The sequence below is a fragment of the Saccostrea cucullata genome, unplaced genomic scaffold (genome assembly GCF_032062105.1).
Source record: "Saccostrea cucullata isolate Sc308-1 unplaced genomic scaffold, CSIRO_AGI_Scuc_v1 ctg660, whole genome shotgun sequence".
NCBI classification, from domain to species: domain Eukaryota; kingdom Metazoa; phylum Mollusca; class Bivalvia; order Ostreida; family Ostreidae; genus Saccostrea; species Saccostrea cuccullata.
Genome location: NW_026927717.1, coordinates 78206 through 200483, shown reverse-complemented (window position 1 = coordinate 200483; position 122278 = coordinate 78206). Strand labels below are relative to the sequence as shown.

The window sequence follows — 122278 nt, the reverse complement described above, 5'->3', positions numbered from 1 at the left end:
ATTTTTCATTGTTAGAAATATTCTTATTACTTACAGTGATATATCTTAGAATAGACATTTTAAAGCATTGCCTTACTATTCACGACTGGGTTTTTCTTTATAAAGGAGGGAAACAAAGCACACAGAATACTACTAACTGAACACAGTTCACTGTACATTTACTTACCTGTTCACCTTATAAGCAAAGAGTGATAACTATATTGCAAAAACAAAACTGTATCAAATTTACGCTAATGTATTTTCCGCGATACGGAAATCGTCGCAAACAAAGCGGAAATTGGATACACGGGGAAAAAAATCTGATATACGGTATATGACAAAATTCATTCCTGCCACACTTACCCCTTCGAAGGATATAAATGATTATGTCATTTATTCAAAAATAATTTATGTATAAAATGTAATATGGCAGAAATTAAAATTCAATTAAGCAACAAAGGTTAAAAAACATCAGAAACATGAATACTACAATGTTTATATTTTCTTAATAGTCTTGCGGCTCGTTGGTCCCCACAGGCGACTAGTTATCACGAAGCAATCCTCTTCTTGGGTTACTACTTCTTGGTCTCTTGCATTCGTCTCACCACACACAAGGGTGCTTCCTACGGAGAATCCTGTGCCTGCTCTCCGGAGTCTCTTGCTTCTTCATCTCTAAAGCGCTTCCTAGTGTCTGATATTTGGGCCAGGGGCATGGTCCCCTGCCCCGGATCTTGATATTTCAGATTACGGACATTCTGTCCAAGAGGACTGACGTCTCCTCCATGTCTTTGTCTTCCATGACTACGAACTCGAATCTGCCTGTTGCTCGCATACCTACAATTTTCCACACTGCAGTGAAATATCTGAATGTGTGGTTAATGAATATCCCTCAAATGTCTCTTGCGTGCTCTTTTATTGGTCAACCAGACGGCACAGACCATCCCCCCTTCCTGCCACACAGGTCGGATGTCGTGATCTAACGCATCCATCTCTTCTTGCGTAACTAAAATATCCATAAGGTACGTCTGAGGAGCAAATATCTGAAAAACAGTCGTACAAAAAATATTAGATATTATTTCAAAACTTATCAATTATGACAAAGTAATACCAGAGTATAGACATAAGGCACTAACAGTCCAGCTCTTTCAATTAATATTTTAACTCTTTTATATTTCCATGGATAGATAAAAACAAATTTCCAAATGTTAATTACACAAATTTGAAATTTTGAATTGAGAATTGCCGATGAATGTCATATTCTAATTCGAATAGGGTGAATTATTTACTGGTGAGTTGTCTTAAGGACGAACTCCTCAGCATTCTCACGCATGAGTATCCTGACGTATGCCCATTGCATCCGGTTTAACCTCGCTTATATATTTTCTGCGTAGACCTTAGGGTCCGCGCAATTAGGTGAGTTTACTATGGAAATGTTGCCAACCTTGGTATAAGGTGACGACGAACACTTAGGTCTACATGTTTGGTAAACACAGGTACAAACAACAAATATAGGTAAAGCTGGTAACACACGTGTTGAATAGTTTGACTGGTAGGACTCAACTAACATGGATAACGTGCTGGCTCGGGTGGATGGCTAAGAAGTCAGGGTGAAAGGTCATAGTGGACATATTTACATATGAAATTTCAATGCAATCTGCATGAACACTGTACGTACAAATATTATTATTTTCGTCAAATTGATTTTATTGATACCTTGCTGCTTCTTTTTTCCTTCAAACACCTTAATTTCTTAAAAGCGTATATATGGAAGTGTTACTTAGTAATCTCTTGGACTTCGTTCTATAGATACATGTTTACATTAACGACAATATCCGACTTTATACAAGAATCAAACACTGCGAAAAATGTAGTGTAACTCTTTTGTAATAAGGTAAGAACATTTGTTTTGGGTATGAATCGTTTAACTCTGTTAACTTACTTCAGTTGGACTTAATAGTTTGAAAGGTCATGTGAAACAATTAGTTACATACGGAAATGAGTTCGTGTAGGGTACTTGAACATAAAATAACAATTTTTTGTACATATAAGTGGCAGCAGAGTAGAGTCAAAAAATTACTCGACTGCAAGAAAGAACTTCAACTAGAGCGGCTTATCTCCCTTTCGTGATTAAATCAGTAAAACACAGTCGCTACATGACATTATCCGTAAGTTATTTACGGTTGCTGGGAATTGAATTCACGAACTTTGAGGTGAAAAATATGTGCAATGTCTGACCTAGAAAATTTCAAGATGGCAGAGATGTGTACATTGTGAATTACTTGGTGTTGGTTATATTTTTTATCGGCGTATTGATTAGGTATTGATTATTATTTTTCTACCCGACTTGTACTGTGACATAAGACTTCCATCTCCCGCGTTGAGATTCTAATCTGTGACGTTATTAGTCCCCTACCGATGAAACCGGAGGGGACTATAGGTTTCCTCTGCGTCTGTCCGTCCATCCATCCGTCTGACAGTGTCTGTCCCCTTCTGTCTGTTAGTCAGTCCTACTTGGTTTTCAGCACTTTTTTTAAACGTTTGTAGGTATTGAGTTGAATTTTAGTATGTGAGTGGATCTTCATGAGTTACATATCAAGTTTGAATTTCGTTTCGCTTCACGGATTTTTAACAGATTTATGGCATTTAAAAATTTTCAAAAAGATTTAATATCATGTTCGTGCTTCGCGATTCCGATGGTCAACATGGTAAATACGAAGACAGCGAGAAAAAGACGTTGAAAAAATGAATTGAATCTTTCGTCTTTATGTGGATTTTACTAGAATAACCTTGGTCATAACTTTTACACATTTTAAAATGACATCCTGAGGAAAAAGGTGAACCCGGCAGGGGACATGTATTGCTTATGTTATACTGTCAGAATGCTTGTTAGGATTAACTTTACCTGTAGGAAGGTAGGAATTTTGCAAGTGTAGGAAGTGTAGGAGGCAGCTTTTAACTTTTAAATTAGCTATCAGACCTGAAGAGGCGGTGATTATACAGTAATGTATATAATTTTAAAGTGCGTTAACAATTCGTTATGGATCATAAATCCGGTATACAGAAGCACGCGTGTATCAATAGGGTAACCATTTTAGAAGTGTCTAAGTCTGTTGTATGGACCATATTGTAACAAGGTGTATAGTTATGATGCAGAAGGGAGCTATTAGTTGGCCAAGTGTTATTGCTGTTTAGTCATGGCAGGGCTCTTATGATCATGTAGTAAAATGCATAATTGCTTAAAAATTTATACTCACACGAAAAATCGAACTTATTGCATATTACATTTGTATAAGTTATGATTTGCAAAGTTTAAAATTCTTCGCAATAATGTTAAGGCTTCCAACAGGTTTTAATGCGTTTTAAATGTAATACTGCATTGCTAGGTCAATTTTGAGTTTTATTTATAACTATGTACATGTATTTCAATACGGCAAAGAACTACGGACGGAAACTCCCGATTCCTGCTTACATTTTAATTCAATATTTATGACAATTTGACCTTAGAATCTTTGTTTAATGCAAAGAAAAAAACCCAGTTCAATGGTAATTGATTAATTATTTTATTCCTAGTGCTAAATAGTAAATCATCCCTATTCCAGCTCTTGAAATCAGTTTCAAACTAGAATTTCACTCCAATGTTTTCTCGGCCGTCCGCGTCGAATTGCACCCGCCCATTAAATTGTCTATCATTACATGTTTTGATTGTAACAGATAGAAATGACGTGAACTGTATATTCCCAATCTTGCCAGTTAATGTTCCACGGTCTTATGGTTTATATAATTTGTTTTTGGCCATAAATTATGGTCAAAGACAAATATATAAATTGTGGTCAAAGACAAATATATAAAACCATAACGCTACAGATCTGCAGCTATCGGATGGGACGTTAAACGATGCCTCTTGGATTGTAATCCCCTTGGCACACTAATGGTCCTTTTTGTCTGGTTTGTCGAAAAAGAGTGGGCTCATTTGGGGCCACCAGAGACACCAAATAACTTTCAAGCCGTATAAACAGTACTCAAGTTCATACCACCGAAATATGGCTGAAATATTTCCGACTCGGCGTTAAACCCCAATGATCGTAAACCATTTCCAGATTCAAACTTATGCTTTTCTATCATGGCCATAATTGGCAATCCTCGGCTGACGCCGCTACGCACCATTCAGTGACAATCGCATCATTTCGGGCTTTTCCATTAGAGGTCGGAAAAACAATCTTGAATGTATTAACATCACCGAATGTTATTTTCAATATAAAGAAAAGACGGAGTAAAATGTCCCTTTTAATGTGTATCTTACGTAATGTCTCTACATTCAATTAAGTTTAAATCAGTCTTATACTCGATAGACAAGTCTTTCAACTTTTATTTTTCAAGTTTGTAGAAAGGGGGGTTGTCATGGCATCCACGTAATACATTTTTCCCCGCTAGTCGCCCTAGTCGGTAAGGCACAGGCACCCGAAGAACCCCAAGTGTACTTCAAGAGTTATTTGCTCAAAATTTAAATCCGGGATTGAGAACTTGTGAAAATCTATTTACAATACGCAAAGTTTATAATTTTTTTGTGACAGTTGTATGTATTTATATTGAAATTGTTTATTTATTTAAACCGTTTTTCTCGTAAAATCAAACATATTTTTAAAAAAGAATTTTCATGTCCTTGTGCTTCACAGCTTTGCATTTTCTGTCTGATTTGTTTTGGAACTTTTGGCCCTCCGTCCATTATAAATATTGATATCTCTTTCTTTCAACTGAACTCCATATTAATATTCTTATGGAAATTGTTGGTAATTTCTTCCTGCTTCTTTCCATATTTATTTGTTTGGTCGATAACCTTTTGCATGTCTCATCACTTCCCTTTTCAGTCTTGCTCATAAAATGGCTCAGACTGCATGTAGTAATATGGGAAAACATCCAAGGCTGAGTGGCACTTATAATAGTAGTCTTCCACAAATCTTTCTCCTCATATTTTTTAAAAGATCCTTTTTGAAATCACTCTTCGGTATGTTGTTTGTACTGTTATTACTAATAAGTTTTGAGATATTATTGAATAACACAGCAATAATAGGTCAAGACTGCTTATAAATGCATTATTGGTGTCATTTTAAGCACCATAAATTACGGGGGATCAAATCAATGTGAAACACTTGATTAGATTATCCTTTACAGACTTTCAGTCCTAAAGATATTTCCTTTTTAAAAAAAATTAAAAATACGATGAATAATTTGACAAACAAGATGTACAATATGCATCATTAGCTGTACTGGTTAGAGACCAGAGGAGCTTATGCAATAGTAATGCGTCCGGCGTCCGTCCGTCTGTGTGTCTGTCTGTAAACAATTTTTCAAAATGCTACTCCTCCTACAGTTTTGGTCTGATTTCAATATAACTTGGCACACAAGTAGACTGTACTAAGATACATAATTCTTTGTATCGGTTTTTGATTTCGATGAACGGTGTTGCCATGGTTACTAAAAATAGAAATTTCTCTGAAATTCTTTCAAAATGCTACTCCTCCTACAGTTTTGGTCTGATTTCAATATAACTTTGCAGACAAGTAGACTACACTAAGATAGATAATTCTGTGTATCAGTTTTTAATTTCATTGTATAATGTTGTCATGGTTACTAAAAATAGAAATTCCTGTGAAGTTCTTTCAAAATGCTACTCCTCCCACAGTTTTGTTCTGATTTCAGTATAACTTGGCACACAAGTAGACTACACTAAGATACAAAATTCTGTTTATCGGTTTTTGATTACAATAAATGGTGTTGCTGTGGTTGCTAAAAATAGAAATTTCTGTCAAATTCTTTCAAAATGCTTCTCCTCCTACAGTTTTTGTCTGATTTCAATTTAACTTGGCACACAAGTACATGTAGACTACACTAAGATACAAAATTCAGTATATCGGTTTTTGATTACAATAAATGGTGTTGCCGTGGTTACTAAAAATAGAAATTTCTGTGAAATTCTTTCAAAATGCTTCTCCTCCTACAGTTTTTGTCTGATTTCAATATAACTTGGCACACAAGTAGACTACACTAAGATACATTATTTTGTGTATTGGTTTTTAATTTCATTGAACGGTGTTGCCGTGGTTACTCAAAATAGAAATTTCTGTGAAATTCTTTCAAAATGCTACTCCTCCTACAGTTTTGTTCTGATTTCAATATAACTTTGCAGACAAATAGACTACACTAAGATACAAAATTCTGTATATCAGTTTTTGATTACAATAAATGGTGTTGCCATGGTTACTAAAAATAGAAATTTCATTGAAATTTCTTTCAAAATGCTTCTCCTCCTACAGTTTTGGTCTGATTTCAGTATAACATGGCACACAAGTAGACTACACAAAGAACATAGAGAGACTTTATCAAGGATCATTATTTTATTTATTGCTGTTGTGAAGTTTCAATTCATAACTGCTTAAGGCCACACCAATTTAATTTCTTGTTCGTCGGACATTTGATGAAAAAAGTACGAGCGGGCTAGCGGTAAAATAATATTATTACTTTATTGTAGGCAAATTTTTAGGCGGGGCGTGAAAAAAAATGAGCGGAGAATTATATTTTTTTCTGATTTGCTGAATAAGTAGATAAAAAGTACGATAAATAGAGTGGAAATGGAACAGAAAACGGCACAGAATTCCCATGATGCGGGGATTTTGAATTAATATTATTTGAATGGTTTTGATTAAATACGAGCGCGCAGGTCCGACGAACAAAAAAATTTATTGGTGAGGCCTAATACTTTTCTCTTTCTTTGCTATAAGTACAAACCAGTAGAGCTTCAGTCTCGACAGAGACTTCTGGTTTTACATTAATTTTAAAAATTACCAATTCATTGTCTGTATTGATTCCGTAACGATTTTTAAGTCGTATCTATCGATGGGCTCTTCATTGACCTAAAATGACTTTTTTTTCTTCTTTAGAAAACAAAACCAACTTACAGCATTTTCATTTTCTACAATATATTTGTGACTGATGATACGATTTTTAATAAAAAATTAAAAAAAAGTAAAAATTGATTTTTATTCGAGGTTTTACAAAACTTGGATTTGTAGTGACAAATTTTTGTATAGGTTTATAATGATGGTTGCAGAAATGAGGAATTCTGAACATAACAGATTTCAATAATTTATTATCTCTTGATAGAGAAAAAACTAGAGGTACTGTGAGCAATGCATGACCTAGCTAAATTGTACCCCCAGCGCCACCCATATGAATATAATGGCATTGTCCATGTTTTGCTATGGGAAATCTAAAATATATGCTGGTTCAAAACGTTAAATAGGAGGTGTACAATGGCATTATGCAAAAAAGATTCTCTGAAAGTCTCATCAAATTTTATTCAGTGGTATACATGTAAGAGGAGTTGCGGATAAGAGATGGGTAACCTGGAGCACAACAGAAGGACGGACTCGGACAAACGGACGGACGGACATCCCGACTACTATAAACCCTCCTGCTTTTCAAGCAGGGGGTATAAAAAGGTACTCATAATTATTATGTAGAAACATCCCACAGTTATCTGGAGGAAATCTAAAGCCTTTAATAGTCGAAGTGCGTTTATTTTTTCAGCTTTTCTGGTCATTTATAACGTTAACTAACGCTTTATTAACCGTGAAGCGGTTTTTATGGAAAACTGCTCCAACCCAGGTAATACCAGTATAGCTTGGTTTGTTATTATATTCCTTATTTGTTTTTAAATTTTCAATCATTAAGTATAGAAGACAAGACAATTTCTACCTAAAAACGTTCTCACATATATCATATTTTAAACGTAATGTCATGCGAATTGATACGTTTTAATATCCCCCGCTTGAAAGTGGGAAAGTATATTGTAATTAGGGTGTCCGTCTGTCTGTTACGCTTAGGGGTACCTACAACTTATCTCCTCTTTTACCACTGAATGAAATTTAATGAGACGTTCACATTATATTTGTTTTATAGTGCCATTATGCACTTCCTATTTTAATTTTTGACAGGACACATTTTTTGTTTTACAGAGCTAAACATTGACACTGCCATTTTTCTATTATATTGAAGAATGCCTATCTCTTATCTTCATCTCCTTCTTATACCACTTAATGATATTAAATGAGCTCACAAACTGATACACCCCGCCTTTCATAAGAATATAATGGCATTGTCCATGTTTTGCTATGGGAAACCCAAAATATATGTCGGATAAAAAAGTAAAATAGGAGGTGCACAATGGCAATAAGTGATAAATATTCTGTGAAAATCGTAAAATACGATGAGTACCCCAATGCGTAAAAGACGGACGGACGTAACCCCCCCCCCCTGCTTTTCAATAAAGGGATATTCCATCTTGCGATTTGATAGAGCATAATATATATATATATATATATATATATATATATATATATATATATATATAGATCTATCTGTACCAAAGGCGGCAAACGATTGCGTCAGTGTGTACCAATAGCGGCAAACGAAACATAGCGGCAAAATTTCGTTTGCCGCTATTGGTCCACCTGGTTTTTAAATCTCCAATACTCCTTTATTTTGACGCGTAGCAACCTGATTTTTATATCAAATGAAAGAATTATCTTTTGTTGTTTCAATGAGTATCATTAAAGTTTTATATTTTAACGATAACATATTATTTGAACGATGTTTATGAGGGTACCCTTTTTTGTCGTATATATCGAAGTCGTCTGCCGTGGGCCAATGGAGGCAAACTGCTGTTTTTCGTCGTTTTCTTTCTTAAACTTGATATATATGTTAGAGATCTTCTAAGTGTTAATGTAGAAACGTATTATCTATCAACAATAAAATTATCAGCACCATATATATCTAGAAATCGAAAGAAATCATTGTTTTTATAAATACTTGTGCTCAATTTTCTTCGTCAATTGTATATATGGGATGTACGCATGCCCGACCTACTTGAGAGGAAAACAGTAATGGCGATTGTGAATAAACTTCGTGTAGCTTCGTTTCTAATGATCACTATTTACAAAGAGTGGCGTTTGTATTTTGCCTGCATACTTATGGAAATATTACATGAAGTAGTATTATTAATGAGTTTTCGATTCAATGGATTTTTTTTATCTCTGGAAGGCGAGGAATTCATTTTCTTTTGTTTGCTGGGTGAATTTTCAATCTGTTTACTTTGTGTAAGAGTGATTCACAAATTGGAAGCATGAAGCAAATTTAACGGCATTCAGTGTTTAAACAAGTGTTTGTTTTAGCGATCTCTGTGTATTTTCATGGCGTTCGCCTTTAACGAAAACAGATGTGAAAAATGTGGAGGATAAAAGTTATCCGAGACAAGCATGCTGTTCTCTATAATCACGGTAATATCAAAACTTTTCTGTCATTCTTAAAGTTGAAACTATAAATAATCAAAATACGATGCTACATCTGAATCTGAACTTATATTTTGAAGGGGAAAAACAGACCCCCTCCAAAAAAAAAAAAATCCTGAATGCTCATCAAAGTTTATTGATTAAGATAAAATATTATGAAATTAAAACAAAGTCAATGAGAAAAAAAGACAATACATTTCTTATTTCTAACAGATGTTCCACATTATATACTTGCATTTCTTTTACAGTAGATTTAAAGAGTTACCTGGCCCAATATTTATTTGATTTGATACATGTACTTTTAATTCAGCTTACTTTAAACACTGTCATAATTGTAAATTGCACTGAAAATATTGTTTTAAAAATCATATTTTGAATTAAAATAGTTACAAAATGCTAAAACATTCCTGTAACATTATTATTAGTTATAACATAGATTTCAATTAATTTTGCTTATTCTTGATAGTTTTTACTGTAATAAATATTTACATAGACAAAAAAACATCAATTAATATTATTTTGAAGTAAGAAAACCTTTTTTTCTGATATTAAATATAAATCAAAAATTATTTCATGAGCAGAATGATTTCTTATAAAAAAAAAATCCAGATAGCTTAACTGGTAAAGCAGCCATTTGTCACTAATGGAATATCCAGGTTCAAGTCCTGGTCTGGATCTAATTTTTACCTGCTCTAGAACTGACATCAAATTATTTGGTAGTGAAAAACTAGTAGTAAACTACATTGAGGTCACTTTGTTAGTTACTAGAATTTTTCATTAACTATACAAGAAGGGGAAAAAATTAATTCCTGGTACATTATATCATTTTATATAATGCATTCATTTCTACAATAAAAGAATAGATATTGTCTAAATTATAATAAAATCTCCAACTTATAAAAAGAATAATAAGATTTGTACAAATATTCTTTTTTTGATTTATTATCATTCTTAATTTATTTTTGTATGTGTGTGTGTTTTATTTTATTTATGTAATCAAAAAATTATGAAACAAATTAATCGTGCAAAACATGTTACATTCATATATGTTTTTAGTCTTTATTATACTTTAATTGCTTAATACATGCATATTATCACAATTGTCTAACAACATATACAGAAAAATTAGATTGGTGTGGTATTGTGATTCTATGTAAGATCAAAGAAATCGATGTTATAGTTGTGAACGTTCTATTGAGATACAAAACAAATCCAATTTTGAACTTTGACCTACCAAACGCTATGTATCTGATTACCTCTCTTTGACTGAGCATTCTGCATGGTTTTGTTTACATTGCATTCCAGAACACGAACTGAATTACCTCTGCAGATTTACTTCCTCTTTGACCGCATGCAAATCAGATAAAATGCAGGAATGCTTGCTATACTTTTTAACATTATTTAAATCATGAAAATTGTCAAATTTTGATTAAATCATTCTTGTATTTTGGAAGTAAAGAAATGTTTATATGTTTATATTATTTCAAACGCAGAAACATGAGAATTGAAAAGTATAATTTAGTAGCTACTTATGCAAGGTTCTGATACATGTTGTTACTGCGGCCGAGTTCGAGGACAACATGCGTTTTATCGGACCCCCCAAAACTATAAACTGTTTGCCTGATGCCGAAAACCGAACACAGACAGTTTGGACAAAAGGAAGGCAGGGGACTTACTTGGAATGAAGTATTAATTACCTCTACATGACCTTAACTATATATTACATTTTACTATATATTTAAAGGAAATGCTATGAAAAGAAGATGTTCAATAAATCATTTCCATAAACTAATGCTTAATGTGCGGGAACATTGTTGAGAAACAGGTATTTGGAACGGATTCGTCTTTGGATGCAACCTTCCAAGAGAACTTAGTATATATAATTCTTGACAATTTAGAAGCCATAATTTTTATCATGCAATTCTGTAAAATGTTTTAATTCAGATAAGATCAGTTTGAATAGATCTTCTCTTTCCTTTGTAAATTTGCTACAGTGAATAAGGAAATAATCTTCATCTTCAGTTTGATTAAGAGTTCAATTTTACATATTCTTTCTAATCTGGGTGTGTTATTAGTAGAATATCTTCCCAATTCTATGGATAGTATGTGTGCAGATACACATAATCTGCAAATTGGCTTTCTGTATTCAGGTTATAATAAAATAAGATATTTTTCTAGTCTAAAATTGTTCTTTAGAAATAATCTCTAAAATCTTTTAGAGTTTCATTTTGCCAATTTAGTGAGTATTTTTTATTCATGCATTGTTTTAATGAATTCATAAAATTACTCTTAAGACATTATGTTTGGGATATCAAGAAATTTTATCAAGAAATTTTATTAATTTTTTTCTTTTGAGGAGTACCAAGTTTTTTTAGGCTAAATAAAATATCTTACTACATATAAATGTAATTTTAAGTAAAGGGAAATCTGGTTTAAATTTTTATAATCTGTAGTAACATTTAAGTAACATGTTGATAATATCATAATGTTACATGTAGGGATATGTAGACCTACTTCTGAAAGAGAGGCATGGTTCGCACTTCTCTATTCAAACACAGTATAGTTTACAGAAATTGATATGTAAATTTTCACCTGTAAAGTTTTTGTAGCAAAGTTGCATCAATACTTGATTAAATTGCTTTATTTTTAGAATTATTAACATCAAATATTACCAATATTTCTGAGCGTAAATTAATATAGGCTTAATTTTGTGATCAAAGACTATGAGGCAAGTAGATAGTTTAGGATTTAAGTCAAGGAAATCTTTTCGCAACTTTAAGAAATTTAAGTTCCTTTTTGTTTAACTCATTTATGGGGATTGAGAAAGTCCCCGAGGCTGTGAAATAGATGCCTAGGTATTTATAACTAGAAACACATTCAATATTGAAATTTTTGCAATGAAATTTATGCTTAAATTTTTTGCCATCTTTATTAGATATGATGATTTTCGTTTTATTCTAATTTACTTTCATAACCCATTAATCAAAATGCTTTTCTAAAGAATTTAGCTTTTGCTGTTGTTCTTCAGGTGTTGATGAAAAAATTACTATATCACCTGCATATATGTACATCAAACAGTCTTTACTGTTTAAGTATATGAAGGATATGGAGAAAACGAACAGTATTCAATTTCAAAGTCCAGAAAACAATACAAAATGAGAGCAGAGCAAACACGGACCTCCGAAACATCAGAGGTGGGATCAGGTGCCATGGAGGAGTAAGCATCCCCTGCTGACCAGTCACAACCACCGTGTGCTACTTGTCATGATCTAGGAAATAACGGGAAAATCCGTTGTCAATTCAGTGTATCAATAATAGGCTAGCAATTAGTATGAAAAAACGTTAGTCAGCATTTGAGTAAATGATAAATTGTATTTGCTGACAAGGTCATTGTATCGACCATAGAACTTATGAAACGATGACCTTAAACGATCATTAACTTGTTTGTCAATGGTTTAATTCGGTTTAGATATTGTTCATACGTAGAGCAGGCTCTTGCGTATCGAATCAATTATGATATATACACTCCGTATGCACGTGACGAAGGTATATTACTGCATAAGTAAGGGAAGTTGAATATAGAAAAGTTAAAGTCATCACGTTTATCATATATCTTGGTTGTTAGATTACCATTAATGTCTTTTTGAAGTAAAATATCCAAGTATAAAACATACTAGTATGTGTCAGATTCTGTGGTATTTTTTTTTATCTCAAGCTCACCTACATATATATATATTTATATATATATTGTATCGAAATAGTTATACCTGGGAGCTGAAAGGCCTTGTTCCAATGGATACAAATGTGAAGGATAAAAGCCTAGGCTACAACTGTTCAAAAGCCATGGCCAAGGTTAAAGTGTTTTTTGTAAAGGTAGGTGAACTCTATGGTCAAGGTAAAGAGGTCAAATTTGATCGTACATATGGAAACTCTTGTCACAAGGAATACATCTGTGAAATATGAACGCCATGCATATCCCCTCCCACTCCATAGTTATGGGCTGGATTAAAATTGACAACTGACAGACAGAGAGACAAACAGACTGACAAACAAAGAGATAGGACAAAAACACTATACTCCCGGGATCTTTCGATGTAAAAAGTGATGATAAAGGAAATACAATTTCGTTTTTTTTATCACATGTTGTACACAATATCACATAGGGTCCATTTACTAAGCTTTTTTTCTCAATTGAAATATGGTTTCACAATAATATATTATATTTCTTCAGTAACGGCATCAATAAAAGAATTTAGTTAAAAAACTTTTTGAATGATAATTGTTTTGGCAGCTAATATAAAAACAATTTATAAATAACTTCGTTCTTTACCAAATATACTTATTCTATGATTGTGTAAATGTGACTGGATTTTCAAATCGTGGAGTGGGTTAATGTAATTCAAATAACTTTAAAATACTATATATAGTGTTTTAAAGTTATTTGAATTACATTAAACCACTCCACGAATTGAAAATCCAGTCACATTTACACAATCATAGAATAAGTGACGTATTGTCTCGAGGGAGGGGGGAGGTGTCACTGAAAAAAACTAAATGAAGTACTTAGAAGACTATAAATTTACTGTCCATACAATCACTATACCTTGAGAGTATTTTTACTAGGTTTGGGGTAGATTTACTATAGGTAAGATTAGTAAATTTATCTAGAATTGATAAGTAACTTTCACTAGGTATTAAAATATCTGTACAACCCCCGCTCCACTTCTAACTATTTTAGCCAGTAAACAGAAAGATTACTACGAGGCAGACTAGTTAAAATCACTATGTATTTCTTTCAGTGGTGAGGTCAACTGTTTTCAATGGCAACTTTTTTCAGTACCAATTTTTAGCATTCAATGCCGCATTTTTCTTATATCAATTACAAGTAGTATATAGCTGGAATATATAACTATATATAGTATACGTATATAGCTGCATTTTTCTTATATCAATTACAAGTAGTATATAGCTGGGGGCAGCCTTTCAATGGATTTAAAATGGTAAAAGTAATGTTAGTACGTGCCTGATCATTGAACAAAAATATTTCAAAAATGAAAATCCATGCAGTCACATTTACAAAATCTTAGAATAAGTGTCGTATATTGTCTCTGTGTCACGACTACAGAATGTAAATGAATTATTTTATGACAGCTTAATTTTATGAAGAAAGGAGTTGGTAGCAATATAATTTACAAGTAGAACAGGTGATTGTGAACAGGAACCCCAAACCCCAATATACAACCTCGTTCCATAGATAATTTATTAACCTTTTTCATAAAAATATCTTTTAGTACACATTTACATGAAATATTTATAATACCGCGGGCTTGATTTTTAAGCAGTATATATATTGGGGGTGGGGAGGGAGGATAACAAGCACGCGATACAAGTAGTTGATTTTGAAAGTAAATTATTTCATAATCATTTGTGCATTAATATGCATTTACAAAATTGAATTTCCATTAGTATATACTATACAGCAGGAAATTTACTCGCGTAGTTAATAATCGCTATATTCACGGAAAAATAAATTCTGCGAAATCAACATACAGTGAATAATTCTTTAAATTAAAGATTTATGAGAAAAAAATAAAATTGTAAATAATTATCTGTGATTAGAATCTTAAAATTTATTTCAAATTGTCTTTCCCTACAAACACAAAGGCAGTTTATATACTAAGTATCCGAGATGTAGACTGTCTTTATAATTATGCGAGTAATTGCTAACTCACAATCTGAATTTGTAAGAATCCTTGGATTGACTGTGTAAATCGTATTTTTGACTCATGTGGACTTTCTTATATTTGGAATGTACAATTTTATTGTAATCCTAATCAAGACTGTGTTACATGTACTTCTGTTAAATAAAGATTACAAAATCAATTTATACAAAAGTGGCATTCTGATTTTAAGAGTTCTTCTAAAGGCATTTTGTATAAAAATTTTAAAACAAATTTTGAGTGTGAAAAGTATTTAAGTATACCGGTATTCTGCCATTAAAATTTAAAAAAAAAATACAAATTGTCAAATTTCGTACTACTATCACCATAAATCAGTTGGGCTGGGAAGATGGGCATCTATATCATTAAAACTCCAGTCACATTTCCAAAAACGACCATAGGCCGAGGGGTTTTGAAGCAAAAATGGGATTCTTCGGGTGACAGTCGTCAGTTCATCGGCCGTTGTCTTGGTCGATTTTGACTTCTTTTTTTGTCGGCCGACCAATTTTGTGTCCATCGGTCCAAGTTATAATTTTTCATGCGTCGGTGGCCGATTTCTTCAAGTGCAGTTATCAGCTGTCGACCAACCTTCGATCATCGTCCGACCATCGGTTGTCAGTTTATTAAGTAGGTCGTCCGTCGTTGGACAATAAGGGGGTTGAAAATTTCGGCCGACGGTTAAAATCAAACTGTAGCTCATAGCTCGATGATCGGGCGACGATTGGGCAACTTGTTGTGAATATTTAACCTATTAAGAATGAATAACACAAACAAAATTTTGATGCATGGATTGATATAAATTTTTGTAACGGAGATATTATGTAAATATCTAATCCGTAAGATTTAAAGAAATTTTAAGTCTTCTTTGCTGCTTAGATATTCACCATTGTCGTTTTTATGCAAGTCCATACAAATTTTACACACATTTTCAACATTGAGTCACAATTTTATAAGACTCTACCACTTTGCCTTGCAAACATTACTCACGTCACCCATCTGAATATAGATCTATAAAAAATATTGCTGATTTCGAAAGAAAAACGATTTTTTGTGTTATTTTGTCTAAGTAATCGATGTCTCTTAGAAATAATGTGACTGCTCCGTGTAGCCCGATACTGTGTCGGCTGATCCTGTTCTTTCAGCCCACAAGACCAGTAAAATTAAGTCGCCCAACCATAGGCTTCAATATGACTTGAATGTACTGCACTGTCAAAAATCAGGAAAAAAGAATATTAATGAATATTACTTTACTGTAGACCAAATGTTCTTAAATTTTCTCAACTGATGACAAAACAAGATGCTATGTATGTTTATATTAAAAATATATGATTTAGTCTGTCCTCCATAATTGCTTTCCTCACATAGCATTATTAGTGTTTGTCCTCCCTTTTTCCATTTTTTTTCATTTATTCTCTTCATTTTCTTTTTCTCCAATTTCATTGTCTTATTATGCATATCATATACTTATACCTCTGACCTGAATGTATATTTGTTGTATATATTTTTCATTTTCCTCAAGTACCATGTATTTTAAATGGTTTAGAATGAATAAATGAACTTGTTTTACAGCTCATAAGTTGTTAAATTAATTTTTAAAGCTAACGATTAATTTTGCCATATAGTAGACGAGCGAAGTAATTATTTATTAAAACATGCTTGTTTAATTTCACCCGTGCGTATCACTCAGTCATAATTAAATCATATATAGATAGATAGAACTGTACAGACTTTTTCCTATCTCCTCTCTACAATGTATGTTTGTACATTTATGAGAATAAATCATTGTCATTGTCATTGTCATAAGATGAAAATTGAATAAATAGAGATATTTTGCAACCTGTCATACAGCACTAGGTATACGACGACACGAGAGTCATTTCTACAAACCCACCCCATAAATTTTTTTTCTTGTTCGGACAAGATTTTTATGTTTACTTGACAAAGAGCAATAAGTGATAAGTGTCTCAAATGGAACCTTAAAATGAATATTTTTATTTTTTACTTTATATGTAGCTTTAATTTGATGTACAGCTATACATGTGATCTTTATTGCTCATTTTCAATTTGATCAAAATGCTGTTATTTTAAAAATGTGACATAAAGTTTACGTTTTCCCGCCATTTTAGCATATTTTGTATAAAATTGCTTTTTCCGAGCAGTTTTTCTTCCAGAAATATAATTAATGACAGAAAAATTATATATGTTCTACACTGCGCTCATCAAGAAAAAGGCATATTTTGGGAGTTTTTGTTAGATAGCAAAAATAGCATTACTTCTCATGTCATTTACAGCCAGTGAGTGCATATAAACGTGAAAAATAAATTAGGAATATTTCTATTATTATTTCTTCTACCAAAAAAAAATCAATTAAACATATCTGAATATCGTTCTGAAATGTTGATTTTTAGGGGGCCTAAATTGGTTTATATTTTGTAGTCCTTTAATTGATAAAATTTTGAGATGGGTTTTTAATAGGTACCGGGTATATGCCTCCCACTTAGAAAAATTCCCGATCCCTCCCCTGATGTTTTGGAAGTCCTAGCTGCAGATCTGTAGCTATCCGGAAAAATATATATTAATAGACCGGATCAGAACTTTTTAAAATCTTCCCTATCTTGCAATTGAGGTAAGAATTAGGAAGAAATAATCAAGAACCGAACGCACTTTTTTGTGCGCAATAAATATACAGTTTTTTCAATGGGTGGCACTGTAGCTATCCGGTCTATCAATATATATTTTTCCGGATAGCTACAGATCTGCAGCTATGGAGGTCCGTGTTTGCATTTTGTATTGTTTTATGTTATAAAATGCATGGGTAACATGACAACCAAATTTTTTTTTATATCACTGCAAAAACTATAAGGTGTGTTAACAATTCTAATTATGTATGGAGTACACATAACAACATGAAATCATTTATTTCGATATGACCTCTGCTTTCGAATCAATGATGTCGATCCAGATGATGTAAATAAAAAATTACAGTATTTATATAGAATTTATTGTGTGTTATTATGTTGTCATCTAGTACAATAACAATGTTGGTCATGCTGGAGAGGAAATCTGCTCAAAATTCATTTCCTTGTGATCAAGACTCTTTAAAGATACTCAAAAACTATCTAGCCAGGCGATGATCCGGATTGATGACAAGGACAGAAGAGAGTGGTCCACTTGTCAAATCATGTTCACATAAAAAGATTAAAGATAGACAAACCTCTATACCGACAGATTTCACATAAATTCTTACAGTAAATATGAAAGATTTTCAAAAGAGATAAAGCATAAACCCAGACAACAACATTCCGTAAAGAAATATCATAACAATTTATAATATACATTACATTCTCCGTGTTATTGCTAGGCAGGTCAAGGATCTTTGGCCTTATTGATTATCAAATATTTCCATGTCTAATTTTTTTCTCATTGATAACTTTTTGAAAGTTGGATGAGTCTATTTCTTGATAACTCTGCCGGAATGCAAATTAGGCAGGTCGATATGTCAGTAGCTAAGGAGGCATGCAAATCTCGTGCGCACCCGTCTCTGTATCTGACGCTAAGGAGGCCAAATATTATGTAAATCTCGTGCGACTGCCTTTTGGTTTGACCTCAGTGTGCGAGGACTATTGAAATTGGCATGGAAGTCCTCGTGTATTTTATATTTATTAGTCTACATTTTTAAAGTCTTAATGTACATTTTTTTCACATTGAAATGGAATTATAAGGAATCACTTTCTAGTTAGGAGAGTATGCCAGGGACATCAACAATAGTGGGAAACATGGAATAATTTTAGCAAAACGGGCTTCGCCCGATATGCAAATTATCCCATGTTTCCCACTATTATTGATGCCCTGGCATACTCTCCAAACTAGACAGTGGTTCTTTAAATGGAACTAAAACAAATCCAAAGTACAGTGTATTAAGCAGGGCGTCATATTTTAAAGACTGGCTTTTCACTCAATAAGTGAATTTGGTTTAGGATGAGAAAGTCTTAGTATTGAAGTTTATCGTCCCGAGACAGCAAATTATTTACCGAAAATAGAAAATTTTTATTATGATTTTATATATATTATACATACTGCATTTAGATAACATTCATGCTATAAGCGATACATTTAGCTAAACTGTTTATACTCCAATGACGCAGATTTTTTTCCAAAAACTTTTACATGAAATGAGGAAAACATGAACATATTGTTATCGACATTTTAATGCATCGACGATGTTCACAATAACAGTTATTTTCATTAATATGTAGACTCGATATATCCCAGTGAACTTTAAAGAAAAGACACATCTGTTTCATATTTGGATGGATATGGAAATAACGAACAGTATTCAATCTCAACGATATTTTATTGAATATAGACTAAAAACTGAATTCGATGACAAAAAAGATGATCCCAACTTTTCCTTCGTCGATTTTCCTCAATTTATAGTAATATTCCACTGACACCTGCATAAACAAGTGTTTATGTCGCTTAACTTTTACAACATAGAAGAGTTTTCTTTGAAAGCGATCCAATTTTTAAGGCGAAGCAGGCTACTCATTGATAAGTTTATAATACATGTAAAAAGGTTTCAACAGTAGTAGCAGAATAGGGCTCCTGGCGAAAATTGTGCCAAAGTTTAATTAGGTTTCCGAAAAAAATATACAATTATATGCTAGTAGCTTTTATTTTACCTCTGTGAATTTTTCTGTTCACAAATAAGACGAATGGGCATGTTTTTTTCTTAACAGCCCCTACCATTAAAAAGTTTTTTGTGCAATTTGCAAATGGTGAAATGATCATCAAACTATTAACCGGGAATATTCTTCTTCTGATCTTATCCGCGGATTGTGAAGTACAGATTTTGACGAAACTCAGGACAGCGAGGATGTGCCTCGAGGAAATTAAACAAATGCTGTCTTGGAGGACGATAAACTTGCTATTGTCCTCAACACCAGTAGATGGGTGTATAGTATATATGTGCAGTGAAACCTGTCTAACCTGACATGCACCGGCAGACGAATAGACAGTCTGTCGGACGACATAGTGTATCACTGAAAAATAAAATGAAATAGAAATTTTACGTCGGAATATGACATTGTGTTGTATATTTAAGAAATAACTGTCTTATTTTTCGAATTCATGAAGTGATCAATAGATTGGCTTGTGCGATAATTTGCATAAACGCCTAATTTGCTTGTCAAGAAATTTCTGGGTTTGTTTTTTTTTTGGTGGGAGGGGGGGGGGGCTGGGGTAGAACCCCCCCCCCCTGGAAAAAAATTCTGGATCCGCTCATGGAATACCCTTTTTTAAGATTTGTAAATAATTAAAATACGATTGAAACTGTGTATATGCCCCTATAAATTGCAAATAGGGGACAAAGACATTTCACCAATATAAACTTCATTTTTGTTTCAAATAATCTGTTAGAAAGGATGATTTTTTACCATGCTTGTACTAGCATCTCTTTTATATAATCTATTAGAAATGTTTACATACAAGATAATTCCAAAAGAGTATAAACTTTATATCAATAGTATTTTCTCCATAATTATTAAAAGAAATCCGGAACGGTGTACATAAAGAAAGCGAATGAAAATAATGCAAATTAAATTGCTTTCACAATACAGCTAAGACGAATTAAACTAATCTACAGTAAATCAATTTGAATTAAAGTAATTTGTTCTCAGTGTGAACAGGGTATTAAGATTCGATGTTGTTTTACTTTTGAAGGATGCAATCAATCGTACACGATTATTTAATGCCTGAGCAGTCAATAGACCAGAATTTTTTTCCCTCGGTGCAGGGAACAGCTCAGTGTGTTCTATTGCTCTTATACCTAGATATGATACATTTGTAATTTTAATTAAAGATTGATTGTATAGATATTGTTTACATTTCTCTCGAAAATTGTTCACTCTTATGGAGTCGCCACCACATCCCGGTGGAGAGGGGCCTTTTTCCTGTCAGAAGAGCACCTACTGCTACAAAGACCTAAGTTGACAGGTCTCACCCGAAGGACCAGTCTCCACATCCCACTGTGTATTAATTAAAAGTAACTCTCATGAAATAAAATATCCGACCATTGAAATCACACAAATTTTAAAACCAATGCAGAAAGATCGAATAAGATAATTGTTTACCATGTCTATGCAGTGTTACAAACAACTTAATTCGAAGCCCGGATCGTTTTTGACAAAATACGTCACCGGTCAATGGAACGCACATTCTATTGACCGGTCAATAGAACGCGCATTCTATTAACCGGTCAATAGATCGGTTTGAAAAGTTAAGAAAAACTGAAAGCATATCCAGAATAGATGAAAATATTAAATCTCTAATAAAACAACAAAATTCACTTGATTAGGTAATAATGCTATATGCTATAATCTGAATCTTGGATATTTGACTGGCTCCGTGGCAAAGCAAATGGAAGGTGAGAGAGGACGGGATTGTGGAGAGGTTGGGTTTCAAACAAATGAATTTATTTTACCAAAGACCAAATAATTTGAAAAGCAAAATCGGGGTAGGGGTGTCATTCACGCCGGGGAAATATGACTTCTAGTGCAGCGAGGAGGTTTTTGAAAACTGAGAGAAATATGTCACTTCATAAACAGGAGATAAACACCTGTTAGGAACATAGGTACTTCTTGAACAAAAAATTAGTGGAAAAAATACAAACAAGGAAACATGGTCTCCGTTTCAAAGGTTGTCCTTTAATTTATACATGAATGTTTGGTCAGTCTGTAAATATTGTAGTCATAATTGACAAAAGTTAATTCATGTTGATTGAAATGCTTTTCTGTACAGTCCAAAATGTTGCATATTAAAACAGCTAGAAGCTTTTTGGGGGGGAAATCGGCCTTTTCATTATAACTTTTACACCATAGATTATATCTGTAGCCGACATCGACGACTTTTTCATCTTTGCTTAAGGTTTCGTCGAAGGTCAACATGTCTTAAGAATTAATTTTACAATTGCTCCAAAATTATGTGTGGTATGAAGTCAAAACTTTTACATTTTGTAAATATATCACTGATTAATAGAAAGAAAGTATTACATGATAACAAATATTTTTACAAAGATATTTTGTGAGAAAAATTGTATCAGAAAATGTGCATATTTTAAAAAAAATGCACCTGCTTTATTCTGTCCTTTTTGTGAAAACCAACATTGTAGATATAATTTATGTTTATCATTGAAGGGCAAGTTGGGCATGAATGGTCTCTGAAAGCCTGTTATTGAAAGCATGACATGTATAAAGACAAGACCCCTATAAAATCCGCCATTTGCAGTGTACTTTCACTTTCAAGTCTTAACATTTGGACAAAATAAACAAGGAAAACAACTTTCCAGAGGCTATCCAAGTCCTACTTGCCCTTCATTGATAAACATATTTTGTTTCTGCAATTATGGTTTTCACTAAAAGCATAGAATTAATTAGGTGTATTTTTTTTTTTGAAATTATAGGCATTTTTAAGAAGATTTTTTCTCAATTAATATTATTCCAAGTATTATTTTTATCAACTGATACTTTCTATCTGTTAAACAATAAATAATTTATAAACTGTAAAAGTTTTAACTTTATACCTTACATACTTGTGTGGCTATTGTAAAAATAAAATTTTGGACATGATGCCCTTTGACGAGACCTTAATTAAAAAAGTATATTATTGTACGTTTTAATTAAGCAGATATTATCATATGTTTTATAATCATTTTATCTAAAGAGTTTTAAACAAGAGTTTCTGAGCCGACTGCATCACATTTTTTTCGTGACCTTTTCACGGGATTTTCCAACGCCTTGAAAAAAAAAGCGCGTGCGTCCTCTTTTCGCTTTGCGAAGTCAGCAACAAACCACGCTCACTAGAGAGTTGATCTTGAGATTTGGAATATTAATATTTTTCTGTTTTATTTCGAATTTAATAAGTTCATATTTTGTTTAATTTCTTTTTAAATTGTGTTTTCTTTTTTAGCTTTGCTGTTTGATGTAAATTTGCGCTTTATATACCGATATAAATATATATTGTGTTTTTCTTCTTCTAAATTTGGATTTTACAGTGCTTATTCATTCCGGGGACGGATCAAGAAGGTAATCTCTCTATTTCTATCATTCTGTCTATAACTCTTTTTTTCTTTCTCACTCTCTTACCCGTCTCTCTAGTTTAATTGATCTAGATATATTAACTCGATCATGGTTTTAATTCTGCAGTGTTTTATTAAGAATGGATGTTTAATCGCAAATATACTGTTAATGTCCAAATACTGACTAAACAATAAAGTTCTAGAAAGCGTTTTGTTCCACTGTCCATTTGCATGTACACGTCCTCTTAGCATGACTCATGACATACACGTTCAGATAAGACGCCGATGTAATGTTTTACTTTGAAAAGAAAAATTACAGCTAGCCGTTCATTCCACAAACTAAAGAGTTCTTAAAATCAATTAAGCATTCTAACCAATATTGAGTAGCAAAATCTTTTACAAAACATTTTTTTATGATGAATAATTTTTCTTTAAAGAAAATAGTAAATTGAGGTTTATAAACAAAAAATTTAGAAATCATGGATTGGCATTTTTCTGAAATATTACAGTGTAAGTTACTGTTACGTGTATATATACAGTAATCTTTTCCGTGCATATCAATACTATCTTTTATTTCCAATTTCAGCAATTAGTTATGAGGAACAGAGAAGAAAAAAAGTTGTATTTACTAGTATTTGTCTTTATTTTTGTTTAAAATTCATATTTTTGTAATTATTTTTTGTAATTTTTTTTTTTAATTTTGAAGTAGAAAAAGACAACCAAAGTCTTAAGAAATGATAGGTTTTTGGAACCTATGAAAAGCAGCATCTAAGACCATATTTTAGTCTATTTTTCCTGTTTGTGCAAGTAAAAATAGTTCTGTGCCCCATGACATTCAATGGCTTTCATATTTTATACCCCCGCTTGAAAAGCTGGAGGGTATATTGTTATATCCGTCCGTCTGTACTTCCGTCCGTCTGTTACGCTTTGAGGTACCAATCTCTTATCCGCATTTCCTCTCATATACCACCAAATGGAATTTAATGAAACTTTCACAGAATCTTCATCACATATTGTGCAACTCCTAATCTTGATCTGACACTTATTTTGGTTTTACCATAGCAAAACATTGACACTGCCATTTTATACATCTGGGAGGCGGGGGGGGGGGTAGTGAACTAATTCCTCACAATACCTCTACTTGGCTTCGTTTTTACATATTGATTACCTATGAATAACTATAAAACAGTCAAATACCCTCCAATATAATTCAAAATTTCGCCAAGTGACGTTTCATGAATATCAAAATTCTTAATGCGCTTCAACTCTGTTATATATATAATTTTATTTAAATGTGGATGTAAAGTAAACGTGCTAAATGTAGCATGCTCCGTGGAGCATGTTTTATCAAAGTATAGCTGTTTATTTTTAAAGGGTCATCGGGAAACACCAAATCTTTGTATATTTGTTGGAAAATAGGTGAAGTTTTTATCTGGAGAGTTTTTACCGGTTTCATTGCAATAGCGCGCCCACAAAAGAACTTGACCGCCAACTTTTCTAACAACCATCGTTTAATTTTCTTGGGGGGGGGGGGGGGGGGAAGAGCAGTAGACCTATATATTTGTTTATACCTTAAAAAAATAGATATACCAAAAGTGGGATCAGTAATCTATGTATATAATTCCGGGAAGGTATTGCACTATGACTTAGAATTCATAAAACAGTTTGGGAAAAAAAGTTGGAATGTGAAAAATGCGAGTATGCTTCACAACTTTACCACGGAATATAGAAATATCTTTTCAAAGTATAGAACAAATAACCATCGTCTGCATAAATTGAATATGTGGAAAGAGACGAAACAGTGTGCTTTTTATGTAAATGGATAAGAATCAAATTGGTTTTACAGTAATGTTCTCGTGTTTATATTATGTAATATTCGAAAAGATTTTCTATTAAAGAAATACTATGTACATCCAATTATAAAATTCTGCAATACTAGCATTCTTAAGAAAATGGTTTATTATGTATCACCATATAATTTCTTATACTGTCGGTCGCCCTGTTAACTTTGCTCGTCCATAATTATTGTAAATATGTATATGTATGGCACGCCAAATTCACAAAAAAGAGATAAACCTAGTTTCACAATTGATAAACTAGGTTTATCGACTGTAAACTATAGTTTACAAACCGTAAACTATAGTTAACGATTCGTTAAGTATAGTTTTCATCTGTAAAACTATATTTAACGGTTGTTAACTATAGTTTACGAATGATAATCTATGTTTATCTGTCTGTAATAAAGCGTTAACAAGAGATTTTGTTGATAAACATAGATTCACATTTGTAAACTATAATTCACAATCGTAAACTATAGTTAAGAGTTGTTAATCATAGTTTCACAAATCGGAACTATATTTATCAGTTAACAGTTAACTATAGTTAAGAGTTGTTAACCATAGTTTCACAAATCGAAACTATATTTATCAGTTAACAGTTAACTATAGTTAAGAGTAGTAAACTATAGTTTACAAATCGTAAAACTGTATTTATCAGATTATCTATGTTTTGCAATCGCAAATGATTGTTTTCAGTGTTAAGTATAGTTTACGGTTGTGAAACATAGATTATCGCGTTAACTATGGTTTACGGATGTAAAATATAGATTAACGTTGTTAACTATAGTTTACAGACTGTAAACTATAGTTTACAACCGATAAACCTAGTTTATCGACTGTGAAACTATGTTTAGCTCATTTTTGTGAATTTGGCGTGCCATATATATGTTATGAGTAATTTCCAACTACAATATATTGCTTAATGGTATTGTAACCTCTCAACCAGTAGTGATGTTGCTTGTAATTCATAAATGCTAACTTTTTTTTAGATGGCAGGAACCAGAGAACTCAGAAGCAGTCGGGCGAAGGAATGTGTGCGTACCTTTGGAATATACTAGTATATCAAATGACTTTGGTTTTGCTTCAAAAATGAGGAATTAACGTGAAACGTTTTACTCCAGGCAATACCCTTTGATGTCGCTAAGGAGGAGGCCCTGAGGTACATCATCCTAGGAGAAGATAAGCCAGGTTGCTCTGTAAAAGAAGTGGATCCGTTTATAGGTGAGGACACGCACACCCTCACCCACCCTTACAAACATCCTCCCTTATACACACATACCTTCCCTAACACCCTATCCCTCACACACACACACACACACACACAGAGAGAGAGAGAGAGAGAGAGAGAGAGAGAGAGAGAGAGAGAGAGAGAGAGAGAGAGAGAGAGAGTTAGTTAAATTTAACCAATGGTATTTGAAATTTTATTACGACTATATAAGATATTTCCTATTCCTCTATTGCAAGTTCGATTTTCAGAAGTCATATTGCCATATACATGCAAGCTTTTGACAGCTGAACATCGAATTCTGACAAAATAAGACGAACAAATACAAGTATGCTAGCATTTTTAAATAAATATGCACACCACTAAACTTATTCTCTATTGAGAAGTTGACTCCTCGAGGGGGGTATTAAAACGAACCATCAACTTGTCAATAGAGAATAGACTAAAATAAGCAGGCTCTTGGATTTGATGCCCTGTCATGAAAGGCATATATAGAAATTTAAAAGAGCCATGCAGCTGCGGCTGACCTGCAACTAATTGACTAATTTGTAAACTATACAATGTACGCACTAAAGACAGAGCATGTACATAAATTGATGTAAAATGATAATCAAATAATACTTCAAAAACTCAAAACAAGCTTTATTTTATCATGCAGATGACATTTATAATTAAGGAGTATTATTTTTCTTTCTTTTAAAGCATCGTTCCGAAAATCTCTTATGAGTTTTTCATTTTTCTTCATTTTGTTTTAAAAAGAAAACTTTGAACTTTTTATAGTACCTGGGTGATTTAACAAAGACAAAAGGTAAAAAAAAATGGCGCCAGCGCTTGATCCGCCTTTGGAAATGAAAAAAAGACAGAACACTTTGGTTTAAGCTGAAAAATTTAGCGAATCATTTTGAAACCCGATCCTTCGCTAACGAAAAGTAGAATTCACCAAGCACACGTTTTACACTCTTAAATCTAACCTGTCAACTTCAGCGACGACTGGGGGCCTATCTACGGGGATAAAATTGAAAATCATTATCACATCCAAGAATAGTCGCGTCTCTGTGTAATGTCAGTGGATCAGCCAAGAAATATATTTATGTGTACGTGAACAAACATTCATCTGATCGAAGCTTAGACTGAAAAATATGCATGTACATGTAATAATTATATACACAAAACATGTAAAGACCCAAATATGAATAAGTTTAGTTTATACTACAGTAGCTGTAAATCAGTTGTTGTTAATTTTTTTCTCCACGAAAATTTACGTATTAAATAATATGTATTCTATACATTTATAAAGATAAATAATAAATTTACAAAATATATTTATCTTTATATAAGTGACCGTGCTTTCACTTAATCAATTTCATTTACAATGACGGTTGTACATAATAATTTACAAACTTAAAAATAATGCAGTTTTAAACACTCACAATAAAAGGATCACTTCAATAACAATTTAATATTGTCATTTTCGATCCCCTGACAAAAATTACATAATCTATACTTGCAACCAAACTGCATTAAAAAAAAAAATCTTTATTCTGAGTATAGTTATACATGATAACGATAAGAGATAAAAAACATATATAGCATATGGAAGGTGACTGTACATGTTTTTTTTTTGATAAAATGAAGCCGAATTTTTTAATTCGATAATGCTATTTATACAGTGCGTTCCAAATGCAATTTTTGTATCATGGGTGGATACAGGATTTCTGATAGCGAGCTAGGGCGTGGATAACTTCGTTCAGACAGTACAAGTGGGTCCAGGGATTACATGTGTTTTTAGAGTAAAACCAGACACAAAACTAACGTATCAAAGTATGACATTAATACTAGTCGTATCATACTTTGAGAGGGGGGGGGGGGACTCCTTGGTTTTCGTGTATTTTAAGGGTAAAAATCAGGCACAAAATAGTGGTGTTGATATATTGTATATGGTGTATAAGAAACGCAGAATTATACCGTCTAATTTCCATAATGGACATCGTTACAAAATGTCAAGAGTTGTGAAATTTTCCAATTTTATGGAGCACTACAAAATATGACAGATCTTTATATATTTAAGATTTTTGCAAAAACATAACAAAAAATATAAATAATTATATCAGTGCTTTTCTCAGATTTTTATGTTTACTTTTCAAAATTTTATATTTCATCTCTTTTTCTTTTTATAACATTTTTATGACCCCCTCTGAAAGAAATTCGAAAAACGTCAATAAAAAACACTTTAAATATTACAACTTCAATCAACCCAGGCGTGGATTCTAGAAATTTTTTAAAGGGGAGGGGTAACCCAGTTCAAGGATTTTTCAAAGGGGGTTGAAGGGGAAAAGAGTTATCATATAACGTACGTTTTACACATACATGTACACGTAAAAAAAATTCAATAGAATACCAGTCGGAGTATAATGGTTTTAAACGTAAGAAGTTGATCAACCTGGGAAAGAGTACTTGTATGGATAACCCGATTACCTGAAAATTTTTTGAAACGAAAAGCAAATATTTTTCCGAACCCGAAAATCCTATTTTGTAAAGAGGTGGGGTTTCATTTTGTATTCACAACCGAATTCTTTATACATGATAAGGCAACATTCGTCTTTCACTGAACATTTTCTATTGTAAAAAACGAACAAATAGTTGGAACTTTCTTCTTTTTCTTTTTTTTTTTTAATTTGCAAATCCAAACGGGGGGGGGGGGGGGGGGGGGGGGGGGGGGGGGGGGGGAGGTGCAACCCCCCGTAATTCCCCCGAACCCTCTGGATCCGCCACTGCTACCTATATCGATTGCCGAATTGTGAAAAAATCAGTCACATAACATTGTTATAAGATTTCTAAAATAAAACTTTTTTTTACGTCTAATTACAGTGTATAAAAAATGTACGAAAAATCAGTATGTTATACTTTATTTATTTATTTTTTTTTTTATGCAATACATGCATTTGCTTTAGGAATTTACATCGGGATCGAAATGCTATTTTTACTGGGCCACAATGGCGCCGAATGCGAAAAAGTGATGAATTTTCATTATTTTGGGATCTGTTTATTAAAGTGCTCTGTTTCGTGCCATTAAGCGAAAACTGAAAAACGGAACAATGTGCTTAAAATACGTGAAGTGGGCATGTGGAGCTTACCTTTAGTTAGGCTGCCACGCAGTGGACGCTAAGAACATGGCCTTCTGTATCATGGTATGTTGTGTGTTTCTAAAACGCTGAACGGAAAACGGAACGGAACGGTATCTATAATTTTAGACTAAAATAAAGTTCTAAAATTATGCAAAATTTATCACAATCGATAACTCTTGATAGATTAAATCCCCCATTGTTAGATACAATCTGATTTAGTCATTTTCAGTCTCTTATTCGCGAAAATCTCAGACATAAAAGTATAGATAGAATCACGGGAGTCGGCAGTTTTATCAATAAAGCAATGTAAACTAACCTATGAGCTTCACGAGCGTAGCGAGCTAAGCGACAGGAATGCAACGCGATTTTGGAGATTTTTGCTCTGCCGCTTTATTTGGTCAAAATAACAAACGTGTGCAACTCAATTCATATCAGTTGATGTATCCCACCTGATTTCTGGTGCATTCCCCTTCTTAATCGACATTATTGACCCTAAAATCTGACATAAACAATATTTTAACAACAAAAGAATCAGCCGCCACAAGGGTTTTCCCGTGACGTCACAGTTCTATGTTGAACTGAGTTTGAATTCTCCTATGCAACTAAAAATTTAAATAATTGAAAAAAGTCTTAAATCATTAATTTATTTGTGTTTTTTTTTTTTTTTTTTTTTTTTTTTATATTTTTGAAGCAATAATATACCAAAAAATGTTTTTAAAATGAAGTAAAACTTACCAAAGTCAATGCACACAATTTGAATATATCGTGACGTCACATGAAAACCCTCATGGCGGCTGATTCTTTTTGAAATGTTGTTTATGTCAGATTTTAGGGTCAATATCAACCATTAAGAGGGGGACTAAACCAGAAATCAGGTGGGACACATCAACTGACATGAATTGATGTCGCGTTTGTTATTTTGACCAAATAAAGCTGCAGAGCATATAGTCTAAGCATTATGACTTTTCAATGTAACCTTGTTTTCAATCATTTTGTAATATTAATATTCACAGTTTTGATAAAGAATTTTAAAATAAGACAATGAACATTAACTTGTACTGTATCACGATACATACATGGCGATATGATATGCGTATCCTGAGACCTTGAGATAATACGTATCGATGTATTGCTGTATTGTTACACCTCTTATATATACAGACTTGTCGAAATTTTTTAATTGCTGTCAGACATTTCGTCTGACACGGTCGAATGTTTTGTCGGACCAGTCAAACTTTTGTCAGACCAGATACTTGTACGTTATTTTGATGCTGGTAAAATCATATGAATAACAGCACAAAAATGTCCTTTATTATTTTCAATAGCCTTCAATCTAACAAGTTTCCTTTCTTGGGATAAGAGCGTCATGAACATAGACATAAATGACAAGTTTTATGACTTCGCTATAACAAATTTACTTAGATAGCGTCAACATGCTGTGTTATTAAATTTGCAATTACGCTCATTTTTTTCAAACAGTCATCTGGACTGGCGTTTTCTGAAATGCTCTCGGTCCAGACAAATTTTTACCGGCCTTGCTGACAGGACCAACGGATTTCCACAAGTCTGTATATATGAATAAAAAACAATAGGCTTTGCAAGTATATGAGTAGGCATTATTACATCTTCATTAGTTCCTTACCCATTAAACAGGAGGGGACCTCTGCGTCTGTCTGTCCATTTGTCTGCCTGTCTGTCATCGATCCATCCGTCTGTCTGTCTGTCCCCGTCTGTCTTTCAGTCTGTCCCACTTGGTTCTCTTGGCTTCGCCTCGCCCAATACAGATTTCCATTTCAAACCCTGTATGAATCTGTATTAGGACACTAACTGACTGTGTAACTAATAGTATATGTCATGTAAGGGGTTAAACAGAACATATTGAAAATGCATGCCAAATTTTTAAGTCCCGGCAAAATTCTTAACATTTCTTTACACATAAACTCTTGTAAAACCAGCCACCCCTGAAACCGGACACCGGCCAATTTTCCAAGAACAAAAGTTGAGAAACATAGGAAATTTCCCCTCATCATACCGGCCACTTTTTGATTGCATGAAATCTTATTGTCATTGGCCAGAGGGATAAATGACGGGCTGGAGGTGTGAAAAATAGCCTACCCACGAGAAGTAAGAGGTGTGAAAAACTGAATATGGCCTCATAAGGTTTTCTCTTGTTTAGCTGTCGAAGGGGTAGTCATTGTACCAGACTACGTAAATGGCCGGTCTAAGCTGTGTACATATGATTAACATCAATTAAACTTTGATAAATAAAATATCAAGCAACTAATTGCCTAAATTTAAATCACATTACGAATCAACAAAATAGTGAACGACATATTGCATCATCGTTTTAAAAACACATAAGAGTCCTTAAAATTGGAAACTGATAAAAAATGCTCAGAAAAACAAGATGTGTTTCTGAAACACTGATGCCCCCGTATGTCAACGTAGCGAAGGCTAAGCTTTCTCAAATGCAGCTAAAGTAAGGCCTTTTCACAAGAAATACAAATGTGAAATATAAAACACTAGCACCATCTGTTCAAGGGTTATTAGCATGGTTAACATTTTTAAAGGTAGGACAAACTCTGGGGTCAAGGTCAAAGGGTTAAGGTTGTTGGTTTCTAAAGAAAGACCTTGTCTTACAGATGACATATGGGAAGTATGAAAGCACTGGCCCTCACTATGAAAAAGTTATGATCAATGTTAAAGTTTGTAAAAAGAAGGTAAAATTTCAAGGTCAAAGGTTCTTGATATCCAATGAAAGGTCTTGTCATATGGATTACACAAGCCCTAGCCATTAACATTCAAAAGTAATGACCAAGGTTAAAGTTCTTTTGTAAGTACAAAAATCTCCAAAGTCAAGGTCAAAATTGATGGTTTCAAATGAAAGGTCTTACCAATAAGAATTGATATTTTAAATGTTGAATTCCTAGTATCTACCATTTAAAAATTAGGGTCAAAGTAAAAGTTTGGAATTCTTGTGTAAAAGGGGGTCAAACTCAAAGGTCAAGGTCAAAGGGTCAAGATTCTTGGTATAGAATGAAAGGTCTTGTTACAAGAAATGCATATATGAAGTATGAAAGCCCTACTCCTAACCTTTCCAAAATTATGGTCAAGGTTGTATATTTTTAAAGTAGGTAAAACTCCAAGGTCAAGGTCAAAGGGTCAAGGTTTTTGGTATCCTATAAAGCGTCTTTCCACAAGGAATACATATGTGAAGTATGTAAGCCCTGGCAATTTCTGTTCAAAAGTTATAGCCAAGGTTAAAGTTTTTTCGTAAGTACAAAAACCCCCAAGGTCAAGGTCAAAAGGTCAAGGTTGTTGATATCAAATGAAAGTTCTTTTACACAAACAATACATATGTCAAGTATTAATGTCCTGGTATATACTGTTCAAAAGATATGGCCAAAGTACAAGTTCAAAATTTTTGTGTAAAAGTTGGTCAAACTCCAAGGTCAAGGTCGAAAGGTCAAATTTGGTGGTACCCCAAAAAGGTTTTGTCACAAGAAATTCACATGTGAAATATGAGGGTCATAGCTCCACTAAATCAAAAGTTATGGGCTAGGTTAAAGTAAAGACAAACAGACAAACTGAAAGACAGAGAGACAGACAGACAGATAGCTAGACAGACAGAAGGACATGACAAAAACTGTATACCCCCGAAACTTTGTTTACCAGGGGTACATAAAAAAAGAAAATGTTTACCAAAATACACATTTCATAATTAAAATAACAGAAGTTTTGCACAGAAATGTTTTGATTATTTACTTTTAACTGAAGTACAAACAATTTTTTTAATGACGTAAGCGTTAAACAGATACACATGCAGTATTCTGTATTGAGTTCAGTTAAAGGTAAAGGGTTTGCTCTATTTCTTCGCATATGGTTATTAAAGTTACTTTCCATATTTTTTCTGTTCTAATTTATAAAAAATCAACATGTATGTCGAATTTAGCATCACTTACAATAAATTGTTTTTTTTAGACCTTACATTACAACTCTCTACCGATAATTAATATCATTTAGACAAATAGTTTAAAAGACACCAATTATATTTTTCCTGGCATCTGTCATACAGTTGTGCACTTTTTAGCTCACCTGAGCCGAAGGCTCAAATGAGCTTTTCTGATCACATTTTGTCCGGCGTCCGTCTGTCCGTCTGTCTGTCTGTCTGTCTGTAAACTTTTCACATTTTTGACTTCTTCTCAAGAACCGCTGGGCCAATTTCAACCAAACTTGCCACAAAGTATCCTTGGGTGAAGGGGATTCAAGTTTGTTCAAATGAAGGGCCACGCCCTTATTCAAGGGGAGATAATTGGGAATTAATGAAAATTTAGTGGTATATTTTAAAAATCTTCTTCTCAAGAACCACTGCGCCAGGAAAGATGAAACTTATGGGGAAACATCCTCAGGTAGTGTAGATTCAAGTTTGTTCAAATCATGACCCCCCGGGGTAGGGCCGAGCCAAAATGGCCGACCAAAGTTTTACATAGTAATATATAGGAAAATTCTTTAAAAATCTTTTTCTCAAGAATGACTAAGCCATAATTCATCATATTTATATTGAAGCATGCTCAGGTAGTGTAGATTCAAGTTTGTTCAAATCATGACCCTCAGGGGTAGGGTGGGGCCAAAATGGCCGACCAAAGTTTTACGTAGAAATATATAGGAAAATTCTTTAAAAATCTTCTTCTCAAGAATGACAAAGCCATAATTCATCATATTTATATTGAAGCATGCTCAGGTAGTGTAGATTCAATTTTGTTCAAATCATGACCCCCGGGGGTAGGGCGGGGCCAAAATGGCCGACCAAAGTTTTACATAGAAATATATAGGAAAATTCTTTAAAAATCTTCTTCTCAAGAATGACTAAGCCATAATTCATCATATTTATATTGAAGCATGCTCAGGTAGTGTAGATTCAAGTTTGTTCAAATCATGACCCCCGGGGGTAGGGCGGGGCCAAAATGGCCGACCAAAGTTTTACATAGAAATATATAGGAAAATTCTTTAAAAATCTTCTTCTCAAGAATGACAAAGCCATAATTCATCATATTTATACGGAAACATGCTCAGGTAGTGTAGATTCAAGTTTGTTCAAATCATGACCCCCGTGGGTAGGGCGGGGCCAAAATGGCCAACCAAAGTTTTACATAAAGATATATAGGAAAATTCTTTAAAAATCTTCTTCTCAAGAATGACTAAGCCATTATTCATCATTTTTTTTTATGGAAGCATGCTCAGGTAGTGTAGATTGAAGTTTTTTTTAAATCATGATCCCTGGGGGTAGGGAGGGGCCAAAATGGCCGATTAAAGTTTTACATAGAAATATATAGGAAAATTCTTCAAAAATCTTCTTCTCAATCATTTTCTAAAAAATAGCAAATCCATGATTGGTCATGGGACTACGTTTGGAGTTAAACTTTACAATAAAAAGCCATTTTATAATAGTCCTACCCTTGATACTCAGGTGAGCGATGTGGCCCATGGGCCTCTTGTTCAGTATACAAAGATTCTTGGGAAACCTACCACCCTAGCTGCAATAATATAGCCCTCTCTGATTTTTTTATCTGATATTTTCTGGAGAGGGCTACAATTCCATCGCATCTCCGTAATGGTGCAAATATATATTTTTGATACGGGCAATTGAAGGCAAAATAAATTATTTTTACATAAACCTACTTTTTTTAAGACGGAATTTTTATTCACTGTCAACAACATAGCCTGTTAATGAACTTGAAAACCATCATGTAAAATAAATCAGTGTCTTTCCCAGCTGCAATATTTTCAGCAGCCATGACAGTTAACGCGTGATGTAGTAAGACTTTCGCTTGAAATTTGGAACAACTAAATGAAGCAAATGTGGATGTTTATAAACGATTGTGCTATAATATATCACAAAAACATCGATAAATAAAACAATTTCAAGCGTTATTTTTGTGCAAGTAGCGATACGTATGCTTAAAATAAGGGAATTCCTAGTAGATCCGCTCCTATAGAACCTAAATTCTCATTGGCTGTCCCAAAATACAATCCATCAAGGTCAGTAAACATGGCGGATAAATTCAAGTTAACCTGTTGACACACACGAAAAATAACAGATATATGGATCGTTGTGAATATTTTTGTATTGATCTATGTTTTGCATAATTACATTTTTGGATTCCAGGTAAGAGATGATAATAAAATAGCCGTTTACTGATAATTTGAGCTGAAATCCGTGCGGGAGTGATCCACTGCCGCATCTGCGCTATTATAGAGATCCTAAGGAGTTGAAGCCCTCCCCCCCCCCCCCCCCCCCCCCAAAAAAAAAAGAAAATCGAAGAGGGCTACATTATTGCAGCTACTACTGCCCCCTCTTGTCTGACCATTCAATTCAGTCCTGCAGCTGGCCGGTTAGAGAAGTTTTACTGTATGAAGAAAATATGTTGTGAGATTTGCATTACTTACACTGATAACATTCGATGAGGTGATCTTCATAAACTTTGATTATCTATGTTTAGGAAAAGGGTTGTATGCAGAAAAGGAGTATCGCAAAGGTGAATTTATCGTGGAATATTCCGGAAAACTTTTAATCAGGAGCGACGGACTGGAGCGAGAGAAATCCTACCCATTAAAGAAAGGAAGCTACATTTACTTCTTTGCTTGGGACAGTAAGAAGTACTGGTATGTAATCTTTATATTTGTGACATACCGTATAACGGGTATTTTCTGCGGTTGTCCAATTTTTGCGGAATTTTGCGGATAGGACAAATCCGCAAAAAATACAATTGCAAAATATTTAAAATATACCTTCAGGTATTCTATACATGCATGTATGATAAGTGGTGCGTCTGCAGACTCCCTGTCTTTGTTCGCGAGAAAATTTGGGTGACATCGAAACTCTGATAGGTGCAAACAAAATATGACAGCTTTTCTTTTCTTTCTTATTTTCCACTTTTCATTTTTTTTTGTTTTGTCTTGAGACCGTGATTAATATTTAATACCGCTTGTGTACACAACATGGTTTAATGGTCTCCTGAATTTTATTCAAATCAGACGACTGACAGTATTAGTTACACCTCAATGCGTGTGACACGTGCGATTACGGGGTGATTGATTATGCAACTGTTTGTTATACCCCCCGCAAACGAAGTTTAGGGGGGGTATATTGGAATCACCATGTCCGTCTGTCCGTCTGTCCGTCTGTCTGTAGACGAGACTTTGTCCGGACCATTACTCAGAAACTATTGGAAGGATTTGTCTGAAAATTTGTACACATATTATTCACCATATGAAGTTGTGCACCTGATATTTTTCATCTTGATTGGATTATTATTTTGAATTTTACAGGTGTTTTTTCATTTTTATTTTGGAGTTTTGTTTGGACCGTTTCTCAGAAACTATTGCAAGGATTAATCTGAAAATTTGTACAATTATTATTCACCATATGAATTTTGCACCTGGAATTTTCAACTCTTTTTGTTCATTTTTCTGCATTTTACAGGTTTTTAGGTCACCTGAGTAAACTCAGGTGACCTATTGCTATCCGTTTTCGTCCGTCGTCGTCCGTCGTGCGTCGTGCGTTAACATTTAAACATTTTCAGCTTCTTCTCTGAAACCACTGAACCAATTTCAACCAAATTTGGCATATAGCATCTATGGGTGAAGGGGAACAAAAATTGTGAATTTCCTGGTCCCCGCCCCCCTGGGGCCTGTGGGGTGGGGCAAAAACCACTAAAAATAGTGCAATCTTTAAAAATCTTCTTCTTTACTCCCTGACATCAAGCAGTCAAACTGTTGGTATGATTGTAATCAGCATTGAGTCCTCTACCAAAATTGTGAAATTCATGGCCCCAGGGTCAGGGGTTCTGGTGTTAGGGCGGGGCTCTATTGATTATATAGTTAAAATGCAGTAAGTCTTTAAAAATCTTCTTCTCTGCTCCTGGGTATTAAATAAACAAATTAAGTTCATAGTTATGATGAGCAAGAGTGGCTCTACCAAATTTTTGAATTTTATAACCCCAGGGTCAGGGGTTCTGGTGTTAGGGTGGGGTTCTATTAATAATATAGTGAAAATGCATTATTTCTTTGAAAATCTTCTTCTCTGTTCCTGAGTATTAAATGAACTAATTAAGCACATAGTTATGATGAGCAAGAGTGTCTCTTAATAAATTGTGAATTTTATGGCCCCAGGGTCAGGGGTTCTGGTGTTAGGGCGGGGCTCTATATTGATTATATAATGAAAATGCATTAAATCTTTGAAAATCTTCTTCTCTGCTCCTAGGTATAAAAAACACTAATTCAGTAAATAATTATGATGAGCAAGAGTGCCTCTACCAAAATTGTGAAATTCATGGCCCCAGGGTCAGGGGTTCTGGTGTTAGGGCGGGGCTCTATATTGATTAGGGTGAGTTCACCATGCATTGGACACATACCTTGCTTCGGACAACTTTAGGCAATAAACTCTCTTTCAACTTAAGAGTTCTGTGTATTTATTTGTTTCTGTCAAAAAGATGAAGATTTAAATTTTTTAATGATACCGATTGTGTTTATCATATTGTGATAAAAATACCCCGCAAATGGCCTTGAAGTTACGTCATATTTTACATCATCAAAGGGGAATAACCCGAAATTTATGATTTTGCGATTTTTAGAGTTATCGTTCTTTTAAATTCGACTTCAACGGAACGAGTCGTACTTTGGTGAATTTTGTCAAGGATTGGTAATTTTACAAAAATTAAAAAGAAATTTCACTTCAATGTTTGTTTAATTCTTATTAGAGCTGATTTTTACTAGTATGCTAATTTCACCGTACATTGGACAAAAATTGACCATGCATCGGACACTTTTCGATGCAAAGGTAAGCACTACCATATTCATACAGAACCCAGCTGACAGCTGTTTTTTGCCGAAAAAGAAAATAAAAACTCTATATTTTCAGTCAAAATACAAGTTATCGATATATGACGTCTGGAATTTAACTCAATTTATTTTTACAAACCAGAGTATGATAAACCATGAGAAAAAGGCGCGAATTACCGCATTGTAAACATTTTAAAGCATTTCTATGGCAGACATAGGGGCTTGTCTTCCGGATTGATAAGTGTAAAATAATTTTTCAAAAAAAGATTTCGATGAACAGTGTTGCTGTGGTTACTAAAAATAGAAATATCTGTAAAATTGTTTCAAAATGCTACTCCTCCTTGGTCTGATTTCAATATATCTTGGCACACAAGTAGACAACACTAAGAACTTAAAGAGACTTTATCGACGATCATTATTCTATTTATTGCTGTTGTAAAGTTTCAAATCCCAGCTGCTTATGGACTTTCTCTTCCTTTGCTATATGTTGAAAACCAGTAGAGCTTTAGTCTCGACAGAGACTTCTGGTTATTCCCAAGTAACTATAAGACCTACCCGAACCAAACTTGCATGGATGATGCATCTAGGGATGTACACTACCAGACTTGCTTCGTATGCTGGTTCTGACCTTCTTTTTTACTCCCAAGTAACTATAAGACATACCTGAACCAAACATGCATGGATGATGCATCTAGGGATGGACACTACCAGACTTGCTTCGTATGCTGGATCTGACCTACATTTTCATTCCCAAGTAACTACAAGACCTACCCGAACCAAACTTGCATGGATGATGCATCTAGGGATGTACACTACCAGACTTGCTTCGGATGCTGGATCTGACCTGTTTCGTCCTGTGCCAGTTGACTTAGTTCTTCTTGGAAGGATGTATCGTCCTGCGCCAGTTGACTTAGTTCTTCTTGGAAGGATGTTTCGTCCTGTGCCAGTTGACTTAGTTCTTCTTGGAAGGATGTTTCGTCCTGCGCCAGTTGACTTAGTTCTTCTTGGAAGGATGTTTCGTCCTGTGCCAGTTGACTTAGTTCTTCTTGGAAGGATGTTTCGTCCTGCGCCAGTTGACTTAGTTCTTCTTGGAAGGATGTTTCGTCCTGTGCCAGTTGACTTAGTTCTTCTTGGAAGGATGTTTCGTCCTGCGCCAGTTGACTTAGTTCTTCTTGGAAGGATGTTTCGTCCTGCGCCAGTTGACTTAGTTCTTCTTGGAAGGATGTATCGTCCTGCGCCAGTTGATTTAGTTCTTCTTGGAAGGATGTATCGTCCTGCGCCAGTTGACTTAGTTCTTCTTGGAAGGATGTTTCGTCCTGCGCCAGTTGACTTAGTTCTTCTGGGAAGGATGTTTCGTCCTGTGCCAGTTGACTTAGTTCTTCTGGGAAGGATGTTTCGTCTTACTAATCAATGAACCTAAGGGTCTAGCATATATGGTATAAATTTGCAGATTTCCACCAGCAAGTGGTGGTCTCCATATGAGTAAAAAATTTTCAAGAGTTGCTGTAAATGTTAAACAATTAACGAACAAAATAATAATCTATTTCAAAATATTGTATCTATATTTCTACAATTGTGTACCCCATTCAAAAATTAGCTTTTCAATCACGTAATCATATTATGCATTTTTGAAATATTTGCTCCAATATTGAAGGACACTTGTCATTTTTAGCTGGGCCAATTGCTCGTAGAGCAATACCTGGCTTTTGTGATGGCATTCAACAGAAAATGCTGCTTCGATCATTACTGCTAAATCAAATTTATGTGTAAGAATATAGTATGTTTCTGCAATCTGCTTTGAGGCAATACAAGAATAATATTGAGATATTAACCAACAGTATTCAATCTCAAAGTCCATTAAACAATATACAAATAAAAGCAGAGCAAACATGGACATCCGAAACATCAGAGGTGGGATCAGGTGCAATGGAGGAGTGAGCATCCCCTGCCGACTGGTCACACCCGCCATTTGCTCGTTGTCATGATTAGGAAATAACTGAAAAAATCTGTCGTCAATTCAGTGTATAAATAATGGACTAACAATTGGTATGAAAAACGTCAGTCAGCATTTGACTCAATGATAAATTGTATTTGCTGACAAGGTCATTTTATCGACAATAGAATTTATGAAATGATGACTTTTATCGAGAATGTTGATATTTGTTGTGGAAAGAATAGAAATGCGTCTTGATCGTATAGTGGTTTATTTAAGACTCTGTTATTAACTATAGAAACATAACGTACAGTATTGTGACGTAATAATAACGTTAACGTACGTGACATAAACCCATGGATAATCCGTGACACTCCGGGCACCGAAATGAATTATAATAGAATATTAAAAAGTTCAAATCAAATTAACAGTTCATTGAAATTAAACAAGTTCATAATCACTTAATTAAGAGGTCCATTCACGGATTCTTTCTCTAGCTTTAGTTTTTGTCACTCAATCCTTTTCTGTTCAGACACATTTATCAGCTTTTTTATCAGTCTCAATTCTGGGATGTTTGTGAAGACGTACTTCTGTGTTAGTTTTATCCAGCTCCATGTTTTGAGTCCGTAGATTGGCATTTTGTTTATTATCTCTGCCATGTCCCTGAGATTCTTTTCCTGTGATTTTTCTTTCTCCTTCTCCTCGGCCTCTGTATGGTTTTCTGTCATCTGAGTTCCTGCCCTTAGTGCGTCATCATGGATCCTTGTGGCGAACGTGTAATCCTTCTCTCTACTTTCCACGGGGCCCTTCGAGGTTTGTAGCTGATTTTCAAGTGTCTGTACTTTGATATTTAGCCCCCTTATTTGCCTTTGAGCGTAATCATGTTGTGACTGAATACTAGCATTAGGATGCTCCAAGTGTGTGCTGTAGGTTTTGATATTTACAACTTGATCCTTTAATTCCCAAACCTCGTTATGCAGACGTCCGTTTTCGTACGCTAGTTTATTTATTTGTTCCATCATATCCTTCATCCCATTCTCCACACGAGTCTGAAAATTTCTTTGTTGGTCAAATTGCAACAATTTCTCTAGCATGGTAGCATTTTCTTGTTCCAACGCGTTCATCCTTTCTGTTTTAGTCTTCAACTCTGACTTAAGTTGTTGTATCTTGTTAGTCAGCTTACTACGTTCTTGAATGGAATCCACAGTCCGACTTATCGGAGTGGAAGCTGATTTCCATAAAACACTTTTATGTCGTCGTTCATCGTTCATTTCTGTGGTTTTTGGTTTGCTCGTTCCTACAATGTTGACAATTGTTGATTGGGTGGGCTTGTATATGTCCTTTGTTAGTTTCATGTCGCAAATACTTGTGTGGTGTTTCTTCTGGCACTTTTTACATCTGTTGCGGGATTTACAATCTGCGGCGCGGTGGTTTCCTAAGCAGTTGAAACAAAATTTCTTCCGTTTTAAGATTTCTAATCTTTCGCTTACTTCTGTAACTTTCTTACAATCCCCTGGAAAGTGATTATCTGTGCAACAATAAATGCATGGGCGGCTCTTTATCCCTGTTGTTTCGATATAAGGAGTTGACTCTTTTGTTTTCTGGTTTTGTCCATAATGAGCATGGCGTTGTTTCTTTGAGGCTCCAGTAAGAAACATTGCTGTTGCGTGGAATCCATAGCTGTTTTCAATCTGGCCTGATTCAAGGATTTTGACTTCTTTGCTGATAGCTTTACGAAGATCATGTAGTGAAATGTTGTCACCATCGTACTCACGTGCAATTTTTTTCCTGATTTCAGCTGGTAGCTTGTTCATTATGACTGGAATAAGTAAAGCTCCGTACATCTCTTGTTTTAGTCCTAGACACTCTAAACTCCTGACATGAGATTATAAGCAGTCTCCATAATTTCTTAAACTGATGGCGTCGTTTCTCGGGGCTTGCAGTTCCATAAGTGCTCTCATGTGACCATTGATGATTTTTTGCGGTTGACCAAATCGTTCCTTGAGCAGGTCTATGGCAGTTTCGTAATTTGCGTTTGTGAGAGTAAATCCTGCAATGGTTTGTGCTGCTGTGTCGCGTAATTGAGCCTTGAGATACGAAAACTTTTGAATTGGTGTTAAAGTTTGGTTGCGGAGAATTGTTGATTCAAATGAATCACAAAACGTATTCCATTGTAATATATCCCCATCAAAATCTGGAAGATTTAGCTTCGGTAATCTATGATTATTCGTAGCATGGTTGGATGGTAATGACAAAACATTTTTCTGCCAATCTAGGTTACTTTGTTCATTGAGATCAGAGGCAGGAAAATTGTTTAAAATATTCTCACAAGCTGTTTCACTTGAGTTAATTGCAGCTGACGTGTTTACGTTACTATCATGAATTTCTAAGGCGGGTATAAAACACTCAGCACTGGCGTTCAAAGTTTTGCATGAAACTTTTTCCGTAAATTTTCTGTTTTCTTAATTTTGCAATCTAATTCGTACATATACTCCACAGGCACCTGACGTTACTTATTTTTCTTTTAATAAAAAAAAATATACACATACCTAATAATGAACAAGGTACCCATCGAAAGCCGCCATCTTGGATTTTTGAAGTAGGTCATCACTTGTATTTTCGTCTGAAACTCCGTCAAATAAATTCCCTGCAGCCATATTCTTTCTGTGGCCAGTCTTTCGATGTCTAAACTTACGGACACTGCAACCAGAAAGGCGCATCACACTTGCAAATATTGAAAATCCCTCGTCAAACTCGACCTACTGCTTCAACATTCCGAGAAATCGCCAAAAGGGGGCCGGAAGTTTACATCAATATGCTAATGGGAATTCCGTATTTGTCAGTTTTGTGGCGGATCTAAAACGGCATGTTATAATTACTTTGAAATTTTAATAACTATTTCGATAATAGAAATGAAAAAAAAGCAAAATGGGTAAATAAAAAACTTATTATAAATATTCCTATAAAATATACTGTATTAATCTATACAGGTCGTTGCGTTCGAAACAATCTTCAATAAAAGAGGGGGGGGGGTGCTTGAATAAAAAAAAAAAAATCAACAACAAATCATCTAGAGTTAATTAAATCGTTTTCAAGAAACAATAGACTGCAAACCATCCAGTTATATATATATTATATACATATATACCTGGCATATGCTTAATTGAAAAAGGAGAGGGATCACACGTACTGATTTATAAAAGGATTTGTAATGAAATCAAATATAAGCCTATGCAACATGTATATGTATAAATCTGTCACCAAGAAAAAAATAAAAATGTCGCCATGCCACTACTTTATTGCAATACATAAAATTGCAAATATAAACACTCCCTGGGATAATTTTATTATGGACCCCCCCCCCCCCCCCCCCCCCCTTCTCACACACGCGCGTGTACATACTTTAAATAAATAAAGTCAATCTTCTCCACGGATAGCGCTCAATCAGGGCATCAATAATGATTGTGTTATTGATAATATTTAGTGCATGTAAGTAGGGACTTATAACCGACTCAATTTGTCTCGAAAATGTTGATCAGCTAGCATGACCAGGGCGATCTTCGACATTTAAAAAATAAAATCGCTTTGATCAAGCTATATCGAAATTATTTGAGAGAAATAAAATGATATTCAATGTTCTTACATGTAAATTACGTTGTATTTTATTGTCTGAATTATTGTATTTGGAATAAGAACTAACTTTCGCCGGTTAATTTTAAAAATAAATCGTACAAATATATTGACCAATCAAAAAAGGGCTTTCCCTAAGAATTTCAAGTCGTATGTAAACTTCCGGCCCCCTTTTGGCGATTTCTCGGAATGTTGAAGCAGTAGGTCGAGTTTGACGAGGGATTTTCAATATTTGCAAGTGTGATGCGCCTTTCTGGTTGCAGTGTCCGTAAGTTTAGACATCGAAAGACTGGCCACAGAAAGAATATGGCTGCAGGGAATTTATTTGACGGAGTTTCAGACGAAAATACAAGTGATGACCTACTTCAAAAATCCAAGATGGCGGCTTTCGATGGGTACCTTGTTCATTATTAGGTATGTGTATATTTTTTTTTATTAAAAGAAAAATAAGTAACGTCAGGTGCCTGTGATATACTCATCTTTTTCGTGATTTCCTCTTCTATGTCCTCTTCAGATAAGGCGTCTAATATTCGTTCATCTAGTTCTTGTAGAGTTTGCCTTTTCTGTGTTAGGGACTTCCTAATTATTTTGATTTCCTCCGTTACTTCATTGGCTGTATTTTCTTTCAAGTCCAAAAATCGTCCGAAAAGTTTCGTTACCGCTGATCTGTAACCGGCCCGTATGGCTTTCAGTCTTCCTTCCATTGTGCGTATATTATGTAAACATTCCGTCAATCACAGCACCAAAATGTTGTGGAAAGAATAGAAATGCGTCTTGATCGTATAGTGGTTTATTTAAGACTCTGTTATTAACTATAGAAACATAACATACAGTATTGTGACGTAACAATAACGTTAACGTGCGTTACATAAACCCGCGGATAATCCGTGACAATATTCTTGTTTTATCAACTTGCTTGTCCATAATTTATCTCGTTTAAGAAATTCTTCTTACATAGAGCACTGATGTTTTGGACATATGTTGGAGGTCCATGTTTGCACTGCTCCTGTTTTGTATTGATTTATGGACTTTGAGATTGAATACTGTTCGTTATCTCCATAGTATGATATTATCTTTCTTGATGTATGCTTTGATGCAAAACTCCCTGCTGAGGACACATCTGTTCATAATCATTTGACCTTAGTCAATCTTGCTGCATCAGTGTTTATTGTTTACTTCTGTTGGAATATAAAACCCCCAAAAAATACATGTGGTAAACATTTTATGCTGTTAAATTTCAGCTACATTTTATTTAATTTTTAAAATTTTTATGCTCCGCCATAAATATGGCCGGGTCATATAGTGTTAGTCATGTCAGTCTTCCATCCTTCTGTCACACTGCATTTAGCCGAGACTGTTCAAAGTTCAGTTTCAAAGAAGCTATCCAAGATATTTTCATCAAACTTCATATGCTGGTAGATATTGATGAGAGTTTTTTTTTACTTTGACCTTGACCTTTTATTAAATAAATGTTAGGTCAGTATTTGACATACCATTCAAAATGATGTTATCAAACTTCACATGTTGATACATTCTGATGAGAGCTTTTCAACTGCATCACTATTTTGACTTTGACCTTTCCTTTGACCTTGACCTCAGATATCGTTAATTTATTGTTTAGCTCAATTTTAAAGATACCATTCTAGATATTTTTATCAAACTTCGTATGTATGAATAAGTATTAATGAGAGATATGCAACTGCATCAACAATTTTGACTTTGACCTTTCCTTTGACATTGACCTAACTTTTCTTGAATCAGTGTCAAACCTCGTATGCTGATACATACTGATGTAAGCAATTCAATCACATCAACATTTTTCCTTGACATTTTATTTGACCTTGACTTTTCCTTTGATGTTGATCTCACTTATCTTTAATTAGATTTTAGCTCATTTTTAAAGATACCATTCAAGATATTTTATCAAACTTCATATGATGTTAAATACTGATGAGAGCAATTCAACTGCATCAGCATTGTCTGGCTCACCTGAGCCAAAGGCTCAAGTGAGCTTTTCTGATCACATTTTGTCCGGTGTCCGTCTGTCTGTCTGTAAATTTTTCACATTTTCATCTTCTTCTCAAGAACCACTAGGCCAATCTCAACCAGGTAGTGTAAATTCAAGTTTGGTCAAATCATGACCCCCGGGGGTAGTGCAGAGCCACAATGGCTGACCAAATTTTTTCATAGACATATATAGGAAAATTCTTTAAAAATCAACTTCTTAAGAATAGCAAAGCCATTATTGGCATGGGATTACTTTTGGATTTAAACTTTTCAATAATAAACCAATTTCTACTTTTTCCTAGCCACACAGCTCAGGTGAGCGATGTGGTCCATGGGCCTCTTGTTACCTTGGCTTTTTATTAGTTCACCTGAGTAAACTCAGGTGACCTATTGCTATCACTTTTCGTCCGTCGTCGTTCGTCGTGCGTCGTGCGTTAACATTTAAACATTTTCAGCTTCTTCTCTGAAACCACTGAACCAATTTCAACCAAATTTGGCATATAGCATCTATGGGTAAAGGGGAACAAAAATTGTGAATTTCATGGGCCCTGCCCCCCTGGGGCCTGAGGGGTGGGGCAAAAACCACTAAAATTAGTGCAATCTTTAAAAATCTTCTTCTTTACTCCTGGACATCAAGCAGTCAAACTGTTTGCATGATTGTAATCAGCATTGAGTCCTCTACCAAAATTGTGAAATTCATGGCCCTGGGGTCAGGGGTTCTGGTGTTAGGGTGGGGCTAAATAAGTATATAGTGAAATTACATGAATTCTTTGAAAATCTTCTTCTCTGCTCCTGGGTATTAGATAAACTAACTAAGTGCATAGTTATGATGAACAAGAGTGCCTCTACCAAAATTGTGAATTTTATGGCTCAAGGGTCAGGGGTTCTGGTGTTAGGGTGGGGCTCTATGGATTATATAGTGAAAATACATAAATTCTTTGAAAATCTTCTTCTCTGCTCCTGGATATTAAATAAACCAACTAAGTGCATAATTATGATGAGCAAGAGTGCCTCTACCAAAATTGTGAATTTTATGGCCCCAGGGTCAGGGGTTCTGGTGTTAGGGTGGGACTCTATAGATTATATAGTGAAATGTCATGAATTCTTTGAAAATCTTCTTCTCTGTTCCTGGGTATTAAATAAACTAACTAAGTGCATAGTTGTGATGAGTAAGAGTGCCTCTACCAAAATTGTGAATTTTATGGCCCCAGGGTCAGGGGTTCTGGTGTAAGGGGGGGGGGGGGCATCATAGATTACATAGTGAAAATACTTGAATTCTTTGGAAATCTTCTTCTCTGCTCCTGGGTAATGAAGAAACTAAATAAGTGCATAGTTATGATGAGCAAGAGTGTCTCTACCAAAATTGTGAATTCTATGGCCCCAGGGTCAGGGGTTCTGGTGTAAGGGGGGGGGGCTCTATAGATTATATAGTGAAATGTCATGAATTCTTTGAAAATCGTCTCTGCACCTGGGTATTAAATAATCTAAAGGTATTATGATGAGCAAGAGTGCCTCTACCAAAATTGTTAATTTTATGGCCCCAGGATCAGGGGTTCTGGTGTAAGGGGGGGGGGGGCTCTATAGATTATATAGTGAAAATACTTGAATTCTTTGAAAATCTTCTTCTCTGCTCCTGGGTATTGAATTAACTAACTAAGTGCTTTGTTATGATAAGCAAAAGTGCTACTACCAAAATTATAAATTCGATGGCCCCAGGGTCAGGGGTTCTGGTGTAGGGAGGGGGGGGGCTCTTTAGATTATATAGTGAAAATACATGAATTCTTTGAAAATCTTCTTCTCTGCGTCTGGGTATTAAATAAACTAAATAAGTGCATAGTTATGATGGGCAAGAGTGCTTCTTCCAAAATTGTGAATTTTTTGGCCCCAGGGTCAGGGATTCTAGTGATAGGGTGGGGCTTTATTGATTATACAATGAAAATACACTAAATCTTTGAAAGTTTTCTTCTCTGCTCCTTGGTATTAAGCAGATGAACTACCTATGTAGTTATGATGAGTAAGGGTCCTAATCTTCAAGAATTGTAAATTTCAAGGCCCCAGGGTCAAGGGTACCATAAAGGAGGGGGGGGGGCTGTACTTATATACTGAAACTGGATGAATTGTTTGAAATCTGCTCCTTGGTATTTATCAAATATTTTTGAAAAGCAAGGATGCCTTTTCAAAAATTGTGCAATGTGTGGATCCAGGCCTAAGGGTCAGGGGTTCATGTGTGATAGGGGCATTACTGATCATGCTGAATATTACTGATTACTTGAAATGCAGCTTTTGTTCCCCTACCCTGCCTATGGGTATTAAGTAAACAAACTAAGCAACTGCTAAGTGTATTGTTATGATGATCAATGGTGCCTATTTCAAAATTGTGAATGCCATAGCATCTGGATTAAAACATGAATCAAATTCAATCACTGGAAAGTTGTTGCATAATGTTCAGGTGACCTATAAGGCCCATGGGCCTCTTGTTTGACCTTGACCTCACTTTTCCTAAATCTGTGTCAAACTTCATTTGCTGATAGAGCTTTTCAACTGCATCAACAGTTTTTGATCTTGGCATTTCTTTTGACCTTGACCTCATTTTAATGAAATTAATGTGAAACTTCATACGTTGATACATACTGATGCAAGCAATCAACTGAATCATTATTCAAGATATTCTGATCAATTTTCATACACTAATACAAATTCTGAATTCATGTTGCATTACTAATATACCCTCGGTGGAGCATTCATGTACTACGGACATATTTCTAGTCAGACATTTTTTCATCTAAACAAAATTTTTAAAAATAATTTTGTCTTGATTAACTGGTTATTCAGGTATTGGGATGCTTCATATATCTGGACAAATTTACTAGGAACCAAAATGTCCGGAAACATTAGGTTCCACTGTACCTTGTACTGCGTTTGGTTCTTTGTTGTTTTTTTTTATTAATTTTTAAAATCTGCTTGAAAATAAAAAAAATACTATTTTGTAATTTTATTTTTCAGTTTAGATGCTACAAATTCAAAACGTCAAGGAAGATATGCCAATGATGCAGCTTCTGGAGATGTTCTGCGGAATGCAGTAATGAAATGTGTACCAAACAACAGATTGCCTTATTTGGCTCTTTTTGCTTCAAGGAATATAGGTGTAGGAGAAGAAGTTAGATATGATTATGGAGTTAAAGACCTTCCCTGGAGGAAACAGGTACTGAATAAATTTCTTACTATTGAATACTTAGTAATGAATACAGGATTTTTGCTTATGCAATATGCCTGAAGTCACACATATCAGCCCTGCAGGTCTGATATGGATCCATGAGGCTGATTCGGATCAATATCACACCCTTAGTAAACCAAACCTAAAAAAACAGTACTTGTGATAGTACACATATTCTTTTGGGCTACATATACTTTTTATTTTAACTTTTTGATTGTAAGGATGATTGATTTGACAAAAGATTATATTATTTCTGTTTCAAACTTTGGAGCAGGCACATTTGAGATAGAAGTAGAAACATACCCAAACAGTGTTAGACAATAATTAAGCTATTTACATGTCAGAAGGCTGTTTATAGTTATTATTTATTTATTTTTTTCTCTTTAATTCTCTATTGATAAAATATATATGACATGTCATGAACTTTAAAAGTTTGCTATATATTTACTTTGTCTGTATGGTTGTTAATATTCAGTTTGCTTTTAAGGTCACCTGAGTATACTCAGGTGATCTATTGCTATCCGTTTTCTCTGTCATTCTTCGTTGTGCATTAGCATTTGAACATTGTCAGCTTCTTCTCTGAAACCCCTTAATCAATTTCAACCAATTTTTGCATATAGCATCTATAAGTAAAGGAAAGGAGAACAAAAAATGTGAATTTCAAGGTCCCCCCTGAAGCCTGAGGGTTGGGACCAAACCCTCTCAAATTAGTGCAATCTTAAAAAATCTTCTTTACTCCTGGAAATCAAGCAGACAAACTGTTGATACGATTACAATTGTTACCGAGTCCTCTGCAAAAATTGCAATTGAATAGTTAAGTTGAATAAGGCTGCCTCTTCCAAAATTGTGAATTTCATGGCCCCAGGGTCAGGGGTTCTATAGTGCTACAGCGAGGCTACATGTATATAGATTATATAGTAAAAATGCATATATTCTTGAAATTCTTCTTCTCTGCTCATGGGCATTAAATCAACTAACCAAGTGCAAAGTGATGTTGACTAAGACTGCCTCTTCCAGATTGTGAATTTCATGGCCCCAGGGTCAGGGGTGTTAGTACTAGGTTGGGGCTATCAAGATTATATAGCCTAAGGGAAAATGATTTTTAAAAATCTTCTTTTCTGCTCTTGGGTATTAAACCAATGAACTGTGTACAAAGTTGTGAGAAGGAAGGATGTGTCTTTGAGATTTGTAAATTTCATGGCCCTTGGGTCAGCCAGGCTTCTTGTGTTGGGGCGGGGATCTAATGTTTATATAATTAAAACTCGTGAATTTCTTGAAAATCATTTTCTTTGCTCCTGGATATTAGGCCAATGATACATATTAAATATTTTTGATGAAGGAAGCTGCCTTTTCCAAAATGGTTAATTTCTGGGCCTATGTGACTCAAATGACTAAAAAATACATATAAATCATATTTAGATTCATTGAAATTAAATAACTAAGGTGTCCTTGGGGTCTCCTTTTGGTTCCTTTTGGTGTCCTTGTGGTTCATTGTGGTTAAAAGACATACCCAAATAGCCCTTATAAACTGGAAGTGTAATAAGATGCTGAATCTGACCTACATTTTCTAGGTGAGTAGACAGGTTAAGTTTTTTGAGCAGATTTTTATACCCCTGCAAACAAAGTTTAGGGAGGGTATACTGGAATGCCTGTCTAGCTGTTCGTAGATCTATCTGTAGACAAGATTTTGTATAGACCATTTCTCACAAACTTTTGGAAGGATTCTCTGAAAATTTATACACTTATTATTCACCATATGAAGGTGTGCACCTGGTATTTCCATCATGATTGGATGATTTTTCTGCCTTTTCCAGGACTATTTTTTTTCTATTTTTAGCTCTTCTGAGCCAAAGGCTCAAAGAGCTAATGCTATGGCCATTTGTGCTGTGTGCGTCGTTCAGTCTGCGGTGTGCATTAACTTTTTAGAATATAGGCCATAACTCATGCCCTTGGCCAATCAGTGTCAAATTTGTCACAGGGTATCCTTGGCCCAAGGGCTACCATTTATACTAAAATAAGGGCTGGGACCCTGAACCAAGGGGAGATAATCAGGAAAACAAACAAAAAGTACTGGTTGCTAAAAAATCTTCTACAGAACCACGAGGCAGATTTTCACCAAACTTACATACAAAAATCAGGATGTGTTGAAGATTTAGAATTGTTCAAGGCATGACCCTGGGGCAAAGGGCGTGGTCTCAAGGTCACTTTGAAATTGACTTAAATTTATAATTAATAAAAATGTTCATATTTTGCTTACTATAAGGACTAGGATCATCAAATCTTGTAAGTTGATGCATCTTAGGACTTCACATCATATTAACTCAAAAGTAGGTCACGGTGACCTATTTTTAAAATTTTGCTGGCATTCGTTTTCAAATTGATTTAAAGGCATATTTTGGATACTTTAAGGCCTATGATCATCAAACTTAGTCAGTTGATGCATCTTGGGTCCTTGAACAATGTAAACTTAAAAGTAGGTCACCATGACATACTTTTTGAACTTTATGACTTATCCTTTTCAAAACATTTAATCCCATTATTTCAGGCACTGAAAGGGTTAAAATCATCAAATCTTGTAAGTAGCTGCATCATGGGACCTTAAAACATATCTAAGATATGTAGGTCACTGTGACCTACGTTTAGAATTTTGCAGGCATTTGTTTTCAAATTGTTCAAAATGCATATTTTGATTACCTTCAAACCTATGATCATCAAACTTGGTCAGGAGATGCATCTTGGGACTCTGAAAAATGTCGACCAAAATGTAGGTCACGGTGACCTACTTTCGACATTTTATTTCTATATTTAAGAATCTTAGGTATTTATTGGCTTAAAATCATCAAACTTTGTGAGTTGATGCATCTTGGGTTTTAGGATAGTGACCTACTTTCGACATTTTGGCTTAGAATCATCAAACTTTGTCAGTTGATGCATCTTAGGTTTTTGGAGAATGTCGACCTAAACCTACTTTTGAATATCTCAGGTATTTATTGGCTTAGAATTATCAAAGTTGGTCAGCAGATGCATCTTGAGACTCTGAGAAATGTCAACCAAAATGTAGGTCACGATGATCGGTTTTTGACATTTTATGGCTGTATTTAAGTATCTCCTGTACTTATTGGTTAAGAATCATCATACTTTTTCAGTTGATGCATCTTTGGTTTTTTGAGAATGTTGACCAAAGAGTAGGTCATAGTGACCTACTTTTGAATATCTTGGGTACTTATTGGCTTAGAATCACCAAACTTTGTCAGTTGATGCGTCTTGGGTTTTCTGAGAATGTCGACCAAAAAGTAGGTCACGGTGACCTACTTTTTAATATTTTATGGCTATATTTAAGTATCTCTAGTACTTATCGGTTAAGAATCATCATGCTTTGTCAGTTAATGCATCTTGGATTTTCTGAGAATGTCGACCTAAATGTGGTCATGGTGACCTACTTTTGAATATCTTAGGTATTTATTGGCTTAGAATTATCAAAATTTGTCAGCAGATGCATCTCTGGACTCTAGAAAATGTCAACCAAAATGTAGGTTACAATGACCTACTTTCGACATTTTTTGGCTTTATTTAAGTATCACTTGTACTTATTGGTAAAGAATCATCATACTTTGTCAGTTGATGCATCTTTGGTTTTCTGAGAATGTTGACCAAAGAGTAGGTCGAAGTGACCTACTTTTGAATATCTCGGGTATTTATTGGCTTAGAATCATCAATCTGTGTCACTTGATGCATTTTGTGATTTCCAAAATGTAGTTCTAATTTATTTATCAGAAGAGCGATTCAAGGCCCTTGGGCCTCTTGTATTTTGTGCTTTCATTCGGCTCATAACTAGAAAACTATTAGACATACAATCATCAAGCTTGGCCAATTTATGCATCATGGATAGAAGGTGTGTGGCGACATATTTTAAGGTCACCATGAGGGGGGGCCTATGTCTGAAAAGTCTTTCTGTGAAATTTTCAAAACTTTGATGTTTTTTTCCTGGGCACTTGCTTTAAATTTTAAGGCATTCAAAATAATACCTTTGTATGCTAATTTTTACACAGGGGCACCTGCAAAAACTGTGAAATGCTAAAAATAATTTTTTTACAGACATTATTTTTCTAAAGAACCAAAAATGTCAAATCACATTCAAAATTAACATGTATTTAGTATATTTGACTTGTATCTTCAAAATGAAAGCAAATTCATTGCAATTCATATTGCATGATAAATTATGATGGAACACAGTATAAGTATTACCCCAATTTTTCTGTCGTAAGTTATGAAGAAATGAATTATCTTTTTAATTCAGTAAAGAAAAAAGTATACCTTATTGATAAAATAAACGAGATATATGATGTTTTCTTTAATTTTCAAACTCTTTTGTCATAAATATCGACCTTTCTACACTAAGACAAAGGTAAGTAAGCACTGACACACATCTGAATATAAAACTATATGCCATAAAACAAGTACTGGGTGTATTCTACTGATATAATCTTTTCTTCTTGATTCCGATCGTTCTGTACACACACCTCCTTTCCTTGTTCCAATACTTACACTACATTTAAAATTACTGATCAATATTAAAGCAATATAGGTACATTTTATAAATCTTGTTAAAATTTTTATAGAGGAAAAACAGTTCATGTAATGTTGAAAGTACGGGTTACTATATTTTTCTTGATTTATGCCGCTTTCTTTGCTGAATTTTATCTATTCTCTTTGCACTTATATCAGCATAATATTGACGTATCATTCACAACTGAAATTGTAATGACCTATTAACCAACAGAAGAGAATTCTAATATCATAAACAAACTCTATAAATTGACAAAAAACTATAACAATTATTGATACTGAATAAATTTTCTTTTTGAAACTGATGTATGGTATTGACTATCTACAACGTTAATCGTAAATTACAGAACTTAGCGAGAGACAACATGTATAAAAAAAATTCTATATTGTGACGTATGTCAAATAACAATGTTATGACGTAGAACAACAATTAATATATATATATAGGTCCCCTTTCAAGTGAAATTTAAAAAAAAAACTGTCTTTGACTATTGAATTATATAATCCCAAAAAAGGTAAGAGTGTTGCAGTGTCCCTATTTAAAAAAAATTTAAATTAAGAAAATGTTTTTTTCATTACAGCAATACTCAGTTATAACGAAGTCACATTGACCTATGAAATTACTTCGCTATATCCATGATTCAGTATAACTGAATAAGAAATTCATTAAATTTACATAGTTGGGGATTGGAGATGACTTTTGCTATATCCATAAATTTGCATTATCCGTGTTCGTACTAAACAAGTTTTGCTGTATACACTTTACAGCAGTTCATAACTAATGTAATTTTATAAGTCTTAGAGGAAATCTATCACGAGATCTCCCATGGGTATTATTATCAAGCACTGGTCAAGGAGAATTTTGATAACAGACAATTGCATGTCAAATTAGAGAGAAATTAATTATTTAGTTTAGTGTAAGGAGCTAACTGGTAGAACATCTCTGATCAAGCAGATGTTATCTATATCTCTTGGGAAATGGGCTAAGGAATCAATGAAAAATTCAAGGAAAATCATCTCGCAGGGGTAGAAATGGCTAACCCTGCTGACAACTATGATTTTAAAGTTAGTATCAGTCCTTGAAAGTAGTTATTTTAACCCCTGTGTTAAGCAAACTTTTATTTGATGATGCATTTAAGGGAGCACACTTAATGTGACCCTGAAGGGGATGTTGTTAGAAGTTTGAGAAGTGGTAGAGGATTCAGAACATCTAATTTTAAATAGATTGAATATTTTTGTACAAGGTACAAGGGGTGTTCAAAAATTATTGAGACATTGTGTATATTTTGCTTTCTAATGAACATCTTACGGTGAAAATTTGTATATATGTTTGACATGCACTAAGAATTAATAAAAGCAAGAAATATTTCACAAATTCTAAATATTGATCAGTTGTAAGTTGTGCCATTTTAGTGCCTCATCAAATACTTTTTTGATAATGTTAAAATGTCAATTAAAAGTTTTTGTTATATTTCCAACAGATTGAGAAACCCCCAGTGGTTTTTGTTGAGAAAATTGAAAAGAGTTTAGTTTGGCAGCAGACTTCATGTTCATCTCCTCCCTCTGGGGATTCTAGGGAAATACAAAGGACTGAAGGAGGTAAAAAAATTCCAGTTGTGCCACCCCCCCTTCCCAACCACCCAAACTGAAATTGCTTCCTATGGACCTGATATGCCATTAAAAGTCAAGATAAAACAATGATTTATAGTGCCCCCCTCCCAACTGAAAATGCTTCAAATATGCCTGAGATACCAATAAACAGGTTGGAGAGAATACTCGAAATCCGGTATTATCCGTGTAATCACGTATAATACCAAATATTAGGGTATCGTTGAATCTGCGAAATCGGGTAAAGGCCTTGTAATCACCTACTAAAACCTAAACAATGGGATTGTGCATGTATCCGAGTTTACTTTCATCTTGATACAAATTTTTTCTAAAGATATCACGAGCAATCAGGATTATTGTGCCCAGGACAACAAATGCCATGGAGCTTATAGCATTTCATGATCTTAACCCAAAAAGACGTTCATTTTGCTTCATATTTTTCATAATGTTGAAAGTATTTGCATCTTATTCTTGTTCTTTAAATATCAGAATTGGATAATTTGTAATAAATCCACATCAACACGACAAACATGAACAATTTGTAAATAAATCAAATTATATGAAAACACACTTCACACACAAGGTAAACAGGAGAATGTCTATCATTAATGCATCATTAATTGCTTTCACATTCCTCTTTTGCATAAAATCAAATTCATTAAAGAATGTATAAATCATGTAATGGTATAAATGTTAAAAAATTTGGCATAAATCTTTTTTTCTTAATTTTTATTTTATCATTCATACATTTTTTCAAAATAATATATTGTCTCCAACATTTAGCAGAGACAATGATAATTTCAGGAATACAGCTTTTTAGAGAAGTTTAATTATGCTTAGTCATCAATAATTTATTTCACCATTCGTTGGCGACTTCAAAAGGAGGGGGGGGGGGGGGGTTAGGGGTGATAAGCTGTAACTTATGAGCTAAATGTCATTGAATTTCATAATTATATATTCTTATTTGCAGGGAAGATTTATTCATCAACTAAAAATTATATTTCCAACATTGCCCTCTTAGGTGAATAGAATTCATCAATTTCTAAAACAATTTAAATTATGTAGAAGCAAGTTGACGAAACAAAAATATCAGCCGTCTCCTTTAAAGTCATCATTTCAGAAGTTCTATATGGTTGATACAATGACCTTGTTAGCATATATACAATTTTTCATTGAGTCAAATGCTGACTGACATTTTTCATACTAATTGTTAGTCCATTATTTATACTCTGAATTGAAGACAGATTTTTCCATTATTTTCTGATCTTGACAAGGAGCACATGGCAGGTGTGACTGGTTGGCAGGGGATGCTCACGCCTCCATGGCACTTGATTCCTCTAATGTTTTGGCGGTCTGATGTTTCGGGGGTCCGTGTTTGCTCTGCTCCTGCTTTGTATTGTTTATGGACTTTGAGATTGAAAACTGTTTGTTATCTCCATATCCATCTTCAAATTATTTATGCTTTTATTGTTTATATACCCAAACAATCAACGTAAACAAAAAGATATCTGTATGACAATTGTAACACAATATGATACTACAAGTATTAAAAAAAGCTAAATTCCTTTATTTTTTAACACAATTTTTCATCAAAGATGAGTATTAGAAGTTAATGAACTGAGTACTAAGTATTACAGATAAAAAACTAAAAGAAAAGAAAAAAGACAGACGGTTAAGTTCTTCCAATAGTAGGAGTGGCTGCAATTTTTATGAAATTTTACTGTCTGATGAGGAATTATATTCCAAGACAAGACATTATATGTTTTTATACGAACGTCATGAGACGGGACGTATTATGTTAGGCTTTATGTCTGTTTGTCTGTCAATCTGTCCATTCGTGTCCGGCTCATAACTTCAATACTATTTGGCCTAGGATTGTCAAACTTTGTCATGTTTTGATGACCGTAGTATACACTACGGTCAGCCGCTTTCCTACAGTGGATATGAGAGCACCAAGTCTCTACTGTAAATCACTTTTTCTTTGTGAGAACTTTATTTTCACGTAATTACGCGAGACAGTGTGCTCGCGAAAATTAAATTCTCACATATACATGTAATAGTATTCCTTAAAGCCGCTTGGTCCGATTCTAATTAATCGCTAAAAAATTGATCTCGCTAATCAAGAGTGAATGACTATCTCGCGAAAATAAGGTGTCACGAAAATTAAATGATCTTTGAGTCGGGATTAAGATTTCAAATTTACGTTAGATGAACATGGCGGGTAATGAAGGTTAATTTGCAAAGTTCATATAGCAGTGCTCACTAAAGCTTTGTTTAATGTTAATATTTATTGATAGGAGTGCTATTCAAACGTTTCACAAGTTCAGAGGACAAATGAAATACTGACGACTTTATTGCACAATGACATGCTGGTGAGATAATTTTGTTTCCATATTCAAAAGTATTTGTCTGTAAATTATTTCCCTCCCACAGGATTAAAACTGTGCATGGTAGCTTTTGTCAGAGACATTGTTTAAGCTTCTGTTATAGCTTAGTCTTATTTAAGCATCATTCTTCAGAGAAAAGGGTGGCTTATGCATCACCTGCAATGAATAAAACTATGGGAGATTAGTTAAGTCCATTTGAGGAAGAAATAAACAATAGCCTAAAGAAATAAAATATTTCAACTGTTAAAAACAAGTTTTATATACAAATATATATTACAGGTATGTAGTATCGTTTGTGGAAGCCAGAAAAATTATTTTACACTTAATTAAAAAAATTTCACCCTACTCCCTTATACTCCCTGTCTGTTTTATGAAAGGAATTATTATACCCCTTTATTTTTTTGTTTTTATAGAAAGTTGCACAGAATACCCATTTTGAGGATTCAACGATACCCTTATATCGGGTATTATATGCAATTTTACGGATAATACCCAATTTCGAGTATTCTGAAATCTCTCCAACCATTTAAAAGATTAAAAAAATAATTTATTATTATACAGATAGTAATGAATTGATATTCATTTTTTGAAAAATCTTTCAGTTGATGAGAAATGTGAAAGTGGCAAGCATAGCGTATCATCTGCCCCTTTTCCTGTTGTTCTGCCTAAGGTAATGTTTTTAGACTTACAACCAATGTGAAAAAATGTCTAGATTCTCATCACAAAATGTCAATGCAGTAAAGCCCTGCAATTGTAGCACGAATGATGTTAATCCCTGTAGACATGGCACTGGTCTTACCAATAATTATTAAAGAATAAAAGATGCAGAAATGCCAATACATCAACTGTCTAAAAATTGCAAGTGATCACCTGAATTGAAAGCCCAAATGAGCATTTCTGATCACCTTTATTCTGTCCTCTGTCCATCTGTAATCTTTTCACATTTTTATGCTCCCATTCAAAGAGGGAGGGCGTATTGCTTTGCTGCTGTCTGTTGGTTTACTTAGTTTCCGTTAATTTTCATCAAAACCATTTAGTATATAAATTTAGTGTATAGATTTATAAGATGAAAATCTAGGTCAAGTTCTGTTTTCAACAGAGTTACATGTATGTCCCTTGGACTTGGAATAATTCCAATTGTTTGCAGTTTCCGTTCATTTTCCTCACAGAAGTTGCACATACTGAATTGAAATTTAGTATACACATTTATCAGATGAATACCTGGGTATCTAGGTCAAGTTCTGTTTTGGGTACGATCACGCCATTTTTGACTCACGAAGACTCAAGTGAGCTTTTCTGATCACATTTTGTCTAGCGTCCGTCTGTCCGTCAGTCTGTCTGTCTGTAAACTGTTCACATTTTCAACTTTTCAAAAACCGCTGGGCCAATTTCAACCAAACTTGCCATAAAGGTATCTTTTGGAAAAGGGGATTCAAGTTTGTTCAAATGAAGGGCCACTCCCTCATTCAAGGGGAGATAATTGGGAATTTAAGAAAATTTGGTGGCATATTTTAATTTTAAAAATCTTCTTCTCAAGAACCACTGTGATAGGAAAGATGAAATTATGGGAAAACATCCTCATGTAGTGTATATTCAAGTTTGTTCAAATCATGACCCCCGGAGGTAGGATGGGGCCAAAATGGCCGACCTAAGTTTTACATAGAAATATATAGGAAAATTTTTTTAAAATCTTCTTGTCAAGAATAACAAAGCCATAATTCATCATATGATGTGACATATCTTTACGTTATGTCAATTTTTTACGGGATGATGTAAAAATATCTTTACATCATGTCAATGCTGCATTACATGAAGTAAACACATTCTTCCATTATGTCAGCACTTTATTACTTGGAAGTCCAAAGTTCATTATGTGAAGTGAAAATATGTTTACATTATGTTTAAACTTGATTACGTGAAACGAATATTTCTTTATATTATTTCATTTCTTTAATATGTGATGAGGTCGAAATTGCATTACATCAACTTAATTTATTATTGTAATACCAAAACTTTGTTACATTATGTCAAGACTCCATTCCATGATGTGTATATATAATTACGTTATGTCAACTCTTTCTTATGTGATTTAAAACTATCTTTACATGGTGTTAATTCTTTAACATGTTGATTACAAATGTTCATTACATGCTGTAAAATACATTTACATTATGTCAAAGTTGATAACCTTGCTTTCACTACTGGGAAGGGGGGGGGGGTTCCTTAATAATTAGGACAAATTACAGATACATAATATGAGGGAGGGGGGGGGTCTGGCTTCCTCTTTTTTCACGACATAACTTTATTATAGAAAATGTTCATTGAAATTCGCTCCACTTTCTGCTGAAGTATAATGGTAATGTAGTATATTTGGAAAATGTTTTTAGGACTGATTGAAGTTGGACCCCCCCCCCTTTTTTCACCTGAAAAAAAAATTTTCGAGTTTGGTCATTTTTTTTGGGGGGGGGGGGGGGGGGGGGGGCTTTTTCTTGTACGTTATTTTTTTTCTGGCTGACAAACCTCCCCAAACTTTCAAAAATGATGCAACATCACTCGAATGAGTCATTTTCAACCATTCCAGGACTAGAATTCTGGGCTAAAGTACATTTATATAAGATGAAAATAGTTCCATTTTTTTCTCGTAAGAATATATATTTTTTGCATATTCATAAATATTCACAAATGTACAAAATAAAATAAATTACCATATTTTGCATATGAATCAAATGTGAATATTAATGAATATATATACATTTGTGGTATCTCTCTACTATATAAACATATAGAGAGAAAATATCTTCAATTCTGTATGAAGTTTGTCCGAGGTCAGAGGTCAATACATGACCTAATCACACGGCGCAATAATATATACCGGTACGTAAATATAAAATGACCTGCTCTACTTGCTTTTCATGTACAAAAATGAACAAAATAAGCAAGTAAAATGATAAATACATTGTAATTAAACTTATTTCAGATTGTTTCCTATCGATTCAACCTGTGTACATAGAGAAAATTAACACGAATAGAATGCACTTTACCGGTACGGCCGCCATTTTGATTCTAGATCTGTGCATGAGAGTGCGCGGCGTAAAAACTTAGCAACGTATCAACTATGATGGGCGACGCCATTTTGTTGTGTAAGAAACAAGAAAAAAGAGAAAAGATATCTAAATGGGTTTTTCGCTTTTTTAAGCTTGAGTGTGGGGGCGGCAGCCCCCAATATGTAAAAATAAATAAAACAAACTTACTTTAGTCGGTAGATAAATCTGCGTTAAGACTCGGGGCCATACGTACGTGTCACTATACATGTAGAACCATTGTGTCTTTTTTTGATGAGTTGTAAATATGTTTTTATGGGCGATGAAGGAGATAAACGTCAATTTTTAATTATAGATACTATCCTAGTGCATTCTTGTTATAGTAGAGATTTCCTATATAACTATTTTCCATGTGGTCTTAGTGATTGTAAAGTATCCAATGTTTTGCAAATTGAAATAGATAAATTTTAGTTCATAAATCCAGGATTTACTGCAGCCCTGTTTCCAGAAATCTAAGATGTGTCTCTTGCGTTTCATTTTTCTTATACTGCCGATTGCTGTTTTTCGAAACAAGACCGGTCTCACTGCATGTTTACAAGTTTTTCCCCTCCACTTATTTAACATTATTCAACATTTCCATAAACTAAGGATCACATTTATCGCTAAAATTTCCAAAAATTCTAGAATGTTGCAGTCAGTCAATTAAAAATATCCATTCATAGAAAACACAACACAAATCATCTTAAATAAGGTGCATGATGAATCACTGTTTACAATCAAATAGAGTGGAAGACAAACTTTCTAGTTCACGTCACCTACCCTGACCAATCACAGCACTGAAATAAGTCACGTGCTTAACAACGTCACGACTTTGGAATGTGATCGACAAAATGAAAGCCAAAGGTTAGTTTTGAAAGTGCTTTTAGTTTTAATTAATAACTTCGATAATTAAACGAAGTTTTTTTAAATGAAAAATGACGAGGAATTCAAAAAATAGGTTATTTTTGCATTTTATTCCCTTTTTGCAAAATCGTCACGTTGACGCGTGACTCTCTTATAGAGAAAGAGCACGTGCTATTTACATGTTATTTGGACGTATCGGTAAAGTGCAGTTGTCCCATTAACAAGTTAGGGGCCTAGCTTTGTTTACATTTTTTTCACTTTTGTCAGCTGCACCTTCTCTAACGGTCATCCTCATTTTGGGGGTAGACTTTCATGATAAACTAATATTTAATCTTTAAATACTACTCACGATAAATGTGTAAATCTGCTGGAAAATATCAGTGCAATCATGCCATGAACAGCTGCCAAACAGCCCGGTGTTTTCGTAGTTCAATGTAAACATGGTAAAGCTGTCGCCAGTGTCTCAGTGTTGATCGAGAATTAAAATAAGTATGCATACTTATTGTAAATCACTGATCAACACTGAGACACTGGCATGCCTTTAGTTACTGACATCTTGGAATGTTTTTGATCAAATTGCAAATTAACTGGCCCCGACAAGTGTCTCAATCCATCAGATCCACCTATCCCTTTCTGGCGACCGAAATTCCTCAAACTTTCTATCATCAAACTTCGGACGTGTTTCTTGTGTCTTTTCAGCATCGATTATCAATTTTCACGAATAAAAATATTCCCAGACAACAATCTGTTCACTATTACTGATCACAATTAGCCTTTTACGAAATATTCCCTTCTCTTGCCACGTTTATTTTGAACATGCTCAAAACAAGTGTAGCGGTATCACAGTGAACAAAAATTGGAGTAAAGTTGGTAAAAAGAGTAGAAAAAGCTCTGTAATTGCACAAGCTGTGCTGAAGCATTGTAAAGAGATCTTGATAATTGTAGTAAGCACAGTAAAAATGTACAAACTTATAAAAAAAAAAGATATTAAATTGGAATCCACACTTACTTGAAAAAAAAAAGATGTACAGCAATACAGCTGGTATTTGTCTAGTTCATATATATAACATTCATCAAGATGAGCATTGTAATCCTTGATAACCTATGTTTTTTCTGTAAAAAGAAAAGTGATAAATTAATTTCTATTTATATATATCTACTCTTTCAGGTGAAAAAATGCTCAGTTGTGCTTCAGAGAATATCAGAAAACATCTATGAAAAATTCTTGCATGGTAAGTTTTGATTTAAATTGTACTTTTAAGCTTAATTACCTTAGCCATTATAAATACATACATGTGGATATAACAGTTGAAAGTCATTCATTTGCGGTCACCCCTTTTTGGGACTGTTTTCAATACAAAATGAGGCTTTAAGGAACTGTTTGCAGCGAGAAATATTCACTATGAGGCTCTCGCAAACTTAGCGAAAATTTCTCACACGCGAATAAAAGATGGCTTACAGTATCTCGTTGCATTTTTGGGAGTTGATTATATCAGCGAGTCTATGTCAGTGGGCCAGGACAGGAAGTGCAACTGACAAACAGCCACCAAGGAAAATGAGCATTGCAAAATAGTTCCTCATTAAACTTACTATAAAGAAATTATAATTCTTGACAATATAGTCCACAATCTCTCTGTATTCAAATTTAGTCTGTCATTTTAATTTCCTCTTAAGCATCTATCACCTAAATAATAATACCGATTCCGATATATATATTCATACACTGTGCATGTATTCTAATTTTAAGACAGGAAATTCCCACCTTACATGCATAACAAAGCATCCTCAGTATGATGAAAAAAACATGATGGTATTCTTTTGCTACAGTACATTTAGACAATAAAACAATGGGCTTAGTAATCAGATGTACTATAAAATTTAAATTCACATTGGAACTCAGCAAACAAAACTTCATGTCTATAAGGCTAGCTGTTTTGTTTACAATGCATGTGTAAGTGTGCACCTAACTCAGGCTGATTGATAACTCAGTGGGATTTGTGTGCTTGCGAATCTCTAATATGTGTAAAGCTTTAGATAAGATCTCCCAACTGCTGCAGAAGTGACCTACTGCATGAATTAATATTACTTTTTGCCTTTTACGTTTGTGTCCGGAATGATAGTAAATGAAAGTATACACAGGATGATTTTTATATGCGTAATATTTGAAGCTTGCTGATTTTGTCTTAGATATTGAAAATACAAGTACCAAACCTTCATTTAAGATAAGGACAAAATCTGTGAGGAAAACAGTTAATCTAACAAGATTTCGCATATCATTCAAGTTATTTTCAAGTTATGTAGATCACTAAATTTTCGCAACACCTTATTTTCGCGAGATGGTCATTACATGTAACTGTTTATTAGCATGACAAAATTTTTTTTACGAATTGTGCTTATTGTTCTGTAAAATTGTAAAGAGTACTTGTATATGTGCGAGAAAGAAATTGTCCAGATCACGCTGCCTTGCTTAGTTTCGCGAATTAAAATAAATTTCTCATGAATAAAAAGTTATTTACAATAGAACAAACCATACCACATTGACTCTATCGGATCATGAAATCCTCTTATGCATTTGCCTTTCACATACTTCAATCAAGAAGCATTATGATAAGTATAATTTGAAAAGTGGGCAAGGTTACATTCACCGAATTCAGGTTCGAATACTACCGAAACACTTGGAGACTGGTCCTTCGTATGAGACCGTTTGTTTTATGGACGTTGAGATTGAATACTGTTCGTTATTTCCATATCCCTCTACCGTATAAACTTAGGTCCCGGGTCGCAGTAGGTGCTGGCTAAAAAAAGATCCCTCTCTGCTCAAAGGGCGCCGAGTATAAGTAAAAATATGCAGTTCTCCATCGGCAAGTGGTGGAAGCTTCATATGAGTTAAAAATTCTCGAGAGGGACGTTAAACAATATGCAATCAATCAATCATGAATCGAATTAATTTAATGATCAACTCCCACTAGTACTTTCAGTACTTTGATTACTAACCTCACTGCAGCCTCATTGTGATGTCATGTTAGGGCACATTTCCCTATGTATATTTCAAAGTGTGAGTATACACAAAAATGATATTCAAATCAATATCACAGTTGGCTTAGTAGAAAAAAAACTAGTAAAGGAGTTTTCCACTTAAGTATAGTAGCTTGGTCCCTTTTTTCGCCTGTATTTTACAGAAAATACTTGAGGATATGGTATTATTTTTATTTTCATGGTGTATAACAAAGTATTTCTGATTAAAATTTCTTACATTCATTATTTATGACTTTGAGTATCAAGAAATAAAAGCCAATTTTCAACATCTGTCGCACAAACAAATTCCGGAACATTTTCTTTCGATAAGAGTACGGTTTCTCTATTACATACACATGGGCGGAGACATTTAAATCTGGTACTATAAAAGGAAGACCTGGTTAGCTTGCGGTAGCGTGAAATAAGAAATAATTAACAATGACCGGGTTAAAATATTATTTAAGAAGCTTGAATTTTACTTGCACTATTCGTTTTCTTCTTAATTTGGCGTGGGCGAGGGGCCTGCTTTTTGCATGTTGGGATATTTTTGGTCTGAAAATCCCCTAATCACTTTTTTTTTATCTTGAATCTTTAAATGCATCTATCAAATATATTAACCACCATTAATTCTCTTCCATATGACAGTTTAAACAGTAAAAGCGAACGAATAATAAATTACGGTAAATACACACAGAAATACACTTCTTTTCCTTTTGTAAAGGGGGGAGGGGGCTGAGAAAAAAAGCAATAATCCTGAACAGAAGTTTGATAAAGCAAAAAAAAAAAAAAGTAAACTCTTCCAAATTTGAGAAAAATCGATTATGTAGGAGTTGGAATCAAACTGTTACCCATTTTAATTTGAAAAATAAAACAACAATTTCAATGTATGTTTATTCATATCGCACCAGCCTAAATGCTTAAGAAATTTTTTTTTTTTGGGGGGGGGGGGGATGAAGAACTCAAGATTTATAAATTTTTTAAATAAACTAACTAAGCACATAGTTATGATGAGCAAGAGTGCCTCTTCCAAAATTTAGAATTTTAAGGCCTCAGGTTTAAGGGTTATGGTGCTAGGGCGGGGCTCTATTGATTATATAGTAAAAATAAATTCTTTGAAAATCTTTTCCTTTGCTCCTGGGTTTTATGCCAATTATCCAAGTATATATATATTTATGATGAAGAAAGGTGCATCTATCAAAGTGGTTTTTTATGCCCCCAGGGTCAGGGGGGGGGGGGGTTACATAGTCTAAATATAAATTAATGCTTTGAAATCTGCTCTTTTGTCTTAATCAATCATTTTATGATAACATTTGCAGAATTTTGAAATATGTGGCCCATGGGTCACTGGTTCCTTTAGGGTGAGGTGCACAACTGGGTATAAAGTGGTAGTGCGTTTTCTCTTTGTTACTCTGATCTACGTCTGGGTATTAAGTTAAAAGAGTAAGCATGCTAAGTTTATAATTATGATAAGCAAGGGTGCCTCTTTCAAAATTGTAAATTGTGAATTTCATGGCCTCTGGTTTAAAACATGAACTAAATTTAATTGTTTGAAAGTTGTTACACAATACTCAGGTGACCTATAAGGCCCGTGGGCCTCTTGTTAAGTTTTATAATGAAAGTTTAAAATTTGACGGGTAACCGGGGACCACAGATAATGCCTTATTGAGACTTCTTCTTTAAATATTGGTGTGTAAATCACACGGACATGTCACTTAGGTATATTTCATGAAGCATGCTAGGGTGTGGAACCTTAGGGATGGGGCTAAAACCACCAAAATTAGTGCAATCTTTTAAAATTTTCTTCACTTCTAGACAACAAGTAGTCAAACCATTTGCATGTTTGTAATTAGCTGTGAGCACTCTACCAAAATTGTGAAATTCATGGCCCTGAGGATCAGGGGTTCTGAAGGAAAGGGCAGTACTATACAATATAGAATACAAGATATTATTGTATAAATGAATAATTTTCATCAATTTGGCTGAGATCAAACTATGTTCGAAAATACTAAGTTATATTGACCTGCACATGAAGTTTCAGGTGAATACAAGGATTTGTTTCCTTCACATTGATCTGAAAATAGATTGAATAATTCCAAATGATATAATGCCAACAACAACTGAAACACACGACCTTCAAAAAAATGAAGAAATAACTAAGGGGTACATACATTATGCTCTAAACATAGATGGTTGAATTCAAAGAAAACAATATTATTTCTTAAGCAAAAACTTTGACTGGGGAAATTTAAAACAAGGCAAAATTGTTCACAAGTATAAAATGGGAAAAATAGCACAGGCCAAAATAACTTTGTGTATGTAGTTCTTTTTACAAAAAAGTGCAGCAAAAATGTGTGTTGTAATGGATTGAAAGCTTATATCAGTGTCCTACGTTTTGATTCAAATTTGTTAATGAAAGAATGCAGCTTGAAATTGAATTGTGATTATGAATGATTCAGAGAAATAACTAGATGTTGATATACATGATATAATGTCAACACCCACTGAAACACATGACCTCCATTCATAAGATCTCATGTGAAGGTCAGTTCTTCACGTCCAGGGAGGTCAACATTACCGCTACATTGCCAAAAATTTCAACTCATTACCGCTACATTTTGTCAGATTTTCGACCGATCATTACCGCTACATTTTTCCGGCAAAAAACAACTCATTACCGCTACATACTGAATCAGCCAAAAACAACTCATTACCGCTACATTTCGATTTAGCCAGGTGTAGTTCGAGTAACATGTGTTGATGTGTTGAAAAGAGTTGCAAAAGCAGCTGCAAAATAGATCTCTATGCATTATTTGTTGATTTAAAAAAAAAAAAACAAAACATCCTGTTCAAAGTCCTACTTTCACCTCCCCGTGGTGAGCAGAAGGAACGGGTCTTATGCATGTACATGTATAGGTTGCACTGTACATGCATAAGTGGCTGGCTAACAAAGAGGCAATGTAGCGGTAATGTATACTTTTTTATGTAGCGGTAACGTAAGGTTTTTTGTAGCGGTAATGACTATGTAGCGGTAATGAAAATTTTGAAAATGTAGCGGTAATGATACGCACCCCACGTCCAGCAGTGGATTTGAACCTGTGATGTAAGGATTGATTCATTACTCTAGAGCAGGAACTCTGTCCACTGTGCCATGCTGGGAACAGAATTAAAATGGAAGTGTATGATAAATACATGTAAGAGCTTTATATTATATATTTTAATTTTTAAGGTGAAGAAACTGCCATCATTGAAGACTTAAGCGAACTGGCCAATGATGTTACACCAGAAAAATTGTTGGTTGAGAAAAACTGTGCTTCACCGGAGTCGATTCATCCTGTTTGTGATGTGTCCAAGGAGGTGGATACTCAGGATGAAGCGGTGAATGCAGAAGGTAAATCATGATAGAGGAAAAGGGACTTTTTTTGTTAGTATTGAATTGAATTGACTTTGTGGAAATCCTATTTAGACAGAGTTATATAATTTAATATATATAAGTCTATAAATTTTAATTACTATAATATTACCAAAGTATAAGAATTTAGTTTAGGATTAGCTTATTAAAAAAAATTGAAGAAATAACAAAGGGCTACATACATTTTGCTCTAATCATAGATGGTTGAATTCAAAGAAAACAGTATTATTTCTTAAACATAACTTTGACTGGGCAAAATTAAAACAATTAGGGCAAAATTGTTCACAAGTGCAAAATGGGAAAAAAAGCACAGGCCGAAATAACTTGTATATGTAGTACTTTTTACAAAAAAGTGCAGCAACTACATGTGTTGTACATAATGGATTGCAAGCTTACATACATGTTAAATTTCCTGATTTAGGCGGGAGTCTACCGCTTTTTCACTCCATCTCCCGCCTACTGATTTAATTCAGAAATCTACCGCTTTTCTACAAAGGCTGCGTCTAAAGTATTTTGGTTAGCTTGGGTATCCATTTTTGAAGCCACTCTCATAAAATCTCGCGTGATTTGACTCGGAATCACACAAACGCTTTTTTGTACATAGATTTCAAGCACGGATTTGACAACAACATAAGACTACCAGTGATTACATTGGTTACGATAAATTAATCTATATCCCTCCCATGAAAAAGGAGACACAGCTTTTAAGGATTAGATGAAAACATTTGACATCGTCTTTAAAAGCACACAAGCTCACAACTTTAGCAATAAAGTCAATAGAAATCTTTCGATTGACCAATCCATGTGGCACATCTCCATTTTCGTTTTCGATCATCGCGGGAAATCTGATTTATATAAAGAAAGATACAAACTTGTTTTAGATCTAGATTAAACCATGCCTTCATTTGTTTTGTTTAAAAACTGAATGAACATTCAGAATTATTGCTTCTAGGCTATTTCAGCAAAGATCACTCTTCAAAAGGCTAAGTAAAGCAGCCAATCCAAGCAAAAGGATGAGCATGAAAAATATTTGAATTTGTACAATTTATGTCAAACTTGAGGTGTTTCTGTCTTCTTCTTTGCTGTTGATATTTAAGATTAATTAGTGTAGGTACCTGATTTCATTTAAGGCTTATAATATACATGTATATTACATGAAAGATATTGATAATCCGAGCGTTAAACAACACGCACGCAATGCTACCGCTTTTGAGGTCTGAATCTCCCTCTTTTTCATCACAATAGGTTAACATGTATGAGCTTAAATTAGTGTCCTAAGTTTTGATTCAAATTTGTTTATGAAAGAATGCAGCTTGAAATTAAATTGTGATTATGAATGATTCAGAGAAATAACTAGATGTTGATATACATGATATAATAATGTCAACACCCACTGAAACACATGACCTCCATTCATAAGATCTCATGTGAAGGTCAGTTCTTCACGTCCAGCAGTGGATTTGAACCTGTGATATAAGGATTGATTCATTACTCTAGAGCAGGAACTCTGTCCACTGTGCCATGCTGGGAACAGAATTAAAATGTAAGTGTATGATATATACGTGTAAGGGCTTTATATTATATATTTTAATTTTTAAGGTAATAAAAGTTCCATCATTGAAGACTTAAGCGAACTGGCCAATGATCTTACACCAGAAAAATTGTTGGTTGAGAAAAACTGTGCTTCACCGGAGTCGATTCATCCTGTTTGTGATGTGTCCAAGGAGGTGGATACTCAGGATGAAGCGGTGAATGCAGAAGGTAAATCATGATAGAGGAAAAGGGACTTTTTTTGTTAGTATTGAATTGAATTGACTTTGTGGAAATCCTATTTAGACAGAGTTATATATATATATATAAATATATATATAAGTCTATAAATTTTAATTACTATAATAATACCAAATTATAGGAATTCAGTTTAGGATTAGCTTATTAAAAAAAAATTGAAGAAATGACATTTTGCTCTAATGGTTGAATTCAAAGATAACAGTGTTATTTCTTACGCATAACTTTGACTGGGCAAAATTAAAACAAGGCAAAATTGCTCACAAGAATAAAATGGGAAAAATAGCACAGGCCGAAATGACTTTTATATGTAGTACTTTTTACAAAAAAATGCAGCAAAAACATGTGTTGTACATAATGGATTGCAAGCTTACATACATGTTAACTCTCCTGATTTAGGCAGGATTCTACCGCTTTTTCACTCCATCTCCCGCCTACTGATTTAATTCAGGAATCTACTGCTTTTCTACAAAGGCTGCGTCTAAAGTATTTTGGTTCGCTTGGGTATCCATTTTTGAAGCCACTCATAAAATCTCGCTAGATATGGCGTGATTTGACTCGGAATCATACAAACGCTTTTTTGTACATAGATTTCAAGCACGGATTTGACAACAACATAAGACTACCAGTGATTACATTGGTTACGATAAATTAATCTATATCCCTCCCATGAAAAAGGAGACACAGCTTTTAAGGATTAGATGAAAACATTCGACATCGTCTTTAAAAGCACAAAAGCTCACAACTTTAGCAATAAAGTCAATAGAAATCACTCGATTGACCAAGCCATGTGGCACATCTCTACTTTCATTTTCGATCATCGCGGGAAATCTGATTTATATAAAGAAAGATACAAACTTGTTTTAGATCTAGATTAAACCATGCCATCATTTGTTTTGTTAAAAAACTGAATGAACATTCAGAATTATTGCTTCTAGACTATATCAGCAAAGATCACTATTCAAAAGGCTAAGTAAAGCAGCCAATCAAAGCAAAATGATGAGCATGAAAAATATTTGAATTTGTACAATTTGTGTCAAACTTGAGGTGTTTCTGTCTTCTTCTTTGCTGTTGATATTTAAGATTAATTAGTGTAGGTACCTGATTTCATTTAAGGCTTATAATATACATGTATATTACATGAAAGATATCGATAATCCGAGCGTTAAACAACACGCACGCAATGCTACCGCTTTTGAGGTCTGAATCTCCCTCTTTTTCATCACAATAGGTTAACATGTATAAGCTTAAATTAGTGTCCTAAGTTTTGATTCAAATTTGTTTATGAAAGAATGCAGCTTGAAATTAAATTGTGATTATGAAGATATGAATGATTCAGAGAAATAACTAGATGTTGATATACATGGTATAATGTCAACACCCACTGAAACACATGACCTCCATTCATAAGATCTCATGTGAAGGTCAGTTCTTCATGTCCAGCAGTGGATTTGAACCTGTGATGTAAGGATTGATTCATTACTCTAGAGCAGGAACTCTGTCCACTGTGCCATGCTGGGAACAGAATTAAAATGGAAGTGTATGATATATACATGTAAGAGCTTTATATTATATATTTTAATTTTTAAGGTGAAGAAACTGCCATCATTGAAGACTTAAGCGAACTGGCCAATGATCTTACACCAGAAAAATTGTTGGTTGAGAAAAACTGTGCTTCACCGGAGTCGATTCATCCTGTTTGTGATGTGTCCAAGGAGGTGGATACTCAGGATGAAGCGGTGAATGCAGAAGGTAAATCAAGATAGAGGAAAAGGGACTTTTTTTGTTAGTATTGAATTGAATTGACTTTGTGGAAATCCTATTTAGACAGAGTTATATATATATAAATATATATATAAGTCTATAAATTTTAATTACTATAATATTACCAAATTATAGGAATTCAGTTTAGGATTAGCTTATTAAAAAAAAATTGAAGAAATAACATTTTGCTCTAATCATAGATGGTTGAATTCAAAGATAACAGTATTATTTCTTAAGCATAACTTTGACTGGGCAAAATTAAAACAAGGCAAAATTGCTCACAAGTACAAAATGGGAAAAATAGCACAGGCCGAAATGACTTTTATATGTAGTACTTTTTACAAAAAAATGCAGCAAATACATGTGTTGTACATAATTGATTGCAAGCTTACATACATGTTAACTCTCCTGATTTAGGCGGGAGTCTACCGCTTTTTCACTCCATCTCCCGCCTACCGATTTAATTCAGAAATCTACCGCTTTTCTACAAAGGCTGCGTCTAAAGTATTTTGGTTCGCTTTGGTATCCATTTTTAAAGCCACTCTCATAAAATCTCGCTAGATATGGCGTGATTTGACTCGGAATCATACAAACGCTTTTTTGTACATAGATTTCAAGCACGGATTTGACAACAACATAAGACTACCAGTGATTACATTGGTTACGATAAATTAATCTATATCCCTGCCATGAAAAAGGAGACACAGCTTTTAAGGATTAGATGAAAACATTTGACATCGTCTTTAAAAGCACAAAAGCTCACAACTTTAGCAATAGAAATCACTCGATTGACCAACCCATGTGGCACATCTCTACTTTTGTTTTCGATCATCGCGGGAAATCTGATTTATATAAAGAAAGATACGAACTTGTTTTAGATCTAGATTAAACCATGCCTTCATTTGTTTTGTCTAAAAACTGAATGAACATTCAGAATTATTGCTTCTAGGCTATTTCAGCAAAGATCACTCTTCAAAACGCTAAGTAAAGCAGCCAATCCAAGCAAAAGGATGAGCATGAAAAATATTTGAATTTGTACAATTTGTGTCAAACTTGAGGTGTTTCTGTCTTCTTCTTTGCTGTTGATATTTAAGATTAATTAGTGTAGGTACCTGATTTCATTTAAGGCTTATAATATACATGTATATTACATGAAAGATATCGATAATCCGAGCGTTAAACAACACGCACGCAATGCTACCGCTTTTGAGGTCTGAATCTCCCTCTTTTTCATCACAATAGGTTAACATGTATGAGCTTAAATTAGTGTCCTAAGTTTTGATTCAAATTTGTTTATGAAAGAATGCAGCTTGAAATTATATTGTGATTATGAATGATTCAGAGAAATAACTAGATGTTGATATACATGATATAATGTCAACACCCACTGAAACACATGACCTCCATTCATAAGATCTCATGTGAAGGTCAGTTCTTCACGTCCAGCAGTGGATTTGAACCTGTGATGTAAGGATTGATTCATTACTCTAGAGCAGGAACTCTGTCCACTGTGCCATGCTGGGAACAGAATTAAAATGGAAGTGTATGATATATACATGTAAGAGCTTTATATTATATATTTTAATTTTTAAGGTGAAGAAACTGCCATCATTGAAGACTTAAGCGAACTGGCCAATGATCTTACACCAGAAAAATTGTTGGTTGAGAAAAACTGTGCTTCACCGGAGTCGATTCATCCTGTTTGTGATGTGTCCCAGGAGGTGGATACTCAGGATGAAGCGGTGAATGCAGAAGGTAAATCATGATAGAGGAAAAGGGACTTTTTTTGTTAGTATTGAATTGAATTGACTTTGTGGAAATCCTATTTAGACAGAGTTATATATATATAAATATATATATAAGTCTATAAATTTTAATTACTATAATATTACCAAATTATAGGAATTCAGTTTAGGATTAGCTTATTAAAAAAAAATTGAAGAAATAACATTTTGCTCTAATCATAGATGGTTGAATTCAAAGATAACAGTATTATTTCTTAAGCATAACTTTGACTGGGCAAAATTAAAACAAGGCAAAATTGCTCACAAGTACAAAATGGGAAAAATAGCACAGGCCGAAATGACTTTTATATGTAGTACTTTTTACAAAAAAATGCAGCAAATACATGTGTTGTACATAATGGCTTGCAAGCTTACATACATGTTAACTCTCCTGATTTAGGCGGGAGTCTACCGCTTTTTCACTCCATCTCCCGCCTACCGATTTAATTCAGAAATCTACCGCTTTTCTACAAAGGCTGCGTCTAAAGTATTTTGGTTCGCTTGGGTATCCATTTTTGAAGCCACTCATAAAATCTCGCTAGATATGGCGTGATTTGACTCGGAATCATACAAACGCTTTTTTGTACATAGATTTCAAGCACGGATTTGACAACAATATAAGACTACCAGTGATTACATTGGTTATGATAAATTAATCTATATCCCTCCCATGAAAAAGGAGACACAGCTTTTAAGGATTAGATGAAAACATTCGACATCGTCTTTAAAAGCACAAAAGCTCACAACTTTAGCAAGAAAGTCAATAGAAATCACTCGATTGACCAAGCCATGTGGCACATCTCTACTTTCATTTTCGATCATCGCGGGAAATCTGATTTATATAAAGAAAGATACGAACTTGTTTTAGATCTAGATTAAACCATGCCATCATTTGTTTTGTTTAAAAACTGAATGAACTTTCAGAATTATTGCTTCTAGGCTATTTCAGCAAAGATCACTCTTCAAAAGGTTAAGTAAAGCAGCCAATCCAAGCAAAGTGATGAGCATGAAAAATATTTGAATTTGTACAATTTATGTTAAACTTAAGGTGTTTCTGTCTTCTTCTTTGCTGTTGATATTTAAGATTAATTAGTGTAGGTACCTGATTTCATTTAAGACTTATAATATACATGTATATTACATGAAAGATATCGATAATCCGAGCGTTAAACAACACGCACGCAATGCTACCGCTTTTGAGGTCTGAATCTCCCTCTTTTTCATCACAATAGGTTAACATGTATAAGCTTAAATTAGTGTCCTAAGTTTTGATTCAAATTTGTTTATGAAAGAATGCAGCTTGAAATTATTGAATTTATATGATTCATGAGAAATAACTAGAAAAATACATGATATAATGTCAACACCCACTGAAACACATGACCTCCATTCATGGATTTGAACCTGTGATGTAAGGATTGATTCATTAATCTGTCCACTGTGCCATGCTGGGATTTATATTATATATTTTAATTTTTAAGGTGAAGAAACTGCCATGAAGACTTAAGCGAACTGGCCAATGATCTTACACCAGAAAAATTGTTGGTTGAAAAAACTGTGCTTCACCGGATTTCATCCTGTTTGTGATGTGTCCCAGGAGGTGGATACTCAGGATGAAGCGGTGAATGCAGAAGGTAAATCATGATAGAGGAAAAGGGACTTTTTTTGTTAGTATTGAATTGAATTGACTTTGTGGAAATCCTATTTAGACAGAGTTATATATATATAAATATATATATAAGTCTATAAATTTTAATTACTATAATATTACCAAATTATAGGAATTCAGTTTAGGATTAGCTTATTAAAAAAAAATTGAAGAAATAACATTTTGCTCTAATCATAGATGGTTGAATTCAAAGATAACAGTATTATTTCTTAAGCATAACTTTGACTGGGCAAAATTAAAACAAGGCAAAATTGCTCACAAGTACAAAATGGGAAAAATAGCACAGGCCGAAATGACTTTTATATGTAGTACTTTTTACAAAAAAATGCAGCAAATACATGTGTTGTACATAATGCTTGCAAGCTTACATACATGTTAACTCTCCTGATTTAGGCGGGAGTTAAACCGCTTTTTCACTCCATCTCCCGCCTACCGATTTAATTCAGAAATCTACCGCTTTTCTACAAAGGCTGCGTCTAAAGTATTTTGGTTCGCTTGGGTATCCATTTTTGAAGCCACTCATAAAATCTCGCTAAGATATGGCGTGATTTGACTCGGAATCATACAAACGCTTTTTTGTACATAGATTTCAAGCACGGATTTGACAACAATATAAGACTACCAGTGATTACATTGGTTATGATAAATTAATCTATATCCCTCCCATGAAAAAGGAGACACAGCTTTTAAGGATTAGATGAAAACATTCGACATCGTCTTTAAAAGCACAAAAGCTCACAACTTTAGCAAGAAAGTCAATAGAAATCACTCGATTGACCAAGCCATGTGGCACATCTCTACTTTCATTTTCGATCATCGCGGGAAATCTGATTTATATAAAGAAAGATACGAACTTGTTTTAGATCTAGATTAAACCATGCCATCATTTGTTTTGTTTAAAAACTGAATGAACATTCAGAATTATTGCTTCTAGGCTATTTCAGCAAAGATCACTCTTCAAAAGGCTAAGTAAAGCAGCCAATCCAAGCAAAAGGATGAGCATGAAAAATATTTGAATTTGTACAATTTATATCAAACTTGAGGTGTTTCTGTCTTCTTCTTTGCTGTTGATATTTAAGATTAATTAGTGTAGGTACCTGATTTCATTTAAGGCTTATAATATACATGTATATTACATGAAAGATATCGATAATCCGAGCGTTAAACAACACGCACGCAATGCTACCGCTTTTGAGGTCTGAATCTCCCTCTTTTTCATCACAATAGGTTAACATGTATAAGCTTAAATTAGTGTCCTAAGTTTTGATTCAAATTTGTTTATGAAAGAATGCAGCTTGAAATTAAATTGTGATTATGAATGATTCAGAGAAATAACTAGATGTTGATATACATGATATAATGTCAACACCCACTGAAACACATGACCTCCATTCATAAGATCTCATGTGAAGGTCAGTTCTTCACGTCCAGCAGTGGATTTGAACCTGTGATGTAAGGATTGATTCATTACTCTAGAGCAGGAACTCTGTCCACTGTGCCATGCTGGGAACAGAATTAAAATGGAAGTGTATGATATATACATGTAAGAGCTTTATATTATATATTTTAATTTTTAAGGTGAAGAAACTGCCATCATTGAAGACTTAAGCGAACTGGCCAATGATCTTACACCAGAAAAATTGTTGGTTGAGAAAAACTGTGCTTCACCGGAGTCGATTCATCCTGTTTGTGATGTGTCCAAGGAGGTGGATACTCAGGATGAAGCGGTGAATGCAGAAGGTAAATCATGATAGAGGAAAAGGGACTTTTTTTTGTTAGTATTGAATTGAATTGACTTTGTGGAAATCCTATTTAGACAGAGTTATATATTTTAATATATATAAGTCTATAAATTTTAATTACTATAATAATAATACCAAATTATTAGAATTTAGTTTAGGATTAGCTTATTAAAAAAAATTAAAGAAATAACAAAGGGCTACATACATTTTGCTCTAATCATAGATGGTTGAATTCAAAGAAAACAGTATTATTTCTTAAGCATAACTTTGACTGGGCAAAATTAAAACAATTAGGGCAAAATTGTTCACAAGTGCAAAATGGGAAAAAAAGCACAGGCCGAAATAACTTGTATATGTAGTACTTTTTACAAAAAAGTGCAGCAACTACATGTGTTGTACATAATGGATTGCAAGCTTACATACATGTTAAATCTCCTGATTTAGGCGGGAGTCTACCGCTTTTTCACTCCATCTCCCGCCTACGGATTTAATTCAGAAATCTACCGCTTTTCTACAAAGGCTGCGTCTAAAGTATTTTGGTTCGCTTGGGTATCCATTTTTGAAGCCACTCTCATAAAATCTCGTGTGATTTGACTCCGAATCACACAAACGCTTTTTTGTACATAGATTTCAAGCACGGATTTGACAACAACATAAGACTACCAGTGATTACATTGGTTACGATAAATTAATCTATATCCCTCCCATGAAAAAGGAGACACAGCTTTTAAGGATTAGATGAAAACATTCGACATCGTCTTTAAAAGCACAGAAGCTCACAACTTTATCAAAAAAGTCAATAGAAATCACTCGATTGACCAACCCATGTGGCACATCTCCATTTTCGTTTTCGATCATCACGGGAAATCTGATTTATATAAAGAAAGATACAAACTTGTTTTAGATCTAGATTAAACCATGCTATCTTTTGTTTTTTTTAAAAACTGAATGAACATTCAGAATTATTGCTTCTAGGCTATTTCAGCAAAGATCACTCTTCAAAAGGCTAAGTAAAGCAGCCAATCCAAGCAAAAGGATGAGCATGAAAAATATTTGAATTTGTACAATTTATGTCAAACTTGAGGTGTTTCTGTCTTCTTCTTTGCTGTTGATATTTAAGATTAATTAGTGTAGGTACCTGATTTCATTTAAGGCTTATAATATACATGTATATTACATGAAAGATATCGATAATCCGAGCGTTAAACAACACGCACGCAATGCTACCGCTTTTGAGGTCTGAATCTCCCTCTTTTTCATCACAATAGGTTAACATGTATGAGCTTAAATTAGTGTCCTAAGTTTTGATTCAAATTTGTTTATGAAAGTATGCAGCTTGAAATTAAATTGTGATTATGAATGATTCAGAGAAATAACTAGATGTTGATATACATGATATAATGTCAACACCCACTGAAACACATGACCTCCATTCATAAGTTCTCATGTGAAGGTCAGTTCTTCACGTCCAGCAGTGGATTTGAACCTGTGATGTAAGGATTGATTCATTACTCTAGAGCAGGAACTCTGTCCACTGTGCCATGCTGGGAACAGAATTAAAATGGAAGTGTATGATATATACATGTAAGGGCTTTATATTATATATTTTAATTTAATTTTAAGGTGAAAAAAGTGCCATCATTGAAGACTTAAGCAAACTGGCCAATGATCTTACACCAGAAAAATTGTTGGTTGAGAAAAACTGTGCTTCACCGGAGTCGATTCATCCTGTTTGTGATGTGTCCAAGGAGGTGGATACTCAGGATGAAGCGGTGAATGCAGAAGGTAAATCATGATAGAGGAAAAGGGACTTTTTTTGTTAGTATTGAATTGAATTGACTTTGTGGAAATCTTATTTAGACAGAGTTATATATATATATATAAATATATATATATGTCTATAAATTTTAATTACTCTAATAATACCAAATAATAGGAATTCAGTTTAGGATTAGCTTATTAAAAAAAAAATTGAAGAAATAACATTTTGCTCTAATCATAGGTGGTTGAATTCAAAGATAACAGTATTAATTCTTACGCATAACTTTGACTGGGCAAAATTAAAACAAGGCAAAATTGCTCACAAGTACAAAATAGGAAAAATAGCACAGGCCGAAATGACTTTTATATGTAGTACTTTTTACAAAAAAATGCAGCAAATACTTGTGTTGTACATTATGGATTGCAAGCTTACATACATGTTAACTCTCCCGATTTAGGCAGGATTCTACCGCTTTTTCACTCCATCTCCCGCCTACCGATTTAATTCAGAAATCTACCGCTTTTCTACAAAGGCTGCGTCTAAAGTATTTTGGTTCGCTTGGGTATCCATTTTTGAAGCCACTCATAAAATCTTGCTAGATATGGCGTGATTTGACTCGGAATCATACAAACCTTTTTTGTACATAGATTTCAAGCACGGATTTGACAACAACATAAAACTATCAGTGATTACATTGGTTATGATAAATTAATCTATATCCCTCCCATGAAAAAGGAGACACAGCTTTTAAGGATTAGATGAAAACATTCGACATCGTCTTTAAAAGCACAAAAGCTCACAACTTTAGCAATAAAGTCAATAGAAATCACTCGATTGACCAACCCATGTGGCACATCTCTACTCTCGTTTTCGATCATCACGGGAAATCTGATTGATATAAAGAAAGATACGAACTTGTTTTGGATCTAGATTAAACCATGCCATCATTTGTTTTGTTTAAAAACTGAATGAACATTCAGAATTATTGCTTCTAGGCTATTTCAGCAAAGATCACTCTTCAAAAGGCTAAGTAAAGCAGCCAATCCAAGCAAAAGGATGAGCATGAAAAATATTTGAATTTGTACAATTTGTGTCAAACTTGAGGTGTTTCTGTCTTCTTCTTTGCTGTTGATATTTAAGATTAATTAGTGTAGGTACCTGATTTCATTTAAGGCTTATAATATACATGTTTATTACATGAAAGATATCGATAATCCGAGCGTTTACGTAATAACTCTGAAAATGACTTCAGAACAAGAATGTTTAGTATATTTACAATAAAAATGACGTAATAAAAGACACAATTTGATCAAATTAAAATTTTCAAGACAACATTTGCTCATTACTCGAACGCAAGTTAACGGACGCAAATGCCAGTTGGTGGAATGTTTTCATAGACTACAATCTATCATATGGTATTTTATTTTGGAGATCTTCTTGTTCTGAAATGGTTTTAGCGAGTGTCAAAATTAGCATAGTTTTATCGAATCTCGCTCAAACTTTTGTGTAAATTAAAGAGACCTAAATGTGAGAAAGGGACAAACTTGAAAATCAAAGAAAAATAGGCGATCGTGTTACAAACTTAGATACTGTAGCATAAATTCGTCAGGCGTTTTTACCAGATTTGTGGGATCGATGAAGGCTCAAGAGAAGTTAAGTTTAGTGTGCCCAATTTTTTGTTCCCCGCTTTCGCCAAAGCGAGGGGACATTAAATCTCATTCGTCTGTCCGTCAGTCTGTCAGTCTGTCCGTCACAAAAACTTTAACCTTGCGCATAACTTTTGATTTAGTGGAGCTATGACTTTCATATTTCACATGTGTATTCCTTGTGATAAGACCTTTCTTTGGGTACATTGTACCACCAAATTTGACCTTTTGACCTTGACCTTCGAGTTTGACCCCCTTTTACACAAAAATTTCAAACTTTTTCTTTGGCCATAACTTTTAAAATAGTAGATACTAGGACTTTCATATTTCAAATATATATTATTTGTGGCAAGACCTTTTATTGGATAACAACAACCTTGACCTTTTAACCTTGATATTGGAGATTTACGTACTTATGAAAAAACTTTAACCTTCACCATAACTTTTGATCAGTGAGGATTAAGGCTTTCGTACTTCACATATGTAATCCTTGTAAGAAGACCTTTCATTGGATACCAACAACTTTTTCCCTTTGACCTTGACCCTGGAGTTTTAACTACTTTTAAAAAACCTTAACTGTGGTTACAACTTTTTAACAGTAGATACTAGGTCTTTTATATTTCACATATGTATTTCTTGTGGCGAGACATTTCATTGGATACCAACAACCTTGACCCTTTGACCTTGACCTTGGAGATTTACATACTCATGAAGAAACTTTAATCTTGACCATAACTTTTGAACAGTGAGGGCTAGGCTTTCGTACTTCACATTTGTAATCCTTTTGAGAAGACCTTTCATTGGATATCAACAACTTTTACCCTTTGACCTTTACATTGGATTTTAAACTACTTTTTAAAAAAAACTTTAATTTTGATCATAACTTTTGAACGGTAGGCACTTGGACTTTCATATTTCATATATGTATTCTTTGTGGTAACTCCTTTCATTGGATATCAACAACTTATACCTTTTGACCTTGATCTTAAAGATTTATGTACTTACGAAAAAAATTTAACCTTTACCATAACTCTTGTACAGTAAGGGTTAGGGCTTTCATACTTCACGTATGTAATCCTTGTGAGAAAACCTTTCATTGGATATCCACTACTTTGACTCTTAGATCTCAACCTTGGAGTTGACGTACTTTTAAAAATCTTTTTACTTTGGCTATAACTTTTTAACAGTCAGGATGAGGGTTTTCACCCTTCAAAAAAATCAACTGCAGTGTTACTTTTTAAATAAATGACATATAATAGGATGTTTATATTATGCACAATATGTCATAAAAAATAACACCTCACCCATAAAGACTCCGAAAGTGGGGGATCACAATTCTTTGAATTTGCTTGTTTTTGTAAAATCCAAAATGGTGGCGGCGCAGTTGTAACCCCGCCGTACCTCCACATATTCGAAAATTATAATGCATAGAAAATAAATAAGACTTTACATGTCTGAGTAACTTATATTCATTTTTGGGATTCAAAAGTCAAAAGCAGTAGTGAGTTTTGGGGTGCCGAAGTTGAATTTATATGAAAAAATACGCACAGAACCCAGTCGGGGACAAGATTTAGCACAGTTTATTCGTAAACAGCAAGAGTCCTGTTACTCAAAATATATTTGATGAAAACTGCATTAAAATACTTCAGTTTAATACAGAACATGTTTTATTTCAAACAATGGAGAGCTATATAAAAGACCGAAAAGTCAGCTGTATCATGTAAATAAAAATCTTAAATGAATGTCTATGATAGCAAAACCATGCTCGTAAACAAACCATACAATGAATAATGGAATTGCTGATAAACAATATCATAATACTACTCTACCTCTTATCAAATGTGGATAAAAACGCGACTTTTCAGTATGCTTAACATTCAATATTCTGACGTCATTTTCGGAATTATTACGTCATAAAAATTATAAAGTGACGTCACAATATGTGTATATTTTTCTGATCTTTCTAATGGTATCAAACTCAATAATTTCCGTAAAACGTTTAATCTTTTATTAAACAGTTGCCAGAACTTTTGAAATGCCCCTCGTAAATGTGGAGTTGAAGGCCACAGCAAGTGTTTTCTTCTTATCACATAAAAGATCTTGCATAAATTCTGCTTCATATGAATATAAAAATAAGTCTGCTAATAATGGAGCGCAATTTGTGCCCATGGGAATTCCAATAGATTTTTGGAATACCTGGTCTCCAAAAACCACATAGATATTGTCAATCAGAAACTCAAGCATCTTCTTGATGTCAACTTCAGAGTACTTATGTGTGCAATCAGAATCTGTTTTAACAAAATAATTTTTCAAATGACCAATGACGAGGTAAGTAAACTTACAAGTTCCATTTTCGTTGAAGAAGCAGCTGTCAATGATATCAAAAAGCCTGGATTTTAATTTGTCGTGGGGGATTGTTGTGTATAAAGTTGAAAAGTCGTAAGTTTTTATGCTGTTGATTTTTGTAAAGTCTTGTGATTTTAAATTGTCCAAAAGTTCTTTAGAATTTAGTATCCACATCTGATTTACACCACTTCTTGAATATATAGTTGTACAGTACTCTTGAAGTTTTTCCATCACTACTGTTAATATTTTAGTGAGAAGTAACGAAAGAGGCTTGGTTGAACATTAACTGGAACCTGCAATGTATCTTTGTTTGTAAGGATTCTTATGAAGTTTCAGAATCCAATATATATAAGGTAGTTCAAATTCATTTTGGCTCTGTGGAATATTAAAAGTATTCAAAACTGACAGGTGATTTTGAAGAATTTCTTCCTTAGAAAGAGAAGTATATGTATAAGTAGGATTACCACTTGTAGAATTAAATCCAAGTTCTTCTAGAATGCAATTTTTATAATGAGCCTTACAAACGAAGACAATGTTGTTACCTGCTTTGTCGGCAGGAACCAGTACGTACTGATCGTGTAATCTATCTAATTCTTTTTTCACTTCTGGTTTATTGAATACAGAAGGATAGATGGTTTTCATTTTGCCCCTCAATCTTTTAATACATGACTTTAACATGGATCTAATACATTTAATCCATTCTGACAAGGTGTCAATGTCTTCTTTTTCATATCTAGCCCATCGTCTGGCGTAATTTTCAACAGAATCCATAATATAATTATGAAATTCCGACGCCAGTTGAAGAATTGGGGTTCCCTTTATTTAGGACCTTTTAAAATAAGTGATCTTAGGTCCTCATAACGAACTATTTTTACGTCACCTGTAATAACGTGTCCAGCAGGACTATAGTTATAGGGCGAAGAAGAACATGAACATGAAAGGGGATTATTTTTCAGATAGTCAAAATCCAGGCCATGTAATGTGTTTTTGTAATTGAAAAGTTTGGAAGCAATGGTCGATGTACTTTTGTAGGAAATACAAGGCATAGTCTTTAACTTGAAATATAGTGGAATACAAGACTGGACCCTTTTGTGATTAAGAATATTACTTATATTAATCGCATCAATTCCTTTATTGGCATATTGAAGTTTAAGGAAAAGACGGATATAAGACTATAAGTCTATAAATTTTAATTATTATAATAATACCAAATTATAAGAATTCAGTTTAGGATTAGCTTATTAAAAAAAATTGAAGAAATAACAGAGGGCTACATACATTTTGCTCTAATCATAGATGGTTGAATTCAAAGAAAACAGTATTACATGTATTTCTTAAGCATAACTTTGACTGGGCAAAATTAAAACAAGGCAAAATTGTTCACAAGTACAAAATGGGAAAAATAGCACAGGCCAAAATAACTTTGTGTATGTAGTTCTTTTTACAAAAAAGTGCAGCAAATACATGTGTTGTACATTATGGATTGCAAGCTTATATCAGTGTCCTAAGTTTTGATTCAAATTTGTTAATGAAAGAATGCAGCTTGAAATTAAATTGTGATTATGAATGATTCAGAGAAATAACTAGATGTTGATATACATGATATAATGTCAACACCCACTGAAACACATGACCTCCATTCATAAGATCTCATGTGAAGGTCAGTTCTTCACGTCCAGCAGTGGATTTGAACCTGTGATGTAAGGATTGATTCATTACTCTAGAGCAGGAACTCTGTCCACTGTGCCATGCTGGGAACAGAATTAAAATGTAAGTGTATGATATATACATGTAAGGGCTTTATATTATATATTTTAATTTTAAGGTGAAAAAAGTTCCATCATTGAAGACTTAAGCGAACTGGCCAATGATCTTACACCAGAAAAATTGTTGGTTGAGAAAAACTGTGCTTCACCGGAGTCGATTCATCCTGTTTGTGATGTGTCCAAGGAGGTGGATACTCAGGATGAAGCGGTGAATGCAGAAGGTATGCACCAAATTATCACATTTTTTCGAAATACAGGTAAACTTCTGAATTTCAACATCAGATATGTCGACGTCTGTCTGCCGTCCCGGCATTATTTACTATATGTAAATGAATTGCAAAAACTCTGATATGTCGACCTTGGTAATGTGGACTACCCCACTTATCTCGACATATACTCACAGTCCCAAGAGCAAAATTTACCTGGTATATGTTGACATCGGGACAATTTTCTGTTCTACTTAAACTAACTGTTTGTCAGCTGTTCGTTTATCACACATGGATGACTCCATGTATCTCTACGCTGTGAGAAATTCACACCTACACACGCATGTTTTGACCAATATTGCACTGTATAAATGTGTTTGTAGAGGAATCCTAAGCCCCGTTGGCGTCTCTAAGACGTTAATTGTTAAATGTTAAGCTTGGGAAATATCATTTATGAATTTCTCAATTTTCCGTAAATACAAAACATTTTAATTCATTTATGTCAAAATCTGACAAAACTTTTAACATTTTGTTAAAAAAAAGTAGCTAAATATTAATGAACAATATACACGTTGTAATCACTTTAACTTATAAATTAAGGTAAAAATGCATTCAATAGGAAACAATCAAATCTACAACATGCAGAACTATTGCATCAGCCGTAATATAAATGCATGCGTAACATTATTTAGTTTATTTTATGCACAATTCTAATAAAATTTTGGTTTGAAAATGAAATGAAAATAATGATGAATGCGGACCCAAATGGGCATAATTATACGCAGTATTTTTTTTCCGTTTCACATAAGTCGACTTTGTACCGTTCCAGTTTGGAGTTTATAGAGCACATTTTGTATCCTGTCTTGATAGAGCTAGTTGCACACAGATCGAATGCTGGATGGAAAGATGTTTTTAGTAAAATAAGAATATTTTGATAAAAAAGAAAGCATTTCATAAATTATATTTGCGAATAACTTCTTAGATTTTCTAATAAAGAGAGAAGGATATTAGCTGATCGAAACAAATGAGCTACAGTCTATTGAGGACATGTAGGTAGTTACACCTCTGTTCAATTTAGGTCTATGGTTTTTATGCAGTAAAATTTATAAGGACGTCGAGTCTCAACTCTGATATCTCGACACCTCGGATATCTAAATGTTTTCTGATTGTCCTGTCGATGTCAGATAACGAAGTTTACCTGTATTTTTAGGTCACCTGAGTAAACTCAGGTGACCTATTGCTATCCGTTTTCGTCTGTCGTCGTGCGTCGTGCGTCGTTCGTCGTGTGTTAACATTTGAACATTTTCAGCTTCTTCTCTGCAACCCCTCAACCAATTCTAACCAAATTTGGCACAAAGCATCTATGGGTGAAGGGGAACAAAAATTATGATTTTCATGATCCCTGCCCCCCTGGGGCCTGAGGGGTGGGGCCAAAACCACTAAAATTAATGCAATCTTTAAAAATCTTCTTCTTTACTCCTGGACATCAAGCAATCAAACTGTTTGCATGATTGTAATCAGCATTGAGTCCTCTACCAAAATTGTGAAATTTATGGCCCTGGGGTCAGGGGTTCTAGAGCTAGGGCGGGGCTAAATAAGTATATAGTGAATTCCTTGAAAATCTTCTTCTCTGCTCCTAGGTATTATATAAACTAGCTAAGTTCATAGTTATGATGAGCAAGTGTGCCTCAACCAAAATTGTGAATTTAATGGCCCTATCATCAAGAGTTCTGGTGTTGGGGGGGGGGGCTCTATTGATTATATAGTGAAATTACATGATTTTTTTGAAAATATTGTTCTCTGCTCCTAGGTATTAAATAAACTAACTAAGTGCATAGTTATGATGAGCATTAGTGTCTCTACAAAAATTGTGAATTTTGTGGCCCCAGGGGTTAGGGGTTCTTGTGTTAGGGTGGGGCTCTATTGATAATATAGTAAAAAAACATTTAATTTTTAAAAATTTTCTTCTCTGTGTCTGGGTATGAAGCAGACAAACTACCTATATAGATATGATGAGCAAGGGCCCTAATCTTGCAGAATTGTGAATTTAAAGGCCCCAGGGTCAGGGGTGGGGGGGGGGCTCTACTTATATACTGGAAATGAATTGTTTGAAATCTGGTCCTTTGTATTTATAAAACATTTATTTACTTTTTGATAGGCAATTTTAAGGGTGCCTTTTAAAAAATTGTGCAACCTAGGGTCAGGGGTTTATGTCAGAGTGTTAGGGGCACTACTGATTATTGATGAATATTACTGATTAATTGGAGTGCATTTTTGTTCCCCTACCCTGCATATGGGTATTCAGTAACCAAGCTAAGCAACTGCTAAGTTTTTTTGTTATGATGATCAATGGTGCTCTTTCGAAATTGTAAATGCCATATAGCATCTGGCTTAAAACATGTTATTGAATCAAATTCAATACACTGTAACAGGAAAGTTGTTGCATAATGCTCAGGTGACCTATAAGGCCCGTGGGCCTCTTGTTTTGTATTTCTGCCATAGAGATTCTTTTTCAGTCAAGTAGATGAAAGTTATTGTAAAAAGTCACCAAATTGTGAAATTTCAAAATAGTTGACCATTTAGGTTGCTCTTGGAATTAACTGCAGAGTCTATTTATTCAATGTCCAATGCCTCTAGAATTGCCATGATTACTGCATCAACATTTGACCTTTACATTTCTTTTGATCTTGACCTCACTTTACCTAAATTGATGTCAAACTTTAATATGCTGAAACATACTGATGTAAGCAATTAAACTTCAACAATTTTGACCTTGACCTTTCATTTGACCATGACCTCACTTTTATCAAATTGTGTTTGAGTCAGTTAAAAGAAATTATTCAAGATATTTTTATCAAACGTCATATGTTGATGCAAATTGATGAGAGATATTCAACTGCATCAACATTATGTTCAATTTCAATTGGATTGGAATGTTAAAAGACATTTTGTTATATGTTCTTTTTTTTAAGATGGAAACAGCATTGATTTTATCAAATGTGGTAGCTGCAAAGGAATTTTCAGCAGCATCAATCTTTTTTTGGAACACAAAAAGAATTTATGTGGTTTAAATGGAAATCAATGCTTGGTGAGTATGAATACAAGTAATGAAATTTGCCGTTATTTTCTCATATTTTTATTTTTAAAAGTATTATATGTGACTAATATGACTTTATGACTTATTCTTTTTAAAACATTTAATCCAATTATTTCAGACACTGAGAGGTTTAGATCATCAAATCTTGTAAATTGATGCATCTTTGGACCTTAAAACATATTTGTGAAATAGTAGGTCACTGTGACCTACTTTTTCAATTTTGCAGGCATTTGTTTTCGAATTGTTAAAAAGGCATATTTTGATTACCTTCAAACCTAGGATGATCAAACTTGGTCAGCAGATGTATCTTGTGAAAAATGTCAATCAAAATATAGGTCACAATGACCTAGAATCATCAAACTTTGTGAGTTGATGCATCTTAGAATTTTAGAGAATGTTGATCAAAAAGTAGGTCATTGTGACCTACTTTTGAATATCTCAGGTACTTTTGGGCTTAGATTCATCAAACTTTGTCAGTTATTGACTTAGAATCTTCAATCTTTGTTTATTAGAACATCTTGAGTCCTCAGAAAATTTCAATCTTGATATAGGTAAATGTGATGTACTTTTGGTTTTTTATAGCTTTATTACTAAAAATATTTTCAGTCCTAATTGACTAAGAATCAAACTTTGCCAGTTGATGCAACTTGGGTCTTAGGATACCTAAGGTTAGAGGCTTCAAATAGAAGTGATAGATTGTACAATTTATCTGAAGAGCCATTCAAGGCCCTTGGGCCTCTTGTTTGAATTTACTGAAAATACCCGTAAAATAGGTACGCAAACACCTTTGATTTTAACTGAACTGAGAACTGAAGTGAGTTTTTAAGATCAATTCATGTACTTTGTCTGTCCTTTTGTCCATTTTGCACTTGTTTAGCTGTCCAGCTTTCCATCCATCTAAAATTGTTTTAAGAACTTCAAGCTTATGTGATACCCTTTGCATCCCAGGCTAAAGTTTGGTACAGTTTACTTTTTAAGAGCACCTATGCTCTACATTAGTAAGAGATTCTAATGTCTTTCATTATACCTGCCAATGTTTAAGATTCTGCAATTTCAGCTAAGAAATGACTAGATTTTTGAAATAGGTTAATGTGAGATTTGCCATATCAATTAGATGAGCTTCTAAATCTTTGATAACCTATGTTTACAGACTGAGGAGAAAGCAGATTTGGTTGCTGTCATGGGAAACTTCCATCAGTCATCCCCAGAAATATTTAAACATGAAGCAGCTGGTACTCAGTGTACAAGCAATTGCCTCACAGCTATTGTAGCTGGATACCTTAAAAACGTTGATAGCTGGGAATCAGAATTCATAGACCAAATTTTAGAAGGGGGTGATAAAGTTCACCTCAGTGTTCTCCAAAAGAAGCATTGGCCATTCCAAAGACAAGAGTCAAGACTAGACATTGATGAATTGCCTGAAAAAATTGAGTGTCAGATTGGCAATCATGAAGTAGTTGCAAGTGTAGGAGTCCATGAGCCTTTGTTTGGAATGTCTTCATACATTGATACATTAGTTTCATCTGCAATCATTGACAAGCCCAATCAAAGTTTTATATTACGAATGTTTGACGTTTGTATTGCAATACTTCCAAGGAATTATCGTCAGTATTCCATATTTGATCCACATTCAAGGAATACTGATGGCTTTGTTGATGCCAATGGATCTGCAGGGCTGTTTCATTTCAAAAGTCTTGCAGAAACTGTGAAATACCTTAAACTTGTAGCAGCAGGGAAAAGTGGTCAGATTGATCTTTACCCTATATCGGTAAAATTGCTAAGGTCTGGGGCAAATGAAGAAATCTTCAGGGAGGAAATTTGCCACAGCAGTGACAATGATGAAGCACCAGAAAGTCTTGAAGATTTAGAACAGAGCAAGACAAATCTAGGTAAAGCCACATTTTATATATACTGTACACATCTTGAATTCACAAAATTCGTTTTTACCAAAGAACGAGTGCATGCACTTAATTAAGTATGTCTTTTGGATCCTTTTGGCTACCCATTTTAAGCTTAACATTACAATATATTGCTTATTCATTTTATTATCTATGATTAATATGCAAGTATATGCTTTTGATGTTTATTTATTGAATTCTTTGTCATACATATTTCTATAATTATACAGACAATGTAATGTGAAAAGAACATGTAAAAACCTTAAATTTGGTAAATTTGAATGGAACCACTTTCGAATATAAGGTATCCGCAAATAGGAAACATATGAATTGCATAATTGTGGAATGTAATCTTTAGCACATACATATTATTTCGCACTGTGAATTGAAATGGAGAAGAGAGAAAGATCATGTTTATTTTATGGTGCACAATTACCGTATATACTCGCCTATAAGTCGGTATTTTGGGAGTTAAATATTATTCTAAAAGTCTATGTCCGACTCATAGGCGAGTCATAAAGAGATAGGTATTCTTATGGTGGCTAAAAGGTAGTATCTTATTTGCATTTCCGACAATTATCAAAGGCAATGTCTGGATATATAAGATAACTTATGTATTCTTAGATTATATATATATAAAGTACATGTATTGATATGTTTTAATGATTTTATTTGTTTTTAAGTGAGCGTTGCCTTTTAAAATCATTTAAGATAAGATATCATTGGCTTTTCGAGAATTATTAATTAAAACCAGGTTAAAACATCAATGGATTTACTTGAAATTGTCACCAGATTTCGGCAAAAAATTGCACCGACTTATAAGCGGGTCAATAGCAAATCCCATCAAAACAACGTCAAAAAATACAACCGACTTATAGGCGGACCGACTTATAGGCGAGTATATACAGTAATAAATGATTTTAATGTTTATTTTATGGTGCACAATTAATAAACGATTCTAATGTTTATGGATGGGGTTGATGTCTCACCCTGCAGAACATATATAATACAGAAGTGACATAAGCCTTTACAATACATGTACTTACCAATTACACTATCAATACAATAATTCTTTCAAAACACCCCTAATGAAAAGCATAAAGTTAGATAAGAGACATATTATCTTCAAACCCTATTAAATTTTGCGCAAAATCTCCTATAGTTTGAAGTTCAAAGTATGTTAGATACTGTCACAACAGAAACTTAAACACAATGAAATGGTCAATGAAAGCAATTAGCGTATCGAACAGCAGAATGTCACATGAGTAAGGTTATAGTGATTATATTATTATTATAATATTAATCGTTGATGCTCAGTGACAGGTTAATTTAGTAGCTATCTCGACCCTAGTTTGGGTATATTTTTTTAAATATTAGGTATGTTTCAACTTGGCCAACATTGTCTTTGGATATTTATAAGTTTAAATTAAAAATACATATTCTTTGCAAGAAGGATACGGAGATAACGAACAGTATTCAATCTTAAAGTCCTTATAACAATACAAAATAAAAGCAGAGCAAACACGGACCCCTGAAAAATCAGAGATGGGATCAGGCAATTGAAACCAATGGTAAATTGTCCATTCAGCAAATTTCACTTTTGTCGGTGACCTGTCTGACGATGAGCTGTCTGGCACCGATTTTAAAGTGATTGTTTTCAAGTCGGAAAATTAGGGCAATTTTTCTCTTCCGATAGGGAAGGCTGGATGAAAGGGTGAAATCGTGAGGATCCCGTCTAAATCGGGATAGTTGGCATGTATGCTCTAATAAACAAATAATCTTCGATCGTAAATCAAGGGAAAAAAATCACCTCTTTCGAATGATTTTATTGCTTGTTTATTGATTCAGTTAAAACTGCATGTATCAATAAAGCTTAAATTTTGCTTATTGATAATAATATTTTTAACAGGTGAAACAAGACAATCCATGAAGAAAAGCAGGCCTAAGAGACCATGCCCTTTTTGTGATACCTTAGCGTCAAGGTTGAGTGATCATATTGCACGACGTCATAAAACTGAGGAACGTGTCATAAATGCATTATCACTTCCAAAAATACTAAAAGATCGAGAGTTTGAAAAATTTAAAAAGGAGGGAATTCTAAAGGCAAATTGTGCTGTCCTTTCACAGACAAATCCTGATTTTACTCAACTTTTACATGAAAGAAAGGCTATTAAAAGTGAGGAATCAGTAATGTGTTCTCTTTGCAAAGGTTTTTATAGCAAGAGAAGAATCTCTAGACATAAGAAAAGATGTGTTGCAGCAGAAGGAACGACTGAATATCCATCATCATGCAATGTGAGACTTCTGAAGCCTGATCCAGGTTATTCTGACAATTATAGACAAGAGATATTGGAATGTTTTCATGCCACTGAAGTTGGAAATCTTATCAGAGAAGATGCCTGGATAAAAAGATATGGATTTCTTAAATTTCAAAATTTCATGGGCACAGAGAAGAGGGAAGAAAAACGAAGATCGCTTATGTCTAATCTTAGGCGACTTGCCCATCTTTTCTTGGAATTCAAGAAAGTAATGAATAAAGAAAATCCATCCATCAGTTTGAACTCTTGTAGGGAAATGTTTAATCGAGATTACATGCTTCAAATTCAAACTGCTATTATAAATATTACTACACATGTAGATAATACAGTAAAGGTTGGTTTGAAGGTTTCTCTACGTTACCTTATAACAGACATATGCAGAGTTATGAAAGCTAATTATTACCTAGCAAGAGAAGACCAAGAAGCTGAAGAAATGAATATATTTATTGAAGTGTTACAAGTTGTCTGGCCATCATTTTTTGCTAGTGCAGAGGAATCCATTATAAAAAAGAGGCATACTGTCTCTAGGAAGCCAGTAAGGTTGCCAAGTGAAGAAGAAGTAAAAACGCTCAGGAATTTTACTAAAGAAGCAATTGAAAAGTTGTCATCAGATGTTTTCAAGTATATGGAATTTAATAAATTTACCCAGTTAAGAGATGCTGTGGTTTGTAGATTAACATTGTTTAATGCAAGAAGGGGAGGTGAGCCAAGTCGCATGACTTTGAAAGACTGGGATGATGCCCTGAATGGGGTATGGGTAGATCCATCCAAAGTAGAGAAGGTTACAGATGAAATTGGGAAGAAATTGCTGTGTGAAACAAAAATTGTTTATATACAAGCATCAAAAGTGGCAAAACTTGTGCCTCTTCTAATACCAAAAGACTGTTGGGAGGCCATAAAAATTCTTACTGATGTTGAGGTTAGAAGGCAGGCGAATATTAATGAAAGAAACATATTTATTTTTCCAAGTATAAATCACTCTTTAAACCATTGTACTGGATGGATCTGTGTCACTAATGTGTGTAAAAAAGCAGGATTGAAACGATTTATTACTGCAACAGATATGCGACATTATATAGCCACAGTGTACTCGCTTTTGGATGTATCCTCAGCAGACAGAGAAATGTTCTACAAACATCTGGGACATTCAAGAAATATTAATGAAAATGTGTATCAATGTCCACCTGCTGTGAGAACGATAACTACTGTTGGGAAGTTTCTCAGTTCTTTGGAAAGCAGCATTGGTAAGAAAAAAAAAGCCCATTCAACTGACATTATATTTTAAGCTCACCTGAGCTGAAAGCTCATGTTAGCTTTTCTGATCACATTTTGTTGGGCGTCCGTCTGTTTGTCTGTAAACTTTTCACTTTTTCGACTTCTTCTCAAGAACCGGTGGCCCAATTTCAACCAAACTTGCCACAAAGTATCCTTGGGTGAAGGGGATTCAAATTTATTCAAATGAAGGGCCACACCCTCATTCAGGGGGAGATAATTGGAAATAAATGAAAATTTGGAGGCATATTTCGAAAATCTTATTCTTGAGAACTGCTGTGCCAGGAAAGATGAAACTTATAAAGAACTATCCAAAGGTAGTGTAGAATTTAGTTTGTTCAAATCATGACCACCGGGGGTAGGGCGGGGCCAAAATGGCCCACCAAAGTTTTACGTAGAAATAATATATAGCAAAATTCTTTTAAATTTTTCTTCTCAAGAATGACAAAGCCATAATTCATCATATTTATATGGAAGCATGCTCAAGTTGTGTAGATTCAAAATTGTTCAAATCATGACCCCTAGAGGTAGGACAAGGCCAAATATAGGAAAATTCTTTAAAAATCATTTTCTAAAAAATAGCAGATCCATGATTGTTCATTGGATTACTTTTGGATTTAAACTTTACAATTAAAAACCATTTTCTACTTTTCTTACCCTTAGTGCTCAGGCGAGCCAAGTGGCACATGGGCTTCTTGTTTTGTATTCTACTTGTCACATTTCTTTCATTTTTAGTTCACCTGAAAGCTCAGGTGAGCTTTTCAAATCAATCATTGTCCGTTGTATGTGTGTCCATATGTCTATAAACTTTTCGTGCATTTTCAATTTCTTTTTAAGAACCACTGGGACAACTAGGACAACTAAACTTAAATATGTAAAAAGCAGCCATGGGTTATGGAGAATTTAAAAATTCTTTAAATAAAGGGCCGAGTCCCATTCCAAGGGGAAATAATCAAGAACGACAAAAATAGTGTGGGGTCTTAAAAAAAAACTTCTCAAGAATCATAAGGCCAGGAAAGCTTAAACTGATTTGGAAGCACCTTGGGGTAGTGTAAATTCTAAAATGTTCAAAACACGATCCATGTAGATGGGTAAACAATGAGTGATTTTAATAAAATCTTTTGAACAGGATACCAAAATTATCAAGTTAATGTAAGCATTGCTCATGATGTAATGTTTATAATCCTTAGGAGAGGAATTATCAGTGGATGATGAAAATCAACCTGGCCCGTCTTCAGAATCAGGTTAGTTTAGTAAACTGTAAATTCCTTTGTGTGTACTTTTGTGTTTATATCACAAAATGGCTCTTTAACATGAAATCGCAAGAATGATAATTAGCAAGTGATTGTTGATCAAGAGATTTTACATGGATTTTAGCACAATAAAAAAGCAAGTAATTTTTGGGGGGTGATACTTGTGAAATTATGTGATAATTAATTCTTTGCATATAATTTAGCATCTGCAGTATTCATAAAAATTAAGACACATTTTGATTTTTATTCACTTTTTTTAAGATGCAGGTTTCTTAAAAAAAATGAGTAATTAGTGAAGTTTTATCAACCTGAGGCTACTACATTGTTAAGCAAATTATAGATTTCAGATTTAAAATATGCTGAAATGGATAAGAAATGCAACATCCTACTGAAAGCGGGGATATATTAGCCTAAGGATAGAATTTTGTATATAATAATCACTGATATTTTCAACTTTGTAAATATCAGTATTTTAGTGATTAAATGATTTTTATACTATTATCGGTAGTTAAGTTTGAGTACATGTAATAGAAATAAAAAAAATTACTTGTTTTTTAAACAAAATATTTGGCTGTAATATAGGGGTTTTAAGGGCTTCTAGGTGTATATCTTAAGTAATGCAGCAATATTCCAAAAAAATAAATTAAAAATTGATGCGATGGTTTCCTGAAAATGACTTATGTACATATTTCCATTGCTTTAGCTGAAAACCTCAAAGATGTGGGAGAGTTGCAAATTCAATATTTATTACACTACATAAGGCCTTTACTAGACAGCGATTCCTTAAATGTAGCTTAATCATGTTAATTATTTGTTCAAATTCTGGCAACCTGGGATAAGCGTTAGATGAAAGTTTTACATAGCATTAAAGAAAACTAATGTTGAAAATCTTCTTTAAAGGACAATGATACAAACAAACTTTTGTCAAAAATTGTGTAAATAACAACTTGGGTCATGTTTTAATGAATAAATTGAATATATTTCACCATGTAGTTTTTAATTTTTCATTCAAAGTTGCAAAAAATGGAATTTAAAGCGAAATATTTGTATAGATTAATAAGGTTTCAGAGGGTAGAATTTTTAATTCACAGGACTGGTGTACAATTTCTTTATAATCTAGAAAAATTTTTTTTTGCCTCATTTGCATTGAAATATTAAGGTAAAAAAAATGTTTACCAATCTGGCATCCATTTTTGTTTGTATCATTTATAGCAATGATATGATTACTCATATTGATATGGAAGCATCCTCAGGTAGTGTCAATTCATTTGTGATCTCACATAAATATTTTGAAAGAAATGCAAAGTTTTTGTTGATTTTAGATTTAGTTTTGTTCAAAACACGAGGAACTCGAAGGATTATTGCTACAAAGGTTCATACAGAAAAAAGGAAAAAAAATTATTTAATCCAAAAATATTTCTGCTTACATTGTTCTTGAATAGCACGAATAGTGTTGTTTCTAAGATTCATATTATATCCAGATAACTTAAGCAAACTTGTTTTATTCATTTATAGGTTCCTTAAATTTGAAGGAGTCAGAGGGAGCTAAAGGTCTTACTCAGTCTGAAGCAGTTGAAGGTATGTTTATTAATGAATCAAAATTAATATTAATATTAATTCATAAGTCTTTATGTCACCTGAGAAAACTTGCGTGACGTATTGCTATCCATTTTTGTCCATCATCGTCCATCGAGTGTTAACATCTGAACATTTCCATCTTCTCCTCTGCAACCACTCAACCAATTTTGACCCAAAGCATTTATGGGTGAAGGTAAAGATCAATTGTGAATTTCATGGTTAACCCCCCCCACCCAGCCTGAGGGGTGGGAACAAAACCACTAAAATTAATGCAATCTTTAAAAATCTTCTTCAACACTCCTGGACAACAAGCAGTCAAAATGTTGGCATGATTGTAATCAGCATTGAGTCCTCTACTAAAATTGTAAAAATTCATGGTCCCAGGGTCAGGGGTTCTGGTGCTAGGGCAGGGCTAAATAGATTATATAATGAAAATTTATTAATTCCTTAAAAATCTTTTTCTTTGCTACTGGGCATTTAATAAACAAAACAAGTACATAGTTATGTTAGATAAGACTACCTTTTCCAAAATTGTGAATTTCATCGCCCCTGCATCAGGGGTTCTAGTTTGAAAATCTTCTTCTCTGCTCCTAGACATTAAATAAACTAACTAAATACATAGTTATGATGAGTAAGAGGGCCTCTACCAAAATTATGAATTTTACAGCCCCATGTTCAGGTGTTCTGGTGTTAAGGTAGGGCTCTATTGATCTTATAGTGAAAATGCATTTATTCTTTGAAAAGCTTCTGCTCTGCTTCTGAATATTATTAAATGAACTTATTAAAAACATAGTTGTGTTGAACAAAAATGTTTATACCAAAATTGTGAATTTTATGGCCCAATGGTCAGGGGTTATGGTTTTAGGGTGTGTCTTTATAAGGATTATATATAGCAAAAGTACATTACATCTATGAAAATCTTTTTCTCTTCTCCTGGGTAAAAAGCAGATGAACTATTTATTGAATTTCAATGGGGGGGGGGGTGTTCTACTTCTATATACTGAAAATGAATGGTTTGAAATATGCTCCTTGGTATATGTCAAACATTTTTGATAAGCAAGGGTGCCTTTTCAAAAATTGTGCAATGTGTAGGCCTAGGGTCAGGGGTTCATGTGTGATAGGAGAACTCCTGATTATTGCTGATTACTTATAAGTTGACATACATTTTTTTCCCCTACCCTGCTTATGGGTATTAAGTAAACAAACTACCGGTGACCATGTGCTATATGTGTATAGTTATGATAAGCAATTGTGCCTCTTTCAAAATTGTGAATGCCATAGCATCTAGATTAAACCATGAACCAAATTCAATCATTTGAAAGTTGTTGCATGATGCTCAGGTGACCTATAAGGCCCATGGACCTCATGTTCTTATTGTTTATTAAAATATCTACAGTCCTAAGGCTGTTCAAAGTTAATTTTACGTTTAACGTCACTTCTAAAGTTCAAAACCTACGAGGGAGGAAGGAAAAAGATAAACAAACAAAAATTTTAAACAATTTATTCAAATTTACCTATTCAGTACATTAAACACACTTCAAGTAAGTAATCAGAATTTTTGATATGATACCTGAGATTAATTTCGCTGGCAGAGTTTTTCTTTAGACTATGAAAATCAGTCTTTTTGTTATCAAACAATGAAGTCCAATACTGAATGTGCAGGTAAGTGGTTTTTAATTAGGCCTCAGTTGTCTTTTCGATTCATATTGCCACATGTCTGTGGTATCCTAGAGGCAAATACTTCTTGTGGGAAAAGTTGATCAATATCTACAATTAAAATTATTGAGGACAATATTTAAAACTATTCATGTTGAAATATCCTCAAATTTAATTATGTTGTATTTTTCCTTAGAACTAGTTCTACTAGCATTTAGTTTTGAAAGTGTGAATACTAATATTTGCTGTTAGATTATATTAAATACCTTGAATTCCACACAAAAGACAGGATTCTTCACTTCTTGGAATTTCCAAACCATCTTTCTTACTCTCATTCACTTGAAAGGCCCTATTTTCTGTAAAGTTTTCCCTGCTAAAATGGCAATGACTAGTATTATTTTTCCCCCAAAAATGTAGCTATTTGTAGGTATACATGAAGAAATCAAATATCTTACTCAGTACTGTTCCTTTAATTTTTTACAAAAATATTTTAATCTGAAACTATTTAAGAAGAATTAATTAAATGATGCTTCTCACTGTATATTCGGAATATTGGTTTTTGACACACTTTGCACTTAATAAAAAGTTTCGGATTCTCTCCAAATTACGATGAAAAGTTCAGCCAACATTTGACAGTCACGGTCAAAGTCTGCATGTACATGTGATTTGAAGACTGACCAAAAAATCAACAAACTAGACTTCGTCATTAACTTCAATCATCAAAATCATCTAGTTTTTACTTACATCCATGGTTCCAAACTGTTTAATTCTCTAGTTTACTTTTTAAATAACACCAAGTGCCTTTAATCAGTAAATTACTGCAGTTTCAAAGCACATTTTTCTGTCACTACAGGATGCAGAATTCAGTCGTTAAATGTAGAATCAAACCGGAACAGACATACGGAATTCCGAATTGTTTGTTTTTTTCAAAGACGAATTTCTCCAAAACCTACGCGCGTGGGTGACGTTAAACATAGAATTATTTTTAAACACCCAATGGGCTAAGAATCATCAAACTTCATTGATGAAATTTGGGCTTCAAATAAAAGTGATAGATTGTACAATTTATGAGAAGAGTGATTCAAGCCCCTTAGGGTGCTTGTATTTTGATGTCACAAATGTTGAATGCCGAGAAAGTGGAAAGTAATAAGTGAAAAATCAAATATCACACTCACTTTGAACAGAAGTTGTTACATTAGTTATTCCATTAACAGTATCTTACAAAATGCATAATACATGGATTTCGAAATATAAATAAAAATTGCAGTAACTGCTACGGTGCTTGCAAACAAAATGTTACATGTACCTTCTACAATTTTCAGCTTAGAAAGTTTAACAAATTCATACACAAATCCCAGTTCTGTTTACACTATGCCTTGATATTGTAATGTATATGAGACCAACATTTCTGAAATATGTGTGTCACAGTGTCAATCGTATGAGAGAAAAAGCTGGATTCAGTTTTATGATGTTTATTAAGGATAACAAAAAGAAACCTACTAGAAAACACTCTCAATGCGCGCTAATCAAATGTGAATTATTAACAAAGTATCTAATTAAATATCAACTGTGACATGTGGTATGGATAATTTTTTCAAGAAAATAAAAGCAGAAGCATGACATTTAACTTTGTGCTATTTCAACTCATTGATATCATCCTTTTTTTTTAATTTATAGTCTTCCTATGTGAAATGGCCCAAGAAGTCCCGATTACAGAACTCTTTGATTTATCAAGACAAATTCAGGAGGAAGAAGTAACTGTTGATCCAGAGATTTTGCAAGAGAGTAGAGCCTTGATTTTGAAAAAAGATGTTCAAGAGTGTGCACAGCAGTACTTTACTGAAGATGCATGGCTTGTTGCAGAAAATACCATAAAGATGCTTGAAGGTATTTTTTTGATTATTGTTTAGCTCATTCACAAACAGACCAATAAAAATTTTTATTGTCACAGTTTTTTTAATGATAAAGATGAGAACTACGATATATTCTTATTTCAAGTTCACCGTTTACTTATAAATGTATTTATAATTAAACTGTTGTTATAATCAATATTTCTTAAACATATGTATAGGTATAACAATACAGCAATGCATCAATACGTATTGATCACAAGGTCTCATGATATGCATATCATATTGCTATTTCTGTTTTGTGATATTGTACTAGTTAATGTTCATTGACTTGTTTGAAAATTCTTCATCAAAACAGTGAAAATTTAATGTTACAAAATGATTGAAAACAAGGGTAAAAAGGAAAAAAATATAATGCTAAGACTGTATGCCCACCTCTAAATAACTTTGATTATGAGTCTCAAAAAAAGTTTTTTTTTAATATTTTCTTCAACTGCGGAGGTTAACAAGCAAGAATAATTAAAGATATCATTCAATTTAACTGTTGACAATTGTATCATGATATATGTTGTATCGCAAGACCATATTGTGATATATCATATTGTTAGATACATGTAGCTTGTGATGCTCAGGCTTACCAACATGAATACTTTGTTTAATCAATGACAGAATCTGAGATGTCAAGGCAGTCAGAAGAAGGGACTTCCAGAGGACAGACAAAACGTATAAGTACACAAACAAATATATCCTTAATTTAGAATTTCTTATTTATAAAAAATTGATTGAAATTTATAAGGACTTCCATTGTTCATGAACAGCTGTGTTTTTAGCTCACCTGAACTGAAAGCAAATTTCAACCAAACTTGCCACAAAAAATATTTGATGAAAGATTTTCCAGTTTGTTCAAATGAAAAGTGAATATCCTCATTCAAGTGGAGATAGTTCAGAAATTGTGAAATTTTATGCATGTTTTAATTTAAAACCAGTGGAAGAAAAAGTTGAAACTTAAAAGACCTATTTGTTACAAGAAGTGAGGGGAAAATATAAGGGGTTCTAAAGGCAGCTTAGAGAATTACCCAGCCCCATAATCATTATGAAATCATCATAATCGGGCATGTTTTTTCTTCTTTAGAGTAGAATTCAGATTGTTCACTGCGCATTAAACTTTGTATTCAACTTTTTAAAAAGTATCTTAATATTTTCCTTTTATGCCATTTTGTCAGTTGTGTTTTACCTTATTTCTCGAAGGATTAAATGTCAAGTAAAATTTCATTGGCTAAAGAATTTAAGGAACACAAATTCAACCAATCGTTGGAAGTTTTATTAAAAGCATCAATCACAGTTATGGATTGAAAATCATACAATGACAATAAAATTTAGAGAATCAAATTCATTCAAAGTATTTAATCAGCCAGTTGTTGAACGGTATTAGAAATGTTGATCATTGTAACAAAAGAAATTGATGAAAAGATGACATAAATTGAAAAACAAAAGTATCAGACTATGATATGATAACAGATAAAAAGAAGATAATTTCAAAGTGTAAACTAAGTGTCAGGAATTGCATAGAATGAAGCATTTTGCACCCACCTTTATCCTGGAGATTCTGGCGGGCCAAGTTGACACCAAGATCCCTAGCCTGTTTTGAATCATCTATAATTCTGTCTTTTCAATTTAATGCCAGAAGCATGTCTATGTAACATAATCATTATGTAACATAATTTACTATTTAATTGTCTAACTATTTTGTTTACAGAATCCAAGAGGAAATTACCCATTGACCATACTTCAAAAAGCAAGGTATATTTCTTTAAAATTAAATAGACTGAAAGCTAATTGATACAAAAGATTGGGATTAAATGAGATTTCTTAAATAAAGACTTAAAAAACAAAATGTGTTTGTAAAACACTATGATAAGGCGTTACAAAAAAATATGTTAGTTTACGGTTACCCGACCGACCCTAATTTTAATTGCTGACCCAAACTTTTTTTTCATCATAAAAATCCAGAAGTTAATGGCCTGTCAGTTTAACTTTTACATTCATCTTTGAAATCGAAATTGAAAGTACAGAAACAAAACAAGTGAGTTCAATTTCTACATCAACGAGTTCGTTGTAATTTGCTTACCATTGCGTGGTAATTGCAGGGGTGTACAACTAGCATTGCCCAACACCCGGAGCTACCGTTTTTTGGGGGGTACTAAAAATGAAATTAAAATTATGCATGTAAATACATGCGAAACACAAACGATATTTTCACTCATTGTTTTGCTATTTAATTTCCAACTAATGAAAATTTTCCAGCCAGCATGCTCCTACTGCTCTTAAATCAATTTAATCTCATCCATTTTGCAGTTCTACCTGACTTATTTACTTATGAAACAATCGTTTTTTTTTTCCTAATCCGAATTTCCTCTATTCCTCTGTTAATGGTTAATACATGCAGATATCTCTTTCAATTATATATGATCCCCAAATCAAATGATAGCTAAGTGTTATGTGATTAAACTTTAATATTTATCAATTATACTTAATTGTTTGAAATGAAAAAAAAAATGATTTTTGCTTCATTTTAGATAAAGCCAGAGTAGTGCAATATGTTCAGAAAAGAAAAGATAATTTCTTAAAAGTTTTAAACTTCAACTATAAAAGGAATGGCTTGGGACCCTAGCTTTCTCAATTATGAACTTTTAGAATATTATACAAGTATGGACTCTTTTGGTGTCGAATATGGTTTGTAATTCTCCAGAAAAATATTCATATTGACCGAGGCGAAGCTGAGGTCAATATGGATATTTTTCTGGTGAATTACAAACAATATTCAACACCAAAAGAGTCCATAATTGTTTTATTATATAGTCGGGATTTGAATAGACAAGACATTGAAGGCTGTATGACGACACCATTTTCATTTGCGATCTTCCACACTCTCTACCATCGGCTCATACATTCACCTCTGTCGCTGGGTCGCGTATATCACAGTGTTAAACACGAGAAATAGTGCGTTTATTTCAGTTAATTATAATTCAATTTCTATGCTTATGTCTTAGATTTGAGATAGATATTTACTAAATATATCCATATCTATTCATTGAATTTGAAACAATCCTGCAAATATAATGTTTTATACGTTAATTCAAAATTCTTGACGTGAGCCCATTGCAGAGGTGTCTGAGAGAGGAACAAACGACAACTCTGCATGGGAGATTGGATCTTCCATTGTTGAAAATAAAAAAAAATCTCCAGATTACTGTTTGTAGCCTCGGTGTTTCGCTATGTGTAAGACGTCCAGATGTTAAAAAATAATCCTGAAATAGGTTTGAATAATTGTTTTCCTACACAGATACATAGCTCGCTGCGGCCGTTGCAACCATCGTTTACAACGTTGTTTGATATTTTGATTGTGACGTCACAATGCCGTTGCACGCGCATTGACCCACCGGTGAATACGGCCTCAAATCCGGTGAATATGTAGTGTTATGGACTGTTTGCATTTGTATATATTATATTGGGACTATAAATAGACTATATAATAATAGTTTATACAGTTTTTTGCCTCAATATTTGGTCACTTTTAACTTCGGACTAATAACTTTATTGTTGTTACATTAAGCTTGTGGGTTAATACTTGATTTTCTTTTAATTGCACACCCCTGAGTTGTAAGGCAGTTGGCAATCTCCAGATTTCCGGATTTGGTTCATAAATTAGGTTGCACTTTTAACTTCCAGTTACAACCCAAGCTTAGATCCATGTAAACAATGCTGATGGATTAATTATCACTGCAGGTGTAAAACGTTGTTTTGAAAAATCAATATTTGAAGTAAATTAAAATTGCTTTTGATAGAACTTGATCGTTATCAGGGCCGACAGGATCAAATTGAACCAAACATGTCTTCTGATTGAACCAAGAAAAAGAGAAACGATATTTATGTACATATCAAGGAATCTTGGAAAAAAAAAAACTTTCATTCTAGATAAAATAAAGTTATCAAAGACAGTGTAGGCCTAACTTCATATTTAAAACATATTGCAGTAGTTAATTAATTAAGAAAGAGGAAAAATAACTTCAAAACTTTCAGTTTAGCAGAAACTGAAAAGGCTTTTTATAAAAACAAAATGCACACTTACTTCAGGTCAATACTGAGATATGAGACCTTCAATAGTCATTTTTATTATGTAAATTTAATCAAATTTTGTATGAATTTTTTGTCATAGTAAATGAAATCCTTTTTCAATAAAAGAATTCTCAATACACAAATACTTTGTATATATATGCATAAAATTTAATTATGGTAAGTATGCCGTGAATGTTGTTGTGCGTTATGACCAGATTTTTACATGCTGGAGGTTAGCAAGTATGGTATGGTGAAAGTTCGAAAAAGCAATTTATAGCAAATAAGTTACGTCAAGGCGCAAGGTTATTGACCTTGGTGTCATTTGAAATAATTTAATAACTTAATAACATAAGCATACGAAATATGAAGTCTCTATATCTTTCATAGTTCAAAAGTTATGGTGATGGTTAAACAAAAGACAAACAGATAAAGAGACACCAAGGACAAAAACAATATATGCCCAAGATCCAACCAGCTGCATAATAAACAATAAACATTTTAAGTCTGCATGATTTAACTGGTTTTCCTGTGTTTGATGGGACAATAATAGTTCATAAGAATTACGATGCAAAGTTTTGTTCAGTCATATTCGCATAGAAGCAAGTTCTCTTTTGTATTTCATTCAAATCAAGATACCAGAGTGGTGAATGGTCCAAAAAGGTGTGATTGATCATTCAGGTTTTTGGAATCTGATGTTGCCATTTCATTCAGTATATTTTAACGCAAATGACTGGTATATTGCATGTCACAGGGTCATATTCTTGTTTGTCAATGAAAAAACTGGTTTGGTCTCAGTACATGGAATTTAATGGATACAGAAGAAATGAAACATATGGAGATAATGAAAAAATATTTCAAGAGTCCATAAAACAATACAAAATAGGGGCAGAGCAAACATGGACCACCATAACATCAGAGGTGGGATCAGGTTCCAAACCTACAAAAATATAAAAACACACACATCGATTCAACACCCATACAAACAATAGACGAAAATAAGCACAAAACTTTTTGATTAAACATCAACAATACGTAATGGAAATCAAATATTTTTTCATCGATCGATATTCAGATAGGTGATGTGAGTAATGTTTGCAAGGCAAAGTGGCAGGATTTTATGAAATTTTGACTCAATGTTGAAAATGTTTGCAAAATTTTGTACAGAATTGAATATACAAATGACAAATGGTGCATATCTAAGCAGCATAAAATACCTAAGATTACTTTATATCTTTATGGATTAATCATCTATTTTACTTACATTCAAAAAATATTTATCAATCCAAGCATCAAATTTTCTTTTGTGTTATGTATCTTTCATCATGTTTATAGGTTAAATATTCACAAGTCAGCCAATCGTAGCCCAGTCATCGATCCCTGAACCTTATTGACAGACGACAGACGAATGACTGAATAAACTGACTGCCGATTGTCAGTCCATGATTGAAAGTTGGTCGATAAATAATTTTAACTGAAGAAATCAGCCACCGACGCAGAAAAAACTCTAACTTGGACCAATGGACAAAAACTTGGTCAGCAGTCCAAAAAAGAGGTCAAAATCGGGCAAGACAACGGCCGATAAACTGCCGTCTGTCACCCAAAGAATCCAATTTTTGCTTCAAAACCAGTTGGCCGTTGGTTGTTTTTGGAAAAGTGACTGGGGTTTAAGCCAACACATGCATAAAAATTATTATAGTGAAATCAATAAGTCCCTGATAGATCACTTGTCAGTCAAATATATAGCAATGTTTTATACCTTAGTGTGCAAAACCAAATACTTGGGCATGGCTCTCACTTGTGTGCAAAATCAGTAGTATTTGATCAGCCACGCAAGACAGTTAAGCATTTATTTTCAATTGATAGTAATATGATTTAATAACTCGTGACAACATACTACATCGATCTATCCTTTTTAAGTTGAATATTTCTCAGCACCTTTTTTTTTATTTTGTTGTTAAAAAGTTCAGAAGATTTACTAAAGTTATTATACACAATTAATCATTAAACATGGAATTGACACTTTCTGTTACAGGAAGAAGTCATTTTTATAGACTTAACCTACTTAAGCTCTTTTATTATTGGTTTTATAAGTAAAAGACCAAACATAAATTACAAGTAGCTTTCAAGGGTCTTATAGAGGAAAACTATCACAAACCTTTAACAGTGTAAAGTTGGAGTCAACTTGATTGTACACAATAAATCTGGACAAAAAATAACTATGTTATTACATGTACAATGTATTGATAATTAATCAACTGTGTGTTTAATAGAAAGCAGATAGTCATGTTTTTGTTTTTGTACAGGTTCCAGGGCCTAGTAGAGAGAAAATTTCCAAAAATTTAAGTGATCCTGACTTTGTTCAAATGCATGATGACTCTTCTGATGAATCCAGTAAAGAAAGTGAAGATTCTGAAGATATGGAGTCTCTGAATGGTAAAAATCTAAATTAGTAAAGATTGTATGCATTTGTTTTATTTGCCTTTATATATAAATATTGTTTTTTTTTTTTTTTTACAATAGCTTGATGGGTTCATATTTTACAGGAAAAAAGGTATCAAAAGCATGTAGAAAGCATACCTGGCTTCCACAAGAGGATAGAGCAATAAAAGATTTTTTCAAAGAGGACATCAATGAATTTTCAAAGTCGGGAAACCAAGGATCACTACATGGAGGTATGTGTATTACTCCCACCCTGCTTTCCATATTCTGGTTTACAGATTTACTCAGGTATTTCTCTCCCCGTAAGTGTCTGTATGTTGGTAACCAATTTTTGTCATTGTTTCTCATTTTAAAACTTTGCTTTACAGTGGCTCGAAATTTGAACATAATTTCTTAATACCCACAAAATATATTGCAGGGGTTAATACATGTAGGAGAGAGTGCATTGTTTTAATTATTTTTTAGGTTACCTGAGTAAACTCAGGTAACTTATTGCTATCCATTTTAGTGCATCATTATACATTGTGCATTGATTCAGTTTACAGTTTCTTTTCAGCAACTATTCATTGACATCCAATTTTGTAACAAAGCTCTGTAGTTTGCCGATTCTTTTTTGTCAGCCCCCCCCCCCCCCATTTCCCGCACATTAAAAAATGTTGCTTCAGACCTCTGTCAAATGGTATTTGGATTGCTAAAATATCAAATTATTAAACAAATAAATACAATATGCGGACTTAAAAGTGCGAATTGCCAATAAATGGCATATTCTAATTCGAATAGGGCAAATTATTCTATGGGCAAGTGGCCTAGGGGCGAACTCTAGCATTCTTGCTCATGCTTAGCTTGTCATTTGCACATGGCATCTGGTTAAATCTCGCTTATATATTTACTGTGTGAACCTCAGGGTCCACGCAAAAAGAAAGGTCGAAGGAAAGGTCAAGGTAAAAAATTGTTGATGCAGTTGCATAACTCTCATCAATATGTATCAACATATTAAGTTTGATGAAAATATCTTGGATAGTTTCTTTCAAACTTAGCTTTAGACAGAGCTAAACACAATGTGTGTTGAAGGACGGAAGATAGACATGACAAATACTTTATCCTGCTTCAGACAAATTTGTCGATTACTGATTGGATAAAAGCTAATCACATGACGCCCTGAAATTTTCCGTATTACGTCTCCGTCGAGGCGTAATATGAAAATCGGGCACACGATTCCATCTCAGCGTTGTTATTGTAAATAAAAATGGCGGCTAAGAAACGGTTAACGTAGGTAGTTTAGTTAAATTTCTTGTTACTGTAACGATAAAATATGTTAATTGTTATTGGATTAAAACTTAAAATATTTTCATAATATGCACAAATATTTTATTTATATCTATAAAGGTCTTCAGCGGGATAAATTCGTAACACAGTCAGTTAGTGACCTAATACGGAATCATACAGGGTGTGAAATGGAAATCCGTATTGGGACTCGGCTTCGCCTCGCCCAATACGGATTTCCATTTCACACCCTGTATGATTCCGTATTAGGTCACTAACTGACTGTGTAACTAAAAATATGCCCCAGCCATATACATGGCGGGGAAAAAAATCTATTTTAATCCCTGAAATCAAGCATTCAAACTGATGACATGATTATAATCAGCATTGAGTCCTCTACCAAAATTATTAAATTTATGACCCATGGGTCAGGGGTTTTAGTGTTAGGACAGGGATGTATATATTGTACATTGAAAAATGCATTATTTCTTGGAAAATATTTTTCTCTGCCCCCGGGCATTAAATAAACAAACCAAGTACAGAGTTATGTTGAATAAGGCTGCCTCTTCCAAAATTTTGAATTTCATGATTCCAAGTTTAGAGGTTCTGGTGTAAGGACGGGGCTCTATCAATTATATAGTGGAAATGCATAAATTCTTTGAAAATCTTATCTGCCTCAGGGTATCAAATGAACTAACCATTGGCAAGTACAAAGTTAAAATGAGTAAGAGTGTCTCCTCCAAAATTGTGAATTTAATATGGCCCCAGGAATAGGGATTCTGGAATTAGGGTGGGGCTCTATTGATTATATAGTGAATATACATTTATTCTTTTAATATTTTCTTCTCTGCTTGCGGGTATTTAATAAACTTACCAAGTACATGTTTATGTTAGATAAAGCTGTCTCTTTCCATTGATTGATTGATTGTATATTGTTTAACATCCCTCTTGAGAATTTTTCACTCATATGGAGACGTCACAGTATGCTGGTGAAGATCTTCATATTTTTACCTTTACTCGGCACCCAGGGCTATTGAACAGTGAGGGATCTTCTTCATGCCAAAGACTGAAGCTGACACTGGGCCTCGGTTTTAAAGGTCTCATTCGAAGGAACCCTGTCTCTTCCGAAATTGTGTTTTTTGTGAATTTCATGAATTTAAATTGTTTAAAAATCTTCTCTGCTCCTGTATATTAAATCAATGAACTATGTGCAAAGTTGAGATTAGGAAGGATACTTCTTCCCAGTTTCTGAATTTCAGGGTTGATCTAAGTACATATTTATCATGAAGAAAGATTTCTCTTCCAAAGTGATCAATTTCAGGGCCCCTGGTTGGTACTTAGCCTGAAAATAAATTATTTATATGAAATCTTTTTTTTTAATATTAATCAACCATTTATCCAATGATCTAAGTACATATTTATCATGAAGAAAGATTTCTCTTCCAAAGTGATCAATTTCAGGGCCCTGGTCGGTACTTAGCCAGAAAATAAATAATCTATATGAAATCTTTTTTTTTAATATTAATAAACCATTTATGCTGAAATATAATTTATGATAGAACTTCCAAAATGTTGAAATATGTGGCTCCATGCAGTGTTAGCAGTTCCTGTGGGATGGGGTGCACAACTGATTAAAAAGGGGAAATGCATTTTCTCTTTGTTACTTGAGATGGATGTTTAACAATATACAATCAATCAATCATCTTTGTTACTCTGATATATCTCTTGTTTTTAAGTAACAAAATTCAGCATGCAAAGTGTATAATTATAATAAACAATGGTGCCTCTTCCAAATTTCATGGCTTTTGTGTAAAACACCAACCAAATTCAGTTGCTAGAAAATTGTAACATGATACTTAGGTGACCTATAAGGCCTGTGGGCATCTTGTAATAAAAAATATGGGGGAAAATTATCCCACCTCAAATAAGAAGTTATTAGGATATGGCAAAGGGTTTTAGGGAGGGGGGGGGCATAATAAATAAATCTGGGTTGGGACAGAAAAATTCTATGATTAATTCCATACCAGGAGTGTTTGGGCTATTTAGTCAAGCTAAACATTTTAATTTGCTTGACAACTACTGGCCGTGGATGGCCATTTTCCATTTCATCTGACCTTTGCTTTTAACGTAGGTCGCAGGTTTACAGGGCTTTTAAAAGTGTTCGAAAACATACCATGAAAATTACCTATATTATTTCTCTACCTTTTATTTCTATTCTCTGAAAATTTCATAAAATTCGTCTGCACCGTTTTTGTGTAATTGAATTCCAAATATGACATTGTTGTAGTTACATTTTCAACGGTACTCCATTGAATTACATAGGAAAAACGTCGTTTTTAGCTTGATTTCAGGCAAAGTCTTAATAAGAAAAAATATCTATAACTTTTAAATCGTGCAGACGAATTTATTTATCCTTTGGTATTTAAAAATAGAACTGATTTGAAAGAAATCTATGTGAAAAAAATAATATGTCTTCGGGTTCATTTTTTCGTAATTAAATTGTAGATAACTGCTTTCATATTGAAAAATTTAGCATTTTTAATAACAACGTCATAAAATAACGCGACGTCACGCTTGACGTCGTGAATATCCATCCGGTATACAGCAAAGAAAAAATTATACGGATTTTAAGAATAGGAAATTCACGTATATCTGCTTTCAAATGACCAGTTTCATAATAATTCAAGAAAATAATTATTAGACATTTTTTCCTTTAAGCTTATTACGTCTAATACTAGTGAAAATTCACATAAAAGGCGTTAATCAACAATCAGTTCTTTAGTTTTTTTAAAAAAAATTTTTATGTGTTTATTTCTTACCGTTTCTTTTCTTTTTTTTTTTTTTTTTGGCTTGTTTGTTTGTTTTATTCATGCGCGGATTCTCGCCGAAATTTGCAAAAAAAGTGACCTTGTATTCCCCTTTGGAAAAGGCAGACTCTCCATCCCCGTTGAAATCGCAGATCTGTGATCTAAGTTTGTTTGAAAAGTCGTAGGTATGAAGATTTAGAAGTCAAGGACCCCCAACTAACACCCCCAATCCCCAACCCCGAAATAAGTTTTTTACGCTTTGTATATATAATTTTTCTTTTGAAAATTCAGCTAGGCTATCAAATCAACAATAACTCATTAACTTAATTCTTATAAATCAATTTCCATCAAATATCCTCTCGAGTATAAGTATTTATGCATTCTGTGTTTATATTGAAAATGTTTTCGTTTAAGTTTACAGAGAGGCAGCGAATAACTAAAATTAATCTGAACTTGATTTCATCTTATGCTTATACGTATAAGGATAGAAAAAAAAATACGTACAAGGAATTTTAGAGGGGTAAATGGGGCGATAATTTAAACATTAATTTTATTAGGCGCAATTAACACTAACAGGCAGATTTTATTTTGTTCTTAGACGTTCAGTGTATACTGTAAAATCACATATTTTCGTGGGGTCAAATTTTCGTGGTTTGAGGAAAAAAAGTTGGTTCGTGGGGATTTGATTTCGTGGACGAAGATCTATTTCGTAGTTGTGCATATGAAAATTAACCTTTCGTGATGGTCATAAATTCATGGGTCTCTTCATACCACGAAAACAACGAAAATTAACCCCCCACGAAAATTAGTGATTTCACAGTACATATAACATTAATTCTCCTGAACGAATATGGAAAGCAACCCAGCGAATAAAATATGTACATGTAACTGACAAGATCGCGTGCTGTTTCTTACACAGGAAATTGGATCGAGTATCCACCCCCCCCCCCCTTCTGTTTTTCGGGGGGTCATCCTATTTTGGCTTTTTAATACGTATTGCATGTTATAAATAAGTTAACATTTTTATCTCTTTACGCTGTTTTTAATCTTCACTTGCAGGATCACTATCTAAAGCGTAGAAGATCATGGAATATACAGAAATTTGAATTCTTCCTTTTCAGATTTCCATATATATAATTCTTCATGTGCCTCCGACTAGTAAATATTTTGATTAAATCAACATGCATATATAGGGTGGATCGAGTTAAAATTCAAAAATTGGAGAGAAAAAATTACTCATCCCCAGCGTTAGCAAGTAAAAAAAAATGGAAAGGAGGGAGGGGGTCATATCCTACATGCCTGTAGTTATTTACAAGAGATCAATGCTGCTACATAATATACCCCCACTTTTGATATTCTTTTCTAAATATTCAAGATAACTTTCACCTATTTGCTTAAAATCAGAAAAAGTTTAAGACTTTAAAAAAAATTTCTTGCTTATTACATTTTCAATGCCGGAAAAATAACATTTTATTAGTGCAGAAAGGTCAAATAATTGATTATGCGAAGCAATTTGAAACTTTTTCTTAGTCACAATTTTTAAGTGTCTGTTTTTAAACATACTTAGATTTCATTTTGTTTCATGCTTTAATTGGATAAAAATATTGGAGGGAAAACGTCGAAGATGTAATTTTTAATTAAAACACAAATTTCATTGCAGAAAGGTCATATTAAATGTACTGTAGCGCTAAAAGAAGCATATTGACCCCCATTTTTTTATTTGAATTTTAATTAAGCTATGTATGTAGAAACTAAAAATATACTTGGCAAAAAAAGTTTAAGACTTTAAATATCAGGATCGAATGTCGTTAAATATTGTTTAATTTATATTTGCAGTGACAAAGAAGATACGCAGATTTATTTCGAAATATCCAGATGTTTTGAAGGAGTATCCAGATAAAGACAAAGTCCACAAGATTCGTACCAAAGTGATAAATCTTAGAAGACAAAGTCGGGGGAAGTATGAGAAAAACATGGTGAAACTAACTCGATAGTCAGAAAACAAAAAGTTTCATACAACTTTCTCACATTTTTGTCTTTATTATTTATTTTAAATTTTGGAATAGGAATACAAGATTAGCTGTACTTAAAGCTAAACTTTACTGTCAAAGATAAAGGACACAGCAGCCACGTCTTAGAGGTCATTATATTAATTTATGCAAGAAAATTTCCATCACCTTTAAACTTGAAAAGTTCATCAATGCAAACAAACCTTTCCAAAAATTTTTATTCTTCATATAAATCGACCAATACTTTAAAAATAAGTACATGTAGGAAGTATCATTTCATAAATTACATACCGTATTTTTTGGATTACAGGTCGATGGGTTATATAGGACAAAAGGCTCATTTTTAGCCTTAATTTTTGAAAAATCCTTAGATAGGACGAACTTACTATATAGGACGAGGCTTTTTTATCCATTTTCCAAAGAATTTTATGCAGATACAAAGTATGAGAACATGTAAACCTGTAAAATTACCTGAATAAATCAGTGACATGAACGTATCAAGAAAATAAACTGGTATTTTAACAAGTACAGCATTTAAATAAAGTTTTATGTAAATGTAGTATAAACCTTCCATCTGTGTTTTGTGTTTTGCAACATTAAAAACTGACAACTTCTGTCAAGATTCCAAAGATGACCAAAGTCAGAACTAGATTTATACATACAGGATATTTCCTCTTTATTTCTACACTGGTCCATACACTACACTCAATTTTAATGAAGCCAAAGGCTGGAAAAGCTAATGTAAGGGCAATTAATGTGCTGTGCATGAACTTAACGATATGGATCATAACTCAAAGATTATGAAATAACACAATTAAATTCGAAAGATGGTAAATATTAAGGTAATGGTGGAGTGGTAAAACCTTTGTTACTGTTACACACACTACACTCAATTTTCAACCTTGACACATATATATACAAATGACATTGTACAAGTTTTTTTTCTTTATTCATTTCAAATATATATCCCTCTTTATCTCACACCAACACATTAGCATTTACTGCTCCAGAAATATTCACTTTTCTTTTAGCATTAACAGAATTAATGACCATTAGCACTAAATCTTCCAGTATATATAAGATTCAACTGTATGTAAAGCTAAACTACACTTTAAAATACAACAGTTTAACATCTAAGATTCTTGGACAACATTGCATCTTATTGAAGAAAATTCTTTCAATTTTTAAAACTGCAAAAATTTAGAAATCAATCATTTTTTTCTTATTAAAGATTCACCATAACATTAAGCGTTAGAAAGTTGTGCAAACATCCTTTGCATTAGAAATCTTACCTAACCATAAGAACATTAAATACTAACATCCTTATCATCCAATGCACTATAGAAAAGAAATTTGAGCATGAATTACTCTGAGTTTCTTTAATATTTTCACAGGTTAGTAAACTGGTGTTGGTGGAGTGGTAGTACCTTTGTTTTACACTGGTCCACACGCCACACTTTATTTTCAACCTCTGCCAAATCTTAGATACAAATGACATTATATCATTTTTTTTCCTTGTTTGACTCCACAATATATTCTACTTATTCTGACACCACAATAGTATATTCTACTTTTTCTCACACCACAAAATTTTCGACCTCTGCCAAAACTTAGACACAAATGATACAATATTATGTTTTTCCTTGATTGACTCCACAATGTATTCTTATTCTCACACCACAGGATTTTCAACCTCTGCCTAATCTTAGATACAAATGACTCTTTATCATTTTTTTCCTTGTTTGACTCTACAATATATTCTACTTATTCTCACCCCACAGTATCTTTGACCTCTGCCAAAACTTAGATACAAATGACACTTTATCTTTTTTTTTCCTTGTTTGATTCCACAATTTCTTTTACCAATTCGCACATCACAGCAACATATTCTACTTATTCTCACACCACAATATCTTCAACCTCTGCCAAAACTTAGATACAAATGACACTATATCATTTTTTTTCCTTGTTTGGCTCCACAATATATTCTAGTTATTCTCATGCCACAACATGTGAAGCTTACTACACCACAAATCTGAACTTACCATTAAGCAAGGTTTACACCACAATACAATCTCTTGAATTGAAAACAATACTAGAAGATCAAACCAACATATTTTTGATTATTCATTTTTCTGGTTTAAATACAAGCCACCTAACAAAAATCAATAGACACTTTTGTTAATATAATTCACACAGCAGATATAAAGTTACCATACACACTTTTACTTCTTACATCCTTATTATCCGATGCACTAAAGAAAAGAAATTTGAGCAAGAAATACTTTGAATATGTTTTATATATTTTCCTAGGTTGGTAAATAAGGTGTTGGTGTAGTGGTAGTACCTTTGCTTTACACTGTTCTATTATACACACCACACTCAATTTTCAACCTTAACACATATATTTTCAACCTTGACACATATATACAAATGACATTGTACAAGTTGTTTTCTTTATTTCATTTCAAATATTTATCCCTTTTTCTCTCACAGCAACACATTAACATACACTACTCCAGAAATATTCACTTTTCATTTAGCATAAACTGAATTAATAACCCAATAGCACTGAACCTCCCAATTTAAATAAGATAAGCTAAACTCCACTTTAAAATACAACAGTTTTACAGCCAAGCTTCTGGACAACATTGCATCTAATCAAAACATTTTTTTTAGTTTTCTCATTAAAATAGCATCATTAAATAAAGCATTAGAAATTGTGTTAACATCCTTTGCATTAGAAATCTTACTAAACCATAAGAACATTAAATACTAACATCCTTATCATCCAATGCACTATAGAAAAGAAAACTGAGCATGAATTACTCTGAGTTTCTTATATATTTTTCAGAGGTTGGTAAGTAAGGTGTTGGTGGAGTGGTAGTACCTTTGTTTTACACTGGTCCACACGCCACACTCAATTTTCAACCTCTGCCAAAATTTAGATACAAATGACACTATATCATTTTTTTTCCTTGTTTGACTCCACATTATATACTTCTTATTCTAATACCACAGCAATATATTCTACTTATTCTCACACCACAGCATTTTTAACCTCTGCCAAAACTTAGAGACAAATGACACTATATCATTTTTATTCCTTGCTTGACTCCACAATATGTTTTTCTTATTCTCGCATCACAGCAATATATTCTACTTATTCTCACACCACAGCATTTTTAACCTCTGCCAAAACTTAGATACAAATGACACTATATTATTTTTTTTCCTTGATTGACTCAACAATATATTCTACTTATTCTCGCATCACAGCAATATATTCTACTTATTCTCACACCACAACATTTTTAACCTCTGCCAAAACTTAGATACAAATGACACTATATCATTTTTATTCCTTGTTTGACTCCACAATATATTCTACTTATTCTCGCATCACAGTAATATATTCTACTTATTCTCACACTACAACATTTTTAACCTCTGCCAAAACTTAGATACAAATGACACTATATCATTTTTTTTCCTTGTTTGACTCCACAATATACTCTACTTATTCCCGCATCACAGTAATATATTCTACTTATTCTCACACTACAACATTTTTAACCTCTGCCAAAACTTGGATACAAATGACACAATATCATTTTTATTCCTTGCTTGACTCCACAATATATTTTACTTATTCTCGCATCACAGCAATATATTCTACTTATTCTCACACCACAGCATTTTCAACCTCTGCCAAAACTTAGATACAAATGACACTATATCATTTTTATTCCTTGTTTGACTCCACAATATATTTTACTTATTCTCGCATCACAGCAATATATTCTACTTATTCTCACACCACAACATTTTCAACCTCTGCCAAAACTTAGATACAAATGACACTATATCATTTTTATTCCTTGTTTGACTCCACAATATATTCTACTTATTCTCACGCCACAACATGTGAAGCTTACTACACCACAAATCTGAACTTACCATTAAGCAAATGTTAAGAAATGGTTTACACCACTATACAATCTTTAGACTTGAAAACAATAATAGAAGATCAAACCAACATATTTGTGATTATTCATTTTCCAGCTCTTTTAAACACAAGCCACCTCACAAAAATCAGTAGACACTTTCGTTAATATTATTTACACAGCAGATATAAAGTTTCCATACACACTTTTACTTCTTACATCCTTATCATCCGATGCACTATAGAAAAGAAATTTGAGCAAGAAATACTTTGAATATGTTTTATATATTTTCCTAGGTTGGTAAATAAGGTGTTGGTGTAGTGGTAGTACCTTTGCTTTACACTGTTCTATTATACACACCACACTCAATTTTCAACCTTAACACATATATTTTCAACCTTGACACATATAAACAAATGACATTGTACAAGTTTTTTTCTTTATTTCATTTCAAATATTTATCCCTTTTTCTCTCACAGCAACACATTAACATACACTACTCCAGAAATATTCACTTTTCATTTAGCATAAACTGAATTAATAACCCAATAGCACTGAACCTGCCAGTTTATATAAGATCCAACTGTATGTAAAGCTTATAAACTCCACTTTAAAATACATTTTTTCAGCCAAGCTTCTCGGACAACATAGCATCTAATCAAAAAATTTTTTTAGTTTTCTCATTAAAAAAGCATCATTACATAAAGCATAAGAAATTGTGCAAACATCCTTTGCATTAGAAATCTTAACTAACCATAAGAACATTAAATACTAACATCCTTATCATCCAATGCACTACAGAAAAGAAAACTGAAGATGAATTACTATGAGTTTCTTGAATATTTTTCAGAGGTTGGTAAATAAGGTGTTGGTGGAGTGGTAGTACCTTTGTTTTACACTGGTCCACACGCCACACTCAATTTTCAACCTCTGCCAAAACTTAGATACAAATGACACTATATCATTTTTATTCCTTGTTTGACTCCACAATATGTTCTACGTATTTTGCATCACAGCAATATATTCTACTTATTTTCGCATCACAGCAATATATTCTTCTTATTCTCACACCACAACTTTTTTAACTACTGCCAAAACTTAGATACAAATGACATTATATCATTTTTTTTCCTTGTTTGACTCCACAATATATTCTACTTATTCTCACGCCACAACATGTAAAGCTTACTACACCACAAATCTGAACTTACAAATAAGCAAATGTTAAGAAATAGTTTACACCACAATACAATCTTTAGACTTGAAAACAATAGAAGATAAACCAACATATTTTTGATTATTCATTTTCTCGTTTAAATACAAGCCACCTCACAAAAATCAATAGACAGTTTTGTTAATACTATTTACACGGCAGATATAAAGTTACCATACACACTTTTACTTCTTACATCCTTATCATCCGATGCACTATAGAAAAGAAATTTGAGCAAGAATTACTTTGAATATGTTTTATATATTTTCATAGGTTGGTAAATAAGGTGTTGGTGTAGTGGTAGTACCTTTGCTTTACACTGTTCTATTAAACACCACACTCAATTTTCAACCTTAACACATATATTTTCAACCTTGACACATATAAACAAATGACATTGTACAAGTTTTTTTCTTTATTTCATTTCAAATATTTAATCCCTTTTTCTCTCACAGCAACACATTAACATACACTACTCCAGAAATATTCACTTTTCATTTAGCATAAACTGAATTAATAACCCAATAGTACTGAACCTGCCAGTTTATATAAGATCCAACTGTATGTAAATTTAAACTCCACTTTAAAATACATTTTTTCAGCCAAGCTTCTTGGACAACATAGCATCTAATCAAAACATTTTTTTAGTTTTCTCATGAAAAAAGCATCATTACATAAAGCATAAGAAATTGTGCAAACATCCTTTGCATTAGAAATCTTAACTAACCATAAGAACATTAAATACTAACATCCTTATCATCCAATGCACTACAGAAAAGAAAACTGAAGATGAATTACTCTGAGTTTCTTTAATATTTTTCAGAGGTTGGTAAATAAGGTGTTGGTGGAGTGGTAGTACCTTTGTTTTACACTGGTCCACACGCCACACTCAATTTTCAACCTCTGCCAAAATTTAGATACAAATGACACTATATCATTTTTATTCCTTGTTTGACTCCACAATATGTTCTACTTATTTTCGCATCACAGCAATATATTCTACTTATTCTCACACCACAACTTTTTAACCTCTGCCAAAACTTAGATACAAATGACACTATATCATTTTTTTTCCTTGTTTGACTCCACAATATATTCTACTTATTCTCACGCCACAACATGTAAAGCTTACTACACCACAAATCTGAACTTACAAATAAGCAAATGTTAAGAAATAGTTTACACCACTATACAATCTTTAGACTTGAAAACAATAGAAGATAAACCAACATATTTTTGATTATTCATTTTCTCGTTTAAATACAAGCCACCTCACAAAAATCAATAGACAGTTTTGTTAATACTATTTACACGGCAGATATAAAGTTACCATACACACTTTTACTTCTTACATCCTTATCATCCGATGCACTATAGAAAAGAAATTTGAGCAAGAAATACTTTGAATATGTTTTATATATTTTCCTAGGTTGGTAAATAAGGTGTTGGTGTAGTGGTAGTACCTTTGCTTTACACTGTTCTATTAAACACCACACTCAATTTTCAACCTTAACACATATATTTTCAACCTTGACACAACATTGTACAAGTTTTTTTCTTTATTTCATTTCAAATTTTTATCCCTCTTTCTCTCACAGCAACACATTAACATACTCTATTCCAGAAATATTCACTTTTCATTAAGCATATACTAATTAATAACCCAATAGTACTGAACCTGCCAGTTTATATGAGATCCAACTGTATGTAAAGCTAAACTCCTTTTTAAAATACAACAGTTTTACAGCCAAGCTTCTTGGACAACATTGCATCTAATCAAAACATTATTTTTTTTTATTTTCTCATTAAAGAAAGCATCATTACATAAAGTATTAGAAATTATGTAAACATCCTTTGCATTAGAAATCTTAACTAACCATAAAAACATTAAATACTAACATACTTATCATCCAATGCACTATAGAAAAGAAAACTGAGCATGAATTACTCTGAGTTTCTTTAATATTTTTCAGAGGTTGGTAAATAAGGTGTTGGTGGAGTGGTAGTACCTTTGTTTTACACTGGTCCATACGCCACACTCAATTTTCAACCTCTGCTAAAACTTAGATACAATTGACACTATATCATTTTTTTTCCTTGTTTGACTCCACAATATATACTTCTTATTCTAATACCACAGCAATATATTCTACTTATTCTCACACCACAACATTTTTAACCTCTGCCAAAACTTAGATACAAAAAATGACATTATATCATTTTTATTCCTCGTTTGACTCCACAATATGTTCTTCTTATTCTCGCATCACAGCATTATATTCTACTTATTCTCGCATCACAGTAATATATTCTACTTATTCTCACACCACAACATTTTCAACCTCTGCCAACACTTAGATGCAAATGACACTATATCATTTTTTTTCCTTGATTGACTCCACAATATATTCTACTTATTCTCGCATCACAGCAATATATTCTACTTATTCTCACACCACAGCATTTTTAACCTCTGCCAAAACTTAGATACAAATGACACTATATCATTTTTTTTCCTTGATTGACTCCACAATATATTCTACTTATTCTCGCATCACAGCAATATATTCTACTTATTCTCACACCACAACATTTTTAACCTCTGCCAAAACTTAGATACAAAAAATGACATTATATCATTTTTATTCCTTCTTTGACTCCACAATATATTCTACTTATTCTCGCATCACAGCATTATATTCTACTTATTCTCACACCACAGCATTTTTAACCTCTGCCAAAACTTAGATACAAATGACACTATATCATTTTTTTTCCTTGTTTGACTCCACAATATATACTTCTTATTCTAATACCACAGCAATATATTCTACTTATTTTCACACCACAACATTTTTAACCTCTGCCAAATAAAACTTAGATACAAATGACACTATATCATTTTTATTCCTTGTTTGACTCCACAATATGTTATTCTTATTCTCGCATCACAGCAATATATTCTACTTATTCTCACACCACAACTTTTTAACCTCTGCTAAAACTTAGATACAAATGACACTATATCATTTTTATTCCTTCTTTGACTCCACAATATATTCTACTTATTCTCGCATCACAGCATTATATTCTACTTATTCTCACACCACAGCATTTTAAACCTCTGCCAAAACTTAGATACAAATGACACTATATCATTTTTATTCCTTGCTTGACTCCACAATATATTCTATTTATTCTCACGGCACAACATGTAAAGCTTACTACACCACAAATCTGAACTTACCATTAAGCAAGGTTTACACCACAATACAATCTCTAGAATTAAAAACAATAATAGATTAAACCAACATATTTTTGATTATTCATTTTTCTGGTTTAAATACAAGCCACCTCACAAAAATCTGTAGACACTTTTGTTAATATAATTTACACAGAAAATATTAAGTTACCATACACACTTTTACTTCTTACATCCTTACAGTCCCTGAAACGTTCTACTTTCCCACCTGAACAGTGAACGAACGCAGAGAGAACGGTGAGTGATCGATCTGCGAAGGTGATAGCAACTTGGTGAACGATGTGTGAACGGTGAACAGTGAGTGAACACAGAATGCGAATGGAGCGCGAACACAAAGTGAACAGTGACCAAACGGTGAACACAAGATGAACGATTTATTCCGAATGCCTTTGGTCTTTTCCTTGCATTGAAGTTATTCTTTTATTCTATAATTTAAATGCCATAAATAAATATAAATAAACAAAAGAGAAACAAAAGAGAAATAAATAGATAAATTAATAAATAATAAAAATAAAATTCTACACAAACCTTTGTTTAAAAAAATATTTTATAACATGATTTTAATCGTCATTAAACGTCTATTTGTTACCGGGTGTAGTTAAAAAATAAATTAATCTTATTTAGTAAATAATTATGCTAATCCTTTAAACTAATAAAATAATGATGAAACTACTACTGAGATAAACAATAAATAAATAAATTAATAAATTAATCAATCAATAAATTAATAAAAACATTTTTCTGCACATACTTATGTTTAAATCGATATTTTTAGGTCACCTGAGTAAACTCAGGTGACCTATTGCTATCTGTTTTCGTCCGTCGTCATGCGTTGTGCGTTGTGTGTCGTGCGTTAACATTTGAACATTTTCAGCTTCTTCTCTGCAACCACTGAACCAATTTCAACCAAATTTGGCACAAAGCATATATTGGTGAAGGGGAACAAACATTGTGAATTTCATGATCCCTGCCTACCAGGGGCCTGAGGGGTGGGGCCAAAACCACTAAAATGAATGCAAACTTTAAAAATCTTCTTCTTTACTCCTTGGCATCAAGCAGTCAAACTGTTTGCATGAATGTAATCAGCAATGAGTCCTCTACCAAAATTGTGAAATTCATGGCCCTGGGGTCAGGGGTTCTAGTGCTAGGGTGGGGCTAAATAAGAAGGTAGTGAAAATGCATTATTTCTTTGAAAATCTTCTTCTCTGCTCCTGGGTATTAAATAAACTAACTAAGTACATAGTTATGATGAGCAAGAGTGCCTCTACCAAAATTGTGAATTTTATGGCCCCAGGGTCAGGGGTTCTGGTGTTAGGGTGGGGCTCTATTGATTATATAGTGAAAATACAGGAATTCTTTGAAAATCTTCTTCTCTGCCCCTGGGTATTAAATAAACTAACTAACTAAGTATATAATTATGATGAGCAAGAGTGCCTCTATCAAAATTGTGAATTTTTTGGCCCCAGGGTCAGGGGTTCTGGTGTTAGGGTGGGGCTCTATTGATTATATAGTGAAAATACATGAATTCTTTGAAAATCTTCTTCTCTGCTCCTGGGTATTAAATAAACTAACTAAGTGCCTAGTTATGGTGAGCAAGAGAGCCTTTACCAATATTGTGAATTTTATGGCCCCAGGATTAGGAGTTCTGGTATTGGGGGGGGGGGGGGGGCTCTATTGATTATATAGTGAATTCGAAAATACATGAATTCTTTGAAAATCTTCTCTGCTCCTGGGTATTTAATAAACGAAGTGCATAGTTATGATGAGAAAGAGAGCCTCTACCAAAAATGTGAATTTTATGGCCCCAGGGTCAGGGTTTTTAGTGCTGGGGGGGGGGGGCTCGATAGATTATGTAATTAAAATACATGAGTTCTTTCAAAATCTTCTTCTGTGCTCCTGGGTATTAAATGAACTAACTAAGTGCATAGTTATGATGAACAAGAGTGCCTCAACCAAAATTGTGAATTT

General features: G+C 33.5%; 1 protein-coding gene and 1 long non-coding RNA gene across 2 annotated transcripts; both read left to right on the top strand.

Annotated features, from left to right (window-relative positions):
- Positions 1 to 22885: 22885 nt before the first annotated feature.
- Positions 22886 to 115077, top strand: LOC134275332 (uncharacterized). The gene is made up of 21 exons (XM_062757609.1): positions 22886 to 23124; positions 25945 to 25989; positions 26077 to 26176; positions 35806 to 35968; positions 48720 to 48918; positions 54978 to 55095; positions 58094 to 58161; positions 62604 to 62667; positions 78230 to 78391; positions 84186 to 84347; positions 87305 to 87420; positions 88580 to 89318; positions 91237 to 92889; positions 94108 to 94161; positions 95686 to 95748; positions 99082 to 99291; positions 99924 to 99977; positions 101011 to 101054; positions 105674 to 105803; positions 105914 to 106042; positions 111716 to 115077. Exons 2-21 carry the CDS (start codon positions 25945 to 25947, stop codon positions 111871 to 111873), a joined length of 4431 nt encoding a protein of 1476 aa, XP_062613593.1. The 5' UTR covers positions 22886 to 23124; the 3' UTR covers positions 111874 to 115077.
- Positions 69471 to 73088, top strand: LOC134275326 (uncharacterized). The gene is made up of 3 exons (XR_009993798.1): positions 69471 to 69620; positions 71238 to 71399; positions 73005 to 73088. It is a non-coding gene; the product is annotated as an uncharacterized LOC134275326 (long non-coding RNA).
- Positions 115078 to 122278: the final 7201 nt, after the last annotated feature.

Excerpts from the sequence above, each read along its gene's own strand:
- LOC134275332 (XM_062757609.1), top strand. The coding sequence starts at position 25,945 with ATGGCAGGAACCAGAGAACTCAGAAGCAGTCGGGCGAAGGAATGT. Across the intron at positions 62,668-78,229 it reads CTATGAAAAATTCTTGCATG|GTGAAAAAAGTGCCATCATT; the intron begins GTAAGTTTTGAT and ends TTTAATTTTAAG. Across the intron at positions 89,319-91,236 it reads ACAGAGCAAGACAAATCTAG|GTGAAACAAGACAATCCATG; the intron begins GTAAAGCCACAT and ends TATTTTTAACAG.